General features: G+C 48.2%; 3 protein-coding genes, 1 long non-coding RNA gene and 1 other non-coding gene across 15 annotated transcripts; 3 read left to right on the forward strand and 2 right to left on the reverse strand.

The window, feature by feature from the left end:
* Positions 1–9355: 9355 nt before the first annotated feature.
* On the forward strand, positions 9356–10695 carry LOC144178427 (uncharacterized). The gene has a single exon (XM_077706278.1). The coding sequence runs from the start codon at positions 9568–9570 to the stop codon at positions 10693–10695; it is 1128 nt and encodes a 375-aa protein (XP_077562404.1). The 5' UTR covers positions 9356–9567.
* A 15338-nt stretch (positions 10696–26033) lies between these two features.
* On the forward strand, positions 26034–80668 carry LOC144178422 (uncharacterized). Of its 10 annotated transcripts, none has more exons than XM_077706274.1 (23): positions 26034–26323; positions 30523–30677; positions 32492–32567; positions 36178–36482; positions 38340–38447; positions 42227–42338; positions 42646–42787; positions 44136–44276; positions 45295–45400; positions 46936–47037; positions 51811–51970; positions 53165–53352; positions 53778–53907; positions 55064–55323; positions 57736–57957; positions 58878–58965; positions 59695–60100; positions 64206–64347; positions 64430–64655; positions 65578–65748; positions 68651–68902; positions 75336–75392; positions 77257–77393. In XM_077706274.1, exons 3-22 carry the CDS (start codon positions 32552–32554, stop codon positions 75365–75367), a joined length of 3309 nt encoding a protein of 1102 aa, XP_077562400.1. In that variant the 5' UTR covers positions 26034–26323; positions 30523–30677; positions 32492–32551; the 3' UTR covers positions 75368–75392; positions 77257–77393. The 10 variants fall into 10 exon arrangements, with proteins under 10 accessions (XP_077562400.1, XP_077562399.1, XP_077562391.1 ...); XM_077706273.1 differs by having other exon boundaries at positions 77254–77391; XM_077706265.1 differs by lacking the exon at positions 75336–75392 and having other exon boundaries at positions 77254–80668.
* On the reverse strand, positions 71274–84385 carry LOC144178425 (uncharacterized). Of its 2 annotated transcripts, none has more exons than XR_013324011.1 (3): positions 83628–84385; positions 81406–81499; positions 71274–73798 (listed from the first exon to the last, which is right to left on the reverse strand). It is a non-coding gene; the product is annotated as an uncharacterized LOC144178425 (long non-coding RNA). The 2 variants fall into 2 exon arrangements; XR_013324010.1 differs by having other exon boundaries at positions 83619–84385.
* Positions 84220–84293, reverse strand: Trnat-agu (transfer RNA threonine (anticodon AGU)). The gene has a single exon. It is a non-coding gene; the product is annotated as a tRNA-Thr (tRNA).
* A 143-nt stretch (positions 84386–84528) lies between the features above and the next one.
* On the forward strand, positions 84529–108549 carry LOC144178424 (bifunctional purine biosynthesis protein ATIC). The gene is made up of 19 exons (XM_077706276.1): positions 84529–84688; positions 86067–86193; positions 87398–87474; positions 88446–88512; positions 89180–89268; positions 94614–94692; positions 96622–96694; positions 97887–98043; positions 98370–98495; positions 99659–99766; positions 100414–100499; positions 102718–102807; positions 103112–103240; positions 103596–103688; positions 104859–104932; positions 105590–105698; positions 105801–105860; positions 106446–106541; positions 108229–108549. The coding sequence occupies exons 1-19, from the start codon at positions 84667–84669 to the stop codon at positions 108346–108348; spliced, it is 1782 nt and encodes a 593-aa protein (XP_077562402.1). The 5' UTR covers positions 84529–84666; the 3' UTR covers positions 108349–108549.
* The last annotated feature ends 7794 nt before the right edge of the window (positions 108550–116343 follow it).

Genomic DNA, 116343 nt, shown 5'->3' on the forward strand with positions numbered 1-116343 from the left:
CGAGGTAATGGAATGGGGAGTGAGTGAGTGAAGACTATTAAAATCGCCTTCACGCGACCTCCGTTACCGAAGCGCCGTTCTCCCCAACAAAACCAAAGACTGCTCCACCGTGAAGACGTGAGGAGAGGAATTCTAATTTTTGATGCTTTGAATGGGGTGTAACAAGCTTAGCGTTTAGAAACGTGAAGTCGATCGTTCCGCGAGGACGGTTCACTTGAGCCGCTGGCAGGATCACCGCGGCCCTGCCTTGAAATCGTGTTGCGAGCTCCCGGCACGCAATGCGGTCGTATACTGTCTCGTCTGCAACTGCGTTTGCACCAAGTAGGCGTCGCCAGCTTGCTGCGCACCAGGACCGTCCGTTAACCCGCGTCACTGACGCATCACTAAGCTGGCCCTCGGCGCTTACGATTACGAAGCAGAATGCCCCAGAGTCGTACTGCTGGCGTGCTTAGGAAAATAGAAGTGGGTTAAAACGAGGCCACGAGCTGCCTCGTTTTTACGACTACTCAAATTCTCGGTCGCGCGCTACGCACTAAGCGTGAATGGCTTTCACCGGAGACAAACGTGTTTCATATTAAATATTAGTATGAGACTCTGCGGAGAAAAATCAAATGAACGAAGCTCATTCAAAGTCTGTTCATTTTGAATACATTCCGTAGTTAGACTTTCTGTTTGTTTCGTTCGTTTGTTTTTCTTTTTAGTCCTTTTATGCTCTCCTCTATCGTTTCGGGTCCGCCCGCTCTCCCCTTTTCGGAGTGAAATTCTGCATACGACGCTGACCTCTGGCGTCGCGTAGGTACAGTGAACGAAGGTGCTTTGCTATTCTGCTTTGCTACGCTTTGGCCATCTCCGGCCCAGCAGTATGCTCGTTGCACGCAACCGTAGTGCCGCGGTCATCTTCTGAGAGCCGATTGCTCATTCATGGAAATTTCCCTGCGCATAAGAGTGGTGCAGGATCGACGCCGCTCGCCCTCCCCCGTGATTATACACTAGCATTTCTCGTACGAAGTAAAGGCGCGGCTGACTGCCGTCCCCTTTTCATGCACCTTCTGAACACGCAGCTTGTGGCGCGCGCATGATTTATTTAGGGGAGCGAGAGATTGTGGCCGGTGGGTTAATCCACTCTTCCGAGGAAGAAACGTTCTCGGGGCACTTTGCCCGGGCAACCGGTGCAGTCCGTCACGTACATGTTGGCGCTCTCTCTCCCACCACTCCCCTTTCCCCACGTAAGCCGTAGGCCATCCTTTGTAGTGCAGTTCTTTAAATTCGATTTTAAGGTTGGGTTGGCGCGGGGGGGAAGGGGGGGGGGGGTACGAATAAAATGACAGGGAGAACGTGATAGTGAAAAGAAAGAAACAACAAAATCTATTCTGAATCGCTTTTACTCTAATGGGCCTCTCAGTTTCCTTTTCTGTTCTTTTTTTTCTTCAAGGGCACGTGCTGCAAGATGGCTGATCGTCGGAGTGAGGGTAAACGTTGGAGCTGCGTGAGGTTTGCGCAGCGCTTGACGTGAAAAAAGAACGATGGGAAGGGAAGTCGCCATTTGGTGATGGATGGAGTCGGCAGCCTCGTCCATTCCTCCTTGCTCCATAGCCGAAATATTAGGGTGGGGCCTCTGCATGCACCAGCCAGCACGCAGCCTTCAGCATGTTCCTATCCTGCTGTATCATTTGCCTCGAACATCGGGCCAACACGACTCGGCAGTGGATGTAACGCGCATCGTATATCGTTTATAATGGCAACGATGCTCTAGTCGTGGTGAGTGGATGGCCTTGACGAGTAATCCTTCTATACGGAGCTTGCAGGACGTTATCTCGCGTCTCGCGCGCATTTTCCGCCCGCGCGAGCCATTGTCTAAGTTTCCAGCATTGTCTCGCCAGTAGATGCGAAATCTTTATTAACGACGACAGACTTCCTCGGCCTACCTAAATGAGAAAATTATGATGTACGTCTGTCTGTCGCTCGATTCAGCCGCCCGGCCAAAAGCGAAAAAATTCCTGAGCGAGACGTTTTATAGGCAAAATCTTTCCGAACCTGGTAGCTTACTCCATACTTGCCAACGTCAACAGTGTTCAGCTTAGAGAAAATATTAGGCGTATTTGAGGCAAAACATAAGTACACAATGTTCTTCTAATTAAAAATAAACATGGGTGTAAATTTTTGTGATATCAAACACAAGAAACGATTTAAAAAGAATATTTTACCCGCAATGGCTCGAGTCCCAACGTGAATGGTACGCCAGCAGTGCGAAGGCGGGAAAATTGAATTTAGCAAATTTCTATTGCATTTATCATGTGAGCACCGAGACGGGAATTGTGGGGACGTGAGAGGTGGGTGGAGGAGAGGGGAGAGGCAGTTACGTGCCGGAGGCTGCAGAAGAATCGTCTTTCGGGTTCTGCAGCGAAGCGAGCGGACACGCGGCCTTTTTTTAAATGCAGAGCATTTCAGTAACTCACGATGTCACCCGCGTTGACGTCCGTCGTAGTCCGCACCGTCGTTGTCCGCACCCCTCCCCCTACACTATATAAAAAAAAATACTATCCGGCGCCTGGTTTCGATCCCTCGACCCTGCGGGCGGAACGCAATGTACATGGTGCTCTACCCACTGCGCCACAAAGCCGACACAGAATAGGAGGCTACGAACGCGCCTTATATCCTTGACTCATTCAAATTACTGCTGACGAGCGCTCTCTCGTCAGCAGTTGCCACAAGTGCAACAACATTAACGTAACGCAAACTACTTAACGTCGTGAGCCCCCGGAAATGCTCTGCATTTGATCGTGCCCCTCGCGAGGGGGATGTTTCACTGCGTCGCCATGCGAACAGTTGGCCATTATAGTTTCCGCCCGCTCCGGTCGGTGTCGCCACGGTTCAAACCACGGCAGGGGAGCTGCGCGGGCGTTCGTTGCTCGGCGTGCGTTCCGGCGTGGTGGTTTGATGGTTGTGGCGAGTTCAGTCTGCACTTGGGATTTTCTGTGCTTGATAGCCGTGAACCGGATACATGAGTAAGCTGTAGATACGCGATCGGTTGCGTTCGTTCTTCTGAACTTTTTTGACGCTCCGCTATGCTCCCGACGTGCCGCTCAGCACAACCGAAGCGTCAGCAGCCGAAAGGCTTTTAGCTAAGCGATAACCGTATCTCCCTCGACGGGGAATGATTCGCGTGATTGGTCGTTTCGCGCGCGCGTGTAAACCGAAACTTAATCCTAAAGGAAACATAGGAATTTGTATTTGATCGCCCAGACAAAGCAAGATACCGTGTTTCTTGGCCTCATTGAACCTTTTTTATTGCGAGAGCAATAGATGGAGCATGTCGGCAAAATGTTCGCATCGATCCGCGTCGCTCTGTTACGGAGCGAGCGACAGAAAGCACATAACGATAGAGTGGAGAGGGATTGCCTTGGAGAGGGGAGAGGGTGACGTCACCAGGGAGACGTCAGTCGAAGCACAGGTCGGCAGATGCCTTTGCCGACGCGCCGGTTGGATCGCACGACGCCTCTACGGGTCCCGCGGCCCCCTCTACCGCCTGTGCGCATTGTAAAACCGAGTCTCCAGCCAGTGCAGCCTAAAGGGCATCAAAGGAGGAAGAAATGGTTGTGGATGACGGCGACGAAATGGCACTACTCGTGGGAACAATAGAGTGGGAGCACTGCGCAGATCAACCAACGAATCTCCAATATTTCTTTTAATTATATGCCTCGTGAGGTAAAAAATCCGGCGGCGTTTTCAACCGTCACAGCGGAAGGCAAAAAAAAAAAAAAATACCATAGCGGGGCGCAGTGCGGGGGAAGCACGTGACGGCACGTAAAAAGAACAGGTGCACCTTAGCCACGTAGGGAGAGCACTAATTATGGGGAGGTGAAGTGAATGAGTCTTCGTTTGTATAATACTGAATAAAAAAAATATTCTAGCAAAAGATGGAATACAATAGGAAATATTATTGGGAAGTTCAAGGCGTAGCCTTGGGTGGCCCGGGATTAACAACTCCGAAAAGTGAGTATGCTCTCGTAGATACTATTGATACTACTAGGCACTATTGATAAACACATTTTGTCTTAAGCCCCCGGTTCTATTTCTTCTCCTTCGACAACCGCGACAATGCCAGTGTATTGAACCCAAAATATTTTTTTTCTTAGGTCATGAGGTGTCCAACTATGTCTGCGGCTAACTGCGCTGCTTTCTGAGAAATCAACTTGAAATTTTGGAGGGTATTTATAATTATATCTACTAAAGGTGTGCGAAATTTCCTACAGAAATACTCAATAGTTTTTATAAATAAAACTTTACTTTGTTACGTTTTTTTCTCTGCTTAAAGGGACACTGAAGTGAATTTGTCAAGCTCCCGGTTTTGCTTGCACTGCGTAGACTGGCTCAAATTACCACACTTTTAATCGTTTATCCGGCTGATAAGTCATTAATTATTTTATAAAGCGGGAAAGAAGAAAAGCTACCATGAGTCTGTGGCGGCCGCACCAACTAAAGCTGTGACGTCGCGAGGAGAGAGAGAGAGAGAGAGAGAGAGAGAGAGAGAGAGAGAGAGAGAGAGAGAGAGAGAGAGAGAGAGAGAGAGAGAGAGAGAGAGAGAGAACAACTTTATTTTGGGCCCGGTGGGAAAAGGAAGAGGTTGGAGATCCTCCTCGGTCCTGGAGATGGCACCGTGATTGGACGATGTCCGAGGTTAGCATTCAAACAAGTTTCGGTTTCGGTTCTGTAAAACAACATGTTTGACATCCTACGGCATCGTTGGATGGGCCTTCTCGATATCTCAGTAATCGCCGCACCGCCCTTCTGCCATATTGTCGGCTGTAAAATGCCTGAGATAAGCCTCCCAGGACGGCTTGGAATCGTAGAAATCACTAGCCGAGGCCTACGCAGTGGATGACGCCGTCCGCGTCACCGCTGACGCTCAAATGCCATGCGCTTTTCCCTCATATTCGGAGCTGGCCTCACTCATGCCTGTATCGTAAAAAGCGTGTTCGCACCAGGCCAAGGGTGTGTTGATTCAGGCCTGTGCCCACTGCCCGCAAGCAGCAGCACGCTAACGAGAACTCGCTAGAGCGTCAGTGGCAGTCTGCGCGCGTTCTGCAAACTCGCTCGTGGAACAGTGAACGTTACGGCCCAAAAATGGTCAACTCAGTGTTAGAAAACGTCGGCCAAAAACGAAAAAATCAACTGGCAAAAAAAAAAGAAAAAAGAAAACGATGCACCCTCGGGGATTCGAACTTGCGACTTGCAAAACGATAGACCACTCGGCCACAGGCATTTTTATTTTCTTTATTGCCGGTCATATATAAATAAACACTCACGGTACAGACAAGAAAAGGTACCAACAACGAAACCTGGTACAAAACATACAATGCATAAGGCGGCCAACCGTAACTCCGGCTTGGCCTTGTCCTTGTTTTCACAACTGCGTGTACTAACAGTCGTACACAACCCTTACTCTCACATTTTCTTTCTGAGCCTGGTTTGGTCTCACACACCACAAACACTCTTTAGGTTGGCCCAACAACGCTGCCGAACCTTTAGTTGGTAGTTAATATTTGTGGGCTTTAATTACGCTTAATTCACTCATAAGCGACAAAACCTCATCATCATATTCTTGCTTGGCGTACACTTCCTTCCGTTTGCTAACATTTTCTGCAAAGTAAGAGTCCACTGGCCTGGCATTCTCATCACTGTTTCTGACAGCCATTCTGCTACGCCATATAGCATGTAGGCCGAGGAGGAAGAATACATCGTAAGGAGCCCCATCACATTCAACTTCAAGAAAACGTATGCCTTTCGGTGTCAGCGGGAGGTCCTTTTTTAGAGTCCTCTGGAGGACGTCCCAGAAGAAGACGGCGTCCCAGCAATCGACAAAAACATGTTCCACGCTTTCTGGCTTTCTACACAGTCGACAATCTTTGCCCCAAGGCAAAAACAACCCCCTTTCGTCAAGCCACGTTAGACTGGTAAGGTCTCAGTGTGCAATTTAAAAAAGAATGTTTTTACTCCTGCGGGCATGATCATTTTCTTAACGCGTTTGAACACGTCATGCTTATGACCTCCGAGGTATTTCATTCTATACACAGGTTCGGGACACAGGAGTTCTACCACATCACAGGATAACCGTTTACGCGTAACGTTTGACAAGTACTCAATTGAAAATCGCTCGCTTAAAAACCTGAAGGACATTACCACCTCGCGCAAAAAACCACTCACTGCGTATCTCTTCATATCTGTCGTAGTTACTATAAAATTTGGCATCGCAGAACACAATCTGATCTGCATGTATACGTTCGAAGAAATGGGTTTGTCTCGTCGCGCAAATATAAAAATCTCGCCACCAATTGTCTAACAAACAGGTTCGACAACCCCAGCGTGCACCCCCTTTTAACCTGCGAAACAAGTTACTGCGTTTCGTTCGCTCGAAGCATGATTGCCACACGAACATGGCAAGCAACCTATGAAACTTTTGGATGTTAGCCCGTGTACAATACAGCGCTTGCATGACATACCATAACTTTGCCATCAGAAACGTGTTGCAAATTGTCGCTCGGGCGAAGATCGATGCATGTCGGCCGGTCCACACTTCCGCTTGGTTGTCCACTCCCAGATACTTAGTGGGCGTGGTTGTCCACTCGACCTCTTCGAACTCGCTGGGCGTATTTTGCCATTCGCCGTGCCACGTCCCTATGCATTTATTCAAATTTACATTACTGCCTGTGGTTTCGCAAAATTCCTTCGTGACTAATAGCACATTACACACACTCTCCCGATCGGCGCAAAATACGGCCACATCATCCGCGTACGACAAAACCTTCACCTCACATGCACCTAGTCGGAATCCACGTATTTGCTCGCTCTGAATAATTTTTGCACACAGTGGTTCTAGGTATAACGCGAACAACAGTGGGGAAATGGGACAACCCTGTCTGACTGACGACTTAACTTGTATTCGTTCTGATAACTGTTTATTAACTATGAGATTCGTTGTGCAATGCTTATACGCTACTCTGATTCCTTCTGTTATTACCGAGCCCAATTTCACGTGTTCCAAAACAGTAAAAAGAATGTTGTGGTTAACTTTGTCAAACGCTTTTTCCATATCGATTTGCAACATTGCCACATTCCGGTCGTCAGCATCGCAACACTCAAGAACGCTCCGGGCTGTGTGAATGTTAGTGTAAATACTTCTTCCTTTTATGCCACACGTTTCATGTGGGCCTACCAACTCTTGAACTACCGACTGCACTCGTTTTGCCAAGACTTTCATTAGCACCTTATAATCGATGTTCAATAATGTTATGGGGCGATACCCCGTCACCTTTATCAGTTGTTCTAGCTCTTTGTTCTTTGGTATGAGGACCGTGTGCGCTCGATAAAAAAGATGGTGGCAGAACGCCTCTCTGTAAACTGCCTTCAAAGACTACTTGCAGCAGCCCCGAAAGTTCGGTTTTGAACATTTTATAGAAACGAGCGTTCAATCCGTCTGGTCCAGGCGATTTTCCGTCGTTTAGTTCGTCTATCGCTAGCTCGATCTCTGCCTGACTGATTTGTACTTGTAGTCTTTCCGTAGTGTCATTGTTCAGTTGGGGTAAAAACTTTAAGAATTCCGTCTCGAATCCACCCTTTGGTGGCTCTTTGTTCCCAAAAAGTTCCACGTAGTGTTCGGTGAACGCATTCATGATAGCCTTTGGTTCTTTCTTTATCGCACCACGATATACTATTTGGCTTATCTCTTGCTTGCGTGCGTAACTCTTCTCATCTGCCAGTGCGCGTTTAGTGGGCTGCTCCCCCGCCAATAACTTTTCCCCTCTCGCCCTTATTACCGCTCCTTTGTACTTCTCGGCATCCTTAGCTTCTATTTCGATTTTGACACTTTTGATGTCCGAAGTGAAGCTTCCGGGCATCTTATTTTCTTCCTCGGTGAGCTGGGCCAAGAAGTTTCGGAGCTCATTTTCCTCCTTTTTTTTTATAGAGCGTTCGATAGCTATCGTCTTGACGTTCTGCTTGAAACGTTCCCACGCTTCGAAACAATTTTCGCTGGCCTTGTCGCAATTGTCGCGCATCAAACATTCCCTAACTCTCTCTACAAATAAACCATCCTGAAGCAGTTTGGCATTCAGTTTCCACAGCTCCCAATTAAAATTTGACTTTTGCTTTCTTTCAGAACCCATCGACAACGTAACCAGACAATGGTCGCTGAATGACTGTGGTTCTACATTATAATTATGACATACTGGTACAAGCTCTGACGACACGTATATGCGGTCCAGACGCGCATGGCTGGACCCCTGAAAGTGTGTGAAAGCCAGGGTCCCTGCACCACTCAGAATACTGTTTGCGTCGTGTAGGCTCTGCTCAGCGATCTGCGCCTCTAGGAACTGCGCACTTGCATCTGCTGGCGCGTTCGGATTGGCCCTGTCACAAGTACGATATACACAATTAAAGTCGCCCATTACTATAATGCTTCTTTCACATTCAAAGAACTTTGTCACTTCAGCAAAGAAGTCCCTGCGGCACTTAGACTTTGTTGGGGCATACACACAAATCGCTCTGAACTCTTTGTCTCCCAACAAAAAATCACATACGACAAAGCGCCCCAAAAAAACAAGACAGCACATATTGAACTATCATGTTAACAGACTTACGCAACAATAAACAACAGCCTGAGGAATTCTCTACCGCGTGACTTACGCACACTTCAAACCTATCACAAAAAAATTGCACCACGCTATCTGTCGCCCGTTCACTTTCAATTTTTGTTTCCTGCAGAGCCACCAAATCAAGATTTCTTTCGAGCAAGAGGCGTCGCACTTGGTATTGTCGACGCCTGTTGGCTAAACCTCTTATACGTTGAGGGTGGCTACGCGTAATTTTGAACTGAACGTAGTGGCGTCAAAAAGGAACAGGACCATTGGGTGAGGAGCATGGTACGCCAGCTCTACCGAGGCTGGATATATAAGGTATACAATGTATAACCAGTTTACACTTTTATTTAGCCTTATCATTTGAAATACTTTAGGTGACTATTTGTCGTATAGCGCCCGTGCAGTAAGCGTCCCCCCAAACTTCCACAATATCTCACGTCTAGCAATTGAATTTCTTGGACGGAAAAGTGTTCGCAGATATGCGGTCGTGCTGCTGACCGCTGTGCTTGTTCCCCCAGCGCAAAAAAGTGCTTCCTGCTCCCTAGTTTTGCGCTGTACAGTAAAAGTTTCAGTTTATTTTATTTTCTTAGTACCAATATTGACTTCGTTGACTCTTCTCCCGCCTTCAAGTGGCCTTAGATTTTCCTACGAGCGTAAACGGTCAGCGAAGCGTCGCATGTGCCCTTGTGCAGCGCTTGTGGGATGTAGAGGACGCCACCTGTTGACTCGAGTAACTGGGAGGTGGCGCCCCCACTCTGTATAAAGGCATTGGCGGGGATTAAACGGGGCTTTTTGTTGTTCGTGAACTGCGCGTGGTTGCGTCATTCTTCGCGGGCTTCACGCCCACATTCGGCACGGCTCGCGGCGTCCGCGCCACCCGGGCGCGTCACTACATGGTGTCAGAAGTGGGATCCTGCGACAACCGTGCAACATGGAGGATAACCCAGCCGCCGCCTCCGCCGTGACCGCCAGCTTCACGTTGCGAACCCCGCCGCAGTTCACTTTCGACAACCCAGCCCAATGGACCGCGTGGCTTCAACAATTCGAGGATTACTCCTTCGCCTCAGGGCTGTCCTCCGCCCCCGAAGCCAAGGTACGCACGCTGCTCTACTGTATGGGTCCCCAAGGTCGCGAGGTGCTTTCGTCTCTCATGTCAGACGCTGAGGCCTATCGCTCGTACTCCGGCGTGACAACGAGTCTTTCGGGCTATTTTGTACACCCCGTCAACGAGGTATACGAATCGAGCAGGTTCCACAAGCGCACGCAAGAGGTAGGCGAGTCAGTCGACGCGTTTTTCACGGCGCTCCGAAATCTCGTGAAGAAATGCAACTACGCCTCTCGGGAAATTGACGACCGGCTGGTTCGGGACAGGTTTATCGTAGGGTTGCTTGACTCTCGCTTGACCGACCAGCTCTGCCGCAATCCAAAGCTTACACTGGACGAGGCGCTCATCCAAGCTCGTCAGTACGAAGACGCTGAAAACGAGAAAAGGCGGCGTCAGGGGACAGACTTCGCACTAGACGCACTGAACGTCGACGCCGTTGCGAATAAGCAGTACCGAATGGCCGCCGCCCCAGCGCGCGAAACTGCACGAAGTAGCGTCAACGTCTGTCGGCCTCCCGAGTACCGCGCCGGCCCGAAGTCGGCATGCGATTTTTGCGGCCACGCCCCTCATCCGCGATCTGAGTGCCCAGCACGGTGGGCCACATGCAACCACTGTCGCAAGAACGGTCACTTCGCGGCGGTTTGCCGCTCGAACAGTACTAGGCGCTTAAGCCAAATCCAGCTCTGCGCCGTGGATGCAGCGCAAACAGAACGCCGGCACGTTGTTGTTCATGTCAATGGACGCCCCCTTCAATTCAAGGTGGATACTGGAGCGGACGTTTCGGTCGTACCTCCGAGCTTCGCGGGGTGCCCAGTAGACCTAGACAAACCCAATAATGAACAGTTGATGGGGCCGGGCCGCTGCCGCCTAAAGTTGCTCGGGACGTTTCCTGCTACCCTGTCGTGGCGAGGCCGGACGGTATGCAAAAAAATTGTACGTCGTAGCAGACATTGACTCTCCTCTGCTGGGGTACTCGGCGGTAGTGGACCTGGGAGTCGTCCAGTTTGTTGACGCCGTGGAAGACGAAGCTCCGAAAAGGCCCCCAACGTCCGACAAGGCGGCAGCTTCGCTGTTCTCAGGCCTTGGCGAGATGCCTGAAGAATATCACATCCGCATCAAGCCTGGAGCGGTACCATTTTCTCTCAGCGTTCCTAGGCGCATCCCTATTCCCCTCGAAGGCGTAGTCAAGAAGGACTTAGACGCGATGGAAAGGGACGGGGTCATCCGGCGAGTCACTGTGCCAACCCCGTGGTGTGCTGGTATTGTGCTGGTACCCAAAGCGGATGGAGAGTACAGAATTTGTGTCGACCGAATCAGAACCAAGTAGTTCTTCGGGAGAGACACCTTATGCCCACGGTGGACCAGGTACTTGGGCGTCTTGGCAATGCCGCAGTCTTCTCGAAACTTGATGCAAAATCGGGGTTTCATCAAGTAAGGCTATCTGAAAGCTGTCAGGAACTGACTACCTTCATAACCCCGTTTGGTCGCTACTGCTACCGCCGCCTGCCCTTCGGCATCACCTCCGCTCCCGAAGTGTTTCAGCGCCAAATGTCTCGGATTCTAGAGGGTCTGGAAGGATGTGTGAACATGGTAGATGACATTCTAGTATTCGGCAGGGACCGTTCCGAGCACGACAGCAGACTCCAAGCAGTCCTTCGCAAGTTAGAACAAGCGGGCATCACGTTGAATGCCTCGAAATGCTCCTTCGGGGTATCTTCCGTCAAGTTCCTTGGTGTAGTGGTAAGCGCCACTGGCATCTCGGCTGACCCCGACAAGGTATCTGCTATTGTGAACATGAAACCGCCGACAGATACGCAAGGCGTCCGTCGTTTCCTGGGCATGCTGAACCACATTGGAAGGTTTTTGCCGAACCTGTCTGCCGTCACTACACCGATTCGGCTCCTTTTGAACAAGAATGCGGTCTGGACCTGGGACCAAGCGCAAGCGACCTCTTTCGAGACATTGAAGAGAATGGTGGCATCTAATGCTTGTATGGCCAGCTACAATCCAGAGCTACCCACTCTTGTGTCGGCAGATGCCAGTTCGTTCGGGCTAGGCGCGGTTCTCTTGCAGGAGCAACAGACGGGAGAGCGACGGGCTGTCGCGTTCGCATCAAGAGCACTGACTACTGCTGAGCAGCGGTACAGTCAGATTGAGAAGGAAGCGCTTGGTGTCTCTTGGGCCATCGAGAGGTTTGAGGAATTCCTGCGCGGACTCAGCTTTGTCGTTGAAACAGACCATCAGCCGCTCGTCAGGTTGCTTGGCTCCGCCGATCTTGACCTCATGCCCCCTCGCATCCAGAGATTTCGCATAAGGCTCATGCGATATCAGTTCACCGTCAAGTATGTTCCAGGGAAGTACCTGGCCACTGCAGACACCCTCTCTAGGGATCCTGAATGCTCTTCTACGTCCAAAGTGGACAGCACAGAAATTTTTGTGTCTATGGTCGTGGCAGCCCTTCCTTTAACCCTGGCCGTACGTCTTGAAGACTTCAGGTCTCACCAAACTTCAGACGGCGAGTGCTCAATGCTGAAAGCATACAGCATGAAAGGGTGGCCTCGACGAGACCGGCTGCCGCTCAACATGACACGTTACTGGGAGCACCGTGGGGACTTCACCATATGCGAGGACCTGCTGTTCATGGGCGGACGTCTAGTTGTGCCCGAAGCACTACGCAGAGACATCGTGAACCTGCTGCATGATGGTCATCAAGGCGTCAATCGATGCCTGGCGGTGGCCCGAGACTCTGTGTGGTGGCCCGGTCTCAACAGCCAGGTTAAAGCAGCCGTAGAGAACTGCCCAGCATGTGCTTCTACACGTGTCCAACGCTGTGAGCCCATGATTCCGACCGAGACACCATCAGCTCCGTGGGAGAGGGTGGCCATCGACTTGTTTCATTTTGCTAATCAAGATTTCCTTGTGGTTGTAGACTACCGTTCTCGCTACCCAGATGTCATCACACTCCGGTCCACTTCTGCGGACGCCGTTATTTCTGCAATCAAGAGCACGTTTGCCCGACACGGCATCCCGGTGACTGTAGTCAGCGACAATGGGCCACAGTTTTCCTGTAAAGCTTTCGAGGACTTTGGGAAGACCTACGGGTTCACACATGTCACGAGCAGTCCACGCTACCCGCAGTCCAACGGCGAAGCAGAGCGCATGGTTCGCACAATCAAGGAGCTGTTTCTGAAGGCCACAGACCCATTTCTGGCTCTGCTAGCATACCGTAACACTCCCGGTGTGTCTGGCTACAGCCCGGCTCAACTGCTCATGGGACGCTCTCTGCGAACTCGTGTGCCAGCCACGGCTCAAACCCTTGTTCCAGATTGGCCACAGGTGAAAGAATTCAATGACAGGGATGCCGCCCAGAGACGAAGACAACAGAGAGACTACAATAACCGGCACGCAGCGCATGACCTTCGTGCTCTCGACGATGGGGAGGAAGTATGGGTACGCGACACGCGGTCAAGGGCGACGGTCCTAAGCCCAGCTCAGAGACCACGCTCGTACATCGTCCAGACGCCCAGTGGCATACTAGTGAGAAACCGCAGACACCTCGTCCCTTGCAGCAATCCTCAGTCAGCCCCCTCAGATGACACGGGAAGCCCCAACCGTGTGGCCCCGACATCTGCGCCGTCTCCAGGACCACAGCGGGCAGCAACCGGTGCCGCATCGGACACTCCAGCTCCTGCACCTGCTGCAGGATCGCCAGGCCACCGTTGCACACGATACGGCCGGCGCGTGGTGCCACCTGGCAGACTGGATTTGTGAGACTGCTGCAAGGACTGTTTCTTGGTGGTGCTCTTTTGTAGCACTTGTGTTTGAGAGCTCCGGAAGGAGGGATGTAGAGGACGCCACCTGTTGACTCGAGTAACTGGGAGGTGGCGCCCCCACTCTGTATAAAGGCATTGGCGGGGATTAAACGGGGCTTTTTGTTGTTCGTGAACTGCGCGTGGTTGCGTCATTCTTCGCGGGCTTCACGCCCACATTCGGCACGGCTCGCGGCGTCCGCGCCACCCGGGCGCGTCACTACATTTTATTTTCTTAGTACCAATATTGACTTCGTTGACTCTTCTCCCGCCTTCAAGTGGCCTTAGATTTTCCTACGAGCGTAAACGGTCAGCGAAGCGTCGCATGTGCCCTTGTGCAGCGCTTGTGGGAGGCGACCTTGACTCGACTTGGAGCTAGATACAGTGTACAAACTAACAAAGTAAAGAAAGGCACATTCTTTCATTCACAAACGTGTGGTGGCTTAGTTTCAATTGAGCGAGCCAATTGCGACGACCCGTCGGCGGCCGGCGGTCTAAACTGTCTAAACGCTGGGCCGACTGACTCGATCGGAAGGTCGGCGAACCGTGCAGTAGCGCAGCCAATTGCCAGCTCGTCTCCTCGTGACGTCACACGAAAACGCCACAAAAAATGGGCGAGGGTGCAGAGAGGGGGACAGCATTTTAGAGTTGTTTTTTCTACTATATAAATTCGCGTAAACGCGCTCAGAGTGGTCGAAACATGGCCTATGGACTCCGAACTACAGTTTGCGCTAGTAATCCCGCAATGTTTACAAATCACTTCAGTGTCCATTTAAGAAACATTTTAAATGTTCTTGCGGGCACAAAGCTGAAACGTTTTCTGTTTGCTTCAAATACTTCAGCATTTCTTCTGAACCAGGAAAAAATAGCAGTGGCAATACCATTGATGTTTTTTTTTTTGTTGTTTTACATAGAAGTTAAAATTTTAATAATTTTCTGCAGAAATAAGTAACACAATTTTTTTGTGACAACATGTCTATTTTGGTTCAGTGTGTGTAACTAACACTCAGGAATACCCCCGCCCCCCCTTCACCCCCATAAGAAAAATGGTTTCAGGAACTCAAATGGTGAAGAGAAAATGTTCCTTTTGTCAGCGGAATGAATGAATCAGTGAATTTATTGTCAAGAAAAAAAAAAGGAAAGGAAGGTCCACCAGCAGGAATAATGGACATTTTTCCAGTAGCGATCTGCGCATGCGCGAGCTGCAGGTCCGCCATTCTTGGCAGGCGCCTCCGGCAAAAAAAACAAAAGGGCGCCCCTCGACTTTAGGGAGCCGCTCTTCCTGTCGTTAAAGAATTTAATTGGCCCCTCCGCGAACAACGAACACTTTTCGAGTCGGCGAGATTGACTTTGCAGCGTCCTTGATCTGTCCTTGAGGTGGCCTTCTCGTATGTGCGTGCCTATATATGCGCTCATCATCCAGCGACCGTGGCTCCCCAGAGTCTGCTCCCAGTGAGGGGAGGAGAGGAGGGAAGGGTTCGCGCGGACACTCTTATGGCGAATTCCATTGGGCGAACAGGAGCAAGTGGAGCGAGCAGCCAGAGCAGCACACGGGAGTAACGGGGATGTGTACTTTCGTTCCGCGAATGAAACATTCGCGCTGCTCCGGGAGCAGTGAAAATAGGGGGAAGGCGAGATGTCAAGAGTCATGTGACCAAACGTTCGAGCAGGGTAAGAATACGTCCCATGCGCGAGTGCTGGTGAATGCGCAGCCGCTGCAGTGGGGGGCCCCCCTCTTCGGCACACCGCAGCCGGTCTATGTGTCCCAGGGCCCGCTGCTTGGCCACCATCTCAAGCGCCCACGCCTCCGCCTCAGCCAGTGTCTTCTCGCACTGAGAGTCTCGAGGCAGGCCCACACAGGCGCGGATGGCCTTGCGGTGCACGGTCGACCTCCAGCTGCCGCCAGCTCGGCTTGCGCAAGGAGACCAGCGCCAGCGCGTACATGAGCAACACCACGGCTGAGGCATTTTACAGCTACAGTGCCGTTCGCTGTGCGCAGCCGCATTCCCCGGCGGCCATCTTCCGCACGGCCGTGGTGGCCATCTGTGTCCTGGCTCGGAGCTCCCTGGCGGGCTGGCGGAAGTTGACGCGGTGGTCCAGTGTGAGCCTCAGGTAGCGCACACTGGTCTTCCAGGTGCACCAGCATCGCCTCCGTTTTTCTGGCCGACAACTGCAGGCCGACCTAGGCCAGCTTGGACCGCACCGCGTCCAGGACCGCCTGCAGCTGCTTCGCGACTCCCCGGCAGCCCGCCTTGGAGCCCAGCGCCCACAGGGCCATGTCGTCGGCGTACACAGACATGCACACCCTTCAGCTGAAGTGGTGTTTTGAGAAATCCCTCTGCAAAGTTTTAGTTTAGTTTTCTCAATTTGTCGCTTCTTGCGCAATTAGTATAAAAGCGAGGCATGTTGCTACTGGCACAGAGCACATCCGGCGTTAAAGATTACTCTTATCTGGAGGGAACCGCCATTTGTCAGAAGGTCGCAGCAACTTTTCGCTTGAAAATTACCGTGCTTCTACAGACGATCAGGACCGCCTGCTGCAAATCCTGTTGAATTTTCGAGAAGAGACAGTGTACGTGTGGAGATGCCGCCGCGAAGTTTATAAACCGCTAACAAGATGCAGAGCAGTCAACGAATAAATGAAACCTTTATTATGCATAATAATATGCTTTACGTGTAAAGCCTCTATTAGGGGACGCAGGAAGGTGGGGAGGTGAGGGGGGCGAGGGTGGGGGGCTGCAGAAAATTTTGAGCTAGGAGGGGGGGGGGTGAATCCATCAGCTTCGCGCATTATGAACTAAATAGTACCCCGATAAATATTCTTGTATCGCAAGCTATGCACCAAGTTTACGAGACTTCGATATCTACTTTCACCATGACAATGAGCCCCTTAAAAACACAATAAGTAAAAACATCGTATTGCGTACGTCCACGCCATTCCGAAGTTTAAATTTTTAATTGATTAGTAGTTTAGGGCTTTTGTTGTTCCTTTTATTCTCCTTTTTATTTTTCTCTCCCCCTGCTTTTGAAATGAAATGCTGCGTACGCCACTGATAGCCAAGTTCTTACTGGTGTTGCTTGAGCTTCGGGTGGAAAAGGTTGACACAGGTGTTGACACAGGTTATGATCAAGTTTGGGTGGGGAGCGAGTCATTGTTCGCTAGCGCTATAGGTGATTGGACGCCCCTGAGGATCACGGGGCAAGATTGAGGCGTTTATTGTTAGTGCAGGCACAGCAGAGGGTTCCTTCGGGGTTGCTACAGGGAAGGTCTTGTGATTATACTATAGTGTATAATAGGGAGTGTATGTACGCCAATCAAGAACTGCATCTGGTCGGGAGAAGTAAGAAGGCCATAGACCAGGGATTTATACCTCCTCCCTCACAAACCCCCTCAGCCCCAACGGCCCCCTTACATTCCCCCAGGAGGATTTCAACACCCCCCCCCCCCAAAAAAAAAAATCGAAATTCTGGCCACAGTGTCATGGGGCCCTGTGTTTTCCTTGACCCAGACGGGCGCATAACCAGGGCCACGCGTGGCACGGCCGCGGTCGTCTTATTCCACTAGCGGTTCTTCTTCCTTCGTATACGCCTTTTGCCTAAAGCGTATGAAGGGATTTCGGACTTCTGTGTCGTTAGAAAGTCATTTATGACACGTTAGTGTTCTCAAAGGCGTTCTAATGTCACCGCCTTAGCTGACTGCACTCCTGAGGCAGATGCTGACTCGATGACCGTTTCTGCAGGTGCACGCGTAAACGGAACGCACGCGCGTTATAAGAGCTGAAAGGATTCAAGTGGTGCCCTCCGAGGGTAGGGCGGGGTGTGTGTTAGTATGTGTGTGTGGGGGGGGTAGGGAGGGGGATCTCCTTTATGGGGTCACTGGGGTGGAGGTAGGATGTGATCTTCCACCTTCATGCACTTTCGAAACTGGCAGTGGCAAGCCTGCAGTGCGTACAAATCTCGTACAAACAGGCTTTTCGTGCTCCTTTTCCGTTTGAATCACAGTCCTTTCAAGGGAATATTGGCACAATACCACAGATCATTGGCGTAGAAGGAAGTGTAGGGTGGTAGGGGTGCAGGTTCATTCTGATAATCCCGTCTTTTAACCGCAAGGCTAACGAGTTGACAGAGGCAGGGCCGTAAACAAGTCGGCGAAATTTTGGCGAGAGGACAACTCCCGCCACCCTACTGCGACATTTCACGTACAAGACTGTGAGCAGATCTTTCCATTCCTATGTCCTGCGGAGCTGAATATATCGACCAAACAGCTGGCTCTGCAAATGACCGGCCCCGGGAGCATCACAAAGACTAGAGGACGTAGTACAACTGTCAGCAGCCTATAAACACCCAAAGACGGGAATGTGTCACGGCTGCGTCGCGGCTTTGCCGCCACGACTACGCTGGAAAATCTTCGGGACCGCGCCGGAAAAGAGAGTTAATCATAGACTTTTAACTCGTATTCTTTTTGATCGAATGAGGCCTACAGTATTATTTATAAGTTTGTGAACTTCTGTTTGTCTAAGTAATTTCGTTTTTCCTCAGAAATATCACCTCGCATTTAGTACTTTCCGAGTAGAATATTTCCATATTTACTTGTTGATTATTTATGCTTCCGTGCAAAGTAAAGTATATTAGTTCTTTTTTTTTATCCCATTTTTGCCTCTCCTTCATCGAAGAAGCTTTCCACCAATGAGTTACCTTTCGCTCGGTCCCCAGTCCACTCTACAACGACGTCATCCATGCATCTTCTTTGCAATGTGTACATTGCTCAGTGAATACAATAGGACTCTTCATTGCAATGCGTACATTGGTCAGTGAATAACACAGGACTCTTCTCTTAATTATTAAGAGTGGTCTAGCAGGGATGGCGTAGCTGCGCTGCGGCAGGCCTCGGTCGCGCACCCTTCGCCCCCTATACCTCGCGAAGACTGAAACTTTCCCCTTCCAATTCCGCTCTCCACATCGGCCTCTGGCCCTCTTCTTCGAAAAAGGTTCTGCCCATTCAGATAGGAAACTTCAAATAATAATAAAAAAAAAACGTATACAGTCGCAGCCCGTACTCGGCTTTCAGAAATGCGTTTCTGCAATAGAAACCGCAATAAACGTAACTTTTCCATCCTGCCGAGGAAATCACCATCGCTCTCTCCGCCGCTTCTGCATCCCAAGAAACCATCATCGTGGGGCCTGATGAACAAGCGGCCTTGCGCCACTACGCCGCCTTCCGTACCATGTCCATCGCCCTTCGCATTCTACATTCATTGCGCGCTGCACCCGACTTCCATCATCTAAACCCCGGGCATGCGTCTCAGATATGCCGCTTCCCGCAGGCATATCTGCCGGGCGTTCGTCGTCCAAGCCACGCCGCCACCATCGGAGTACGACCTGCCGATTCTCCGGACCGAGCATATCGCCTCACACGTCGCACCCTACCACAGCCACACGACAAACAGAGCAGGCAAGAGGCCACGTCATATCGCCGAATCCAAACTAACACGTACCCCACGGTGCCCTCTTCCACACTGTCCATCCCACCTTCTACCCCGCCACCTGCAAATACGGCCCCCAAACCTGAACACTCTACCACCTGACTTGGGAACGCTCCCTTAGCCCTTACGTAACTCCCATCCACACCCCAAACCCAGAGCAGTGGGAGGGCATGCAGGGCAAGCTCAGACCCCCACGACCAGCTTCAGCTAGTCAAGAAGACTCGGCTGCCGGCGACCGTCCAAAAAACTTCTGGACTGATCAGACCCCTCACCGCCTATATAGACCCCATCAACTGAAAACCTTGGTCACCATCGGCGTCGGCAAGGGCGTGCAGAAGGGGCACTCGACCCCCCCCCCCCTCCCAAGCTCCACCATTACAATTGTACAATTGCCCCTCTCCCTCACCCTCTCCTTCTCCCCCCCCCCCAAACTACGGGCTTGCCCCCCTCAAGACCAAATCCTGCCGGCACTCATGTTGGTCGCAATAAAGTTAGTTTCGTTTTAGTCTTTTTGTTTTAGCTCTAAATAATTTTTCATATTGTAATCAAAAGACCAATCGGTCCATATGTAGTTTAATTATGCAAGCTGTACGTATTTATTTTAGATTTTTGCTTTTAGTTTTCGTTTCTTTCCTTTGCAATGATAGCAAGCGTGGATCAACCCTGGATGGATCAACCCTGGATGTTGAGTAACGCCTCCCAAAATAGCATCCGGGCTACGCCATTGCCACAGCTAGGTGGGGGAGGCTTTTAGGGGCGAAGCCCCTTCCGGGCTGCGCTGATGGCGTCTCCTGTCGCCGTGATTGTAATCGTCGTCTCATGCAGTCACGGTACTGAAACACAGAAAAAATCGTTTACGCCTCGCGCTAGAGAGCTTCGTGCTTCAAAGACAAGAGACTTTTACAGAAAAGCTGCATACTTCTACCCCCAAACGGCTTCATCTCCGTTGGCAAAAACGCCAAGGCGCCAAGAATACGCTTATACACTGCATGCTTCGCCCCTCCCAAGGTTTAATATCATACGCATGGATTTCAAATTACCTTGAACGACGTAAACTCTATATGTGCACGGCAAAAGGCCCAACATCATATCATGAAATAAAAAGAGGAGTACCTCAAGGAGCTGTATTAAGCCCTTTACTGTTCAATCTAACGCTCATCCCCCTGAAGCGTGTTCTTGGTATCCACAATACCGCTGATGAACTTATTGAGGCCCATCTAATGAATCAATTCTCCCGTCTAGCATTATCCCCTGCGGGACTAACAATTCTCCGCCGATTACACATCCGCATCCCCATCTTCACTAATTCTGCCCACCCGGTTACCCCTACCATTCGAGACAATACCCTAACCCAGTCACTATCCCGCAACATGCACCCCACAAGCCACGTCGCTCGAAGGGAACAACGCGCTCGTTACCTGGCAGAAAAATATCCTATCAAACCGACAACCCAATATATGTGGATGCCGCTAGCTACCGAAACCGCACAGCCTATGCCTTGGCGGTCATCAACAGTCCTAACTCCCCCCCCCCCCCACTCACATCTCTCACCATCCGAGCCCTAACCCAAAAGCCATCTTGTCCTATCCACAATCTGCTATACGGAACTTTGCCCGAGGGCGCATATCAGCCAATGCTCTCAAAATTCTTCTGCGTAATACCCCCAAAACACCCGTGGAGCTCGTGTGGACACCTGCCCACACTGGCTTAGGGGTTAACGAGGCGGCCCATACAGCAGCTCGAGATCTTACTGTCCGAGCAGGCCTTTCTGTTACCCGTAACCACGGAATTAATCCACTCGAGATAGCCTTATTACGTACGCGGCTATCACCGCGCACTACCGCCTCCTCCGCCAGAAATACCCTCCAGCATACTCCTCACTTTCTACAAAGGAAGAACGCTTGTGGCGGCTCCGTCAAACTAATACCCTTCCGTGCCGCGCACACCTTTATCGCATATATACCCCGATCAGTATACCGTCACCCCTATGCCCCCGCGGAGATGTCGACACCATCTGCCACGCTATGTGGGCGTGCCCTCGAAATCCCTTACCCCTAATCCTCTCTGTTGATCAATGGGAGGCGGCATTGGGCGGCTCAGACCCCAGGGCCCAAAAAGCCTTGGTGGAACGTGCTGCCAAAGTCACCGCTGGGCTGCGCCCAGTGCTCACCACCCACCCCTAAATTGCATACCGCTAAGTTTATTCCTCCTCCTCCTCCTCCCCCGTGGCGTCAAGATCACTCTCTATGCGGGCGACATCTGTATTTGGAGTGCATCGAAATCCCGGAGGGTAACGCAAAACAAACTTCAGAAGGCGCTTGCAAAAATATCTGCATACATAGCGCCCAAAGGACTCCATCTTTCCTCAGATAAAAGCGTCGCCATGGCATTCACTCTCAAATATGCATGGATAAATATCATTTATCCTGGGATTCCGGCCTCTGCATTACGGACGGACCCAAAGATATCTTGGTATTCTCTTAGACAGAAACCTCTCCTGGGCCCCTGAAGTGCAGAGGCTACGGAAGCGAATATCAACAGCATCTTGCTGGCAGCCACTGGGGCAGCGATTCCCGCTCCATGGTTTTGCTGTTCAAGGCGTATGTGGGTGGCGTGTTGCGCTATAGCCGTCCTGTCCTGCGGCAACTGTCACCTACAAGCAAGGCAGCTGGAGGCGGCGAGAAATAACTGCTTCAGAAAATGCCTCGGACTTCCTAAAGGCTCGTCGTGTTCTGGGACAACTGCTGAAGCCAGGTGCCTCCCCTTGGACGTGCTACGGCTCCAAGAAACGCTCCACGTTCATTTGAGGCATACGCTACATGCAAGAACCCGTTTCCTGCTCCGCATTGCTGTTCAAAATCCCAATTCTAGCTTTGGCCAAAGAATAAAAAGTATTAATGCCTCAATTCCAACTCAAGCACCGCCGACCATGCCACGGAACTTCCCGCCCTGGAATCTGACGCCTCTCCGGATAAATCATTCATACCTGGAATTGATTAAAAAAACATATACCTCCTGCTGCAGATGACGCTTGCATACATTAACAGATTTTACTCTGCATCTACTCACATTTATAGCGATGGATCGGCAACACCTGAGTGCAGCTCCTCTGGGATTTTCATTCCATCAAGGGAAAAATCATTGTCATATCGGCTTGAGCGACCGACTTCGCCTGCGTCGGTGGAGCTATACGGGATTAGAGAAGCACTTCGATACATTCTACGCCAGCCGCCGACATGTTGGACCGTTTTCTCTGATTCAAGGGCAGCACTTCGAAGTTTACGACGCGCTAGCTGTTTTACCTTTTACGAACATGTCCAGAGCGACGTAAAGTATTTGCACCATCTCGCATACGTCGCTGGACATCGCGTTACCTTCCAGTGGCTTCCAGGCCACAGCGGCATCACGGGAAATGAGAAAGCGGACGAGACTGCCCGCAGGGGCCTACAAATGAGAAAAAGAAATATTTTCTTCACGAAGCATGATGCCGCCACAATGGGAAAGGCACTAGCTCTGTCGGAAAGGAACCGTTTATGGTCATTAAGCAGTATCATTACGGTTTTTTTACATTCCATAGACCCATATGTCAGAATGCGGCTGCCAGAGCGTCTACCCCGCCACTTGGAGACGGTGTTCCATAGGCTTCGTTTTAATGCAGCACTAAGAAATTCCTATCTACATTGGATCGGCCAGACATAAAGCCCATATTGCGATAATTCTGGTCCACTTGAAACTGTTGAACATATATTACTGGAGTGCTCTGCCTATGCCGACTAAAGGTGTCATTTACAACATAGAATTGATTGCCTCCACCCTGGATCATTGACACTGAGATTGGTACTTGGATCATGCCCTTCTCCCTCCGCTCAGCGCAAAATCTTGTCCGCGCTTATTGAATTCCTCGAGGACATTGGTGTGTGCACGAAATTGTAGTCGTCCCTTCATTTCAAGAACCTTTGAACTCAATGCCCCGAAGAAGAACCATATTTTATTTTATTTTTTCTCTACTACTTCTCTCCTCTCCTTCACTACACCTACTAATTTTTTCCCTCTCCTCCTTTCCCAGCAGAGTAGCATGCCGGCGAACTGATGTCGGCAAACCTCTCTGCATTTTCCTCTTTAATAAAGAGTTTCTCTCTCTCTCTCTGCAAGGTTTCACGCTAATGAAGATGTCCCGGGATTTTTTTTTCTCCTCATTTCACTCCCACTACCGTGGTCGAAGCGGTTTAGCTGCTTAGGTAAACAACTGCATGCACCCTCCGTCTAATGACGACGATGGTTGAACAAAACGCTTTCTCGTGATGGATTATTTGGTTGGCCAATCCCACACTGCGAATATGTGGTACTTTGGATGTACGCACCACTTTTATAGAACATCCGCAGCAACTTTTTCGGGTGTGCACTCCGTAGGCCTAAGGTTTGGGTTTTGGGCGTACGGCGCGAATCGGTACCTTCTGTGTTGTATCTCAAGCCCTCCGGGTCACCATACGTGGCAGAGAGATGCAGACGCCACCTCGTAACCACGGAAAAAAGAGCCTATATTTTTATTACGCGATATTTATAACCAGGCTGCGGTTGCTGATGATGACAATGGAAATTGGCCACCTTAGCACTGCGCGTCACCTGGTGGCATGAACAGAAGTACATTACAAAACACAACATGCTGCTTGGCGTTCGCTTCGATCATCTAGAAATGGAGCAATCGGATAGACGTCGGCCTCATAACGCGAGGGACCCAGGTTCTATTCCGGCCAGGCGAAGCGTTTTTATCTTTCACTTCACTCAAGATCGTTCATCATTATCATTAGAGAAAGTTGGCTTTCCAGCAGGGCGTATTGTCGTATAACGGAATCACCATAAGGACACTAAAGCTTCGCTTTAAAATCAAGACCGACTGCTCTCAGGGAGATATGAGAGCAGTCTGTCATGATTTTTGCACAAGCACCCACACCGGTTCCGTCCACTGGCTAGCCAGAATCACTGTTTGAGAATGAGATCAAGTGCAAAAAGCCCCTCCCGCTGGATAGGCCGGCGTGGACCATAAATCATTTGATAATGATAATGCTGATTCCGCTCAGGAAATTTTGTTCGTCTGCGGCATCGTTCCAAGGAATGCTGAAAGACTTCTCCCAAAAATTGTAAAACAGGAGCACACACTTGTCTGGACTCCCGCCCATCAGGGGCTAGAGGGTAACGAGGCGGCCGATTCTCTTGCGAGGACTACCATACACCGCAGAGACCCGGAACATTCGTACGCCCTCCCTGCTTACTGTCAAGGCACAGACAAATTAACACCCTATAGGCTTCACCGAAGATCAATGCCTACGCCACACGCCAGCCTAACTGCTGAAGAAGCGAGAAATCTTAGAAAAATACAGACGAAAACCTACTTACATAAGTCCAGACTATCACTTATGTTCCCAGAAAAGTATAATGAGGACTGTAAGCAATGTCACCACAAGGCCGATTTATTCCATACAGTCTGGAATTGCCCAGTTACTTGGGACAAAAATAGCCACCAAACCTCATTAGAGTCCTGGGTCCTGGAATTTGGATCCCACCCTTGATCTCTCCCCATTTTCCCTCACCCCTTTTCACCAAATAAAGTTTACTACTACTACTACTACTACTACTACTACTACTACTACTACTACTACTACTACTACTACTACTACTACTACTACAGGAAATTTTCGACATCCCTGTAAGGTGGGCTGCCCATAACGGGAGGTATGCGATAATCATCATCAACAGCCTACTCTGGTCCACTGCAGGACGAAGGCCCCTCCCATTGACCTCCAACCACCCCTGCCCTGCGCTGCTCGAGTCCACTCTTCGCCCCCAAATTTACATATTTCATCCCTCCATCGTGCTATTGGCTTTCCCCTTCTTCTAGACCCGCCTCTTGGTATCCACTGCCACTACTAATAATACGATAATAACTGCGAGGGATGAAGAAGTACCGGGGGAGGGCACAAACACAGGGCGAAATAAACTTGCAGAGTATAGCAAATAGTTTGAAAAGTTCACTCTGGTTGATCAGAATTTTCGAGGGGACAAAAGAGGATAACGTTACTACTACTACGAGTATGAGGAGGAGGAGGAGGAGGAGGAGGGTGGATGAGGAGGGAACTGGGAACATAGCATGCAGGAAATCCTTCTAGGGCACGGCAAAATTCAGCGTACAGTTGACCAGTCAATCCGAATTTAGCATCACCAGAATTCTGTAAGATCAGAAAAAAAGTTCTCACTTGCATTTTCAGTGAAATTAGTGTTTGAAATACGCATGTCGATGAACCCGCCGCTGTAGCTCAGTGGATAAGGCGTTGCGCTGCTGTGGCCAAGACGCGGGTTCGATCGAAACCGCTGTGGCTGCTTTTCAGATGGACGTGGAAAACGAAAACGCCCGTGTGTCCTCAAGTTGTCTAAACTACTGCGGAGACTTCCACTACGGCGTACGCGTGCCTCATAGCCTAAGTGTAGCTTCAGTGCATTAAGCCCCCCCCCCCCCCCCCCTCCTCTCCCTAAAAAGAAAAGTAATGGGTGAAATTGGCGAGTGTGTGAAAGTGGCGAATGTGTGAAATTGGCGAGTAAAGACAGCTTGAACTCCAACGTGTTTTTAGCCCGCTCGCTTCGTCGCTTTGACCTAGTGGCGTTCGTTTATTTAAGGTTTTACTGTTGAGTTATGCTTGAAAGGATCTTGAATGTCCTAAAATTGCCATTGAAAGCCGTCGTACTTCAAAAGTGCTTTAAACGCTGAAGCGGCAGACCCTTTTACATTTAGCTAAAGTTGGTATAAAAACCTTAAAATTGTGCAAGTAACCTTTCAAATTAAATTTTCTTTGATCGTAGCATAGTGTGCGGTACGCTAGGTTTGAATGTGATCATTAGGAGGGTGGCAGAAAGAGGCAGCAGTACGCGACACTATTACAAATGTTCAAATACGCCCGCCTAAAGTGAGTGACGTCATCGCTTGTTCGTGGGTGCATGCTGCATGTCATTTTTTGTGACGTCGTCGGTTTTCGCCGTCGGCAATCAGCATGGCCGTAGGTGGGACGTACGGCTCGGCAGGGCCCATTTAAAACAAATCGCGGAGGGACTTGTAATATAAGGTTCTAGTCGTGATGCAATTTAGAAAGACAGGCAATTGGTTTCGCAACCCTACATTTCTACCTGCTCATCAGCAACCTCTTTAACTCTACGAATCTTCGGGCACCGGTACCATCATTCCTTACTCCAGGCGAACGCAGAGGATTTCACTGCTGTGATCGCACTTTTGCATCAAATTTTGTAAGTTTCCTGGGCAATCCTTTCTAATTGTGTTTACGTGGTATGTCTACAAATCACTCCTGCGCATTATTAACCAAAAAATTGGGCTGAATGTCCAAACATTGCGGAGTTTTCATTCATACTATATTCACTTGATGCCAGTAGAGGTAGGCCTAGCGGTGCTTGCTTGTCGTCGGGGTAGGTAGTTCTGATCCTAAGGCTTTTAAATTTATGCTGTGTGGCTGTGTGATGGATTTTTTATATTGAGGTGCTATGCGTGGCTACGTTCTCCCGTCGCAGAAATTGGAAAGGAACTAATTCGGTTCGATACTCAAATATCTCGTCAATGTGTAAGGAACGCTCTGCGTTCATGGTTCAAATAACTTCGATGCCATTTCGCCCATAAGACGGAGCATAAAATATTTGTCTGTAAAATTTAAAGAGAGATGTAATGTTTATTTGATTATGGAGGTCTTTCAAACAAATCTGAGGATGAATTTAAACATTTGTGTAATTAATTTTGGTCGTATGCAGCGTAAATAGTGAATTCAACTTTCCGCCGGAAACGTGTATTTACAAAAGATCGTAGTTGCACGCAACCGTCGCAGGTTTGATCATTGGAGTTACAGTAATAACCTGCGTCTACGCCGCAGCGTAATTCTGCTTGCGATGATCAGCGCAGTCGGGGAGGGCCTCGCGCAAGAAGCGTTTCAAATGCCCGGGTACCATTCAAATGCCCGCATTTCAGGAACCTGGTGCATGCAAATGATGGGCTCAAGAAAGCGCAGCGTAGGGGTACCATTTGGAACAGCAATGTGCAACCTTTCGAGCGCGCAGAGAACTAAGTGAAGCGGGCTGCTGTGCGGGTTTGTGCGCGTCTTAAAAAGTAAAAGAACGTAAGAATTCTACAGCAGGCGAGGAGGTCGACAGGGGAAACAGTGTGGAAGGTGTGTGTGCTATTGCAGAATCGCCTGCAAAATGCTCTAGGCATGTCTGCCCCCGCACCCTTATGGTGGAAGCACGCACATACAGAAATATGGTCTGTTTTAGCCAAAGGTCTGGGGCTACAGAATGGCTTTGGCTGGGAGACTAGCTGTTTTCTCTAATAGGGCAGTAGCACCCTTCACTGGTACAGTGAGCTTTGTGTGCAGCACCTTGCGTATAATGGGCCCAGGGTTGTGTACATTATGTGAATAACAGTAATGTTGAACCACTCTCTGCTGAGTACTTACCAAGTAAAGGCACGTAAAGAGCAGTGTCGTTTTGCTTTTTCAAAATCAAAGGAGTGTTGTGAACTACAACGCCGCATTAATTTTTAGGATTGATCTGTGGTTTCGGGAAATTGGCCGCTGTCCTAATGGCATGGAGGACGCGTTATGTTGTTACTTCAGATTAGTTCACTGTACAGGTGCAACAACGGCTGTGCAGCTTAGCTGGAGCATTTTGGGTAACATTGGGAGCATTTCGTGACTCGTTGCACAATTTAGCTGCACTGACCATGCCACTTTGTTGTTTGTGTTCTAGTTTAGTAAAATGCTGAAGGCCTATAAACACCCATTATAATGACAAAGTAACAGTAATGCTTGTACTGCAGGCTTGCTTAAGCGACAGCTTCATTTAAACAACTGTTTGCCATGAATTCCCTTGGTGTTATCTCCAGCTGTGTGCCCCAATGTATTTTTTGAGGGGCTGCAAAAGAAAAAAAAAAGTGCGAGTCAGGAAAGTGTATGATGTGAACATCTGTTCAACTACAGAAGTTACTGTAGGACTGAAATTTCCTCATGTAACTTCGGGTAGAACTTATCAGCGAAGAATGGAGGGATCTACTCTAATTGGTTTTTGGATTTTCCGTAGTGGCCCAACCTTCACATGTTTGCGGCTATCGTCTCTCAGCTTTTAAAATGAACTAGTAGCTTGTTAATGTAGTTGTTTGTTGCTGTAAGCTCCGTGCTACTAGCGGTTAAGTTTAATTGTTTCATTCTATTTGTTGGCTGAATTTCATATCTCAAATTCAAATTTCGGGGTTTTAGGTGCCAAGGTTTCATGGCTGGCGTATGAGGCACGTGGTGTGGAGGGCTCTGGATTAATTACGGCCACCTGGAAATCTTCAATGTGTTGAAATCTTGACACACGGCGTGTTTGTTTTTCACCTCACCAGGAAAACGCATGTTCATATCTGATGCACCATAAATTGACACATAGGAAATCGGAGCCAAAAAGTAGAAGTCGGAGAAATTACATGTGGAAGTTGCAGTGCTTAATGGTTTCTCTTTTGATCGGTGTTGGTAGAACTAAATCACCCTTCTATGTCCCCCCAATGGACGTAGAAATGCAATTGTCCCAGTCTTATTTGTCTCTCCTTTGTGCACTTTAACCCTCATAATTCTTTTTTTGATTATTTATCGTACACCTGGAGCTTTAGTTCATCTGTAGCGATTGACAACAGCAACCCATGTGTGGCCGCTGCTCTGTCGTTATGAGGTCACACTGCTTTGCAATGTGTTCGCATTATCTCAGCCTTCAAAATTTGATTGTTGTCTATTTGATGGTTAATATTGGGCTTTTTTCTTCTTTTTTTTTTTTTCCACACTGCTTGAACAGGTCGAACATGCTAGCGAGCGGCTGAATTTAGTCTTGTGAACTTGCCAGTGTGCCATCATAGCAGATGTCAGCAAATCAGTGGGGAGAATGGTGGAAGAGAGGTGACATTTTAAGTACCCTTTTCTCGTTAAAAATGCATGTAAATCAGCCGAAAACAAAAAAAATCTTCACAGTGAATATGCATTCTAGACTTTTGTATGGAGAGAAAGCACTGTTTAATACTCACTTTAGTGTCCCTTGAAGCCACTGCAACTCAGGAAAATAAGACATTCGCACAATTTTTAGTTCCACTGTAAAGCAAAGCAATGGTGATTTTGGGGGAGCAGTGTTCGATTTGTTTCATCTGTATTAAATTATTTTTCTTCTTTTGCTAGGTAGCAAAAGTTCAGTCTTCTTTTATTTAACACTTGGAAAAATACAATGCACCAGGCAGCCTTTATGATGGCCTCTAAAACTACTGCGGTGATGTGCTGGTTTGCAAGGCAGTTTGAAGTTTTCTCACCCTTGATGTTAATGTTAGTCGATTTTGTGGTTGTCGACTTTGCTGTAGACCTGAGCGTGCGCTGCCGCTGATGATATCAGATATCAGAGTGGAATTTGACTGGAAAAGCTTCAAGTGTAGGCTTGGCACTTGATAAAAGGAGTAGGCAATGTTCAGAGCTTTCTCCAGCATTTCTTTAAGTTCTGTCCTTGCGACAGTATGCCAGGTGTGGAAGAGATGTGGTGTCACAGCCCCCTACTGACATTTCAGGATTGTAGTTCTTTTGCTTCAGCTCTAAGCTATGCGCTTCTGTTCTTATAGAGCATGGCTTTCATGTTTGCACTCCTTTTCAGTGGTTAGGTGCTCTGTGCAGCAGAATGTACTTAAAATTGGGGTGGTTTTTTTCAAGCTTCTGGTTTTTTTCACACGTGCTTTGATTGAGTACTTGGTGACAGCTGCTTCTTGGAATTCATTGGAGCTTTTTGTCTCGGAGCTTTCTTGCTACCCTTCTTGTTTGGGCATGCAGGGCACACTGCACCATCACAAGTGCAGTGTATTGTTTTGCCTTTGGCTGTCGTTTGTAGCGGTGGAAGTTTGTATTGGTGCGCAGTGATTATTTTTCAGTGTTCACCCAACAATCGGCCCCATGCTGCAAATATGCTATGCTTACGCTAAAAGTATCTTTTTCTTCCATTGTGCTTTTGTAACGGCTTTCCAAAAATGTTTTCAATGACAGAAGGGAAGCTGGCCATTACCAGTAATTTCTCCTCTGTGGTCCACATGGACCCAGAAGTGGGGCTCGGGAAGCTGGAAAGGGTGGTGGTGCCCTGAAACGGACTCAAGGAGGAACCATCTCTTTCTTTAACGAGCTTGTATTATCCGTAGGTAGCATGTAGCAACAATATTTTGGCCTGGAAGGTGTGGCCGCATCCTCTTTGCAATGGCTAAACTTGCGTGCCAGTTTCACAAACTGCTGCTCCTTTAGCTGCGGGAGCTTTTCAAAGTAAGTGGTTTTTACCTGGAATAGAAGCGGATAGGTTGTGTTCTGAAGCAGGTATTTTGGGGGCAGAGGTCTTGTGGCTGCATCCAGCGTGGCTGCAGTAGTGCAACTTTGCCCCCGTCGTCTGCCCTGTTGCAGCGTCAGGCAGGGTGCTGGGCCCCTGTAGCCGGGTGAGCAGAATGCGTAAAACGCCCGGGCCTCACCTGAGCTGCGTTGCTGCCGAGGTGAGCCGCCATCTGCAGCAGCAGCCGGCAGCCAGAAACGTCGCCCCAAGTTGGGCCACTGGGGTTGCGGTGAGACTCGCACTCACTACTCCTGCTGCTCTCGCCCGGGCTCAGCGCTCGCCCGAGCACAGCGCTCGCTTGTTGTATGGGCTGAAATTTTTGCGCTTGACGGGGCATGTTTAGGGCCCGGCAGAGGAAAATTGTGAACAAAAAAAACTGCGTGTAGTTAGCTGATAGCCGTAGCGAAGTTGACAAGGCAAAAAAGACATAAAAGCCAACTTGATGGGTTCGTTAATCATACTACGCATTGCATGGTTCACTTGCTTGTAGCTAAGGTAGTAATGCACATAATTAATGCTGACATAAGAGGTCAGATCTGTGTGTGCTTTGAGCTGTTCTGTGCAAGCGTGCGATATCGGCATGTATTTTTGAGCATCACTGCATGATTGTCGAGTGTACAAGTGCTGCTGTATTATTACGCACAGGGTTAAAAGGGGGACTGCTATGATGAGAATTGGGGCTCGTGCTGAACATGGTCACGGAGTGAGAATGGGAGTGCTCAGTGCCCTGCCCTGCCTTGAGAAAGAAAGGGGCCTAGAGCAGGCCAACAGTAGGTCCCCTGGCAATAGAAACCACATCAGCTTTTGTGGGCAAGGTGATGCCAGGTTTGCAGTGTCACTGCAGTGAGACAGCAGCAGTTGCTTGACAGGAGGGCTGTGCACCTATCTAGGTGGTGCTGGGCAGCTGCAGTGGAGGCTTTGGCAATCTGAGTTGAATGTGGCTAGGCTAGCGCCATCTACCATCGTTACACTCAACAAGAGGACACATGCTGTGCGAAATCTGTTTTCTTGTTCGGGGAAGCTTCAAAGGGACGCTTTTTTCCTCGCAATAAATGTTTTGAGATGCGTTTTTCCTGTTGTAGTTGTATGGACATGCAAGTGTGAAAGGGCTTGGCTTGGGAAAAAGAAATGTAGGCAGGAGTCCACAATAAAGATCGTCAGAAGCTCATAAGGGCAGCAGCTAGAAATTAAGGCCAAAGCCTTAAATGTCCCATTGCAAGAAACGGTGGTGTCTCGTTAAAAGAAAAAGAAAAGAAAAGTTCATAGAGGCAGCTGCTGCACTAGATGTTCCACTTGCGAAGTGCTCACGCTGGCATATCGGAAATACTCGCGACATTGCAGTCGCAGATGTAGAACCATTACCCAAAAACACTTCTCCCGTGGCACCATGATGCTTTTGTATTCCTAAGTGTGAGCTGTCCTAAGTATCTGCTAGGTTTTTTAAAGTGCAGGGCACTCTAGGGGCTTGCCTTGTCATCGTAGCTCACTCGCTGGACCCAAGTAGAGCCACACGGCTTTTTGTCGTCGCGCTGTCCCACAGAGGCTTCAAAAGCCAAGTGGCCTGTCATATATCTTCCTGTTGTTTAGCGCAAAAAACTGCAAGCACATTTGAGGCAAAATGTACCTTACTAACCGGCAGCGCCCGTGTTCATTTAGTTAGGAACGCTCGTTGGGTTGGTTTTTACGTAAGCGAAAAAAAGTGGCTGTGCAATGCCGGCACGTGCGGGAGCACAAAAAGAACAGAACTCTCAAAGCAAGCACAAAAAGAACAGAACTCTCCCTGGTGCAGTTTCAGGCAGGGGCGCATGAGCACTGCGAAGGCGGGAAATTTGAATTGCATTGGGTGGTAGCAGCGAGCGGATAACGGTGCTACAGCTTATTATGGCGAATCACTGCTGTGCACTTCCGACAGCTTTTGCATTGAGTGGAACGGCTTTACCTTTTTCCTGTGGAAGGCATTGTGCAGGTGGAGGCATACTCCCCTGGTGTTTCCCCCTTCCAGCTCTGAGCAGTGGCATGGCTGTGCTGTTTCTTCCCTCACAGGAGCTGCCCACCGTGGCTGCTCGTGACTGAGGCAGCCTGGATTCTTACAGCAGGGAATCTATGGCCAAGTCTGAAAGTGAGTGCGGCGCCAGTTCTCCCTCTTGCCTGCCATCAGCATGCCGTGTGTGTGCCGTTTTCTCCCCATCAGGCACCTCACGTGAGACTTGCCAGTTTGTCTTGATGACAGCTTTGTTGCCAACTCGGTCTTCCTCGCCATGCAGTGCATTTTTTTGCGACCACCGCCGAAGGAATTCGTGTTTTGGTGTTGGCGGTCTCTATGCGTAACCTTACACCCATTTTTTATTTTTCTGCACGAAAAAGGGATCCTGGTCTGTATTCTCACGAAGCTGTGAATGTTTAAATTTCTGCTTGCGCATTCCTGGAGGTGTATATGACCATAGTCGTACTATGTCGTACATAGTCGTACTATGTGTGCTGCGGAAGTTCGCAAAATGCAAATTTGTTAAACTTGGACAACCAAAAAAAAAACCCTGTATATTGGTTGTCCCTGTATATTGGCCCTGTAAAAAACCTGATATATTGGTTTTAAATCAACTAGCATTTTGTACTGACTTGCCTCTGGGTAGTTTCAGAGCACACCGCGCATGGTACCCATAAACCACCATTTTAGTTTGTTTGACCTAATCGTTTTTTTTTTTTTCTAGAGTTTTCTTGTGGGCTCATAATAGTCCCGAACCAATTTCAAAACTATAATTAGCATTTCTGGAAAAATTCAAGCTGGTTTTTTGGCGTGAGTTACATACGGATGAAACTTCCAATGTTTAAGGGCCGGATAGCTCATTGGAGGTCATTGGTTCTTGGTGTTTTAATGCACCTTTAGCTTGGAAGCGTAGGAATGCCACCATCATATTTGCAGCTTTACATTACTTGTGCAAAAGCAAAAGTGGTAATTCACTTTCTCAAATTTTTTTATTTATTTCATGATTCTGCAGGCCACTGATAAGCAAGGAGCAGGTGCATAAGGCAAAGAACAAAGTACCTGTTTTACCGGAAGCTTTCAATTGACAGTTTCTACGTACTTCCAACATACTTTGAGAATGTTTCAATTCGACAGGCAATGCGTTTGAAGGCCCTCAGAAAGCCTTCAAATTGGCCGTGTAGCGCAGGCATTAGGGACAGAATATAACAAGAGCATAAAAGAAGCTGTGGGCAATGAATGTGACATGTGACAAAATTATTAGAGAAAGAAATACTGGGCAACGAATTCCAGCCTTGTACAGCTCTGGGAAAAGAACTCAAAGAAAAGGTATCAAACAACACCTGTGACCGTGCCCCATCATTTGGCTATGGAGGGTGTAAATTTCGTTATTTCTGAAAATCTGCTCGAATGAAATGCCAGGTGGTCAACCTTTCCTTGCTATGGCAAATTCTGAATAAATTTACCAGATAAAAATGAACAGGTTTATTACAAATCCTGCCTGATGTCTTCTTCACCATGGGGAACCTAAATTATAGAAGTGCTGTGAAGTACTAGCAGGATGCAGGAATTATGCACCAGAGTTCTAGTTGTTACCAAGGCACATTTCAGTTTTCTTTTGAAAACACCCTAGCTTTTGGAATGCAGACATGCAGATGCTAGAAGTGTGGGTAGGCCTCTAGGTCTCTTGCATTGAATTTGTGTTTCGAAAGTGTTGTAGTTTTTGCAGGCAAAGTAAATTTTGCCTGTGCGTGTAAGGATGAAGTACTTGTTACATTGGCAGGAGGACCAAAGCGCAAGTTTTTTTCTGTGCATATTTCAAGGGCTCTGCGCGAACAAAACTGCCCAACATTCTCTTATTAGTTGCCGGTTTCTTTTAACATCTGTTTGGCTGAGCATGCTGTGATTGTGAGGCATTTATCAGCTGTACCAATTGCTTACCCCTAATGGCGCGATAATTTGTTTTTTGCCAATATACAGATGGCTTCTGGGGAAATGCTGCTGTTGTGAGGGATCTGATGGTTTCCAGTTTTGTTCAGCTTCCTCTGCAGTGCTTTTGTCGTGAGTTGCAGTGATGGTCGTATTAAAAGAGGGATAAGGAAGCTTGTGTGGCTATGTAAGCACATGCACCTTAGGCTATAATACATTTTTGTGAAATGCGGGTTGCTTTAATACTTGTCTTACCAAGATAGGTATGTTGTGTGGATGAATGATTCGACTTACTTGTGAGGTTTTGTGACATCTGCCTAGCTAGAAAGAAACTTTGTTTTGTTGATAAGGGCCAAGTGCTTAAAGAATGAGGCCTTTGTTTCAGGGGAAAAGCGCGCGTCGTAGACCTCGTGAAGAGGTACAGTGTGATTGCTGTGTTTTGTGACGGTTATGTGGATCTGGTATTCATTCATGTCACTTTGAGAAATATTGAACGTGTTGCCGGAAGAACAGTTGAATTTATCATACGCGAGCCTGCATTCTGTCCGGGTCATCTTCACATCTGAACGTACGAAATGCCATGGCGAAGAGGTATGGGGAAGTCTCCCAGGTCTAGGGTCGAGCATTTCTAACCTGTACGATTTTTGACTTAAGAGCAAGACCAGTATGGGTTTTTGATTTCCAGTTCAGTTGACACATATTTAGCAGGGAGGTGTGCTAGGTTGGGCCGTAATGTTGTGGGTAATCACACTGCATGCGAGGGAGTGTTTGTGCCTAGAAAATGTAGCTGCCCTCATTGGGGCAGGCACTAGTGACAACATTGTTGATTTCGTGAGAAAGAGAGAAAACGTTTTAATGAGCTCAAATTTGAGAGTGGAACCCTAGTTTGGGAATCCATGCGTCGGCTAAATGACTGCGGAAAACTTTAATGAGAGGGCATTTTATGTTTTTTGTTGTGGAAATGATTGTAATAATATGGCTGTATCTAGCAAGGTTTTGTCGTAGTGGTGACAGATTGTTGGGGTGGGGGGCGCTTGGGGGGACACTACGAAAGGAAAAGTCTTTCTGGTTCTTGGGACATTACACTGCAGCTTGGCACATTATTTAAACTGTCATTCAAAGGGGATGTTCATATAGGAAAAAAAAAAGAGGGCTTTTCGGGATGTGTGTTTTGAGTCAGATAAATGTAACAAGCAAACTTTCTCTTTAACCACTTGCGCTCCCTTTCATATTTGGGCTAGCACTGCCCTAGAAGATTACCGTATTTTCGCGTGTATAACCCGCACCAGAAATGCGAAAATTTCAGGGATGGAGTAGAGGTGCGGATTATATGCGAGTTATTTCCTTTGGTGCAGCTTCACCGCACTGCACGTTAGGCCATGGTGACCCTACAGCAGTAATATCGACTAAGCCACTGTTATTCCATTCACAGTGCTCATTTTACACACACAGCTCAACAATATACCAACCTGAAAAATGTGTGCGGCTATTCATGTAGTTTCGTAGCCAGCTACATTAATTCTTCTGCCTATACAAATGTGTAATGTTACTTGAGTAGTAGCTTTGGTCCATCCTTTCGTGTGTAAAATACGCGGGCAATATGCGGGGATATATATTTTTTAATTCGTCGACGGAAAGGGGGGCGGGGGAGGGGGGTGCGGGTTAAACGCAAAGATACGGTATAGTATCATGGTGAAGTATAGTATGGTTCAAAAAGCACCACAATAGTGGTTTGGGGAATCCGAGACATGAGCAACCCTGCTGGAGAGTGAGCGGCAAATCCCCCCCTTCCCTTCTGCCGTCTCTCCTGTCGTGCCAGTTCCAAGCATAGTGGTCCAAAGTGGGGGCTGCCCGATGGAAGGGGGGCGTGGGACCAACGGGTCGTCCCCGCCCCCAGTCCCACCTGCGGCCCCGCCCCCCTGCGGCCCACCTGCGGCGGCCACAGCCCCTCCTCCCCCCCGGGCACAGCAGCCAGTGCGGCTCTCCAAGCAGCGCGAGGTGCTGGCCGAGGCTGCGGCGGCCGCCGCTGAGGAGCAGGCGCCCCAGCAGGTGCCCGTCACCATCCGGCTCGAGCTGGGCACCGAGGAGGAGGCGCCGGAGGCCCCCTCCCGCTCGTCGGCACAGGTCAGCACGCTTCCCCCCCCCCTGCTCCCTCTCTCCCTCACCTTCTGGGCACAGCACTGCTTCTGTCTCTCATACACGTTGCTTCTGTGTAGTGGTAGCATGCACTGTCTGCTGCCTGCCCCCGCTGCAAAGCGAGAAGAAATGACGCGTTGATTTTTTTCGGCATCTTAGTTAATTTAGATACTGTGCAGCCCTGCTTGTATGAGCAATGGTAGTTTGGCTTGAATTCTCCAGCCAGCCAGCATTCCTGACTGGGGTGTAATTGGTTTGCAGTCTGTGCCTATTCTGCATTTTTTCCTCTTTTCCTTTTTTTTTTTCCTTTTCTGCTTTGTTGGCTGGTCTGACTTAGGTGAGCCTACTTACTGTTTTGTGTTAGATAGTGTCTCCCCCTCTTTTCTTCTGCCAGTTCTGCTGGGGCATTCAGATCTGCTTGAGCTCTTGTCTTGTAAGCGGCTCTGTTTATCAAGCTGCATTGTCGAGCTAAGCCAATATGGCTTGTAAGAGGCTCAGGTGAGGAATGGCCTTTGAAATTTTTGTTAAGCTAGCCCCCACCCCTCCATTTTTTTCTGTGTTTAGCCAATTTTGTGTACTTTTTGCCAGCATCACAAGCAAAACACTATGTGCAGCAACAAGAAACTGCAAGAAAACCTGTACACGAACAATAAGTGTAGTGCAAATTAAATATAATTTTTTTCTTTCTTTTTGGCTAATGAAAGTGCCAAACGTTTACTGCAGGGCTGAAGTCGGGGGATATCTATAAATTTAATGTTTTGAGGTTTGGTAGTTGCTGACTGCTCTAGATGTTTGCATTTTAGAGCAAGGCACTCCTGCTGCTTCTGAGCCTTGCCTCAGGGGCTCTGGTTTGCATTTTGTTCCATCCATGCATATTCTGGATAACTGCTAAAGTGAATATCTTCAAGGAACAAGTGGGAAGTACTTGAGTAGTAGTTTCACTCCAGCCATAGCGTGACAATATTTTCATTGCATGCAATGCGTATTCTCTGAAGATACTGAGCACCAGAGCCGTAGCGAGAGGGGAGGTTTGGGGGTTCGAACCCCTCCCGAAATATTTTCCAGGCAGTGCGTAAGGAATACTTACTGTTGGTTTCGGCAAAACTACCCCCTTCCCAAAACCCATAACCCCCTCCGAAAAAATTTTCTGGCTACGGCCCTGCTGAGCACTACTCATTTTGCTACCTAAGCTAGTGTATATATATATAAAAAAAAGAACTGGGTAGGGAGGGTATGACTTTTTTTTTTAATTCTTCCTGGTGGCGCTCTGTTAGAGGTTCTGTCAGTTGAAGAATATGTGAACTCGCTGCTGTTGCAACTCTGTCTGCCCCCATCAGTGTAGTAGTGGACTCCTTATTTAAAAGGATGTGGAACAGCCCTGTCATGCATGGCACACTTTTCACCTTGCAGTCCTGGCATGTGGGGGAGCAGAGGCCTGCCGTGTTGTTGTGTCCCACTGTGGTCTCTCCTTTCTCCCGAGCTGTTCGTTTTGTCTGCGGCGGCTGTAATCTTCCCACATGCAGCCCTGGCAGCAAAGCATGATTTCAGCTTGCTTTCACGGGAAAGTTCGAAGCTAAGTTGTGGGGCAGGTAGCGAAACTTGCGTGTATAGACTTGAGACCCATGTGGCTGTTAGTGTGTCATTAGTTTTGTGTGGAGGAGGGAAAGCAAGGTGTGTAGCTTAGCGGAGGGAGCAGCCCAGCCCCTCGGGGGGGGAATTGGCTGGGGTCCAGAGCGAATGTGCCCCCTACTTCTGTGTGTGTGTGTGTGACGCTCTCTCTCTCTCTCCTCCTCTCTTTTCGTCTCCTTTATTGTTGCTGTCCCCCCCTGCTGTGGGCTGGTGCAGCGCCTAAAGGTACTAGTGCGCAGCCATGCGCTCCGAGACGATGCCTCGCCACCTCTGGATCTCTCGCCCGAGGCTGCCGCGGCCTCGCCACAGATGCTCTCGGTGCAGGTGGGCTCATTCGCACTCTGCCACTGTTGTTGTTCCCCCACCAAATAGAGAGGGGGGAGGAAGGCTACTGTCATTTAAGTCCGTGTACACTACTAGCCTCATAATTGACGTGGCATTCGCGTTTCCCGCTTGACAGTATTGAACCTAAAAAGGCTGATGTTATGTTGTTTTAAAGGGACACTGAAGTGATTTATAAACATTGTGGGATTACTAGCGCAAATTGTAGTCTGGAGTCTCTAGGCCATGTTTCGAACACTCTTGCTGCATTTACACGACTTTATTCGGTAGAAAAATCGATTCGAAAATACTGTGCTGCTCTCTGCATTCTCCTTGCCGATTTCCTGTGACGTTTCGTATGACATCAAAAGAAGATGGCTTGGCTTTGACAGCGCTACTGCACAGCTTGCCGACCCTCCTACAGAATCGGTCAGCCCTGCGCTTAGTCAGTAGGCTTCCGGAGAGTCGTCACAATTTGTTCTCTAAGTTTAAGCCAAGGCACGACGCGTTTGTGCCTGGCAGAATGTGCCTTTAGTTGGTTAGTTTGTAGACCGTATCAAGCTCTTAAGTCCAAGGCGCTCCACACAAGTGCAAATGCGACGACTGCATGGTACCCTTGTAGAAAAATCTAAGGCCAATTGAAGGTGGGAGAAGAGTCAGTGAAGTTATGTAGGTGCTAAGGAATTAAAATCAACCGAAACTTTTATCGTACAGCGTAAAACCAAGTTGCAAAAAGCACTTTTTTCACTGGGTGGACTAGCACAACGGTTAAAAGCACGACTACACATTTGTGAATTGCCTTTCTGCCTAACAAATGCAGTCGCTAGAGGTGAGATATTTTTGGGAATTTGGGGACACTTATTGCATCAACGTTATTTGAAAAATAGTTATCTGAGCTGCTTGGAATGCTAAAGCTAAATAAAAATGTGAACAGGGTATACAATATATACTTTATATTTATATTCCCGGCAGCGCTGGCTGGTGGCCGAGTGGTCTGGAGCATTAGGATGTTTGTTTTGAAAATTGAAAGTTCGAATCCCTGACAGTGCGTTTTTTTTAAGTTGATTTATTTGTTTTTGGGCAATGTTTTTCTGTACTGAACTCACCATTTTCGGGCTGTAACATTCATTGCTCCACGAGCGAGTTCAAAGAACGCGTACAGACTGACACTGACGCGCTGGCGAGTTCTCGTTGGCGTGGTGTTGCCATAAGCACCGACTGCTTGCGGGCACAGTCCCAAATTAGCTGACCATTGTACTGGTGCGAACACGCCTCTTCCGATACAGGCACAAGTCAGGCAAGCTCCAAAGATGGGTGTAAAGTGCATCGCATTTGAGCATCTGCGGTGACACGGAGGGCGTTCATACACTGCGTACGCCTCGACTACTGAATGTTACCATTCTAAGCGGTGCTTGCAGGTTTATCTGATGCATTCTACAGCCGACAACACGGCAGAAGCGCGGGATGCCGATCACTGAGACATCGAGCATGCCCATCCAACGATAACGTCGGATGCCAAGCATGTTGTTTCACAGAACCGAAACCGAAACTGTTTTCAATTCTAATCTTGGACATCGTCCAGTCACGTCGCGTCTTGTATGACGTCGCTGCTGTTAGTTGGTGTGGCCGTCGCCGACCGCGTGTGGTAGTTTTTCTTCTTTCGGGCTTTATAAAATAAATGCCGCCTCACCGACCAGATAAATGATGAAAAGCGTGTTTATTTGAGCCAGTCTATGCAATGCAAGCAAAATCAGAAGCTTGACGTATTCACTTCAGTGTCCCTTTGAGGGGAAAGTGTTAAAGACCCCATTCTGTGAAAAACCTAGATTGTTGTTGTAGCTGCTGTCTGGTACAGGAAATGGCTGCTGCTGTAAAAGGGTGAATAAAAAGCACATTAAAGTGCATATGATTTTTAGACACGAGTTTCCTGAATGGAAGCCCGGTGCTTTACCGCAAGCACTATCTCCGCACGTTGGCAGTGCTGAAGCAAAATTTAGAATGAATAGTTCGTGGCACGTGACACATGGCCCGTGCCACTTGCCACGTGCATGAGCGGGGGCACCCCAACTGTGCAGAACTCAGTCAGATTCTGAGGGTACTGGCATATGTTACCAGTCTGCTTGTGGAATTAATTTGCTCCAAAGGACAGAGAAACGAAAGCAAAGGAAGAGTTGCGAACGCGATGTAATAATAATAAGCCTGTCGAAGTAATTTGGGTCAAATGACAAAAAAGGGAAGATGAAAAAAAAAAAGATGCAAATGCAATGGAAGCACGAAATAGTAATTTGTAAGCATTACCAGGCTTTTACCTTCAAAGCATGTAAGCAGATTTAAGTGCCCGAGGGATTTTGTTGAATGGCAGTAGCTAATTTTGTTCCCAAAAATGACTACCTATACTATGAAGTTTACTTTTATTTTTTGTGCGGAGGATTTATGTGAAAGCAACTTTGGCTTTGGATTGGTAACCAATCACACTGGCACACTAAAGTTTCCCTTTCTTTTTTTGAAGCGGCAATAGCTTGGTTTCTTGTTGTTCTCAGCTTCACCGTGTGATAAGATGCAAATATTGTGGATTTGCTGTGGATTTGGTCTCATTTTGCTGTGTCATGTTTGCGGGTACAAAAGTATCACGCTTGACTAGATTCATTCAATGTTGGGACCGTCCTGGCTTTAAAAATGTGTCCTAATGAATGTGCAAACAGGCAATTAATGTTACTGGTTGTAAAGGGGGGCTGAAAAAAAAAAAAGATCATGGTGTGTTGCTTAATTTTTGTTGCTGCTGTCCTAGGCATGATTGTTAGAATAAAATGGGGAGTGCAGTATCAAATAGAAAGTTGTCAAGTCATTGACCATTAATTACTAGTGGACCGCAACAATGGCTTTGGCTTGACCTTTCAAGGACATAGAGGACGTGGATGTCTTCACCATTGCATGCCTAGCCGAAGCAAGGGTTAGCTGCGTAGTGCTACTTCAGTGCTAGTCCAGATATGCTGGCTGTTTACCGGCAGCATGAACTTAGGCTATGCAGCACCATAGGCCCCGCTGAAACATTCTAGCCAGCTTTCTGTCACATCGGGTGTAGCTCGGGGTGAAACGAGAGGTTTTCGGGAAGACACTGTCTTAGGCATCATTCACACAGCCGTTTTTTGCCCTGTCACGTCACCGTCGCGTCACCGTCTTCAGTCATGGGCGACGGTCTCTGGGGCGATTTCTCGCTGAAGACGGTGCGACGGCGACGGGAAGCAGAGCTCTAAGTTTCCGTTCCGACAACGGGACGGGACCACGCCCCGTGTTAAATTAGCCGATCAGAAAACTTAAATTTTTATGGCTAAATTTAGCAAAAAGTTAGCACACGGTTTGCAAAGTAAAAATCTAAGCCATTATATATTTTTGCATTACAGAAATTATAGTCGCCTTGTACCGTGTATACCACGACATTTTCTTTACTTTTCAGATTAAGCACACTCAGTTCTAGGCTAAGGTGATCCTAGGCAAACGAACCTGTACTCTGACAAAGAGCTCCAGTAGGAACGCTGCCCCGTTACGTCTCTGTTGCTATTTTTTGATGTGATGGTGCCGTGACGGGGAAGGTGTTGGCTGTGTGAATGAGGCCTTACTGTCTTCTTTGATGAAAGACCCTTTTGGGCCTATGACGGCTGGCATGGCTATCCAACTGCCCTTGACCCAAGTGGCAGCGAGTTCTCAAGCAGCAGGTTTCAATAATGGTGACGGCCTATGTCGAGGAGGCCCTTCCGTGAAGTGTTCCCATCCGTTGTGCCCAGGGTCCCGCGAGCTGCAAGGCGCTGCCCGGCAGCAAGCCAGCTCGGTTGAGCAAGCAGGGCACCAGCAGCTCCCAGGGAAGCCTCGAGGGATCCTCGCCGAGTCTTTCCAGAGGTGGGGCTCTCTCTCCCTCTCTCATGCACGTTGGGAAAAAAAAAAAGCGCTTTGCTGTGTACATTGTGCCATTGTGGCAGGGTAAGATCGTGTGCAGTACCTAGGCAGTGTTTGGGACGTGCTCAACATTTGCTGGGCCGCTGCCTGTGGAGCACTTAAATATTTGGGTATTGGTTTACAGCACAGTCAGTCCATACAGGGTGCAAGATAAGCAAGTGACAAGCTTGTTCCTTATCTTTATGGCACCGCCCACAATGATCGTGTGTGGTGGAGGGTCCATTGTCCCCGTGTGTGCCTGCACGTGCAGACTCGAGCACGGAGACGTACACGGACTCGACGGGTGTGGACCTGGAGCAGTTCATAGTGGACACACTGCACAAGAACCACAAGGACCGGGTGATGATGCTCAAGATCGAGCAGGACCTGCTCTCCCTCGTCAAGGACAACAAGTGGGCATTCATTACCATCATCGGCTCTCTCCCTCCTCTCATTCGCTTGCTTGCTCGGGCCTCTCGGCTGTGGTGAGGGCGCGAGGCAGCCGGATTGTTGGCTCGTGTCCAGAGACGTAACCTGGGGATAGCAAGGAAATAAAGTACCGTACTTACCCGATTCTAACGCGCACTTTTTTTCCGGAAAAATAGGCCGAAAAATCGCATGCGCAATAGAATCGGATACGAAACCGAAACTTCCGAAACAGTGGAAATGTTGTCCCACCCATCGCCATCCCCATCTCAAGATGGCGCCAAAGCTTTTAGCAACAATTTTTCGGATGCAAGAAGCATAGGTGCCTAGGCTTTTCTAACGGCGTTCACACAAATCGTCAAATCGTTCCACTTGCGCGCTCGATAACAGCAATGGCAGCAGCGGCTCTGTCGCGTTCAAAACGAGCGGTCGGCTGAAGCGTGCGCCTCTGGAGAAGCTCGCGGGATGGGCGTGCGACGCGCAGGCCACGATCCCATCGACCATGGTTGAACGTTCGTTCAGAAGTGTCGCATTGCGAACGGGCTTGACGGCACCGAGGACGAGATGTGGTCAGCGGAGAGCGATGAGGAGTGAGATAAGTGAGATTACTTCGGAAATAAATCGTCCGTTTCTCTTGCATTCGTTTTTCTTGCTCACAAAGTTACGTGCGCGTTACAATCGGAGGTGCAAGTTTTTTTCGTTTTTTTTTTTTTTGCCAGGAAAATCGGGTGCGCATTAGAATCGGGTAATTACGGTAACTAGTAAAGAAGCGGGTGGGGTATGAAGCAGAATAGCAGAGATCAGCTTAAAGATTGAAAAATGGTGTGTTTGACTGTGCCAGCGGATTCTTTTTCTTACAAGTGGACACAGCAATTTTTTATGGAAAGAGGGAGAGTGCACTCTCTTTCCAGATGTACAAAGTAGCTGTTTCGGTGTGGCACCTTTTTGGCGAGTTTTTCTGCGACACTAGGTCAGCTGACTGGCCTGGATACTTGCTGCAGTACTGTAGCACGCGACAGCTGACGTCTGGTTGGTTTGCTTATGCAGCTTCTCTTTGCAGCAAGATTGATTTGCTGGCCCAGATGGCAAAGGGAACATTTGTGCAGTGCAACGAAAGGGCCACAAGCTACAGCATTACTAATATGCTGCTGAGTAAAACCAGGTGCAGCATGAAACTGCTGCAAACGGGGGAAGAATAACTTTTAATCATTGATTCTCAAAAGGGAGGGTCCCAGAGTGCAGCCCCGTTGTGGCCATTTTGTATTTTGGTCCTCTTGTTCCCCCCTGTCGCTTCTGCTGTGGCCTGACGCTGTGCCCCCCCCCTCTGCTGTGCAGGCGGCAGTCTTTCAAGTTTGCCCAGATGAGCTCGTACCACCGCATGCTGGTGCACCGGGTGGCAGCCTACTTTGGCCTGGACCACAACGTCGACCAGGCCGGCACGGCTGTCATTGTCAGCAAGACGCGCAACACCCGCCTGTGAGTAGTGGGTGGCTTGGAAGGGGAGGCTTGGTTCTTGCACTCCTGGAGGAGCAGCGTGTAGTTTGTGAGAGCAGTCGCTCACTCGGTACATTTATAGGAATTTTTTTTTTAAAGATGATAGTCTTTCTTGGGCTACTTATGCTCAGAAATTTTGGTCTGTCTGTCTGTGCCTGTCTGTCTGTCTGTCTGTCTGTCTATCTATCTGTGACTCAATTCAGCCACCCGGCCAAAGTGAAACAAAAGCTGCACAGTAGTCTTGTATACCCACAGCCAAATCTAAACATCTAAGTCCGGTGTCAGTGTTTATACTCGTCAACATTGTTGAACAAGAACAAGACATTACGCAATTATAAGGCAGCAAATCGGTACATAAGTGACATTTGCAGTGCTCCTTTATAAAAAAAATCATGGATGCTTGTTTTTTGCAATAGCAAATGAAATGCTACATCAACTGCAGAAAACCGTCGCCTGGTGTTACAGTGCTACTACAGCTCCTGGCAGCATTTTAGAAATCAAACGGCAACAGCAACGAAAGGTTCCACTAGATGGGTTTCACGTTCCGCTTGGAACACTCGTGGAGTAAAGCATCGTGGTTCTATAAATGTTGGAGTAGGGTGCCTCGATTCACGCACGTCTCCGCCGCACGGCAGCGCTGGCATCGAGATACCCGACTTGTAGCAGTGGAATGCGGTAAATTTAAATTGACTTGAGCAAACCTCTAGCGTGTTATCTTGTGAGGAACGAGATGTGAGAGGAACAGCATGAGAGGTGAGCGGAAAAGAGAAGGGAGGCATTTACTTGGCAGGGGTGCCAGTCAACTATCGTCTTTCATCGACAGTTGCAACGAAAGGAGCAGATGCGTGGCCATTTCTTTTTTGTTCTTTTCAAAGCAGCAAAGCTTTTGTAGCAATCTTTCAGGCATTGAAGAAAAAAGGGGAGATCAAAGTGTAGGCTCGAGTTATGAAAGAAATGCTTGTAGAATGTTAAGCCAGGATGTGTGCTTGGCCGTGTGCAGGCCTGACGTCCGGTTTAAGGACCAGATCCGTGATGACCTGCTGTCGGAGGAGCCCAAGAAGCTGATCCTGAAGCGGGACAGCGCCTCTTTTGAGGACGGCAAGGAGGCAAGCCCCTTTCCTTGATCCTCTATTTCCTTTATCACATGCCTGTCATTGACCACTGCATTTGCGTGGCCCATGAACTAGCCTAGTTTATGATTGAAAAATGTTGCCTGACTGTGTTGCCGAGTGAGTTGTGTCGTGAAAAAGTTGTGTCTCTGGAGGAACTGCCACCCTCCAGAGACATTGTTCTTTCCATCGTAGCTGTGCTTTCCTGCTGCCCTTTTTCATAACTGACCTGTTGAACTTCAGTGCTGCCACAATAATTCTTTGTGCCTGTTTTTTCCATGAGACCCCTTGCTCATTAATTTGCTCACTGGCCAAGCTGTTGCTGCTATTGCAGTGATGTTAGTCTGGGCTTCCAGGATAAAGTCGACACTGAAAATTTTTAAAAATTTACTTTGTGTTTGCGGGGCGAAGGACACTAGTGTGGATACATTGTGAAAGTACTTCAGCAGCTAATGCTCTTTTCTCTTGAAGAGGGAGCTATTAGACCATTTTAACAGCGGAGCTCTTGTACAAGCCCTAAGTGTGATGTTGCAGGGAAAAACACCAAGAAAATGCGGAGCGCTAGTGAGCATGTGCCTCGTAGTGACCGCTGAACACTCCTTCCTGGCATGCGCAGTGACTTTAAGGGGGGGGGGGGGGAGCAAAAACCACGAGGAGTGAGAAAATGCCAAGCACTCGTGAGCGCGTGCCTAGCAGCAATTGCTAGGCTTTAGCACACACACAAAAAAAAAAACCTTTAGCGCTAATGCTAACAATGAAAAGACACCCTGCTTTGGAGAGGTCACTGCCACCGTCACATTCTCTAGAAGCCATTATGGATAATTAGAGACATGGCTACAAGTGTGCCACTCCTTCCCGTGACGACTAGCAGATCCCGTCACCGCTGCCTCGAGTCTGTGACGAAGAGCTGGTGACTTTGCATCCACCACTCGCCGTGAAGAAGATGATGACCTCTTTGACGCATATGACAACGATTACTACCACTACAACCATGCATATAAACAATGATACTGAAACTTAACTATGTGTGCGGCAGTGCTCACCTACAACAGCTTCGCCACTTATGTCTTGCACGGGAGTGCAGGCTTCCTGAATTTTTTAGTTTGTTCCCATCAGCTTTTGTTACGACTGTCCAGTCAAGTGTTGTCTATGAGACATAATCTTAGCTCTCTCTGTGCCCCGCAAGAAAAATATGCCTGTATTTTTGATATGCAGGCAAATTTTACCGGTAATTACTTCATGTAACAACAAATCGTTTACATTATTGCGTTATACAATTTGTCAGCCATTAAACAAAACAAGTCTGTCGGCACGCCGAGAGGGTATTGTGGGCAGCGGTTGGCCTTGTCATAAAGAAATTAGGTGTAAAATAAATTGAAAACAATGTTGAAGCATGAAAAAAAAAAAAGGTGTATCACACTCAGTATTTTGCCAGCAGCGTTTTTGTAACTTGTAAATTTTGCAAAAGTGAGGGCAACCCTGACGGGTGGATGGACGCTCACCTGCCCCTGCCTGCGCGCCCCCGCGTGCAGAGCCCTGAACGGCAGTTGTCTCTGGACTCGAGGAGGAGCAAGTCGATCGAGGAGCGAGAGGAGGAATACGAGAAGGCCCGCGCACGTATCTTCAACCAGGACGTGAGTGCACACGACCCGCCCGGCTGGCGCTTAATTAATGGGGCAGGAACTGCTGCCGCACCAAGCCCCCTGTTCTAGAGGCCGGAGGAGGAAGTCTCCAAAAATTTGTGGTGAAATTTCAGTGGTGTGGTCATTGCCAATTTGTAAATTTGGGCAATTCTGACGGCTGAGTCTGTACTGGTTTTTAGTTCATTAGCAATTTTGACGGCTTACTCTGTCCTGATTTTCTGTCATGTCTCGAAGTACTACCAGGCATGGTTGATCTTGCACTTGTTCATTTTAACTGGGCTGCAGAAGTCGTCAGTCAGTGGGAGATGCCCGGGAGAAGGCGCCACAGAATGCACGACAGAATGCAGGGGCCTTAAAATAGCCTGGGGCGAACTCTACAGGGTTTAAGTTCACTGAAAAGAGGTAATGGCAAGACTCACTTGTAGCAGAACTTAAGTCAAGTGTGGTCATTACTCTCTGTAAATTAAACCTGACCTGTAACAGTTGTTACTATTTATTACTGTGTACAAATTTTTGCATCTCTGACAGTGCAGCGTGCAGTTCATAAACCGTGTAACAAAGCTGCTTCAGTGAACCACGGGCAATAGCTTTTCAGCTCCATTGATAGCATCACAGTGCTTGCAAATGTGGATGGAATACAGGACGTTGGTGGCAGCTACTTTCGCAGTGCCAGTTGGTGAAGGAACGCGGTAAGTGTTGACAAGCAGCAGCCACAAATTCATTTGGTCTTTTTTACTTTCCTGTTCAGAGCAGTTTTGAGCTGATCTTGGGCAGTCCGAAACTGCACTCGCAATAGAAAGTCCAGGGGCAAATAAATTGCGGAGCTGCGCTAGATCAGTTCTGAGCAGTCCAATAAAAGAGGCCTATAATCTCCCTGCGGGAGGGAGGGCAAGGTGTGAACAATTGTAACATGGAATTGTAGTCTCGACGACCAATCACAGGGCCATTTGTTGCCCACAGTGGTTGAGCAGTTGCCTCTTCATTCTAGCTCGCTGCCAAGTCCAATGAAAACTGTGCAGAGGGTCACAGTGCCATCATAAGATTTCCTCTAGTGCAAGAGCCAGTATAATTGGGAAGCAGAGTGGGAAGAGTTGGGGACACATTCGTGCAAGGCAGCACCTGTTCTGTTTTCTGTTCTTGCTGCGCATGGGTGCAATTTGGCACTGAGAGCTGAGATTTGTCGCTGCACAAAAATGTATCCATGCGTGATAATCATGGAATTGCCACGGCTAATGTTGCTGTGAGTTTGAAGTGGCTAAGGTGTTGTGCCACCACACACAAGGTCACCAGTGTCATTTCTGGCTGCTGAGGCCGTATGTCCGATAAAGGCAGTGTCTACCCGTATGGGGCAAATTGGTTTCACACCTCGTATTATAAAAATGTGTTGATTGTAAACCTTATTTCTGGCTGCTAGTATTGGTGTTCCCTGTATGCACAGAAGGCCCTAACAGCTTCATGCACTTTTTCATACAACGAGCAGGGTAGTGTTTTTGGCAGGGGTAGGTACAAAGTTGGTAGCTTCTGCTATGCTGAAATAGTGTGAGTGCACGGCAGCCCCACAAATACTTACAGGGCAAAAAAAGAAAGATGGCTTATCTGCTGCCGTTTAACACTTTTCACTTCCTGTGGCCCTCGCACTTTGCTCTCCCTTGCCTTTCAATCCTCTTGTGTAACTCTGCGTGTAGGAGTGTACACTTTTCAGGCACGTAATCTCTTACTACCTCTGCCCCCTTCCGTGGTGGACACGGTGCATTTTTTATGTTGAAATGTGCGCGTGGTCAATGGAGGGCTCGTTTATCCTCGCCAAACTTGATAGCTGTTTCGGCAGAGATGAGTTTGGTGTCCTCTGGGTACTTGCCACTTTGCTCAGGTCCACTAGTATGAAACTAGGCCGTCTGCGGAGCATCGGGCACATTTCCGTGCGTTTGGGCATCCACCCACTGCTGTCCCTTTTCACCTGTGCCCACTGTGGGTGGTTGGTGCTTCTTGCCCGCGCCTTTTCCCCCCCTTCTGTTTCGAAAGTGGTGGTGGCGGGACCGTGCGCATGACGCTTCTCCCCCTCCTCCTCTTCCTCCCTCTTCTTCTTCCTCTGCCCCTCGCTTCTGCTTTGGCTGCCGCTGCCCGTAGGAGGGGGTTGGGGACTCCCCAGCCAGCCGCAGCAGCCAGGAGGAGCTCCAGTGGAGCGGGGACAACCGCCCCTGGAGCAGCACTGATTCGGACTCGTCGGAGCGCCGCCGGCACTTGGGGGCGCGCCTCCTGCTCGCCCCCAAGCCGCCCGAGGGGGCCACCCAGGTGTGACCCCCTCCGCCCTCTTCTCCACAGGCACAGAGAGGCCTTGCTTGGGGAAACCCGCTTCCTACGGACACTTTCACCCTAGTTGTCAGGCGCTGTTTGGTGGGCTCGGTTGAAGGCTGCAACTGCGCCTGCAGCAGCCCTAGTTTTCCACATTTAAGTGGAAGCCAGCAGGCTTTGTGAGCTGCTCACAACTGGACCCCGCTTGCGTTGCACGCTCTGAGATTCCAGGCACTGTTGTGTCTCAACACAATTCCCCTCATCTGGCGTTATGAACATCTTCACATTTTAATCGAAGGGCCCTCTTCACCCATGTATGCCATTTTTATGAAGCACCATACTCGTCTCATTCAAACCTGACACAGTGGAGGACGTCTTGGCGCTCTTTGGTCATAGAAACCCTTGCGCTAGAGAGCACAAACATGCTACTGCTGTTCACAACTAGAGGCTTTCATATAGGGTCTCCTGATTTCGCCTTGAATGGGATGCGTCATAGAAGAGTTCGAGTGAGGGATGCAGCAACTTTGTCGAGATCATGGAAACCATTTGCCGCCTTGTGTTCTTAACTCTGTAAGGCTCAGCTTGCAAGGGCAGAGCATTGTTAGTCTGGTGGACCGGTGGGGAAGGACAAATTCATCCTCCTCCGTGTCTCTTCGATAACAACCAGGTAGCAAGCAAGCTCCTGGTCTCACCGTTGAGTCAAAAAAACTAACACGCAATTTAGGGGCGTCATATTGGGCCCATCTGCTGGCTCAGTTACTGGCAGCTACATTGCGTTCCTCCATTGTACTCTGAAAATTCTCCTGCCTATGTAATTCGTGCAGCCTGGGCACAGCATCTGCTTCCCAGCAATAAGGTAACGGTGCTAGCGAGAATTCTCTTTTTAAGCTCATGTACGGCACACTTTGATCACCCACCTGTGTAAACTTCATAAATGGTTTTGTTGGCCGGCCAGTAACCCGAGTGTTCTGGATTAATCCAGAGCACGAAGAACTAACATGCAATACATACCTGCATAAATACAATGAGATGTTTGGGGACACTAACAAAGGGAAACCAAAAATTAATCCCCGGCGTACTGCATACACTCTTCAATGCCCCGCAGTCCTCCTTTGCACCTAGGCTTACCAAGATCTGTGCACTGTGGATAGGATGTCACATTCCAGTGCAGGACTATCCTAGCCCGTTCTCTTCACCCCTTCTCCAGTGACAGGGCAGCTGGGCATATGATGGGCAAGAAGGACTTTTCTGGCTTCTGATCTGCGCAAGGATTAAGGGATCACCGGCAAGGAGCAGAGTCTGCATAGTTAATACTCGAGGCACTAATTTGACCGGCTGAAGTTTCAGCAAAATCTGAGTATTATTTGCAGGCTTTTACTGTAGTTTGAGGATCTCCAAACTCGAAAGGATCGTCTGCAGGCATGTCCATGACAAAATTTTTTGTTTACTGCACTTTTCAAATTATGCATGTCACCACTATAGACACTCAATCGCCATGCCATTGTGCATCACTGGTAGCTAGCAACTCATGTGAAGACGTGTTTTATGTCATGAAGGTCAAAAATGAACTTGTCGCCCATCTTGTGGTCCTCACTGAGCAATCACTCATCTCAGGTGGGATGTTTTAATGGTTTGAACATACTTTCTTTTATTTCTCTAAGTCCAGCCAGCTTTAATCATATTCTATTCTTTGCCAAGTTAATGTTCATTACGGTGGGAGGGGGGCGGGTATTTCAAAGTGATCTTGTTTTCTCAGTTTGTCGTATGTCTAATCAGATTGTTAGCCACGCTAATATTTGAATGTGAAATGAGAAGTATATACTGTTTTTTTTTGTGCATAATACTAATTACTAATAATGCAGTTTATAAGGAGCTTGAACACAGCAATCAGCTTTTAAATGTGATTGGACTGCTCAAAACTGCCCTTTCAGTGCTCCAGAGCTGTTCCAAAATGGCATCCTTCCTGCCTTCTGAGCTGTTTCAAAGTGCTCAAGCCTGCTTCCACCCCTGTGGATGACATTTCAGTTGTTGCAGGAGGGAGATTGCAAGCCGCGATTGCTTAGCACTGGGCATAAGCAGCAGCATAGCATTGTCTTTAGGGTCGGGCGATGCTGTTATAACTGTGCAGCACAAAGTGGCACCGTTATCCAGTTTGTTCTGCAGAATTTAAATAAACAGTTTTTGATTGGGCAAAAGTCGGAAATTTAATTTATCTCAACCTTTTTTTTTTCCTGTGGGCAGTAGGGCGCATACATAGTTCACCCCACACATCGCTGTCTGCTAACCTGGATTTTATGGTTGCAAAGCCGCAGCCAGTTGTAGGAATTGCGTGTCATTCCGCCGATGCATCCCTCCCCAACTTGGGACACCTGCCGCTGTGCCCTTAGAGTGTGGGAGTGAGGGGTGGTGCCCGGGTGGTGGGTCGATGCCTGCCTGCACCCGACCTGAGCCCGCGTGCGTGCCACCGCACAGGGGGAGCCACTGGCCGGAGCCAAGTTCTACTCGGTGTTGACCAAGGGCCCTGCTGGCCCGACCGTGACCAAGGCCAGCAGCTTTGGGGGCGTGTCCCTTCTCCATCGAGACTCGAGTCTCACCGAGGCACGCAACGCAGCCCTCAGGGCGGTCAAGGCAGGTGAGTGTGATGTGGGCTCTTAATGGTTATTGCGGTTATCATTGTCAGCATTGACACGAGGTGGGGATGATCGTGGCTTGCGATGTGTTTACTGCCATTCGCCCTGACACATCATCACGTGTGGAACCTATTGTCATGGTCATCCTCACCTTTGTCACTGCGGAATGGAATTTGGTTGTCAAGGGTTTCATATTCGTAGTGTCATAAATGGGGGTTTTGGTCCACTTGGGCCAAGCATTAAAACATTTTATTTTCCTCCAACAAAATGGCCAATAGTTCTTCTAAGTTATGTGGACCATCTTGCTTTAGTTTTACATTTTGAGGAAGCAACTAATTAGCCAAAATTATATAACTTTAAAAAAAAATTTCAATCATAAAGTTTGTGCGGAAATGTCTTGTGGAATTTCTGCGGAACTTTTCTGCAGAATTGTTTCTGTGAAAATTTTCTGGAGCAGAAGAAAAGTTGTTGTATTAAAAAAAAAACGCTGATATTTTTAATGCCAGAGCGCCTGGGGTTGCAGTTGCACCAAGTAAGCAGTTACTGAGGCAGTATGCAGGTGATGCGATAGGCAGTGTAAAGGGTGAGGGCATTCCTAAGTGTGCAGCACTTGAGTTCTTAGCACCTGTGACCAACACCATGGCTTGCATATTTTAGTCAAAAGCACTGCTGGCGGCTTTGGCGTTAGCTTGTTAGCTATGTCTGTAATGCATAATTCCTTGCCCCAACCATGTGCGTGTTGGGTCAATGTGGGTGCTGTGTAGGTGATATGGTGGGTTGTCAGTTTTCGGAAGAGTTTGAATGCTCTGCTGGGCTCAGCTTAGTGAGAAGGAATTGAAAGTTGCTAGCGAAAGTTGCGTATGAAGCGCGGACAAAGGGTAAGGGTTACTGGACACTGAATTGTGGCACTGTGTTGAAGATAGCTCGGCGGCCACTGTGTGGCTGGCGCGAGAGTGGCGTTGAGGCGCTGTGCAGGCCCCGTGGTTGACAGGTTCGGTGGAACAGCGCTGCTGGCTGCAGCTGCGATCGCCGCGACCACTTGCGGCGTCATCAGGCGGTGCCCATGTGGGACTGGATCGTGTGCTTCAACCCTTCTCGTATAGGGAATCGAAGCTTTGCGCCCGTTGGCCCACTGAGGGTGGGCTGCTGACCCGTGTGTTCCCTTTCCCCTCCCTCTCTTTCTCCTCCGTGTGCAGACTCGTTCAACGTGAGCTCGCTACCGACGGTGGTGCAGGCGCCACCGCCTGTGGCGACCTCACCCGCCGAGGTGGCCCCCGCGGCTCCCTTGGATTCAGCGCCTCCTGTGCCGCCTGAGGAGCCCAGCTCCGTGGCACCCCCGCCGGCTCCCCCACCCGCACCGCGGCCACAGCTCTACGTGGCACAGGTGGGGGAGGAGGCGCACTTCTTCTTCTTCTTTGCCCTCTCTAACTAAACGCAGTCGGGGGGGGGGTCACAGCCTGGTGGGCTTCATCCCCGGACCCTGTGCTAACGTGGACACCTCGTCTACCTCACCTTTGCTGGTGCTAGAGAGTACGGTGGAATGTCCCAAGGGCTGAGGGCTTCAAAGTGCTTGGTATGTTTGGTGGAGCTAGTATCCTCACTTCTCACTGCTGGTACAGTGATTTTCCGGATACGAGCGTGCCTCTCTGACCACGCATATCTGTGAGCGAAGGGAAACAGCCGTTACTGTGTAAGGGGGACGGGGAGAGGTCTGGTTGCGGAGAAGCTGCAAGCTGGGTGACTTGATGCGTTGCTGAAGAAAAGACGCCAGTAAGAAGCAGGGAAGTGGGGCCTCTTTCTGTCCTGCAGGTGCCCTGGGCAGTCGGACAGAGGGACTCGGGTGCCCTGCCTCTGCCTTCCATGTGGCCGCTGGCGGGACCTTCGGTGCTGGAAGCAGCGCCTCTGGCCCCAGCTGGGCTGCTGCTCAATCCCCAGGCTGGTAAGCACTGGCTGTGGGGCACTAGGTCCCTTTCGTGCTCACCCATTGCTGCTGCCTTTGTGCACCATGGAATGGGGGCGTGACAGACGCATTTTTGTTCGATCTGCAAACGACTATACTTGGGTACAAGTTGTATGTGTTCTTTATTGGCGCAAGTGAAACTTGGTCAAAGAGTGCCAAATACCATGGTTTTGTATATTTCTTTAGGTGCATACTTCTTTAGGTAAAATTGCTAAAAAATAATGTCCGGGGCCAATTCATAAAAGCAACCTATTGGTGTAGAGGGCCATATTGCTGAGAACTAGAGGTGGTGGATGGAAATGCAGTTCAACTTTCTTCAGTGATTACTTGGAGGGCCCCTACCTGCCGCGGTGACTTAGTGGCTAAGGCGTTGCGCTGCTGAGCACGAGGTCGCGAATTCGATTCTCGGCCGCGGCAGCCGCTTTTCTGATGGAGGCGAAAAGCAAAAACGCCCGTGTGTACGACGTTTCGGCGCACGTTAAAGATCCCCAGGTGGTCAAAACTAATCCGGAGCTCTCCGCTACGGTGCGCCTCATCGCCTGCGTTGCATCAGCGCGTTAAACCCTACAATTAATCAATACTTGGAGGACCCTCATGAGAAGGAATCGATGAAACAGTTATGGCCGATACGAGATAGTTTATAAGAATCCAACACTAAATAACTACTTTGAAACACAATTGCATGCAAACATGGGATCATATGCGAGGAAATGTGTTGGGTGTGTTGGGATGTGGTGTGTGTAGAATTCTGAAAAGTGCATCTGTCAGCATAGTGTTCTTTGCATTCAACAGGGATGTGAAGGATGGTAAGTGCTTGCCCACTTCTACATGGGTACTACTTAGGAACAACAGTAGGCTCAAGTGGTGTATCACCCTGCCCGAGCAGCAAACCTTCATGTCAGAATGCGCTTGTATTGGCATCTGGGCCTGTTCTCAAGTTGTCTTTGAAACTTTGGCAACCTGGACAAACTCGTCCCCAAAGCAGCCACTCACAGTTTTTCCCCTATCCTGTTGCTCCACTTGTTCGTTCATCATCGTAACTGGTTTTTCTAGGAATGTTGGTTTTTGGCTGGTCGTGAGTGCACTTTCTCGGCTGGGCCCTGGCTCCCCTGACCGGGTTGTCGTCGTGTCGCAGTGGCTGGTGTGCCCCTGATGTCGCCCGAGATGGCGGGCGGCCTAGTCCGGGGGGCGGGTCCCCGGGGGGCCCCTGCTGGCCACCACTCGGGTGCGGGGGGCCTGCTGCTGAGCCCGCTGGCCCCGCCCCGGGGCCCCCTGCCTCCCCACACCCACCACCCGCACCCGCACCCGCAGCAGCAGCAGCTGCTGTACCTGCCCTGCGTGCAGCCGCCCACCACCGGCCTGGAAGCCCGCGAGCCTGGCCTACTGGACACGCAGGTACACGGGCCATTCTCTCTCTTCTCCTTGTGGGGGGCACTGAAAGGGAGACACCCGCGACTGGGGTCGTTTGCATAACAGGTGAAGGGTGGCTGTTTGCCTGGTGTTTGCCTGGCACCTGGTGTTTGCCCTTGCAAACTTGCACTAGCCAGACAGCATCAAGGTGACCTCTGTGGAGCTGCAAAACATTGATATTAAGGGGGGACACAGGTCTTAGAAGAACTTCCTTTAATTTTCGAGTAAACTCTGTGAAACTTGTCAGTCTTGCTGGTTTTCCCCCACTGATTTCAAATATGCCATTATTTTTTCAGTTGGTCGATTAGTTCCCAAGATAATGAGAGGTAATTAGCCATTTTTGGTGGAACAATAGAGAAAACAGTGTTGGTCATAAAACTGTAATCCTTGTATTTTCCAGTACTATGAACCCTGGTGAATGCAGTAATCAAATCAGTGTTTTGATGCAGCACTTGGGGAACTAATTTTGCAGCTTGTTAAACTTTGGTGTTTGAAATGGGTGTTCGAAATTGTTCCTTGCCACTGGTGCCACCAAAGAAGAGAGCACTCACCTCGTCACACCTGTCATCACCAGTACAGTTAAACCTCATTATAACGAAATTGAAGGGGCGCCGCGATTTGCTCGTTATAGCCAATATTTCGTTATAGCCGGAGCCGACTATTACTGCAAATATTATGCATTGTAGTTACCTAAACCAAAAAGCGGGCGAAATAGCATCTTGCTGCACGGCGGTAGTCAGTAAAATAAACACATTCCGTAGGTAAAAAGGAAAAGTCACGAACCTACTTTATTGCAGTTCAAAACTCGTTTTTCAAACAGACTTGGCTTCGAAGAAGTCCGTAATTGGGCATTGATGCACCTTCCTGATGCGAGCGATGGCTCGCTCAGCTGTGGCCGCTATGTTCACGCCATCTTCGCCGCCCTCGTGCCTGCCGAAGTAGCGGCACAGCACGTACACCTCATCTAGTGCCTTCGACGCCGTCCTAAGCGCTTCCTTTCATTCCACGTGCAACAGCGCTGACAATGGACACTCGGTTGCTCACGATGGTGGACAGCGTACTCGTCCACACGTCAAAGTCTTTCGCCACCTTACCACGGAGTGCACCTTACCTTCCTTCGCGCCCGATGCGACGGCTTTTATCATAGCCGTCTTCCGTTCAAGCGTGACAGTCTTTCGTTTTCGCTTCCCGCCTGTCGCACTCGCGTTGTTGAAATTATGCGGGCAGTACGATAAAAGATAAGGCTGAAGACTGCCAACACCCACGCACACACAACTACACAGCAACGTCGGCGATACGAACAGGGGAGGAGGGGGGCGGAGAGGAAGGCGACGCAACTGCGTGCGCCTTGTGCATTGGGGCTCTTCTCGGACTCTCCGTGGGTAGTCCGAGGATTCCTCGAAGCCGTAGGGATGCATGGGAAAATCGAACGTCGGACTGCTTCTCGGGGAGCCCGCGGTGAGTCCGAGACTGTATATCGAAGGGCCCCATTGTGTGCATGACGTGCGCAGCGAGAGGAGGGTGGGAATGGCTTCGCGGGCGCAGCGTCCACATGGGACGCCATCCAGCTTCGCGCGCGTGGCGGGAGTTTTGAACTGCTAATACAGTCGCCGCGTCGCGCACTGTCTCAAATCCACGTTGCGCGCTGTCGTAAAATTAGCTCAAAATTTGATTTCTCAACGAAATTTGTTCGTTATATCCCGTAACGGGCAAATTTTACCTCGTTAAAACGAGGTTTTAAATACATTGGTTTCTATGGGGACTTTCAAGGGGAATTACGATTTGCTCGTTATATCCATTATTTCGTTATAGTCCGTCTCGTTATAACGAGGTTTAACTGTATTTTTAAATTCTTCTGCAACCCTGAAACGGCATGCCACCTGCTCCAGCCGATTGTCTCCCCCTCTTCTTCAGAAACCTCGCTATGACTGGCACTGTGTGGCCTCCTGTGTCTCCACTATTTTCTGCTCAAAGCACGTCAGCAGGGCACCACCGCTGGTGGTGCAAATGGAGAGGGTGAAAGTAAGGGGGAGGAGGAGGAGGAATAAACGTGTCTCAAAAACAGTCAGCCCTGGGGAAGAGTCCTCATTCCAGGACCCCTCGAGTCCGTCCGGTTTCTTGGGCTTTCTGCACCAGCCAAAGCTGGTCGTCAGGGTCCGAGCTGGACAGTACTCTCTCCCAGTGCTCAGGGGAGGGGAAGGGCAGGGGGGTAGGTGGGGGTTCTTATCACAGCCCCACATGATATGGTAGAGGGTGCCCGGAGCCTCGCAGAAGCGGCATTGCGAGGAGTACAGGGTGGGGGCCACAATGTGAGCTCTAGTGGGGTGGGGAAAAGTGTTTGTTTGGATGCCTTGGAGGTGGCGCTCTTGTCCTTTAGTGTGTGTGGCTGCATTGCAGGATCCCAGCGGCTGTGAGGCGGTGGCCAGCCAGCTGGGCTCGCTCACCCTGGTTGGGGGTGCCGATATGGCCGAGGGGGCGCACCCTCCGCAGGGCAGCTTCCTGGTGCAGACGCCCCTGCGGCCGGGCTTCCTGGCGCTGCCTGGGCACCCGCCACCCCACCACCACCAGCCCCACCAGGCACCCCAGCCACAGCACGGGGCACCCACCGTGTCCGTGCAGGTACGTGCCTGCCACTGTGCCACTGCTCCGCTGCATGTTCGAGGGAAGCTACACTGGGTCGTTTCAATCCGTCAGCCACGCAGGCACGGGCAGGGGATGGAGAGGTGGGGGAAGGCAACCTGAAACTCATGACCGTGACATACTACTTTTTTTTTTTTTAGATTTACACTTGCTTTTGTTTTCTTTTTCTTGCTACTGTTGGTTTTGTTGAAGAAAAAACGGGGTGGTCCTGTGCCATACATTTGAAACTTTGCATGCGCGGAAAGCCATCTAAGTGGCGACTGGGACTGCCTGCCATGGTCAAGGGACGGTGTGCCATTCACAGTACCCAAGCTACACCCTTCTGCATGATCATCATATTGTAGTGAGGCACAAACTCAAGGAGACAATAGTAGTGGTGGAAGGGCAAATATAAGATTTGTTAAAAGGAAAACCTGTGTTTCACAAAAAAAGAACGCTCTAGAGCGCCGCTGCCAATGAGTTCTATCTCTCTCACTGCGTCTCAGTCTTCCTCTTCTGCACATGCCCTGGCTGGGTGGACGCTGTGCTCCACACAGCATCCTTTTATTGTTTTGGTATTTGTGGCTGGACGCGTGCAGCAGGCAGTGCAGTGAAAATATCTTAAACATAATGCCATTCCCTTAGTGCATACTGTGATGGTCATGCCACGTTTGTATGTTTATAACGGAGCATTCTTTATAACTGGGTCATTATAAGCGGGCTTGACTGAAGTACCAAAAAAGAAAAAATGCTTCTTTAGAAATGAGTACAGGCATCAATAGAAAGAGGATGGCATGCAATGGTTATGCACCACTAGTGACACCACTGGTGAGACCAGTTAACAAGGCCTGTGTATAAAAGCTCCGTGTTCAAGTGATGTTCCTCCTCCAAAGGTGGCTGCCTGTGTTTGCTCTGTCCAGGGTCCCATCTACTACGTACAGCCAACACCAATGACGTGTGGACGCAGCTATGTTCCCTCAATGCCCGAGGCACATGCCAGCCAACAAGGTGGGGAACTGATGCGTTCACTCCCGTCAAGCGACCAGGTCCAGAGCACGAAGCCTTGCCTTCACGCCTTAGAAAATTAAACGTTTGGTTGCATAAAAAAATGAACTCTACACTTAATGGGGTGTGTACAAAAAAAGAAGACGTAAGCTACTGTAGCATAGTAGTAGGCAAATTTTTATGAGAACCTCATTTTTGCGCAGCTCGTAGATCACTTGCTGTTTGGGGAAAAAACGGGTCACTTGAGAAAGTAGATGGAAATTTTGAATCTTTGGAAACGAAAGTATTGTTTGGCTTTTCTTTGTTCACAATCTGTAAATGAAGAAAAGTCTGTTTTTGAAGCTCTGAATGGGATTTTCATGTATAGATTAAAGACTGTACACCAATACCACCCAAACACATTAAATATCCCCAAATTAATCTGGAGCCCTTCACTACGGTGCACCTTGTAGCCCAAGTGTTGCTTGGACACGTTAAACCCGACAATCAATATTTTAAGAGTATCACCCTAACCACATTTAATTGCTGCCACATTGGCAAGGTCTTTAAGATGGCAGAGGTTAGAGGAGTTTTGTTGCTGTTTAGTGTGGCCAATGCCAAGGCCCAGTATTAAAAGCTCAGCTCTAAGCTTTGTCGCTTTGTTCAGTCCTTCTGTTTACACGTGTTGCGCTTTCTGCTGCACCGATAGGCCGATAGATCCCCTGGCCGATAATTGTGACTGCCTGGTTGCAGTGGGACTGGCGGCGGGGCACCAGGCGGGGCCGCTACTACCGGGCAACCCGTCCGGCTCGTCATACCCGGTGTGGGGCTACTACGCTGCGCCCCCGCAGATGGGGGGCGCGGGCCTGAGCAATGGCGAGGCGGGGCCCCACCCGACGGCTTTCCTGGGCACCTTCATGGCACCCATGGGGGGGCAGGGGGAGCCCTTCCACCACCACCACCACCACCACCAGCAGCAGCAGCAGCAGCAGCAGCACCACGCCCCGCACCCCTCGGCCCAGCACATGCAGCCACAGCCCCAGCAGCCTCAGCCACAGCACCAGCAGCCCCAGCAGCAGCAGCAGCACCTGGTGCCCATGTACCTGGTGGCGGCCAGCCCACCCAACATGCCGCCCCACCAGCCGCCACCGCCAGCCAGGTGAGGGTCGCCTGCCTGGCTTTCCGTGCACTGACTGGGCGAAAAATCTCAAATGGCAATAATGCGGGCAGCAATGAATTGGCACTAGCGTTGTACGTCTGTCTGTCAGCGCCTGTTCTTGTTTGTTCACTCCAGCGCTGTCCATGTCGTTATTGGGGCATTTTTTACCAGTATGCCAACGTTTATGATGGACAGCTAGTCCAGACGGGGGGCCTACTGTTCACCTTCTTTGGCTGGAGGGGCACGACATGCCAAAAGCTAGACCGTCCCTTTGTGTGCTTTATAAATGTTCACCTGTGGTTGGTGTAGTCAGTTCTGACACGGACTAGGTTCATGTTTCTGGCTTTCTCTTTTCTTTTTTTACATCACCTGCATCATGCAGAAAAGCAGGGTCGAGTGTGCGGGTTGTATGAGAAGCCAACATTATACGCAGCAGTTGCACTCTTTAGGACTTGTGACGCTCATTACCATTTGCAGCTTTATGGCAGCTTAGCTGAAGGATCGCAAACCAGTATCCACAGTTTCAACAGTCTGCCAATGCAGTGATTTTGGCGTGGCTGAAAAGCAGCATTTGAAGAGGCTGTATGCTGATGAGTAGTGTTGGCTCAAGTGTGCATGCTTTGCAGCAAAGCCACCCTAATGCATCCCAATCAGGTTTTGATGGTGGCGAAGCCAACACAGGGGAGCATTCGCCACTGAAAAAAAGAGACCTGCAGCGCTGGGTTCACTGACCACTTCTCCAACATGTTCATGTACCTATGATACCTGTGAACTCTTGTATCGTTATACCATGGGGCAAACTCTGTCGTTATACCACAGGGCAAAAAAGAGAAGAGAGAGAGTTTCGTGAACGTTCAGAATTGCATGCGTGACTCCCTTTAGAGAGCTACTTAGTTTTTCTGCTGATGATTGTGTGCAGTGAGCGGCGTTTGCATTTCTTGGCCAAACTAATTAGTACTCTTTGTGCCCTGTGACATGCAGGGTTGCAGGGGTCTGCAGGGTTGCGTAAAATGTTGTTACGGAGCAGCTGTTGCAAGGGGAGCCTACGGTGGACCAGAACTCTTGTCGTGGCTTGCTTTGACCGATAGCTTCCAGACGTGATGCACCCTTGTGCATCAGTGAAATGGAAGAGTTTTGCTAGCCAGGTTGTATACCACAAAAGTGTGGCCATTAGGCGATTAAAGGAGCCATGAAGAGAAAACACAAGTTTGGTTCATTCGAAAGATTGCCTTGTTAGAACCATACTGACACCACTTTTAACACAAACTTCGCTCAAATAAGCTACATAATTAGGAAAAAAGGGAATGACCATGCGACCCACCAGCTCATTTCCCGCAACAGAACCTATGATGTCACACGACAATGCTCTGCGATTGGCGGAGGCCGGCAGAAGCAGACGCAAGTTAGGCAGGGCTTACCAGTTTGCATAGTGAGCTATATGCCCGTTAAACATACTGCACATTCCTTTTATGACACTAAGAACGGTGGAGTAAACGGTTGAAGTTCCGAATAAACACGCAAGCGTGTACCGTACGAAACTACCGCCAGCCGAACTCGACATCGCGCCGTCGCCACCGTCGCGCTGACGAATTTTCGGGTTCGAGGCTCTTCAAGGACAACGAACCATCCCAGCACGCACAGCCGCGACCTTGCTTGGTATCGTAATCCCTTCACAGGAGGTTGGCCGTCATATCGCCAACCAGCAAAGGTAAAAATAGAAACGAGGGGAGTAAGGAACAGCAAGCAGCGACGAGATAGTGACAGTCGTCGCAGTTTCGGAATGGTGTTGGCTTGCTGCTATTGTTAGGAGCTCGTTTCCAGTTTACAACCACTGAAAACTTCAGTTTGTTCGAGTACTTTACAATGAAATTTCGTTGCTGCGTCCTGAAATGCCCATGTAGTACGGGCAAATCGTCGAGGGAGTGCGACATCCCTGCCGGTGAAGAGATCTCCTTTCATGTGCTGCCCAATGACGAACCTCGGCGAAGCAAGTGGCTACGTTTTGTGAACTTCGCAAACGGAGGAGAAAGAGAGCTAAAGGAAGTACGAGTGTGCTCGCTTCATTTCCGAGGAAGTGATTACGGCAGGGACCCTTACGTTAGCTCACTCCTGGGACATGCTGGCGCTCGTCGCCGACTTCGTCAAATCGCCGTCAAAGCGCTCTGACCTTGGGGGATAAAAATGCCGTACACACCGCGCATTGACGCTCGTATCTTTCTGGTCGAAGCAGAGAGCTCGCACGAACGGCTTTCCATACACTACACTGGCCAACTGGCATAAGCGATACTGCTACTGAAATTAAACTATTATTAACGGTAATAAAAATACGGCACATACGTACCAGTCTGTATTCGTCCGTCGCGACGGGGCTGACAAGGCAGCGGTGCCGACGGCTGGGCGTTCGTCTGTTGTGGCTATCGCGGAATGGTCGCTTTCCGGTCCATCCGCGTATCCCACAACTCCTGCCGCTCGTGCACTTAGAAGCATTGAGCGTTCAAGTGGTGTGAGGTTGTTAAATGCAAGCCCGAGCTTCTCGGCGAGAGTTTTGTTCTCCGGATCAGGCGATTCCATGACTAGGGCTGCGGTGCACTAGGTTTTACTAGTATTTTTAAAATGGCCGCCGTCTCGGTTTCTGGTTCCTGCTTGATTCCCGCGTGTGGGTGCTATATGGAGTCGGCATACTAAGTAAATGTTTCATGGACCGGCTCGTATGACGCCATTGTTCACGTCACGAAATGTGCAATTTAGCGGGAGATTTAAAATTTTGGCTTAATTTGTCTTATTTCTCAGTGAATAAAGCATCATTTGCTTCCGGGAAAGCGCTTAGGGTACTATGAAACACCTAATCTTTCGAATAAAACAAACTTTTGTTTTCTCTTCATGGCTCCTTAAATGGAGTTTTGTGTGCATGTCATTTTAAGTAATTTCCTTTTCTAGGAAGGGTTTTAACACTTTTACTGTCACTGACATACCGGTACGTTCTCCACTGTGCGTTCAAAAATTTGCGGGCAAAGTGGGCATGCTTGGACTGTTTGCACCATCTGTCGAATCTTTCTATTAGCTCGTATTTTCACTTGCTACTCTCTATGACGGTATATAAAAAGTACGGAGTGACCGCGCCCACCTTTCGTTGCTGGGGAGCTTGGTAACTCCGCATGCTGTATTCTGTTGGGATGAGTGACCATGTGGCACGCAAGCGATTACGGGTGCAAGGGTTGTTGTGCAATCTACAAAGGGTTTCTATGATATTTTTTTTATTCTACTTCCATGTCCTCTACGGTGTGCCAGGTTAGCCCAGCACGCCATTGCCTCTCCAATTGACTGAAACATGACTGAATCGCGGCTTACACTCGCTCATTTGTGTGCGTTGTGCGGGCTGCTGAAAGTGCTCCCTCCATGTGCGCGGTTACTTTCGGATGGCTGACTGCGTGGGGGCTTTCGACTGCGGACAGGAGCGATGGTTCTTCGATTCCAATCCGAATACGAGCCGAGCTCGGATTCGCATTCTGATAGCTTCTCATCCGAGGAAGGGGTGCGAGTTCCACAGCGTCGGATTGCGATGTTCAAATGGTGGGGTCGTTGTTCCGGAAGCGTGCTTGGCAAACTGAAAATATCTGGAAGAAAGGCGATTTCTCACCCACGCTCTTTCCTTTCCACGCATTACGTTCCAGACGCTATCATAGTCAAGTAAATCACGATGTTCCTTGCCTCATATTTCGGAAACCAAGCCGACACGGGGGGTGCGTCACGGCCAGAAACACCTGACAGTGGAAGGGTTAAGTGAGCATGTGCTTGCCCCGCCGCGGTGGCTCAGTGGCTAAGGCGTTGTGCTGCTGAGCACGAGGTCGCGGGTTCGATTCCCGGCCACGGCGGCCGCTTTTCTGATGGAGGCAAAAAGCAAAAACGCCCGTGTGTACGAGATTTCGGCGCACGTTAAAGATCCCCAGGTGGTCAAAATTAATCCGGAGCCCTCCACTACGGCGCGCCTCATCGCCTCAGTTGCGTCGGCGCATTAAACCCCCACAATCAATCAATTGAGCATGTGCTTGAGACCAGGCGAAGGCACTCGGTTGCCACTCGAAGGTGACGCAATGGCCCGTTGCAGCCTGCCACTGCGGTACGTGTCGATGCGGCCCCAGACTCCTCCGGCCAGCACAGCGCAGGCGGCGCAGCAGCCACAGCAGCAGCCCCTGGTGGGCTATGCCCTGTGCTCTGCGGCTCCCCCGCCGCCGGTGACGGCCTTCCAGGTGGGTGCTGTGTGTTCCGGGTGGTTGGGGTGGTGGGCCCACGACTGCGGGCTGAGCCGCGCTGTGGTGGTGGTGGCCGCAGTCGTTGGTGCCGTGTGTGGCCGCGGCGCCGCGCCCGGCGGGCATGTCGTCGAGCGCGAGCCGTGCCTCCCTGATGGGGCCGCCCCCGTTTGCTGTGGGCCTGCAGGCCTGCGGCGTGCCCAAGGGGGCCGCTCCGTTCCTGGGGGCCACCCACCACCACCACCTGGCCTACGCCGACCACCCCACGGCGGAGAGGACTGCGGCCAGCGGGGACGCCCCGTCTCTCGGTGAGAGGGGTGAGGGGCAGCTCCTGTTGGGGAAAGGACCCCTGGAAAAGTCAGTCTTCAGGAAACTACATTGTTGGCTTGTGTATCTTACTGACTGCAACCTTCTCTGGGAACATCGGCACCCAATTCATGCAGAAAGTACGGAAAAAGAGAATTACTTGTGAGGTTTAGGGGGCTTCACAGTGAGCTCGGACAGAAAATCAACTTTGATTGCTTCCCTAGATGTGGGGCTGTCCAGCTACTGCGACACCACTTTGAGCCACTGTTGAGGGACCCTCCGTCAGCATGTGGGACAGCATCAGGAGAAAAGCAGACTTGGTTTCATTTTCAGAGTAATCACAGAGCACTGTAATGACAGGTGTATTCATGAATTTGTGTGCACGTCTCTTCCTCCCCCTCCTTTTCTGCGTGAGTCTTCGATATGTCAAGATTGGCTGGTATGGCATTGTCCCTGTTTGCAAGCGGTGTGGTTCTGCAACTCATTTTGGTGAATGGCAGGGGAGGGGGCATGGTGTTCCACTAGGGGAAACGACAATAGTGTGGGTCATTATGCACTACCACATGTAGCTGTCTCATCTTCCTCCACTTGTTGTTTTCCCACATTGGTGAGGATGATCCAAACTGCCTCTCAAGTGTGCCCTTTACAGCACACAGCATGGAGTACACGTACGCATGGAGAAGCTTTTCTTTGGATCATGTGCATCATATTCCCAACAATCTGTGTCCTAATGGAACAAGCAGGGCTCGTAAGGAATGGTGTTACAGCTGAAGGCCTCAACTGAGTTCAGTGCCTCTTGGCCCCAGCCACGACAGAGGGCTGGGGGGGAGCAGGATAAATGGGTGGTAGGAAGTGCGTTCTCCACGTGCTGTAGCCAGGCGTTTGTGGATTTGTGATGGAAGAAAGAGGGTGGGTGCTGTGCAGGGGTCCTGGGAGTGTCCCCGGAGGACGGCCACCACCAACACCAGAGGCACCGGGGGGGAGCCGGCCGCAATGGGTCGCGCACCCCGGCGACCCTGAGCCAGCAGCCAACGTCCAGTGTGGCTGCCATGGCGGCCCTGTACAGGCACTCGCGGGGCCTCTCTCTGCTGCCCGGTGCGTCCGCCTGCTGCATCCCTTCCCATGGGCATAAAGGGCCCCCTGCAGAGTCTGGCCCATTTCGGGGAATTTTTGCCCCAGGCTGTTGGGAGACCGCGGTGCAGTCCACTCGCTTGCTCAGTCGGTCGGCAGGTGGTAGCAGGCGGTACAGTGGAACCCCGATTTTATGTACTCCAGTTATGCATAGACCCACCTCTTATGGTGGATCATCGCAGTTGCTGGCAAACTCCCCATAAAACAGGCATTTTAAATGCCCCGGTCATACAATGCAAGAGTACCGTGGCACGCTTCACATGACAGCTCACATGGCTGGAAATGCAGATGGTGGTCGAGAAACTGACACGCTGCTCGTCTTTCACGCTGCTTTCTTCAACCTCTTGTTCCATGTTTCTCTTCCTCCAGTGGTGTGCTATCTCCCCACTGCTTTTTCCGCCTTTTCCACCCCCCTCCTCCCCTACTCCAGTTTTGGTCTCGGCCATCAAAGCCGCTCGTTTTGCTCCATTCCCCATTGTTTCGTTAGTTTTTTAAGTGCGAAGCATCTTAGGGGCCCGGCTTGTAGTCATGTTTGTCTGGGGCTGCGGTATCTAGCCGCTGTAGTCACAGCGTCATGCACCCAAACAGAGGCTTCGAAAAGATAACCGCTTTCTCCGGTCGGGATCAAACCGGGGTCCCTTGCGTTACAAAGCAACTGCGCAACTATCTGCAACTGCGCAACTGCGCAGCAAAGCAACTATCCTACTGCGCCACACGCTATTCATACGCGAAGTGTTGTGGGTGATCTTTGCGCTGCGCCGTTGCCATGGTGGCTGCCATTGCTAGGCCGCAAAGAAGTACGCAAGAATATAAACGAAGGGAAACATCATGAATTAACGCATTAATTACCCAAAATGAATGACAACTCAATCCAGTGGCTTTTTATAGGCCTTTTCAGGGGCTGCGGCACCCTCGCTTGGCTACTTTCAGTATCAGTGCCGGGCTGATGCTGGATTTACTCAAGAAAGGGCACCGCATCCCTTGTGGCAAATCACTGCTCTGCACTTCGACAGCTTTCACGTTGATTTTGACTGTTTTAATTTTTGCTGCTTTATATTGTTCATTTCTTTTCAGCTAGTTTGCTTTTGTTGCTGCCGCCGCCTGCTTTTTTTCCTCCACTTATCATGGGAGCTGCCCTGACAGCACCTGCTGCCTGTGCTTGCTTGTTGTCTTTGTTAGTTTGCAATCAGGAAAGGGGCCATAAGGTTAATTTTTATTTTTCCTTGCTGTGTACTGTCTTGAAAACGAATGCCACTGACTCTTGGTGATAAGGAGAACATAACCAAAGCAGTGTAAAAGATGTGGAGCTACAGCCTGCTTTTGCATCTGACAGTCACCGCTTCTGTTGCCAGTAACCGACATGCACGTGTCTGCTCTGGTGTGGCTTGCTTGCAGCCGTGGCATCCGCATCCTTCTTGCACTCTCGCCTTGCTTGGCCCTGTCGGCCTTGTGAAACTTATACAGTCGAACCCCGCTGCAACAAACTCCGCTTCGACGAAATCTTTCCAATTCCCCATCAGTTAGCCACAGAAGTCAATGCAACAGTCCTCGCCACAATGAACCATTTGTCTGGCTTTCTTTCGCTTCAAACTTTTCGCTCATTGGTGCTGGGTTTGAACATTTGATTTGCAATAAAATATGCAAAACGCCAGCTATCTGTAACTTTTTATACATTCAGGATGCTTAGTTTCACTGAAAATGTGTGCCACGCGCCCACACCGCCGAAAAAAAGAAAAAAGAAAAAACGTAGGTGGACGCCATCGTTTGCTGGTGATAACGATATGGCTGGCCGTCTTTACGTGAGGCGCGGGCCTGGTTTGTCAAGCTGGAGCTACAGCCAATCCATATCCAGTTGAAACCGCGCAAATGTGCTCTGCTGCTGCCACGGCGCCGTCATGTATGCGTTGTAACAGGTAGCCATTGGTATGTTTGTTATCCGACAACCACGATGTTATTGCGCGTCACTCCTTTTTCTAAACATTGTATTATGCTGCCGATGATGCGAAATACACGGGGCTATTTTTCTTGCCCCTCTGTGGCGTGTTGGGGAAGATTTCGCCTCAACGAATTTTCATTTTCGCACGTCCCGTCAATTTTGTTGTAGCAGGATTCGACTGTATTGTGTGCACGGCTGGCAGGCTAGCGCAGAGTGGCCTGGGAGCGCACAAAATATGCGAGTAAATTTTTCTCTTTTTTAGGGATCAGTAATTTTTTCTCTTTTAGAATGTTGGGGTTTAATTTAGGCACTCACAAATTACGCAAGGTTTGCAAGTTACATGGTGAATGTGGTAGTATTTACTAGTTCTTAGGCAGCGTGTTGCGCGTGACAATGTGCTAATGTGGTATTTAATTGCGCCCAAATTATACACTGTTTTTCCGCTGTTTGGGAAAATCTGATAGTTTGGTTCCACTGTAGTAAGCCGCCATTGTCATTGTCATCGTTTTCTTTGTCGGAAGAGATTAGCCAGAGGTAACTGTTGCCATCATGCTTGCTGCACCTTCTTTTTTGTCATCGGTGGAGCAGATTGGCCAAAGAGCTTAATGTGAACCATCGTAACTACTGCTGTTGTTTCCGTGTGCTGCGCTTGGCGGCATGGAGGGAGGAATAAACTTGCACTGCCAAAGCTCCCCTCCGTAGCAACGCCATCGTGGTTCCTGAGCCTAATGCAGTAGAATCTGCTCGGCTGTGGCTCATCAGCCCCTTGTGGCTGCAGCCTACGTTGTCCTTTCGGGAGATGGAAGTGATTTGGGGACCTGAGCAGCACACGGCTTGGGGGGTCCCCCGTGTGCTCACCTGTGTGTCAGTGTGGCCTAGGAGTGTGCGTGCCGCCCGCAGTAGGTGACAGACGTGCCCTCCCGTGTGCAGACGTGCGGCTGCTGGGCCACCCGCTGCAGCAGCACCACCACCAGGGGCCGGCCGTGTTGCGGGGGGCCCTGCGCCTGGTGTCGCCCCCTCCGCCACCCGCCCCCAGTGCGCTGGGCGGGGCACGGCCTCCGCGGGGGGCCCGCCGGCAGCCACGGGCCTCGCCCCGCACCCCCTCCAACCCTCCTCCGCCCCCCAGTGCTGCCGCTGGACCCCCCCCACTGCCGACCGCGCCCAGCAACACCACCACTACCGGTACGGGACACCACTGCTCCTCGGGGGAGGAGGTCGTTTCCTTTTCAGGGAGAGCTGCCGCGTTGCCGTGGAGTTGCGCAAACCACTGCACAGTGTTGTGCACTGCAGCTGATGCATGCACAGGATGCACTCAAAAGATTTTTGAGAAATATGTGCAAAAAGGTTAAAAAGAACAAAATAAAAGATTTTCAAGAATAAGAGAAAGGGACCGATGGAGATTTTGGCTGTAGTCATGACCAGGCTGAATGGATTTTAGTACACGTTGCGTAATTGAGTGATCCGACTCCTTGGCATGCCCTTCACTTTGTGAAAATGGACTGTGGATTTGGGTGAAATGAATAGTTGGACCCTGCCTTACATCCCTTACGTCGTCTTGGTGATGGGCAGTGTGAAACGGTGTCCTTACATTCAGTATCGCCTTGCTCCTGGACTTGCGCATGATGCGTTGTTTTGCTACTGTCTCCGTTAACCCCATACACCTAACTACTGCCGTGCATACAAATTGAAGCTGAGAGTGATTTAAAGATCCCCAGGTGGTCGAAATTAATCCGGAACCCTTTACTACAACGCACCTTGTCACCTGCGTTGCGTTGGCGTGTTCAACCCTACTGTCAATCAAATCAATCAGAAAGAGATTGCACAATACTCAAGATAGTAGCTTTAAACATGGCGTCATGTTGTCCTCCTTTTTACAACTGAATGACAGCTGCTGGCTTGCTTCCAGCAACATTGTGCAAACTAGTAGTTCAGTGCCATACGCATCTGCTAATTTCGCATATGGCTCGAGGTGTTGTACTTAGAAACGCAGTTAGTACAGTGGAATCCAAATTATATGTCCCCTGCCTAAAGGACTTCCATTGCTTTATGATAGATCCATGCAGTTGTGGCATACTCACCATGAAGGTCATTAGAATCTTGGATTGTTCAAAATCGCACCCTCTAGACTTTTCACAGTGGCTTGCATGACACTGTGAATACCCGTGTTGGCGACTTTGACACTGCTTTCTTCCCTGCCGTGTTCTTGTCCTCCTTTCAGGCTTTTCAGGTGACTTTCTTTGCCTCGCGCCATCATTCTCTTCCATTTCCAGTTCTGCCACTCACGTGCTCGCGTTTGTTTCCCTCTCCCAGCATTTCGCTCTACCTTCAGCCAGTACTGCCTGCATGTTTTTCTTGTGTCCGTTATGATTTGTGTGAGCCGCACACAGAGGTCAAGCTCTTTTTTTGTGCTGGGCAATTTCCTCATCCTTCCACTGCATGGTGGCACAAAAATAGTCACAGGCTCTCGGATTAAATACGGTTCATTGAAGAGGCCAAAAAATGGGACTATTCAATGCAGAAATTCGGGCTGGTTGGTGAAGCACGTTCGACATAATAAAAAATGCGACACTTAGGACACTTACACAGGACAGGTGCTAGCCAAAAAAGGAAGCCAGCAATACAATACCATCAGTGGTTTTAGTTTTGTTGACTGACCGTCTGACTAGTTGCCTGGCTCAATTTACGTAAGCATCAATTAAGACTGACTGCGAGTGTAACACTAAAGCACAGTTGGCCTCTGTGCTGCTTTTTTCTTTTTTTCCCCCGGTTTTTGTTTTAGCTTTAAAACTTAAAGGAGTACTGACACGAAATTTCTCGCTTTCAGTTTTTATGCTGTAAAGAATACCTATGGTCCCAGTAATTACGAAAATCGAACCGAAAGGCGTCAGCCACCAACATATAATTAATTATAGCACGTTTATTGCAACCACTTTCAAATTCGGTCGCCGCGCGGGAAAATGGCCGTTCGAAGGAGAGCCTGCAAGCGGACTGCCTGACGTCACGGTCTCCGTGACGTCGGACCGTGACGTCATGGTCTCCGTGACGTCAGGGACGTTCGCTGCATCGTCTGCTACGGATTGCACGCGGTTCACACTAAAGCGCTGGACACATGTACGATTTGTACACTCGATTCGCATGCGACTGATCGTTACGACTGTCACCACGACTAGTCGTACGCGTGAATTTGAGACACATGACCCGATGCGTGCATGCGATGCGTCGTCGGCGTCGCTCCGCCCACCGTTTTTGCTCCATGGTCAACTACGACTATCGCTGAGCTGAATTTGTAGATCCCGCGCGTTTAATCGCAAAAAATGGATAAAGCAGGCAATCGTGAAGCGTTTCCTGCCTTCGGAAACAGTTCGCGCACACGCCGGCCGCGCCTGCCAGCTCGGACACTCAGCGGCTCGATCCGGCGCAGACCACGGTAGCAAGACGGTAGCAACCGCTTGTCGCTGCTCTTCTGAATCAATCTGATCGTTAAAATGAAGTTCCACATGCGAGAAAGTAGGTGTTAGTGTGGTGAAAAATTGTGCTTGGGATTGTTATCAGGGCTTATTTTAAAAGCGGCGATCAGATATCTGCCGCGATGCAAGCGTATACGCTGACCGGCCCCCCGCGGCGCGCGGCGGGCGGTGCGCCGACCGGTCGAGAGATGGCAATACCTGCGCGGAAACGTGAAGTGCGCACTTCGCAAGCCTTGCTCACAGCGGTACCGCAGCCAAGCCAAACCTCCTATCGAAGCGAGACCGCCCACAACAACAGCGCAGGCTATCGCTTCCGGTTCCGGAAACAACTGTAGGACGTCATGCTGAATCGGCCGCAAAATCGCGGATAGCCTGACGTCACACCCTAAGCGATTTCGCTAGTGCTGCCGATTTGTAATAGTTCGCGGCCAGGGCAATTAAAATCGATTTTTGATGCGTTTCCAGCCTCGGATCGCTCCAAAAATTTCTGTGGGTAATCTGTACAAACTACTGAAGCCAATTATATCGTTATTTAGGCCTCTAAATTTGGTGTCAGTACTCCTTTAATGTGCAAACATAATTTTTCTGATACAAATCGGATACAAGCAGCTAATTCAGAAAATTGAATTGAGTATGGAAAAATCAAGGGCAGTAATTAATGTTTAGTCACTACAGAATTTTTATTTGAGCATCCTAGTTCATCACAGTTCTGTTAAAAACAACAACAGTCAACTAGTAGGGGAACACAAAAGGCGTGTCTGCACAAACAATATGAAAATCTGGACAGGCTTCCCGTCGCTTTTTAGGGAGTTTTGTATACAGTAGAATCTCGTTAAGGGGAACACTAATGAATCTGCAGTGGCTGTAGAGTGCTCAGAACTGCCGCGCAAAACTGCTGAAAAAATGAGGTAGACAATCCTAGTGTCATTTAGCTGTCAGTGTGTAGCAGGTGCAGTTGCTGCTTCCGTGTGCAGTGTGTTCACCCTGCTTTCTGCACTGTCCGTCTGTTTAAAAAGCACATTTACGCCATCCAATGCATAACTGTGTGACAGTTGAAGGGGTCGTGAAGAGGTTTTCAAAAAAGTTGTGTTGTGTAGGTACTTATAACTGTGGAACCTTTATAAACAAAATATGCATAGCCGTTTTTTTTTTTTTTTTTTTTTTTTGCACCATATCGGCAAGTAGGGAAAAAAATGCAGTTACGGTTTCACCGAGGCTTTCCTCCTCAAGTCGTGAAGTGGCGTCATGTTAAGAAACCAATCTTAGCTCCTTCTTGTCTGCACAACATGTCTGCATAGAGCTGGCTCGCAAAGGGTCAGATGAAGTTACAACATTGGCGCCATGATGAAACTTGCCCTGCAACTGAACAGGAGATGTCTGATCTCTGATATGGCTGATCAACATAGTCGAATTTTCAGCCAACGCGAGCGAGTGGCACAGGCAGAAGTAACCACGTTTAAAGTAAACTGGGTATATTTGCAAACTGTCTATGCTGTTTCGCACCAGTCCAAATTGTCGTTCTGCTATATTCTTGTTCAAGCTTGCCGTCACTTTTCTCACATAGCCTGTAATGTCAATTAGGTGGTGAACGTGAACTTTATGACCTGACGAGATAAGTGACCGAAAGCTTGAAATGGGAATTTACTATATAGACACATTTATCAAAGGAACTTCGAGTAGTCGGAATTTGAAATTAACCTGTCAATTACTTGTCAAGCACAAAAATATCTAGTGAGAGGCAGCGATACAGCGTGTCGCTAGTCCCACCATCACGCAGTTCGACTGCTTTCCTCCAATAACAACGTTGTTCTGTTAATTGGATAAGTTCCCCTTTGGCTTATTGCAGAAACTTTCAGTGGTAAGTTGGCGGTTAAAACTCTGGGTTGATTAGAATTCATGAAAACATACCAAAGTGCTGGGCGCCACAAATGGGCCTTTTATGCCGCAGTTTTCTACCATCGCGCTTTTTAGGTCTGTGGTCGAGAGGGTAAAGGTGTCTGACTTCAATGCAGCCGGCCCAGCGGCTGCAAATTCGAATTGCATGCGGAGCAGGGATCTGAAGAGAATTCGGCAAAACAACGTGAACTTCAGCAGGGAAACTTAGTGCGAACCGTACAAACAGCCAGTAGGTGTGAGTTCTGGTACAGTGGTTGCCGGACAACTGAAGCAGTCGCACCAACGGTCACATCGCTAGAAAACCGTTTATAGCAACAAATAAAAGAGGCATTATTTTTAAAATATCAAGTTGCAGCATTATATACACAAAGAGCATTTTACTCTCGAAAGTTCTTAACATGGCATCACTGCTAGTTGTGCTGCCAACCGACAATGTGCACATGGTCGCTTGCGGTGTGCCTCAAAATGAGCATTTCAAGGGAATCTCCTAAATTCCACAAGCCATGAAATGTGAAAATATTTGGGATTTATATTCTTAAAAGGTTGCTCAAGCCGATAAAATTCAGCAATGACAAATGCATTTTCTCATCACGACCCCTTTAAGGAACATGTTTGTGCACTGGGATGGCAGGTTGGGTGGGCTTGTCTTCTTTTTCTAGACCTTCTTAGGAGAGTGAGGAAGTGATGCTCCAAAGGTCCACAACGTGCATGAGTGCTGAAAGGGGCCATGCAGACAAAACGCAAGTTTAGTTCATTCGAAAGAGTGCCTCGTTAGAATCATACTGACACCTCTTTTAACGCACACGTCGCTCAAATAAGCTATAAAACTAGGAAAAAGGGAATGGCCATGCGACCCTCCAGCTCATTTCCCGCAACAGTACCTATGGTGTCATCTGCCCAGCCTGGCGATTGGGTGAGGCCGGCAAAAGCAAACGCAAATTAGGCAAGGCTTATCAGCTTGCCGAACGAGCTTTTTGCGCTTAAATTTAGGGCACATTCCTTTTATAGCAGTGAGAATTGTGGGGTAAACAGTAGAAGTTTCGAAAGTACATGTATACATAGAAGTTCCGGTGCGTACTGTTGTTGGTACTACACACACTATGCTTGTTCTAGCTGCAGAGCACTGCGGTGCTTTGGGGTTTTCTCAGTCGGCACTAGCCGATTGGTGTAAGCGACAGCGTATTACATGGCTATATTTGTCGAGCGAACATCGAGTTTCACGAAACGATTATTTTCTACCTGAACAAAAATAAGCCAGGTACAAATATAGTCAAAAACAAAGCAAAAGCACAAAACGGCCTGTCGCGGTATGGTGGCGCCATCTAGGTTGGCTAACGGTAAACAAGGCTCCACAGCCCACAAGGTTTAGTTTGAAGACCTGCTCTTGTGATGTCATTGCAGACATCATCAAAACGCACGATTTGGCAGGAGAATCAAATTTTAACTTAAATTGATTAATTTCTCAGTGAATATTGCTTCCGGACAAGCACTGGGGGCACTATAAAAAACGAAATATTTCGAATAAAACAAACTTGTATTTTGTCTTCATGGCCCCTTGAAGCATAGAGTTTCATACTAATATATACTAGAGGGAAATCTGGCGCCACTGTCTAGGGGAGACGCGCTTCAGCGAGCGTGCCGTCATGTACCTTGGCAGGTACGTTCCACTTGCCCTTGGCATGGCTCATGAACAGGCTGAAACGTTGGCTATGGCTGCAAATAAGCAACAATATTACCGTAGATGGTTCATGAAATTTGTTTTGTTATTATAACATTGAACCTCCAAAATGTCAGTAGTTTTTTAGAAGCTTAATGTACGATGAACAATAAAAAATTACTTTTGTTTTTGTTAATTTTGGCTTCAAGAGAAAAAAGAAGCCGTATGGCTAGTTAAGCCAAGCAGGCGAGGAACGTCGCAGGCAGCAATGGCGCCGCCCACGGCGGCCCGCGACTGCAGCGACAGATTTCCCTCTAGTATATATTAGTATGAAACTCTATGCCTTGAAGCGAATCTGACCGCGTTGTTTTGCCAGGGGTAGAGGTGGGTGGTGGTCTTCTAGCTGTAACGAGCATCCTCCTGTTCTAAATGTCAGCCACGTAACCTCATGGTGGCTCTTGAGCATCCACGGTGGCGCTTGTGGGCCACCTGTCTGAGCAGGATGGTGCCTGCTCTGTGCTGCAAGAACACTACACCTGATGTGCGTATCTTAAATATGTGCTTAGCTGTTAAGCACCCACTATTTGCATTGCAGTCTATGGGAACCAGGCGAGGAAAACAGAATAGGTGCGCCTAAAGCGGAACACTGCAGGTATGTGTTTAACAAGATTCTACTGTATTTTGGAACGTGCAGCCGCTTTCGTAGCATTTCCTTGTAGCTGGCAGTGTCGCAATTTTGGTGGCCCATTTTGCAGGAAGGGGGACTGTTGTGATCGCCACGTACATTATCTGTAGTGTGGCTCGCCCTGGCAACGTACAGTGTTCTGCTGTTTCACACAGCAGATGAGCTCATTCGGTCCATTTCTGTTGTGGTGCTTACTTAATCTTATCAGTGGCCACCTCCCCGAGCTTGGAGTTTTGCCTGTGTCGTGTTGGAAATGCTATCATCTGCCGTGCCCTTCAGTGATTGTGGAGTCTTCCACAAGTCTTGTGCAGTGTTGAAAAGATGTTTCTTTCATGCACACTTGTCTTGCGTAGTGAGGCTGTTAGTGTCAGAAAATGGAACAGGGGGGGGGGGGCAGCTTGTGTGTGGACAGACGGCAGACAGGTTTGATTACATATTGTATTTACCATATTGTAGGTCGACCTTCTTCTTCTTCTTCTCTCATTCTCTCTCTCTTTTTTTTATTATTATTATTATTATTATTTTTTTTTAAGATTTCACAATCCAGCGTTGGGGGGTCGACTTAGAATCGAAATCGAACTGTGTACCGCTAGTAACGGCAAGAGAAAAGAAAAATCAAGAGTGCTACGAGGTGGGGGACAACTTTGCACCCTCGTTTCCATGGTTATAATCGAATCGTAGCATATTTATTTACCATTGCATACGTTCTGTCTTCTGACTTTGAAAGTTAGCGTTCCCGATTTGTGCCCTTTTTCCACCATACTTAGAGGCTAACCTCCCACCACCGCGTTTGGAAGTCGACTGAACAATGTGATATGACTGTGGCTACGTTGGTGCCGTGCATTGAATCAAGGGACTCGCTAATACTCATTTTGTTTATTAGAGATGAACAAAACGCTTGAATGCGAGTAACGTACTCACTAATAAAAGAAAATCGCGCACGGCCGCTTCCGTCAGCAGCCATGTTGTTTGTTTTGGTATCGTGCGGCAGTGGCCACTACCATTTGCTTTGATGGTTGTCATCTCACAGCGAATAGTTTGTCCCGCAACCCACAGTGCATGGTTATTCCGTGTGCTTATACAAAAGCTTTTCTTTTTGAACATCTACTGTGCGCACCACGAGCGCACGGCTCTTGTGGGAGCATCGATCATTGATGGACGAGCCGCCGAATGGGGGTTATTGGTTATACGATTTTCTGGGCGGTGCTCGTGCTTTTTTTTTTTTTTTTTTTTTTTTTTTTTTTCCAGCTGTGCCCAGCTGTGTGTGTGTGTGTGTGTGTGTGTGTGTGTGTGTGTGAGAGAGAGAGAGAGAGAGAGAGAGAGAGAGAGAGAGAGAGAGAGAGAGAGAGAGAGAGAGAGAGAGGGGGGGGGGGGGGAGGCAATTTGGGGGGGGGGGACCTACATTCAGGTCGACTTACAATCATGTAAATACCGTACATTAACCAATTAGTGTTTGCAAAATGGGACAAAAAAGATGCTACAACAAGCTAGGATGGGTGCATCTTGTCCTCCTTGTTCTGTTGTCGTCTTGCCGCACATTTTATGAACCTTAGCATATTTGACTGTAAGGCACGGTTTTGATGAATGACCTCTTTTTTTTTGGCCGGTGGGATACTGTTGCGCTGATCAGGCAGGTGAATGTTGCGCTTGATACCTGCTCTAGCAGAGTTTCTAAGTTGTTGTGTTGCTTCGCTCGAGATCACGGGGCTGTGTATCTGATCAGGGCGGGATATGAGAACGCCGACTGTCGTGGGAATGTGATCTGGTGCTTGCCCGTGGAACAGAGTGTAGTCGTGAGACGTGACACAGCGTGCCTGCGGTGTTCCAGCAGCGGCGGGGGCCCCCACCGGCCAGGTGCTGGAGGTGCTGGGCCTGGCAGAAGACGCCGTGCCCGGGGAAGTGGAGCAGCAGCTGGAGCCCCTGGTGCGCCTGGGTGCCCAGCTGAAGTGGGTGGACCCGGACCGACGGCTGCTGGCCTGCTTCGACTCGCCCGATGCGGCCCAGCAGGCCCTGCTGTCGGCGGGGGCCCTCCTCCCCTTCCAGCTGCAGCCCGTGGCCCCTCCCTCCTCCTCCTCTAGCTAGCCCCCACTGCGCGCAGACAGGGCTCGACAGGAAACCTGGCAGCCTAGCTCCCCTGTAGACCCTGCACTTGGTTGCCGGGAAAAGAAGCAGCAGTTTTGCTAGGTGAACTTGTGCGGAAGCCCTTGCATGCCTCAATGCAGTGCATGTCTGTGCCCACCTATGGTAGGGGAGAGAGGGAGGAGTGCTGGTGGAAGCTCACCCCAGGTTCTGTTCTGCTGGTACTCGTTCCATCTGCCACAGTTTGTGACAGAGTTGTGGGCAAAGCCACACACTGCGTTGGGGCCTCCATCTGGTGGGTGCAAATTTGGACCGATGAAAGAAGGGAGGGCATTTCTGCGAAATCTCACCCCTGGAGCTCCACTTTGCCAGTGTACTCAGTTGTGTCCTTCAGATTCGGCCCACGGGGTGACAGTACTTTTCAACTGGAGCGAGTCAGGAGCAAGGAGGCAACAAGTGGCTGCTAAGGTTTCCTGGCGAGCGGTGGACTAAGGGAGGCTGGAACGGGGACGAGAGGGATGGACGGACGCACGGACTAGACTCCCTGTGGGGCCCAGGCGGTGTTCGGCCCTTGGTGGGACTGCTGCATGTGTGCCGCAATGCTAATACCACGGAGGTTCACGGCAAGACTTGTACATTTTGTCCTCAGTACGTGCGAGACGGTGCCACACGCAGCGATGACGGGATCGTGGGCTGTGTGCGTGCCGCAGGGGCATTTGTGGCTGGCCTGCTGCCGACAGCCCAAGCTGGCAGTGGCACTGTCACCTGCCTTTTAAAACGTTGCTAGGTTTTCACCCTCACGGAAGTTCCAATGGACATGTTTCTATGGCAGCATGTGAGCCGGCCACGCGTGTGGGGAGGGGCAAGAAGAGGGGGGCAGCGCGAGAACACCTTGTTTTTCTTTTCCCTTCTTCTGGTTTGGAGTGTTTTGCTGTTCAGTGTTTTGTTGCTGCCATAAAATGTGCAGAGCTGTTTTTGCAGTTGCCATGAACACCTGTCGTGACACAGAGGTTGCTCTAGGTTACCGTAGGCTGCTGCAGCGAGTCGCCTCCATCGTACGTAGCTCTGTGTGCAGCCTTAGCTGAGACTGGGCGGCAGCCACCCTGTAGCAGAAGCAGGAGCCCGTTATGCAAAGGGAGAGAGGTTTGTGTCTGAAGGCAGTTTCGTGTGGCTGGCATGAGGTCTGCAGCATTGCCGTGGCAGCTGTCGCGAGGGCTGACTGCCCTGCCTGCCCTGTCGTCAATGAGCATTCCGGGTTGGCTGTACACGTGTCAAAGGAGTCTTGCGGTAGGGCTGAATACTTTTAGAAACCGCCGGGTCCTAGAATTGGCCTGAGTTGATCCTGTCGGGCACGTCTCGCGGCTTGCCAGGTCTGAGCCATCGCATTGCATTGCTAGTCATTGTGTAGTACTTTTTTCTCATACCTGACACAGTTCCTCGCACTCTGGAGAGAAAAAAAAAAAAAATTGGCACAGAGTCGGCTGGTAACTTTTTATTGTGCATCTCCGCGAGCGTGTCATTGCCACTCCGAGAATCTCTCAGAGTGTTTCGGGAGTGGCGCAGAGGTGGCACGCGCGTATTGGCTGCGTTCTTTTACCCTAGTCTGTTTGTTATGCCACAGTGTGCCGCCAATTGTTCGTGCACGCGCTGTGGCAACCTTTCAGGCTTTCATTGCATCGTTTCACTCCTAGTGTGGGCTCGGAATTGCAGGCAGGCAGCCACTGAAGGGCCGCGGTTTCGGTAGGCAATGTCCGCGGCTCCGAGTGGATGCCCACGGTTTTAGCTTTGCTCTGCTGTGCGTAGAGTCAGTGTGTGTTGGTGCCCTCTCGAATCACCTGGGCAGCTCACTGCAGTGATTGCCTCGGCTTAGTCCGTTGGTGTCCAAATGTGTGGACGCAGCAGCTGCAGGCGTTGCGCATGTGTGGCCACAGAGACTGCAGTCTGCGAACGATGGTGCCGTTAGCCAGCTGAGATGGGTGACAGTGGTTGGTCCTGCTGCCTTGCCAAAGGTGATTGGGGAAATTTGGCCGCGCCATAGTTTCTTGTTTGTGTGAAGGGAACCCTGAGGAGGAAGCCGCATCTCTGGTCACCGGCAAGTCATCTTGTTTTACACCCCGCCCTTCTCTGAGAAGGGGCTGGGTAGTTAGCTGTTCGAGAATAAATTGCTTCAGGAATATTTATTTATTAAAAGTTGCTTTATTGCCTTGGGCATTAAGTGTTGACCCGAGGGCTGTGAGAGAGTTCGATATACTGGAAGAGCGGCACACAACAGTTGTTGCACTAGTGAGAAGCTTGTATTTATAGCCGCCGCAGCTGCAGCAGCTGCCCGCCCGCGCTGGCAACTGCACCGCTGTCCGGCGCAACAAAGCTGCGGGCAGTGCATTGTGCCAATTGTTGAAAGAACAGCGCGCAGTGGCCGTGTCACTCTGCTTGGGAGTTACCTTTGTCCTGGCCTTGTTTGACCAAGCTTGCGAGGAGATGCCGCAGTGACTTTTGCCACCCACCTTTTTTTTTTTTTCGTTTTTTTTTTTTTCTTTTTTTTTTTTTTTTTTTTTTTTTTAACATTCCGTGGAGAGGAGCAGTGGTGCGTGCCGAGCTCAGCGCAGTGATTGCCGGGACGCGATGGTGGAGGGGTGAGGCAAAGCACCCGCATCTGATATGCAAGCAGAACCTAGATGAGCCACGTCTCCCGCACCCTGGCCCCCCTGTGTGTAGGGCCCAGCGGCATTGTAAGAGCCAGTGCTGTTCTTCCGGCCTCTTGTGTACAAAGACCCGCGCACGGCCAGATGCAAGCTCAACGCCCACCGACGTCGACGGCCCGCCTTGCGGCGGAGCGGTGCGCGGGGTTCCCCCCCCCCCCCCCCCCAAGACGTCCTCCAGTCCCGCTCAGAGGCATTCCCCCGGGCCCCCCCGACCCCCCGCACTGCACGACTGCGGCACCCGTCGCGATGATGACCTTGGCCTAAAGGGAGTGTCGGTGCTGGCGGTGTCAGTGGGGGACTCGAGGAGTTGCAACAAGAAATTTGGGAAGGCGACAAAAGGCTGTAGAGTTTTCTAGGCGTTTTTTTACAATTTTTTTTACATTGCCAGAATTGTTTCGTGGTGTCACGTCCCATGCGCTGCAATCACTCATGTTAGGAGAAATAAACCTGTTGGAATTTGTGCCTCTTGTGTGGAGCAGTTTTTCTCGGCTGTATGTGCAGCTGAGTAGCTGTATGTGCTATTAGTAGCCATCAATGTCGGCATCGTTTGTTTAAAGTGCAAACATTGTCCTGTTTGTTCAAAAGTGGTAGGTCGTCCTTCTCTGCAGATTTGAAGCAGTGGAATGAGTAGTAGATTTCAAGCCTGGTTGTCGTGGAAGTCGTACAATGCAATAACACCAAACAATCAATGGGTAATCCCGTGGCGTCTAGGCTTAAGCCATGCACGCGCGTTTTGGCCCCTCTACTGCATATACAGGTGTATTGGGGTTGAAGAGAAATGCGCACCATAACTTTGCAAAGCGTTGAGTGCTCGTCCCATTGCACCTTCGCCTGCCTAAAAACCTGGCTGGATCTGGGAGCAATGCCAACGTCTGTTTAGAGTGGGGTACCTTTTGCAGTTTGAGAAGGACTTGAGTTCCGCTCCGTCTGTGCTGGGGTAGGGTGAAACCAGTGCATGCAGCACCAAGGGGTAGCATGAAAGAATGGAAGAGTGTGCAAGTGATCGAATTTAGGGGGACGAAGTCTAGTGCCCACAGTGGCGCCATTCGAGCGTATGATAGGCGAGGTTGTGCCCCCTAGTGAATTGCTCACAAAGCTGCGCCCACACCGTTCTTTCTTTTGCGCTGTATTGAGGCGCACTTTCTTTCCGAGTGCTTTTATTTCTCATTTTGGTACCTTTCTGTTCATATTTTAAGTACCTCAAATGGCGGGTTCCGCATGGCCTTCACCCTATAGTAAAGGGTCATTCACTTGCCTGTCGCTGCTCATCCCTGGGTTTGGTTCCCGCCGTTTCTGCGAGTTTTAAATGTGAAAACATTGAATAATTCTTTAAAGCAGAGAAGTAGCATTCAGCTTCAGTAGCAGCGGAAGGCGTCTAAAATGGGCGACAGCACAAAGAGTAAACATAAATCAACCGAGTTGAAAAGCATTTCAAATGATGAAAGCTTGGGACTGGATGGGTATCGAACTCTGGATTTCCGGAATGTGTGTTGAGCATGCATCCTTGCCGTCAAGGTGCATGGCTCTAGCCGACTTAAGGTAGACCAAGTGAATGTGTTGTGGCCTTTGACGTAGATGGGCTACACGCGTGATGAGTTTGACATTGCAATGCTTGGCATGTGTTAAGCTCAACTTTAAGGAAACCACATGTAAAGTCTAAACATAGGACGTTAGGCCTAACATCACACTGTAAATAAGGGAAAGCAATGGTAAAACTATTGCCTCCAGTTACAAACTACGCATTTCATTGGCTCTGCTCATAGCTTCCTTACGTGCTTAACAATCTTCTTGAAGTGAATTAGATCCAGTGACGAGGCACCCGGACCTGCTGTGAATGCTGTACTCCGATTAGCTGTTGCCTAAGCTGAGCATAATTTTTATATTTTGCATGTCGAATGAACGGATGAAGCTGAACAGTATGAAGCATTTTCTACACATGGAAACACTGTGCGCATGCCTGAGGTAAACATATTTGTACCTGCCCGCACCACCCGCACGACTTGGCAAGCGACGGCATGTCTAAGGTCAGGGCCCTTCAATGCTTCTAAAGTGCGTGACTGCCTGCGCACTCAAACAGACGCGCTACACCTTGTCGCAGCTCACCGAAAATAAGGTCACATATGTGGTAAATGAGGTTACAGTGTGGGAAAAATGTAGGAAGCGCACAGTAACGCGCAAGACTTGAAGGTAGCGAAGCTGTACGCAGCCTTCATGACCATCACGACGGTTTAAATCCACGATTGCAGCAGATTTGTTGCTGCTTCACTGCCGCAACGACCTTTACTCTATCTTTGTTTCTGTATGTGTGGGCTTCCTTGGAATCTTTCTCATTTTGAGCAAGCGTTGCCACGAATGTGGCGAACGTAGGAGTGTTCTTTTTTTTTTTTTTTGGCCAATCTTAAGTGGCTGGACAAACGTGCGCCAGGGACACTGGGCGGTCGCCGCGAGGCACGCACGCACGAGCGCTCGGCATTTTCTTGGTATTTTTAACTGCGGGCACCAAACTCTAACGATTTGCTAAACAGCTTGGCTGTTTGAAACTTGCTCTTTGTGTTGTCATACGTGGTGGTAGTGAAGGCGCCCTCCGAATGGCACTTGCTTTGAGTTGTGTATTTAAACCAGCCACTGCTAGATATGGCTGTTCTGGGGCTTCAAAACCGCCGCCATAAGCGCGTCAATCCATATTGGCGTAAGAATCGGGGCCCCGCTCATAATGCCGCTCATGCGGCGCGCTAGCCTCGTTTGCAGGTGCCCAAACTTGCCCAGCAAAAGTCATTTGAAATGCATAGCAGCCTTTTCTTATGCTTGTCACTTTCCGACCCTTGAAAGGCTTCATTATTTTGGAAGTTGGCTTAACTATCTGTACGCGAGGATAGGTAAGGGGAGGGAGACGGAGGGAAAGTATTTTAATGAGCTCATATATTAATGTGCTGCCCCAGGCGCGCTCGGGTAGCATGCGATCTGGGAAAATTTGTAGGGCGCACAAGAGGAAGCCATTTCTCTAAACATTGCCGCATTCACTTGATGATATGCGCGGCTCCCTTGGCCGACGCGACAGGTGCGAGATGGCCACCACGTACGGCCCCCGACGAAATGCATAGAGTTCGCTCTCCCCTTTTGATGCACATGCTTGCGCACCTAAATTCGTGTCCATTCAGTGACTGAAAATTTCTTATTGGAATAATTTTTTTGAGCTTAGTGCTTTTATATGGTTCCAAAGCTCACAATATGCGCTTTTATCCGCATCCATTGGAAGCGTATTCGGGAGAATTTTTTTTGCATTCTGGATTCGTGCGTACGACATGATGAAATCCAGATGAGTCGAGCTAGCCTACAATATTTACGGCGGTAAGGTCGTTAAAATCAGATTTGAGTGAGTGGGATAAAATACAGGGAAGGTTTACAGACTTACCAGACTTACCATGCATACCAGTTGCACTTCTGCGCCAAAAAAAAAAAACGCATGCATGTTAACCCTACCCGCGCGCATCGAACGGCTCTGTCAAAACGTCTCGACATCTCTGCATGCTCAGTTTTGCTGTTTTTATTTTATTCGTAACGTCAATTAACCCGTTCTGCAACAGGAGTTCACGATGCACGCGCTGCTGCTGCAAGGCCGTTTTCCGGCCTTCGTTGAGGCTCGCCGGTCGCGTTTCGGAGCACCTCCCTAGCTAATGCCGGCGAACGGCGAACCGCGAACATGCGTGGCACGCCATGGCCCGCTCAGCTGCTTAGGCTGTTGACCTGACTCAAGAGCGAAGGCCATAAAGATAACGCCTCAAGACTGCGGGAGCGGCCTGCGTCTGGATATCACGCCACTTCGTCTGGAGCCTTTCCAGATAAGGTCCGCAAACACACCCTACTCGACCTTCAAAATTTTACGTCACGATGGAAGCTTTCATGATTGTAGGTAACGATTCAATGCGAACAAGGAAGTGCAGTAGGAAGTGTTGCTCCCACCACCCCCCAAGAAAAAAAGAATACAGAAAGAAAAAAAAAAAGAACACCTCGCGAGGCACCGGTGGGATTCGAACCCACGATCTCCTGTTTACTAGACAGGCGCTTTAACCAACTAAGCCACGGCGCCGCACGGGAACGAGGCGTTTTTTTTCCTCATATAACATTGTACCTAAATTATCATTGCACCGTCTGATTATAGTTGCTTGTTTGGTTACCCGAAGTATTGTACGGATTCCGGCGAGTTTTAATGCATGATTTGCTACAATTGGCGCTTGCCTGCTCGTCGTGTTGCATACGCCGTTTTCAGAAGCCGACATTACGTGTCACACTACCGGGTTATTACATGGCTCGGATATTACGCGGAGACGGCTATCAGTTTATCGGTAGGGTCGGCCCATACCCTTCTCGCAGGAACTCTCGCCCAAACTTCTTTGCGGCCGGGGATCTTGTGTCGCCGGCTCCGCTGGATCACTTTTCCTCTTGGAAGCCGATCAAGCACGATGGCAGGCACCGGTGAACTCGGTACGAACTTTTTCGCACCTACTTGCAATGTGGGCGTGGTAATTATCCAAAGCACGTATAGTACCTGTGGCGTGGATTAACACCCTTCCAGCGGCTGAGAAAATTGATGGGATAAGTATACAGTATAGCATCCTCAGCGACTGCTAAGCCGCTACGTGTTGTGAATTTGTTGATTTTGTTGCTTGTCGGGCAGTTCATATGTAAATTCGACAGTGCACGCCGTTCCTGCGGCCATCCCAGAGTCCCGTGCTTCCGGTTGTTCTTAATTTTTTGTGAAACGTTATCCGTATTCGCGCGCTCGCACGCGCGGAAGTACCCCTTCCGGTTTTGTGAAGTGCCAGTCATGCACTGATTAGCACAAAACAAGTGTTTAATAAAAGTGCATGCATTCATTCTTTAATGTTGTTTAGTTTTGACGAGGAAAAGTAAAAAGATAACGCCTCAAACGCTCATCGCGTCCGGGCGACCTTGAGAATGAGGCGCGCAGCGTGATCGCTCAGTGACCGCTTGGTCATCTTATGACCCCTCGGTGCCCTCGGCCGATTTAGCAGAAGCAGCTGAGGGCCGTTTCGGGGGCGGGTCCACAAAGCAGTTTATGCCGCCTAGCTTGCGCGGTAGAACAGAACTTCCTCAGCACGTAAACATGTTTACGAATCGGAAACTGCATTAAACATTTGATTGCGATTGGCTCTGCTGTTTGTCACAGCCAATCACAGACGCCTATTTTCAATGGCGTCAAATTCCTTACAAGTCGCGTGCTCGTCGAAAATCCATATCCGCAGAGTTTTTCCGCAACCGCCAACGTGGAACCATACGCGGGAACTGTTAAACGTAATTAAAAGCAGCCTGTTCATTATGCGGTCACAAGATTTTTCAGTGACGTTGTCTTTTTTAGTGACGTTTGACATATGTCAACCGGTACCTCCAACTGAGCAACACGAGTTACCCATTTCTGGAAAAAAAAAAAAAAAAAAAAAAAAAGAAGCTGCAAGATGTTTTTATTTATATTTATTACTGGATTGAGAACTCCGTTTGTATGTTCTGGCCCAAGGTACCAAAAAGTATCCCCCACCCACGGTATCTAAGAAATGAAATGAGAGAGAAAGAGAAGGAGAATAAACATGTCTTTAATTTCGAGCCTAATGGTGCAGGATGGGGAGATCACCGGTGGGGAGCGTCCGCTATTACGGGATGCCCTGGTCATTGCTGGCTTCTTGTACCCTCCCTATCAGCATGCGCTGGGTCGAAAAAAGAAGCGAACCACTGGTGTCTTCCGTAGACTGAAAAAAAAAAAAAAAAGTACTGTTGTGCCCAAATGATACCACCATTTCACCTGCACCTGCTTGAATGAACTGAGCAGAGTTTGTGCTGCATGCAGCCATCCTGAGTGTTTCCAATAAGACTGGCCTGCTGGACTTGGCCCGCAAACTGCAGCAGGCTGGCTTGCGTCTGGTGGCATCGGGGGGCACGGCCAAAGCCATTCGGGACATTGGCCTCCCTGTGAGGTGAGCAGCCCCACAAAAAGACCCCGGCCTTTTGCTTTTACTTCGATGCAGCTCTTGTGCCTAACAACTCAACATGTCTGCTGTTTTGTACGCGTCATATAGCTGGCTGATTTTCTGAACCTAGATTTTGTCTCAAAATTGTTCGTGTCTTATAAGACTAAAGAAATTCTCCTTGAAAAGCTTTGATATGTTGTGAAAAGTTTTATCGAAAGCGTCATAATTTCTGAGACTTAAGTTCAGAAAGTGCCTATATAGGGAGGGCAGCACAGCAGTAGTTCTGCACAGAACTGTAATAAACAAGCAAGGTGTCAGGAGAGTTTACCTTAAAAGGGCTAGCTGTTGGCCTGTGACAGCTAGTCACAGGAAAAAGGTAGCACACAGGACATACCCACCACAGAAATTTGGCCAAGACACGCACCATAAGAAAAACATTGCTACTGAGGGAAGAAGAAATGTGTGTAAAAGCTTGCAAGATATTCAAAGGCGTTGCTCTCGGATACAGCTATCAAGGTAGTGCGGCATGCACCGACTTCAAGCCAAGTGAGATTCTCATCTGAGTCTTCTAAGTTTAGTCTTCAGTTTCATTTTCTCTCGGTGATGTGGTCCAGAGAGGCTTCTAGCTGCGTGCATAGTTGTGTGCGATCAGCGTGTCAAACGGAAACTAGAACTGATAAAGAAATGAATTCTGAGAACAGTTTATAGAAGTTGTATACGTACAACCACAACATTTGCAGTGCATTCAACCCACCCGATGCAGTGCGTCTGCCATTACAAACTGCACGTACGTCAGCCAGTGATTTACTGGAGTTCAGATGTTTTCTCGTATACGCACTCTTTACTGGCAGTTTTCATAATATGTTCATATAGAATCGTGGGGAAACAATTAAAGTGCATTTTTGTGGAGCATTGCATAATTATTTGACTCAGATTCTGTTTGGGCTAGTTGGTGATACTAGAGCATTGACATGGTTTACTAAAAGGAACAGAAGAACTGGTTTGGCCCATCGGAATCTCAGGTGGGCATTTTTTACCTGTGTGTTCACCCAGGTGAACACTTGGGCATCGAGATTTGGTACAACTTGGAATTTTGGTACAACTTCGAAAAGATGAGATGTGCACAGTACACTATTTTTAATGCTGGTGTTTAGCATAAGAGTTTTCTGACATTATATATATATATTTACCACCTATTTGCTGCTTGCAGGGATGTGTCTGAAGTGACAGGGGCACCTGAAATGCTAGGTGGTCGAGTCAAGACTCTGCATCCAGCTGTGCATGGAGGTAGGTGCATACTTCGGAAATCGAATCATATGGGTGCATCATTTATGAGTGAATCTTCCTTGTGCATCCATCCAACGTACTAAGCAGGCCTTATACTATCAAATGTTTCTTGAGATCCTTATTGCAATGATGTAAGTGGCTGGCATTTAGCAATCAAAGCTCACTCTAATTCAGGTTGTTTGACTTCCTGCTGATCAGTAGTAGTAACCATAACCTTTTGGTAATGCTAATCTAACTTTTTAGCCTCCCCTGAGTTCGCATAGATGAATATGAGTACATGATTGCTGGCTGGCTGTTGGTCTAGCTGTTGAGGGCAGAGAAAAAAATCCAGTGCTGCCAGTCTGAGTGGTCGTTTTTGATCCGGTCAGGTAACTGTGATGAAATCGGTGCCTCCATATTCTGATGGGCCTTTTGCTTCATGTTAAGCAGTAGGAAGCAGCCTTCAACTACTGTATTGTGGCCTGAATGCAAGGGGAATTGTAACTCATGCAACAGCCTTTGATATGACAGCCTTTGATGAAGGTGATGATGCAGAAGAAGATGACGATGAAATACATACACCCAGCGTATTTATTTGTTTCATAGTTAAAATATTTTTGTATCAATTGACTGCAGAGAGAGAGAGAGGAGAGAGAGAGAGAGCTATGCATAAATGTTGGATGAACACGCGTTCATTAAGAGAGAGAGAGAGAGAGAGAGAGAGAGAGAGAGAGAGAGAGAGAGAGAGAGAGAGAGAGAGAGAGAGAGAGAGAGAGAGAGAGAGAGAGAGAGAGAGAGAGAGAGAGAGAGAGGAGGGAGGGAGGGAGGGAGGGAGGGAGGGAGGGCTATGCATAAATGTTGGATGAACACGCGTTCATTAAAATCAAAGCCTTCAGGGAGTGTTTCAAGGCTGCCTTGTGGTCCTGCCAAAACAGTGAAGGGGAACAGCTGACCTCTCCTGCACCCTTTGTCTTTGTTGCAATGCTGACCAGGCATCCTGGCCCGCAAGACAGACAGCGACCTTGCAGACATGAAGAACCGGGGCTACGACTATGTCAGGTTGGTGATTTGGCTGCGCGGACGCCAAATTTCCTTGAATCATCTGTGCTCTTCAGTTTTTTTGATCTCGTGTCAATTTGGTGGTAGGTTCTTGTGCTGCCATTCCTTAGCAAACCTGAGCTCACCCAGTTTTTTGCTGGAGGCAGCCGGTGCTTTGTTTCTGTAACAAGTGCCTTTGATCTGCACTAATGTTTGGTAGTTAAAACATAGCCAAATGGGAGTTGAATGAATTATTGACACCCCCCTACTAATGCCCTCTGCTAGAGGGCCTTTGGGGGTAACCTGAATAAATTGCCTTCAGTTAGGGATGGGTTCTCGCAGAAATTTTCTGAAGGGAAACAATGTAACTGCACCAGGTGTATCCAGGGGAGCAATGGAAAACAACTCTTGTTTTAAAGCAGGGGGGTGGGGTGGGGGGGAATGGAAGCCAGGAAGAAAATTTCTGCAATGATTAGCCATTTCTGAAGAATGCCTAATCAGCCCCTGTGGTGATCTTAAAGTGAAACTGAAAGTCCTTGTAGTCTCGGCTCGTAATTGAGGAAAGGGAAGAACAGCTTGTTCAGGCACATGCTCGCATGAACCGACTGGTGGATGAGACACTGTGCAGTGTGTGTGTGTGTGCCTGGTAGGTAGCGCTGACGTGTGTGTACTTGGATGTGCTTCGCAGTGTGGTCGTGTGCAACCTGTACCCCTTTGTGGAGGCGGTCTCCAAGCCCAACACCAGTGTGGCTGAAGCTGTGGAGCAGGTGGACATTGGTACGAGCACGGGGGCATGCAAAAACTTTTGCCGCGGAGTAGATGAAAGGCCTAGGCACTGTCAAGTTGCTAGCACAAGAAGAGATTCGCAGTATTCAAAGTTTTCGAGTGATTGAAATTTACGAGTAATATAGAACCATAAATTTTTGGGCACTGCCAGATGATGATGATGATGATGATGATGATGATTTATATTGGTTTCCCCTTTGTATCGGGGTGATGACATGTCATCTTACCAAAAAAGACTAATATACCTATGTTTTACACTTTTGGTTCAATACTAGCGCTGCTTAGGGCAGGCACAAAAAGCTTATTAGGCACAAAATACTTTTTTTTTTCTGTTACAAGTGGTAACTGTCCTAGGCAATATTCCCCTCTCTGCTTTTCGTCCACCAGCATTCTAATCTTCTTTTCGTCCCCTCGACAGCCTTGAAGTTAACTTCTTTTGTGATACCCTTAAATTCTAAGGCTTCTGACAGCCCAATATTCCCTTCATGTAGATTTGGATGGATACCCTCACATTCTAGCACGATGTGCCGCATAGTTTCTGTTTCTTTTCCGCAGACCACGCATAACCCATCATTTTGTGAATACTTCCCCACAAAACTCTTAGTTCGCAGGCAACCTGCTCTAGCCTCAAAAAGCAAAGCACTGCCCTGGGAATTATCGTAGAAATTTTCCTTTCTGATGATCATCTTCTCAGCCCTGTACATCTCTAACGACGTTTTGGCTTCCATTTTTTCCCTCCATTTATTCGTTTCAATCTGCCTTGCCTCTTTTTTGGTTACCTTGGCTGTTTTGGATTCCCCACTGTTCTTTCCGTATTTCATCGTTAGCCTTCTAGTCTTTCTTAACCACTGCGTGTCCACGCTTTTCAAGTATAGGTACCTAAAAACCTTAGCTGCCCACCTTCGTTGATCCATTGCCCTCAACCTCATCTCAAAGCATATTTTACTCTGAGCTTCTCTAACTTCAAACGACGCCCAGCCCATATCTCCCTGAACTGCTTCGTTAGTTGTTTTTCCATGCGCGCCTAAGGCCAGACGTCCTACCGTTCTCTGGTTTACTTCAAGGCGTGATAGAACGTCTGATTTTAAGCAGAGTACAGCATTCGCAAACGTGAGACCCGGAACCATTACTCCTTTCCACATTCCTCTTACTACTTCATATTTGTTATACCCCCACAGAGCTCTATGCTTCATTATAGCTGCGTTTCGCTTTCCCTTAACCTTAAGTTGCTCCTCGTGAGTACTTAAGTAGCTATCCCCTTCGTTTATCCACACTCCCAAATATTTATATTCCTTGACTCTAGGTAATTCGCCTTGCTGGATAGACACTACGTCGGTGGTAGCGTCATTGAAAACCATTATTCCTGATTTTTCTGCACCGAAATTTAACCCGAGGTCAGTGGCTTCCTGGCCGCAAATATTTATTAGCCGCTGCATATCGGTTTGGTTATCAGCTAAAAGAACAATGTCGTCTGCGTATAACATTCCCGGAATATGCTGTTGTACCACTTCGCCTTGCAGCATATGGGTTAGGCTAAACCCTACTTGACTTTCTTCCAGTTTCTTTTCTAACCCTGCCATGTAAAGCATGAACAGTATTGGGCTCAAAGGGCATCCCTGTTTCAGTCCCCGATGGATGTTGACCTGCCGGGCGCATTTCTGTCCTTCCCAAGTAAGGTGCACTCTATTGTCTTTATAGATTGCTATAAGGAACTGTACTAACTCGTCATCTAATCCCTGGAGTTTCAACATTCTCCACAGCCGTTCTCTGTTTACGTTGTCATATGCCCCTTTAATGTCCAAGAACGTAATCCATAGTGGTCTATTCTGTGCTTTCGCAATTTCAATGCATTGCGTTATCACGAACAGATTGTCATCCAGTCGCCTGTCTTGTCTAAATCCATTCTGCAGTTCCCCAAGTATTTCATTTTCTTCCATCCATGCTTGAATTTCTGATTTTATCGCCTGCATTACGAATCTATACACCACTGACGTTACTGTGAGTGGTCTGTATGACTCAATACTGGCTTTGTCTCCTCTGCCTTTATATATTAAATTCATCCTACTTTCTAACCAGTCCTCTGGTACTTGTTTGGTTTCTATTACCTTATCTATTGCCCTCATAAACGATTCCTTACTTTTAGGTCCAAATAGGTTTATCAGTTGCATTGGTATTCCGTCCGGGCCCACTGCTGTCTGAGGGGAAACCTTTTGCTCTGCTTTTTTCCAATCAAGGTTGCTCAAACTTATTTCCCTTTCCGCAGTCTTTTGTGGCGCTGATGTTATCGGTGCCGGTTTCCCTACCACTATTATCCTAAACTTCTCACTAATCACTCGATGAATATGCGCCAACGCGTGCTCTCCTTCTAAATGTTCCCCCTCCTCATCAATCAGGAATTTTTGATGGTTATCGTTTTTTGAGCTTAGTGATTTTACATGGTTCCAAAACTTCTTGGATGCGCTTTTGTCCTTCTTCCGTATTTCTGCCATCCATTGTTCGCTTTTCTGCTTGATCTTCGCTTGCACCATTTTCTGCACTTCTAGTTTTTTCCCATGGTAGACATCCCACTTTTCCTTCACTACCTCCGGTTCCATACTAGTTCTTTTTGCTTCTCTATGTTCTCTCGACGCCTTTCTTCGCTGGTCGATAGCCTCTTTTATTTCCTTATTCCACCAGCTTCTCGGCTTTCTCTTCCCTTTCCATCGGTTTCGTTCCTTTTCTTCATTAATCTTACCCTTTATGGACGCAATTATTTCATCGTAATCCCAATTTTTGCATGGGTATTTTTTTGATTTCATCTTCCAATCTATCAGCGATGATCTTTAACTGCTCATTATTCAAATTATTTCCTCCTATTGTACCTATTTCTGCATTTGTCCGGGTTGCGCCTCCAAAGTGCAAGCTAAACCGCTTGTGGTCGCTTCCTAAGCTGTCTGTTCCATTTTCATCTATCCTCATTTCCCGCAGCCTTCCGTATACTGTCTCGGATACTAAACCGTAGTCTATGCTGGACTGCCTGTTACCGCTTTTCCACGTTATTTGTCCGTCACACTTGCTTTCCGTGTTTACTATTACAAGCCGGTTTTCCTGACATAGATCTATCACTAGAGAACCGTTGTGGTCTGTGTATCCATCCAAACCTTCTATATGGCCATTCATATCTCCAACTATGATTATTTCGCCCAAATCTTTGAACTCGTTTATATCTCTTCTCAAACAGTTTACCATTTCCTCATTTTCTTCCTTAGCACTACTTCCGGTCCACAGATACACCACTCCTAACCATGTATTTTTCCCCTCTATGGTGCCTCTAACCCATAGATGCTCTTTACAACTTTCATGCACTCTCTGCCAGTCGGTCCCTTGTTTAATGAGCATGCCAACACCTCCCCCTTTCTTCATTCCTGTGGTCCTGTTGCAACCTTCCCAGACATAATTGTCTATGATAGGTGGGGCTTCTAGGTCCCGGAGGTGAGTCTCGGCTAAAGCGTACACGTCTATTCCTTCCCGTTCAAGTTGCTTTTGAATTTCCACCCACTTATCTGGCTTTCTGCCTCCCTGCATATTTATGTAGCTGATTAAATATTTATTGCATTTGTTTTTCCCTCTCCGCTTACGGGGTCTGTTTTTGTCGTTTACAGAGTTGTTTGCTCCATTGTTTCCACTTAAATGGCTTCTGTCAACGCTCTCAGTTACGTCCGTAGGTTCTCCGTTTAGCTCTAGGCCTGGCTGCCTCCCCGCGTTGAGTGTGCATGTGTCTCTTGCTTCCCCTTTGTCTCCTAGTTTGCCTTCCTTAGCTGCGCGGGGCCCCCTAAAAAAGCTACCGCTCTCCCACCTAAGCGCCACCCCACCTCGTTTCCTAGCCTGGGGCTGAAGTGAATCCCGTCCCACTGAAAAGCTTGCCTATGTCCGATGCTGCCCACTACCCTGTTCACCAGATGACATGGGAACTTTCAGGCTTCACTGCATGGCATGCTCTTGTAGGTTAGCTTTCTGGCACTACGCTCAAGCTTTGCAAAAATGCCTAACACGTGTAAACCTTGTGTGTAACGAGCATTCTAGGCATGTTGGTGATCCATTACTTAAGTGCGATTGTGCAAAACAACAGAGAAGGGACACACACAGTGCAAATTTCCAGCGAAATTTAGTGTCTCTGTGTCACATTATGTACTGAAATAGCAACGACTGCCAGCGCATGCACTGTCATTGCTATTTCAGTGTTAGTTTTGCACAGTGCGGGATTAAATTTACTTGGAAGTTTCTGGTATGTGTGTGTGCCTGTGGCTGTGTCGTTTTGTGCAGTCGTACTCGGCTATTACAACTATTAGAACCCCGTTGATACGTTCTCGGTTCATACGATTTCCCGGTTAGTACACTCTCAATTGTGAACGCTAAAAATTTCCTGTAGTACGTTTCTTACGGATAGTATGTTTTCCTGGATGGTACGTTTCCCCCTTGCGTTTTTTTTTTTTTTTGACGTATCATCGAAGTTTTAATGTTAATCTAAGTGGAACACCACCTTTGTAAAGCAGGTTTTGTGTCAATGCAGTGGTACGAGTGAGGAATCATAAGTTATTTGCTGCCAATGCTTGCAGCAAGGTGCTGGTCATGCCAGGCAGTACACCTAGCACAGGCCCTTTTTCAATGACTGGAGGAACTGCAGCCAGTCAAATATACTTCCTGCATTCGCAGCATGTTGAGGAACCCACATTTCTTCATGACAATATATGCCAAATTTTGTTCCGTTGCTGGACCATCTTGCCTTAATCTTTCACTTCTAATTTTTTGTACCCCCTTTTTTAATCGGGAACTAGTAATGAATGCTGAGAAGGATGTAAAACCCTGACTACCTAAGTTGTCTTTTTTGAAGCTGTTTTAAAAAGTCCACATGCACTAAAGCAAGGATATTGATATTTGAAAATATTCAATATTTGGTCAGTTTTTACCATTCATATTTGAAAATATTCAAGTTTGAAAATATTTAAATTTGATATTTGAAAATATTCGATTCAATATACAGTCAGTTTTTACTATTCATATTTGAAATATTCAATTTGATTCGCAGTGAGGTTGAACTATTTGTATTCAATTTGCAGTCCCAAACTTGATACTCTCACACTTCTAATATTTTTAACTAACTGTAAGCTTTGTTTTCAAATTGCTTAGCAATACTTAGAATGGCCAACATTTTGTGCCCTTCGTCGAGGTGTAGCTTTTAAGCGTAGTCCAGGTTGTGTGGGCCTGCCAACGTGATAGGGTGTGTGCCCTTTCCTTAAGCTTCTTCTTTGCATTATCAGCTGCAATATGCGACCCTGCGCTGCTTCCTCCTTTTTCAGGTGGTGTTACTCTCCTGAGGGCAGCTGCCAAGAACCATGAGCGCGTGACTATCATCTGTGACCCTGCTGACTACGACGGGTGAGCTAAACCCACTGCATCTCTCCACTACTTTTCCCACTCCACACGACTGCTGATGAAGGCAAAATACAAGGCCCGCCTGTACTGGATGCAGGCGCTTGTTAAAGGAGCCATGAAGAGAAAATGCAAGTTGGTTTTATTCGAAAGATTTTGTGTTTTATAGTGCCCCCAGCGCTTGTCCGGATACAAACGATGCTTTATTCACTGAGAAATTAAACAATTCAGGTTAAAATTTTGATTTTCCCGCTAAATCGTTTGTGTTCGGGGTCTGCAATGACATCACAGGAACCGACCGCTCTGCAGCCTAGAATACCTTCATTCACGCATCCGCCGTACAGGGTCGAGACAAGTATACGCTGGCGCCGCCATTTTGGGTCGCTCGCTCGCCACCGAAGCAAGTCATTGTGTCAAAACCGCTCTAAAATTATCGCCGCAAAGCGGTTTACTAAAGAATTTTGAATCATATTGTCTGTTTCGCGTTGCTAGGTCTCGTGGGAAACGAAAAGAACAACGCAATGAGCACGTTGGCCCAATCGCGGCGGCACGGGACCGTTGAAAGGTTGTCTCCACCCTGTATAGCGGTGTTGGTTTGTTCCCGCGTTTCTTTACGTTTCCCGAACCTAGATGGCGCCACCATACCGTGGCAAGCGTTTGGTTTGTTTTTGCCCGTATTTAAACGTGGCTTATTTTTGTTCTAGGAGAAAATATTCATTCCCTGAAACAGTGCTCGCTCGACAACTGTGGTCACGTAAGACACCGTTGCTTGCGTCAATCGGCCAGTGTCGTCTGAGACAACCCCAAGCCCCGTAGTGCTGTGCAGCTAAATCAAGCATGCTGTGCGCAGTACGAACAGCAGTACGCATCAGTACTTCTATGTTTACATGTGCTTTCGTAACTTCCACTGTTTGTCCCATCATTCTTATTCCTTTGTAATGAATGCGCCCTAAATTTACGCGCTAATCGCTCGTTCGGCTAGTTTGTAAGCTCTACCTAATTTGCGTCTGCTTCTGCCGGCCTCCGCCAATCGCAGAGCTGAGCTCATGTGACATCATAGGTTCAGTTGCGGGAAATGAGCTGGTGGGTCGCATGGCCATTTCCTTTTTTCATAATTATGTAGCTTATTTGACCGAAGTTTACGTTAAAAGTGGTGTCAAAATGATTCTAACGAGGCAATCTTTTGAATGAACCAAACTTGTATTTTCTCTTCATGGCTCCTTTAAAGAAAAAAAACCCAGGTGGTCTAAATTATTGTGTAGTCCTTCACTGCCGCATGCCTCATAGCCCATTCAGCAGCAGCGGCAGTGAATTTCAGTTTATAAAAATCAGTTCCACTTACATGTGTTTTGTACGAGAAGGTGAAACTGGTGTGGATCTTTGCGACCACAAAAAGCCCGACATGGACACTGAGAACTCCATGGGAATCTGGCGATGTCCACAAAAGATTGGCTGCCTGGAGCACGCCAGTTGTGACGGGTGCGTGCAACAAGTTCCTCGCAGCAAAGCATCGATAAAGTAGTGGGACGAAACCCACAGAGTGACAAAACTGCGAAGCAAGCTCAGGCTGGCTGTGGACACAGAAAGATGTCACTTGGTTGCATAAATCTTTCTTTTTAGTTTAGTTTGTATACACACATGAAATGTTGATGTGAAAAATAAATGCCAGAAAAGTCAGTCTAGTCTAGTCTAGTGTAGGGAACGGTGACGGCTTTGTGGTGTAGGCGAACTACTAGATGCTTTTTTTTTTTTTTTTTTTTTGAGACTATTGTAAGAGAGGGTTGCGCTTTTCTGTTTTCTCATATTTGCTTTTATTATGAGTGCCAATAATGCAGCGTTCAAAGAACGGGGTAAACATCAGCATCAATTTGAGGCATGGTGACAGGTGCAATGTGGGTGCATGTACATGATGAGGGCCATCTATTGTTTCTTCAGGGTGGCCCAAGAGTTGCTGTCATCTCCTTTGCGCCAAACCTCGCTGGAGACAAGGAAGCGACTGGCTGTCAAAGTACGCTCAGTTCCCTGCTTGCTGCGCATGTGTGTGTCCGGCAGTCTGACATGGAGGCATTTCAGCAATGGTCAGACACAATGCTAATGTGTGAAATGAAAAAAAATAATACTGTAATTGTTGGTGCAGACTCTTCTAACATCCAGCTGTAGTTTCAGGACCAGTGTTTTGTGCATAAGGGGGTGAAAAGTTGCAAGGTTGGCAAGAAAGTGCCTTTAAAAAACTTCAAGAAAACACCTTTACAGGGGCCATGCAGACAAAATGCAAGTTTGTTTTATTCGAAAGATTTCGTGTTTTATAGTGCCCCTAGCGCTCGTCCGGCAGCAAATGATGCCGTATTCAGTGCGAAATTGATCAATTTAGGTTAAAATTTTCATTCTCCCGCCAAAGCGTGTGTTTTCATGATGTCTGCCATGAAGTCATGAGTGCGAGTATTCAAACGAACTTCCAGTGTGTCTTTCGGCTCTACAGCCTTGCTTACCGTTAGTCCTTGAAAATGGCGCTACCATAGACAGCTGTGGACCGTTGTCCACTGTTGTTTTGTTTTTGACCGTGTTTGCTCCTGGCTTGTTTTTGTTACGGTAGAAAGTAATCGTATCGTGAAACATGGGCCAGTATTCTCTATAAACAGGGTCATGTAAGACAACGTCGCTTTTGCCAATCGGCCAGTGTCGTGGAAGACCTCCACAGGGATGGGCTGCTGTGCAGCTAAAACAAGCATAGTATGCCCAGTGCCAACAGCAGTGCGCATCGGTACTTCTATGTTTACGTGTATTTTCGTAACTTTCATTGTTCACCCCACCATTCTCATTGCTATAAAAGGGATGTGCCCTAAATTTAAGCGCAAATATCTCATTTGGCAAGCTTATAAGCCCTGCCTAATTTGCGTTTGCTTTTGCCGGCCTCAGCCAATCGCACAGTTGGTCATATGACATCATAGGTTCTGTTGCGGGAAACAAGCCAGTGGGTCGCATGGCCATTCCCTTTTTTATAAAGCTTATTTGAGCGAAGTGTGCGTTAAAAGTGGTGTCAGAATGATTCTAACGAGGCAGTTTATCGAATGAACCAAACCCGTGTTTTATCTGCATGGCCTCTTTAACCGACCATTGCCCTTGCGCACAAGTTCAGCAGTATCAGTTCCTGCCGGGCATTGGGTTGGTGGTGCACCCGCTGACTGTCGGTTGTGGCGCAGGCGTTCCTGCACACGGCCCAGTACGACGCGGCCATCTCGGACTACTTCCGCAAGCAGTACCTGAGCGGGGTGGCCTGCCTGCCCCTGCGCTACGGCACCAACCCGCACCAGGTGCCCGCCCAGCTCTGCACAAGCCTTCCCCAGCTGCCCCTCTCCGGTAGTACTCCCCTCGCACCCCTCCTCTTCTCCTTCAGGCCGTTGCGTGGGTGGAGGGGTCAGAGGGCACAGAGATGTACTACCCAGTTCAAGATGACAGGCGGCAGCAGAAAAACAAAAACGTGTTTATGGCAAGTGCCGAAATTTACTCCTAGGTACTTCAAATTACTTCAAATGCAGTATTGCAGAATAGGAGCTGCTGTGGCAACTTATCAGTGTCTCAAATCCAGGGTCACTCATTGCTTCCGAGCCAATGACAAGGGTTGGCATCGCATCACTAGTGTGGCTGTGTTCATCTCGTACCAAACTGTCACGCAATGTGTGCAGTGCTGAACGGATCTCCTGGCTTCATCAACCTGTGCGACGCACTCAATGCCTGGCAGTTGGTCAAGGAGCTCAAGGCTGCCCTGGGCATCCCGGCGGCAACTTCCTTCAAGCACGTCAGTCCTGCTGGTAAGAGGCTGTCATTCGTGGCAGAGGAGAGGTCGCCTCCTGCAGAGCACGTTCGAGATGGTCACCAAAGACGTCTTTTCACAAGTAGCTGGACATTCCAAGTAGTGGTTAAAGATGTCGAAAAGTAGTTGTCAAACCTCCTAGCGAGTGTAATTGCCAGCGTTGTTATAATGGTTGAGCTGTACTCCCATTCCACAAGTTATATTTTAATTGCCTCTCTACCGTTTATGGCCTAACGAAATTCTACTCCAATCGAGCTATGTTAGCTTGAACGGTAGCTGAGAACCAACATGCAGTGCCTGATGCTGAATTCAGATGCTGAAGTTCTGTACAAGTGCTTAACTAATGTGCTGCTTCTCTTTTAGAGTGCCGCTCTTAGGTGTCCGTTCGTGTGTTGAGGGGCGTTGACGTTGCCATCGGTGTAACTGAGTGAACAGAGAGCATAGGGGAGGGTGAAAGGGATTAATGCAGGGTGCAGGGGAGTTTTGATGACTGTTACAGTGAAGAGAGCGCAAGGACGAAAGCGGAGGAATGTAGTGGAAGGAGGGAAGCGGAGGAGGGTATAATAAAAGAACAAGGAGGAAAGCAGAGTGCCCCACGAGATGTGCTCCACAGCAGTGGCCTGCTAAGAAACGGTGGCAGAATAGCGCACCACAGTCCATTCACCATTGACTTCATCGCTAAGGTAGGTGGTGAACGCGTCCACTGATATTGTAGCTGGAAACACAGAGATCTATCAGCTGAGGTCTCTCGTGGTGCCAAAGTACGTACGTCTCTCTCAAATTCTCTTCCTCAGTATGTTGCAGAATTGAAATACCTAGAGAGTTGTACTCAAATTTTGCACTAGGGGATTTTGCATCGCAATCATTGGTGATAATTTAAGCGCTGCAAGAAACCCAGTGGCATCTGCTGCCCTCCACACTGAATTGTTGTGAAGTCAGAACAACACCAGTTCCTCGAAAGTGCAGCGGAAAGAGTTAATTCCGGAGAATTTTGCTGGCTTCAAATAGTTCCCATCTTAGTGAACCACAGACACGATAACCTTTGATCGTTCTGCCTGCTTTGCTCACAAAGGGAAAGCAGGAATAGTAATAGTGGGGCTTTTTTCTAACGGGCTTGGGGAAGCAACAAGGTGCGTGACCTGTGGTGCCCTTTTTTTCAAGGTGCTGCCGTGGGTGTGCCGCTGTCACGTGACGAGGCCAAGCTGTGCATGGTGGACGACCTCTTCGATGAACTGACACCCATTGCCACTGCCTACGCCAGGGCCCGAGGTGAGCCACCTGTGTAAACAGCTGTCGCATTAGCCCTTGTGCAATATTGCTTCGTGACACGTTTTTGCTGGGCCTTCATTTCACGAGCACCCGGTAATTATAGTTGCATGTCTTGCATCTGCCATCAGCACATCCTTTTTTTTCTTCTTCAACTTCTGTTTCTGTATTGTTATGGTAGAAGGAAAGGAAGTGCAGTTGAATTCGCTGCTCTGAAGTGTTGCACATTCAGAATTTGTCCTTTATTAATTGTAAAATAGTTTTCGTTGTACTGTCCATGTCAAATGAAATCCAAGGTTTGATGAAATCTCGTACGGTCAGGTAAAAGGTTCATAGTTAAAAAACTTGTGGTCACTGACCGAAGGTTTATTATAAGGGGTAACAAAAACGTTGCGGCTTCCGTACGGAAGCCTTGTTCACTGAGTGAATAAGCCCGAAACACGAATTTTTTAAGTGTGTTGAATTAATCGCCCCAGGCATCTTGCATCTTGCCTCGGGCATCTTCATGTCGACTCGTAACTAGTAACAATTTCTGAAAAACTCAATTCGGCTGGCCTCCCAGTTTCTTTTTTATGTCCATTGCCCTTTCTGCTTTTCCAAGGTGATGGGCTGATGTAATGTGGTTTGCTTCTGCCCTTCACTTTCGCCAGGTGCGGACCGCATGTCCTCGTTTGGCGACTTCTTGGCCCTGTCTGACGAGTGCGATGCTGTGACTGCACGAATCGTGTCACGTGAGGTACATGGCTGATCGTTCCTCTGGGTGTGGTAGACCACATTGCCCTTTCCATTAGTTAAAAAGGAAATAAGACAAAACGTGTTTTTTAAACCAATGAACTCAGTTTAAGATACAGTGTTTACTCGCATAATGAACCCACTCGCGTAATGAACCCTCCCCCCACTTTTCTTGTTGAGAATTTACTTTTCTGTCACTGAATAAAAAATGCGGCGGTAATGTTTTTATTTAAGCATGGTTGCTGATGCTGTAGGCGATCGCAGTAACTTGATATCGTGCTACAATACGCGCAGAAATGCTAAAAATGTTCAAGAAAAAAAAATCCCATCAGTAGCCGGAGATGTGAGCGCGAATGCCGTGGCTTAGAATTTAAAAATTGCGTGTTTGCGGTGCGCCACCTGTTGAATGCAAAACAAATCTTACACCATAAAAACGTTGCGGCATGCGAACAAAGCACCAAACGTACTCCGCACTTCTTCCCTGCTATTTGATGTTTAATCTTGTTCCGCCGGCATGCGAACAAAGCACTAAACGTACTCCGCACTCCTCTGCTCTTGCTGTTACGTGACTTCGCCATTACGCTCCGTGGTTTTGTTGTTCAGCTGTGTTCCAACCTTTTTTTGTGGTCCTGCTGCGTGGCGTTCTAAACTACGGTGGCGGAGCATGCGCTGCACATGGAAATGGTGCAGCTGTGTGGCACTTCAGTGTTGACCCAGTGCGTGTAGGCTATGGGCGAAAACGAGAGGTTTTCGGGCAGTGAACAGGGGTCGCCATGCGTTTCGTGGGCCCAGAGGAAGTTTGCCAGCGTCGGAAAAGAAATTTCGATTGCCTTGACGGCACGGAAGACGGTGCCGACAAGTGTGGCCGCAAGTGACTTCAGTGAGGAGGGAAGCTCCATGGCGAAGGGACGCAATGGCGAGTTGCAAATAAAATACGCGTTTTTACGAAAATGGTAAGGCTCTGTATGTAAGCGCTTCTCTTAACTTTATTGTATGAAATTTCAACTTTTAAAATTCTCTTGCAATTTTTTTCCCGCATAATGAACCCTCCCCCCAAATTCATGCTGAATTTTCCGGAAAAAAAGTGGGTTCATTACGCGAGTAAATACGGTATTCAAGTACACAGCTGTAGAATATCTGAAAATATTGAATCTCTTGTATGGGGGAATTTATGGGGCCCTAATGATATAGAAAGTGCAATCACGGCAGTGTGTTTTAGTTTACACGCTTGCTTTACAATGGTGGCTGCAACCGCACAATGCAACACACTGAATTAGTGATGTGCTCCAGCCACTGGTAGTTTGAATTTGGCACATTCTCTTTAGAGTAAGGATGGGTGGATATTCGGTGTTGTCAAATATTCGATCAGATTGCTCTCTATTCGTTATTCGCTCCGATCCAAATGCAGGTATTCGATATTTTCGAATTATTTGGCGCTGTCGAATAGCCAGCCATAGCCAAGCTTTTGAAAAGTCAATCCTTCCGAGACGTCATCCCAGGCTTGTCCTGAGGCCTTGCCAATGTGGGCTTTTCTATCATCAGTGCCAAGTTGTTGCCTTGCCTAGAGGTGTGATGAGCTCTCGGCCGCCATCGCACTTTCCGTTTGGGTATATATGTAGCACTAAAATTTCTGGAGCTAGCTGCGTGCCATTCGCAAGTGAAATTTTTTCTCTATTCATTTTAGTAATGTAACTCAACTAAGTTTGTAAATAGGCATAATGCAAAAATGGGTGGGATGGTTCACTGCACTTCGAAAGGTTACTAGTCTTTTTTGCTGCTGCAAAATTTTTCGTTCTAAACTTTGAATGTTGGTCCCAGTTACGTGAAACACGCATCGTAAAGAGAAGCACTGCGAGGCTTCTTTCTAGCTTAATTAAGCTTCTGACTGTCCACTAACCAGTAGGCTTCAGTAGTTGCTAGCACCATTTGTGGAAATTGCAATTGAAATTTTAGCTAGGGTTGTTTGGGGCATAATTACGTAATGACACTTTTTAATCAAAAGGCTAACTGTTATAAATAAAAGGGTACAAGCTGTACAAAGTTGGCACTTTCATACCAAAAACTGCAGCATGTTGCTGGGCACTTCTAATAGAACTTTCTCCAGAAGCCACAAAAACCAGCAATTGTGCATTCTAATGCCCTCCAGCCCTAGTTAGGCCTGCACCATTGATGCAGTGTGGTGTGCAGCTCGTTTGCTTGTGTCTTGTGGTCATCTTGTGCAGGTTTCTGATGGGGTGATTGCGCCTGGGTACTCCCAAGAAGCCCTGGCTATTTTGGCCAAGAAGAAGGGGGGAAACTACTGCGTGCTGAAGGTGAGTCCGCCCACGTACGACGCATTCCCGATAGCCACTAGGAGGAACACCTGATCATTTCCTTCAAAGGCACACGGAATGTAAGGTGGTGTGCTATGATGAATTGATGAATTTTGCAAGGGTGATCTGTAAAGTCTTAATTGTAGCGTGTGATGCTGCACCCTAAAGCAATACAATTTTTGGGTTTGCAGCATCTGCTCCTGCATTTTGTTTGCCTTTTTCTTTTTTTCTTTTTTGACACTTTGGGGTGTGGATTCCGAAGATTGCTCAGTGTACGAACAGAGTTTTTTTATGTTTCCGTCAGATTGATGCTAGCTACGAGCCAACGCCCATGGAGTCCCGCACGCTGTTTGGACTGACCCTTGAACAGCGTCGCAACGATGCCAAGATTGATCGTGCACTCTTCACCAACATCGTCTCCAAGAACAAAAGTGTAAGTAGGCGCACCACCTTGAGCACCTCATTAGACCAGGCAATTCAAACTTTCAATTTTTTTAGTATGACTGCCAAATTCGAAGCCTTGGCTAAAGCAGTCGATTCGAAGCAAAGGTAAGTGTAGATTGATTGGTGTACGTTGTCTAGAGCAGCAAACAATTTTTCAGAGATGTAACACTGATTGTGACATTAGCATTTTTACCTAAAAAAAGTGTCTGCTCTCATGTTTAGTGAGATATCAGGCTGCCTGTCATTGGAGAAAAGCCTCTTCCTTTTTTGGGAGTGCAAGTGCTTGAACGTAAATAACAGTGCTCTGTAAGCTTATCTGTGGGTGCGAATGTTCTCGTGCCCAGCTCCCAGAGTCCGCCATCCGGGATCTGATTGTGGCCACCATCGCACTCAAGTACACCCAGTCTAACTCTGTCTGCTACGCCAAGGACGGACAGGTGGGTGTTAACCTTCTCAGTATGCATCGCAAATCTAAATTCCTTCTTGTGTGAATTATGCAGGTGCACTAGAAAGTGGCACAGTCTTTGTTGTTTCATTTTTTGTGCTTTTACCTGCATGGAATGTTACATGTACCATTCAGCTAACTGGACACAAGTGACAGTATGTGTTCCCTTTTGCAGCACCTAGTACCCCTGTCATGCAGGCACTTTCAATTACAATTAAGTCAAACTTGATTGAACTGAATATGCACCGGGAGCTGCTACATGGTCAGCTTTAATCGCAATCAAACCTAATCCTGGTTCCCCAAGTGCGATTGAAGTTTTCATGCTATGTCAGAAGGGAGCGATGGTAATCTCATTCCCACTTAGCAGTGCCATGGTAGGCAACAACTTGAAATAGCGCCACAAATTTGATCACTAAGTTCGGGTAGGATAAACATGGGGTGCTTACAAAATTGTATTTGTACTTTCGCAACACTGCTGTCCGCAACCGTCGTCAACAAAAATGGCATCACCACATGTGCCACCATAACGTCATAGTCGTAGTGTCGTAGACAGCATCATAGACATGTCATAAAATGGTGCCATAGGCATGGTTGTAGCAAGTATAGCAGTTATTGTCAGTGAATCTTTCAGTACTGTCACTGTTTATTTATTTGTTTAAAAATACCTTACAGGCCCCTATTGCAGGGCATTGAGTAAGGGGGGTAACATAGGGTAAGTGTCGCGACAGAATTGTCAGATAACATCACATTTCGAATGAACAAATGTTGTTCATTTCCAATTTGTCGAACGAATGTTGCGACAAATGGGAAAAGGAAATATGGCGGAAGCCAGCCATCATTGCAAAAGAAAGGCTCATACACCACAACACAGCATGTCACTATCATTGCAACCACGCTACAGTGCAGTACTGCTAGCGCTGCTGCAGATTTGGCTGATACCTGCTATGTGCAGGCACAGTACTGCCTGACTCCTACATCCAGAATCTGTTTTTCACATCATCTGGCATCCTAGTGCCTTTTTTTCATTGGACTTGAAACAGGCAGTGTAGGAGTAGCGACTCATGAAGCATGCTCGAAAAGTCAATCCTGATTCTCCTCCATATGGACTGAAAGAGCACGCATTTGTCTGATGATAAACTAAACTCTGATTTTGTGCTTGCAGGTGATTGGAATCGGCGCTGGCCAGCAGTCCCGCATCCACTGCACACGCCTGGCTGGTGACAAGGCTAACAACTGGTGAGTTGGTGCTCTTCATGGGTGTCGTATTGTTTGCCTCAAATTGGGCGTAAAACTGTAACACAGTGCCGAACTTTCACAGACAATCCGTGCAGTCATGTGATTGTGTCAATTCACGGGTGCCATTGTTGCCCCCAGATGTTGGGAGAGAGGTGATTAACGGCAGAAGATGCAAAGTGTTTTGCCCTTGTTGCATTCACTGGCTTCTTTACTCTCCTGTTCTGGCATGTATTAAAGCAGACATGGGCAAGGGAAAGCTCAAAGGGCACTCAGTGCACCTCTTTTTTTCCTCTGGGTCTGTTTTCTGGCTACAGAATGTGAACTCTATGCATCCACCAACTAGCATGTGCCTGCCTAGTGTTTTGTTCAAATAGGCATCGTGCAAGTGCTTGCCTGTTAAGTACTACGGTTGCTTTGAGCAAAATAGTATGTGTGTGGACACTCATTCCACTAGCATCCTTGGTTTAGCTATCTGTGACTTTGCAGTGCAAATGTACTATCGGAGGCAATACTTTTGTTCTGACGATACATGGGTATACGTCGTTACAAGTCATCCATGTATCATTATACCATACATCTTGGGAGGGTGAGTTTCGGGGACATACCGTAGGTGCCAGTGCACTTGTACTGAGGCCGAATGCTTGTTGTTACCACCAGGTGGCTGAGGCAGCACCCCAACATCAAGAACATGTCCTTCAAGAAAGGCGTCAAGCGTGCCGAGATCTCCAACATCATCGACGTCTATGTGGGCGGAGTCTTTGGACAGGTATGGCCATGCCCCTGGTCTGTCCTTTGGAAGTTTCTTGCTCTAGAGGGTGTTTTTGTTTCACCGTAATGCTTTTCTCTCCCTCTCTCTTGTCATACATAGGATATGCCACTGGAGCAGTACCACAACTCTGTTGAGAACCCAGTGCCTCAGCTGACTGAGGTGCGTACATAGCGGAGCTTTCGGAAATCTTGGCACTTCATTGTTTTCACGATTTCAATGATATTGAATTTTGTCATTTCAAGGTATGACTGTGCAGCAATATGGCTGCTTGATCTGTATTGTTCTAAAAACCCCTTGTGCCAAATAAGGTCACCTAAGGTAACTGATAGGAGGACTTTTCTGCAACAGCTGACATGAACATCAACCCTGCAGTTATTAGCCACAACTGCTCAGAAATTTTCTGTAGTGGCAATGATGTGGGAGTGCTACCGTAACTAACGGCACTAAACAATCGTTAATGCAGCTTATAAAATGTGCAGCGATGAGTTCGCAAAATCTGGTCTGGATGTCACCTTGTTTCAGCGGGAATGTGAAATTCTGGGTTGCAACAGTCAATTGAGAAGTTTCGCACGCACACTCATTCAAGATTAGGAATGAATTCTAAAAAAGAACCCTGTCCGATACACCCTTGTTTTTCTGACTGCGTGTCATTGTCCGTGCTCCTCTCAGTTTGTGCCCACTGCAAGACTGCAGTGTGGTGATCAAGAAAGACGTGGGGTGCAAATCAAATTTTGCTCATTGCAGGAAGAGAAAAAGGCCTGGATCTCCAAGCTGTCGAGTGTGGCCCTCAGCTCGGATGCTTTCTTCCCGTTCAGGGACAACATTGACCGTGCACGCCAGGTTACCGCCCTTTTTGCCTTCATTACAGTACATATTATATTCCTAGGTTGAGGAGGGACTAGCTGTAGTAAACTAGCTCTAGTAAAGCAGTTCCCAAATGTTACTCGATTGTAAGGGTTTTAGTGTCAACTGTGATAACATTTGTGTTGCATGCTGTTATAGCTCTGTGATGTGTGCAGTGAAACTTGCAATTGTTGCACTGTCTACATTTATCACTGCCAGTGCAGGGGCTTTATGATGTGCATTACCTATCGCCTGGACATACAGGCTTTCTCAACAAACAGCATTTTCTGTTCTTGTTTGGCAGTTACCTCAAGCAGCGACTAAATAACATGCAACCTTGCCAATGTGGCGGTAGGGAAATTTGGCCTAGATGAGCACCAGGCTCAGTACGTCACCACAGTGACTGTTTTTGTGATGCAGGAAAGTCTCCTTTGTGGGCAGAATTTTGCATGTGTTAAAGATTGCAAGGCAGTTGAAATTAAACTCTTACCCTCCATTATGGCTATTAAGCTTCATAGCCCAGGTATCACAATTTTTCGACCTTGGCTTTGTGAGCTGCAGTAACAGGCAGTTGCACTCGGTGCAACTCAATGCATGCCGAACAAACAATTCTAAGAGGCTTCCTTACAAAACATTATGCATGTGCATATTTTTTCTAGCATGGGAAGGGCAGTAATGACAGCTTGGAACGCCTCTGACCAGCTAGGAAATGAAAGTGATCACACTGTCCAAAGCTATCCTCAGTGGATCAATACAAGTTTAGGTTGTGCGATACTCAGCTACGCCCAGAAAAGTAGCACACTAGCCAGTGTTCTTTGACAATGTTTGGGCATTCCAGAAAAACCTGGAGATTTGCACGGTTTTCTTCAAAATATTGCATACAAGGTATGGGCGTTGCAACTGTCGCCAAAAATCCCTGCCAGGCAAGCATATACACTAACCCGTTGTCAAATGGAAAAAGTTTTTGCTGTTTCGTTAGCTGCATGTGCTTCAGGTTATTAACTTTGCCTAATTAGATAGGCACTTTGGTTTTCTTTTTTTTTTCACTGCACCCCATAAAGAAACACAATTACACCATGCTGTTGATGCTTCGCAAATACATTCTTCGAGGTATAAATCTCTGCATGCAAAATGCAGCACAGGATAGGTGTACTGTAGGTAGACCTGACGAGCAGTCTTATTGTTTATCATTCTTCAGCCATGCATTCCTGCATGCGGTGCCTTGTACATTTAAAGCATATATCGGTGATTTACAAGGTAAATTAGCTGTTGTAGGTAAAATTTGGCCCATGACGATAGAGCTGTTTTTCTGAATGAGCTGAGAAACAAATTCCAATGTGTTTGAAATTTTGGAGACCTATAAAGATTTATAGGTCTCCACTACAGCGCATTTTGTAACTCAGGTTTAGCCTCCTCAGCCTTATTTAGCCTCTGTCCACTGCTTTGTGGCTGTAAGGAACACATTTTTCTGTATTAAAAAAAGTGCTAAGCACAGTTTGCGACAAGCTAGCTATCAGTGCAAGGTAGAAATTTCTAGTCATCGTATGCCTCAAGAACTCTGTCAAATGCTTTAATTTCTAGCAGCGCATCTGTTATTTCAAAACTTAAGGCCCTGCATCCATTAATTACTCCAAAAGTGGGGTTGGGAGCCACTGTACTGAATGCCTGTGCTGGATTTGTGCAGAGCGGTGTCCAGTACATAGTGAGCCCTGGCGGTTCCACCAATGACCAGGGAGTTGTGGAGGCTTGCGACGAGTACGGCATCACCCTGGTGCACTCCGGACTGCGGCTCTTCCACCACTGAGCCACCGCTGCAAGACATGCTCAGCTTTATCAGAGGAATCCGTTCCTCTTGCATTTTGGGGCCAAGCACAACTGATGGGGAGTGTGCGAGTGACTTAATTTTGTTGCAGCTATGTTACACACTCGGTGTTCACGTACGGGGCAAATAATTGCATGCATTATACAGAGACTCAAAGCATGTACAATAAAGATGTTGCAAGTTAGTGGGAATGTGCCTGTCTGGTGATGCTACTGAACCCAAAAGCTGTGCAGTGTATGCCGGTTTCAGAGACATAATTTGTACATTTCATTCTTCTTTCCATGGCTTGTTTGGGTGACCTAACTTTTCTTTCGGGGTGCTAGATCATCACTGGGAGCTTGCATTGCTTGTACACATTTTTGAACTGACCATCGCTGGAACACCAAGATAACAGAATGGCTACTTGACAGCAGGAAGCAAGGCGAAACGTAATTCAGTAGTGGGTCGAGTTAAATTTGGTGGCACAACGGACTCAAGTGGTGCAGGATAGGAGCAGCTAAGTCAACAAGTTTCTTTCCACAGTGGCGTAGACTTAGAATAATGTTGATAATTTGACTGTCATTGGTGGTCACAGGAAAAAAGTTTATTCCTCTTAGTTCACTTCTCACGTTAATTAGTTCGGCCCACCCAAGACCAGAATCATTGCCATAGACGTTGCCAAAAAAAAAAAAGGGGGGGGGGGGGCTCACTGTCCATCATGAGTGGTGGATTAGATTGTCTTTCTGGAGAAGAAAGGTTGTGGTTGCTCTCTGGAAATGAGGAATGTAGTTAATGGCATGGTTTTTCTTTTCTATGTTAGTGGCCGACACAATGGCCCTCACTGCAGTTTTCGACTTGCCTATTGAACTGTTCTTCCACACTGCAGTTACGAAAAGCTTCACTGGACCACCATGGTAGTGAACCAATTTTTAAATTGTGTTTATTCTTGCCCTTACTTCATTGTCACTGGGGCCTCTTCAACTTTCCCAGCTTCACAGGAGTGCTTGCACCCGCATCTCTCTGCTGTTTCTCGTACACAAACACCTTCCTTCTATGTATATCATCTTTGCCAGTGATGCGGACCCGCTAGTATAACTTAAAAAAAAATCAATCTGAAAGACTCCACAATGCCTGGATTTTTCCATCTTTCTCATACCCAAACTTGCAAGAGCTGCCAAGATGTTCATGCGTTGACATGAAAACATGAAAGTACCTAATTGCCGGTAACCTACATCCCATCACATCGTCCACAGTGTGGAACTGTGGACAGTGTGGTGGGATGAAAGTTTTTGTGCGATCTACACCACCTAGATCGTTTGTTTTTGCCCCAAACTGGGTCATTATCGAAATTTTTCACCCCCACTACAGTGCCTAGAATATATTCTAGGCACTATACCCCCACCAACGATCCTACGATAGCTGTTAACACTAACACAGTGGACACCCTGCTCCTAAATGCACTTTTCAGTAGATTCATCCAACCGTGGTTTGGACTCCCATGCGGTCTAGCACGAGCAGTGCGGAAGATAGGCCTAACGCGACCTCTGCACAAGACCCGCAAAAAGACCAAGACTATCCCCAATGAAGAGTTCATTTCGTCCTTCGCCCACGCCTCCCAACAAGCCTGGAGCCTAGAGCCCGTCCTGCATGGAGGACATTTTTCTTCCTCCATGCCGTCCTGCGCGCCTTACACTGTTCGAAACTGCTCGAGGCAACCGAGAACTGTTCCCGCCATTGGAATAAAATGCAGAGCTGGTCTGGATCAGTTCTGAGCAGGCTTCAAAGTGAAATAAAATAGACCTAACTTAAACGAGCTCATTTCTTTCTTTTTCACTTGACCGACTAGACGTCCCTACGCCGTTGTATGCTTTCTTTGTGTGTCTACGTCTTTATCTTTTCTTTAACCAGTTTTCTTAGCGACAAAAACAATCTTACTACAGTTTAGTTCGCAGTTTTCGAAACAGTAAAATATGACAAGTATAAAGCTACAGAAGTCCTTCGCAGCTTGGATGCTTTTGTTTTTCATTTTCAAATCAAAACGTTTATTCTTATGCCTGCCGCGTGCACCCGAAACTGTATGCCCGCCCTCTCCCAAGTTTTCAGCTCCATTTTGTCAAAGCTGTGTAACGAGAAGTTTTTTTCAATTAAAAGAAGCTTAACTTCCTTATACATTAAAGTAGACAAAACAAAAAAGTTTGAGATCTTGTTATTTGTGAGAAAAAGCCAAAGGCGCAGTGGTTCCCTTTCGGTTTTAAAGCTTTTACGAGGCCGTCGCCAACTTCTCGAAAGCCTGTTCTTATCGAAATCCAATTGGAAGGATATTTTATAGGCAGCGTCTTCTGCCACGCGCGTGGCACCAGCCACGCCCCCCTGGCAACGGCTGCTGCCACGCGTGACGTCATAATGACGTCATAACATTAATAATTGTCATTATTTTGTGTAGTGTAGTCCGAAATACACATTTTTTTTATTTGCAGTACAAAATAACGCACCAATGAACTGCTAAAACTTTTCTAAACAAACAATTTTTGTTCTTGCGGGAGCAGCCGGCGATGCCAGCCAACGTTACTATCTAGTAACGTTGATGCCAGCTGCCGTATCGCGTACATGGAGTCGCGCATCCGAAAGCGTGACGAAGCTCCGATTTTTTCGGGCCGACAACGTAGATAAACCGAAGTTCATATTGTTAGAAGCACTATCTGAAAACGTGAGAAAGTTGCTTGCGATTATGTATTGCGTGAGGACCCAGCCAGCCTTTCCAGACCGCAGCAAAATAGCCGCTCTCGAGTAATGTTGACCCGTGACCGCTTGGTTATGCTTGGTGTACGCCGATGGTACCTGCGTACAGTTTCAGCGTACGTGAGACGACATCGCACAGCCGACTGGCCCCGTTCGAACAAGCTACGTTCCACACAAGAAAAGACACAGTCCGAGCGTAATTCTCTGACCCTTCCGACGCATGTCGGCGCGGCGGCATCTGCTATCAACAGTTTGCACCCCGGCAAGTCGAGAATGCTTAAATGGGCGACCTGAAATCGCGGTGTGTGTTCTCGAAATGAAGACAACTTAGCAGCGCCAATAGATAATCAGAATGTACAGTGCCGAGGACGAAGGGTAGTGGCGGCAACCGTTTTTTACTAGGCACATGTGCGCATTACAATTACAGACAATTTCGCCAAGAATAGGAAAGGTAATCTTTGGTGTCCCCACACATGTACCACGTACGTACCACTACAGTAGATCTCCTCATCTGAAATATTAGCAAGGAAAACTTCCGAAAATCGGGAAGTTCTTATTTTCTAGTGGGCGAAATTGTAGCTTAAAATTTGTTTTACACCCACGATACGTTTTATGAGCAGAAAAGTCTTGTGAGCATGCGCCACAAGCATCATAATTGCGTGACATTGAGCGCTTAAAAAGATTTCCTAGTAGAATACAAAGATTTCGTAGTAGAATACATGATTCTACGACAGTTTAGGACCTGCGACCTTCAAAAGGTAGACTAGCTAGACACTTCATCTCATAGCCACTGCACTGGTATAACTTTCACGTCTCACTGTACCGTGGTGTACGCTATGTTGGCCAGACTTGACTGAGTCCCTCATGCAAAGGAAGTTAATTCAGGACACCCAGACAATAGGGTCAGAGAAGAGGCTGTACAGACGGTAATAGGAAGGGTGTACGCTTGGCCAGCCATCATGTCTAATACGCCTACATGCACTCCAGCATATGAAAACCTATGGGTTCTGCACAGGCTCAATAAGCAACGTCAAAAAGAATCTAATCTTAAGATGTGCCTGGAACGTGAAAGCATCTACGGATTGTTTGTGTAACCAGGTATAAGCAGCGAGCATGCTGCAAATGTAATTGATAGGCAAACGTCAAGGCTGTCATGGGGCGAATTTTTAACAAAAATAAATGGTGAAAAAGATCCCAATTTCAAACTACATTGATGTTATATGTGCATGCACTATAAACACAGTCATCAGTATGTTAACTGTACGTAAACACTCAAGTGATATGATTAAACGGAACTAGAGGCCCCACTACAATCGCCCAGTTATGTTTCTTTGCAGTGGAATAGGTCGGTATCTGTTAGTCGCACAAACAAGATTCTCTGATGGCATGGAGAAATAGCTGGAAAGTGGCTATGGAGCTCCAGCTGCTTTACACATTTTCTGTAATACCAGTATTTGTTTGAAGTTTGCAATAAAATTTAGGTCATTTGTTAGTCTTTTTAATGAACGAAACTTTTTGTGGCCACAGAACAGTGGTCGATAAACAAATGCTCACTTTCTTTGGTGGCTTGTAACGATTCACTAGAATTTCACATGGCCAACCCAAGGAATCCATGGCTCGTACACTGCAGGGTAGTGCTAGTCTCCAAAAACATTTGACAGGACGACTGGAAACTAGCGCGGCCCACACGCTCCATAGGTGGAAACCAGTAGCCCACCCACAGTGCCATAAAACAGCTAATGAACAGAGTGAGTCTCTGGTAAATATTAAGCAGGTTCAAAGGGTAGGTTCGCATTGATAGATTTTATGCCATCGTTCACTGTGCGTAGATTAACTATTTAACGGGCACAATAGTCATTTTTGTTATTTCGGACGGTTCTTGAAGGGTTGCCTAAATGTTCTTTAACAAAACAAAAAGTGAAAGCTCTCAGTTAGGGATTTTAAAAACATTGTTTAGCCTCTCCAGCAATTGTCCCAGCCTGAAGGAACTCGGCTAATAGTTGGTGCCGACTGTCGTCCTCGCTTGCTAGCTCCCTGACCAAGCACATGAATGCAGCGACTAAGAAAGATGGTGACCAAAGTGAGAAGAGAAGGTGGATCCCGTACAACAGCCCTTGATCATCTAAACACCAGAAAAAAGCGCCGATGACTCACAGGCCACGACTAGGGCGTTAAAATACCTTTTGACATACATTTACAGGGCATTTACAACCTTTTATAAAAAAAATCTTATGATTACACACAGTGCCTCCAAAGAAAGGTTTGTTTCAGACAAGGTCGTTGAAATTTGTTATTAGTAACAACATAAACTCATCATTGGTCCCTTTCATTCAGCACACTTACGGGCTTCGTTTTAAAAACCCTGCTGTTTCTATTTCACGTATAAATGAACTGCTTATACAATATTCTCTTATTTACCTATGTTCGAAGTAAACTGTGTTATACCGTAAAATGTGATGTGCCGAGTGCATGCAGGTGTGACATTCTTCAATGGGACATGCAGAACATGTAGCTCAGTGCTGATAAACTTAAATCACGGAAAATAAAGCTTCCCATGTTGCTTCTTTATTTTTGTAACTATTCTCTCTACCAAATACCTTGGTGGTAACTCAACTAAGCTCACCTTTACCCTAGGCCTTTATAATTATTTTGCTCTGCAATAATACATTCTCAGCTGGAGCATGCCTGCTGAATTCAGGCCCCAACCACGCTTTGCTATTTCACATTTGCAGCTGTATGAAATGTTGCTCTTTAGGTTTTGCCAATGATTTCCAACAGGCCACTTCACTTGTGTCAAAACCATTTTATACCTTTAATTGCTATTTACAGCAAACAGTATTATATCATTTTTCATAACACATTTTGTTGTAACCTCATTCAATGATTTTGTTACCCCGCCAGCCTGGTTCATATCTTTGCGGGAACATGCTTGTCTTGCAGCTAATCTGCCGTAACAGACACCACACATTTTGGCTTTCCAGCGTAACTTTGGTGTCCGCAAAAAGGAATCTTTTTCTTGGCTCGTCTGCACCGCTTTGTAGAAAAAGATCACTTGCTGGTTTGGCTTTCCCACAGGACTCTAGTGTAGTGCATGAGAGTATTGCTTGCTTATTCCTTTTTTGTTGAGGTTTTAATGCTGTGCATCTTCCAGAAGAACCCTGGCATTTCGTTTAGAAATGGAGCTTCAGAGCACAAACAGTGCACAGAAAGTAGAGCTACTCACTTTTTGCATAGACACGGAAGTTTGGCAGATCACTTGTCATTGACAAGCAAGTGTTTGATTTCTGGCTTAAGGTGCAACGCTGGGATAGTTTACTAGTTGGGGGGAAAAAACACAGCGGTGATAAACGGTACTGAAGTACTGGAAAGGTGCTGTGACCAACATGGTTTCCATGTGTTGGCAGCTTTTTTGTCCAGTGTTTTTCATGAATATTTGCCAGGGGGCCTTAACATGGCCTGCTTTTGTGTAACAAAAATGTCAACAGTGAAGCACTTATCAATGCTCACATGCTGCTCATTGATACCAGAGCAAAAGTACGTTCAGCAGTCATTTTATTGTTAAAGCCACCCATGATCCATACACCTTCCAGCTGTACTGCAACTTTCACAAACACCGACAGACATTTACATCCACGCACGTCGCCTTGGCTCCAGTTCTTGCACAAGGTATTAAGAAGTACTCTCGGGAGTGGGCAATGTCACGCTCAACACCAACCATTACCCCGAAGTTGCACTTGATAAACTATTTTTTAAGCCTGTTGGCTTAAAGGATTGTTTAAGTGCCCGTTTCGTGGAAGAAAAAGAAACAGCTAATGGGCACACAACACACAACCCGTGAATGTGTTTTCTAGCAGCTGGCTTCTGACGAGACTTGCATCATTGTGAATGAAATGTGGGCCATTTTATAATGCCCCTTAGCACTAAGTAAATTCACTTAAGCAATTTTACAAAACAGTTTACACAGTGCGGAGTTAAAAAGGAATAGAATGTGAAACGTCCCCTCACAATTGGAAACTATTCCTGTTCACTACCCCAAAGGCTTGGACAGTAGACGCTTAAGCACGCTTCACCAGTTGCGAATACAAGCATTAGTGTCAAGTTGAATTCCGCAGAGTGCTTGAGATGGGCATATAGATGTCACAGCCACTTGGAATTTGTGCATAGACTGCAGGCCCCCGAGATAAGCTCTCATCATCATTAGCCTATCCTGCTGAGAGTGAATGAAAGTATTGTGGCTGGTTATGTTCAATTCCAACCAAGCCAAACACAAGAGTAAAGAAGGAACGAGCCTATCAAAATACATATTCAAAGCAGATGCAGGAGGAAGTTTTGTTGCCTAACCAGGTTAGAGGAGGCGAAAGGTACTGGAGCAAAGGAAAGCGAAATAAAAGCCAAGCAGTAATTTTAAGCCTTGCCTATCATTTCATTAAGTTGAAAGCACAATGGTACTCTAAGCAACAAATCTGAGCATAGATGAACAATAACTGAACTGTCACTTGTTAACCTTTATGCACACCATACTTTTAAAGGACTATTAGCAGAAGTTCCAAACTTGGCTCACACGGCGATCTTATCGGCTGCACTTCTCCCATGCTTGCACAGTTGGAGCTTGAGCCTCCTTGCACAAGAAGTCAGCCAGTCAGCGAATGGTTTCAGTGGTATCTTGAGTAGATATCTTTGGACAGGCAGTTGGGCCCCACCCACGGAAGTGAAGCTGCGCTCCCTGCACGGATTCTGCAGCGCCGCGTGCACAGATCATTTCTGCAGAATAGTCAGGATACATTTCTCGGCGATAGTACTACTGCCCCGGCGGGAAAATTGCAGAAGCTACATGCGAGGTGGGATTGCGTTCGATGATGCCGTGCGCTACCTGACGACACTCGATTCGTGCGCATGCTGAGACTACGTCGCTCGCGTTGGCATGTCATCAAAGACAGCTACCTCGTTAGCCACGGCGCGACGCGATGGAAAATACTGATCCCCACGTTTTATAATTGAGCCACCACTCCAGAATTAGAACACAAGGCTTGGCATGGAAGAAGCGAGGCACAAGTAGACAACGAATGCAGGCGCGTAAAGCCGATAGCACGCGAACTGCAAGACAACGTGAAGCTTACAAAATATTAAACGACAACACGACAGTTCTAGGAGCATGTAAAACGCGGGGCGAGGCAGCGTGCAGAAAACAATTCGTTAGGCTTACCAAGACGTGCAACAGCAAGTTCAAAAAATACCCAATCTAAATAATTACAAGCACAC

This window comes from Haemaphysalis longicornis, unplaced genomic scaffold (assembly GCF_048455015.1).
Source record: "Haemaphysalis longicornis isolate Haplotype H1 unplaced genomic scaffold, Haemaphysalis longicornis Haplotype H1 scaffold_4, whole genome shotgun sequence".
In the NCBI taxonomy this organism is placed as follows: domain Eukaryota; kingdom Metazoa; phylum Arthropoda; class Arachnida; order Ixodida; family Ixodidae; genus Haemaphysalis; species Haemaphysalis longicornis.

Bases quoted from the DNA above. Each gene is read 5' to 3' on its own strand.
- LOC144178427 (XM_077706278.1), top strand. From the start codon at position 9,568: ATGGAGGATAACCCAGCCGCCGCCTCCGCCGTGACCGCCAGCTTCACG.
- LOC144178422 (XM_077706265.1), top strand. The intron at 47,038-51,810 runs GTGAGTGCACAC...GCCACCGCACAG, and splicing joins CACGTATCTTCAACCAGGAC to GGGGAGCCACTGGCCGGAGC. The intron at 60,101-64,205 runs GTGAGGGTCGCC...GGCCCGTTGCAG, and splicing joins CAGCCGCCACCGCCAGCCAG to CCTGCCACTGCGGTACGTGT.
- LOC144178424 (XM_077706276.1), top strand. From the start codon at position 84,667: ATGGCAGGCACCGGTGAACTCG. The intron at 84,689-86,066 runs GTACGAACTTTT...TGCTGCATGCAG, and splicing joins GGCAGGCACCGGTGAACTCG to CCATCCTGAGTGTTTCCAAT. The intron at 98,496-99,658 runs GTAAGAGGCTGT...CTTTTTTTCAAG, and splicing joins CAAGCACGTCAGTCCTGCTG to GTGCTGCCGTGGGTGTGCCG.